At 39.0% G+C, this 138,413-nt stretch overlaps 6 protein-coding genes across 10 annotated transcripts; 3 read left to right on the top strand and 3 right to left on the bottom strand.

The window, feature by feature from the left end:
* Positions 1-2,235: 2,235 nt before the first annotated feature.
* Positions 2,236-32,771, bottom strand: LOC141752416 (F-BAR and double SH3 domains protein 2-like). The gene is made up of 20 exons (XM_074610380.1): positions 32,568-32,771; positions 29,755-29,852; positions 25,905-25,950; positions 19,871-19,947; positions 19,395-19,539; positions 18,822-18,955; positions 15,624-15,678; positions 15,404-15,532; positions 15,189-15,311; positions 13,941-14,036; positions 9,278-9,394; positions 7,194-7,292; positions 6,276-6,428; positions 6,001-6,135; positions 5,745-5,828; positions 5,207-5,390; positions 4,895-5,118; positions 4,482-4,692; positions 4,329-4,393; positions 2,236-3,372 (listed from the first exon to the last, which is right to left on the bottom strand). The coding sequence occupies exons 1-20, from the start codon at positions 32,586-32,588 to the stop codon at positions 3,289-3,291; spliced, it is 2,280 nt and encodes a 759-aa protein (XP_074466481.1). The 5' UTR covers positions 32,589-32,771; the 3' UTR covers positions 2,236-3,288.
* Positions 32,772-36,538: 3,767 nt separating this feature from the next.
* Positions 36,539-43,392, top strand: foxred1 (FAD-dependent oxidoreductase domain containing 1). Of its 2 annotated transcripts, none has more exons than XM_074610339.1 (11): positions 36,539-36,776; positions 37,682-37,902; positions 38,944-39,054; positions 39,370-39,488; positions 39,633-39,727; positions 39,845-39,946; positions 40,568-40,644; positions 41,042-41,202; positions 41,397-41,526; positions 41,610-41,714; positions 42,592-43,392. In XM_074610339.1, exons 2-11 carry the CDS (start codon positions 37,705-37,707, stop codon positions 42,844-42,846), a joined length of 1,353 nt encoding a protein of 450 aa, XP_074466440.1. In that variant the 5' UTR covers positions 36,539-36,776; positions 37,682-37,704; the 3' UTR covers positions 42,847-43,392. The 2 variants fall into 2 exon arrangements, with proteins under 2 accessions (XP_074466440.1, XP_074466438.1); XM_074610337.1 differs by having other exon boundaries at positions 36,541-36,912.
* Positions 43,393-43,684: 292 nt separating this feature from the next.
* On the top strand, positions 43,685-50,704 carry LOC141752395 (ATP-sensitive inward rectifier potassium channel 1-like). Of its 2 annotated transcripts, XM_074610341.1 has the most exons (3): positions 43,685-44,875; positions 48,013-48,020; positions 48,942-50,704. In XM_074610341.1, the coding sequence occupies exons 1-3, from the start codon at positions 44,813-44,815 to the stop codon at positions 50,041-50,043; spliced, it is 1,173 nt and encodes a 390-aa protein (XP_074466442.1). In that variant the 5' UTR covers positions 43,685-44,812; the 3' UTR covers positions 50,044-50,704. The 2 variants fall into 2 exon arrangements, with proteins under 2 accessions (XP_074466442.1, XP_074466441.1); XM_074610340.1 differs by lacking the exons at positions 43,685-44,875; positions 48,013-48,020 and adding an exon at positions 46,177-46,540 and having other exon boundaries at positions 48,888-50,704.
* A 4,816-nt stretch (positions 50,705-55,520) lies between these two features.
* Positions 55,521-93,559, bottom strand: vps37d (VPS37D subunit of ESCRT-I). 2 transcript variants are annotated; one of them, XR_012590376.1, is made up of 5 exons: positions 93,271-93,559; positions 85,555-85,726; positions 71,367-71,449; positions 58,109-64,674; positions 55,521-57,963 (listed from the first exon to the last, which is right to left on the bottom strand). XR_012590376.1 is itself a non-coding variant. In XM_074611337.1 (4 exons), exons 1-4 carry the CDS (start codon positions 93,391-93,393, stop codon positions 64,141-64,143), a joined length of 912 nt encoding a protein of 303 aa, XP_074467438.1. In that variant the 5' UTR covers positions 93,394-93,559; the 3' UTR covers positions 55,521-64,140. The 2 variants fall into 2 exon arrangements, 1 of the variants encoding a protein (XP_074467438.1); XM_074611337.1 differs by having other exon boundaries at positions 55,521-64,674.
* Positions 93,560-98,557: 4,998 nt separating this feature from the next.
* scimp (SLP adaptor and CSK interacting membrane protein) lies at positions 98,558-105,600 on the bottom strand. Its single transcript, XM_074611292.1, has 6 exons — positions 105,473-105,600; positions 105,332-105,361; positions 104,508-104,626; positions 101,948-101,999; positions 101,703-101,779; positions 98,558-100,936 (listed from the first exon to the last, which is right to left on the bottom strand). The coding sequence occupies exons 1-6, from the start codon at positions 105,583-105,585 to the stop codon at positions 100,281-100,283; spliced, it is 1,047 nt and encodes a 348-aa protein (XP_074467393.1). The 5' UTR covers positions 105,586-105,600; the 3' UTR covers positions 98,558-100,280.
* Positions 105,601-109,290: 3,690 nt separating this feature from the next.
* rabep1 (rabaptin, RAB GTPase binding effector protein 1) lies at positions 109,291-133,307 on the top strand. 2 transcript variants are annotated; one of them, XM_074610752.1, is made up of 18 exons: positions 109,293-109,454; positions 114,403-114,531; positions 114,633-114,836; positions 115,531-115,691; positions 115,834-115,953; positions 117,379-117,514; positions 118,411-118,589; positions 119,197-119,307; positions 120,148-120,603; positions 122,425-122,529; positions 122,703-122,819; positions 124,906-125,004; positions 126,471-126,611; positions 128,322-128,511; positions 129,712-129,767; positions 130,884-130,982; positions 131,315-131,431; positions 132,468-133,307. In XM_074610752.1, the coding sequence occupies exons 1-18, from the start codon at positions 109,409-109,411 to the stop codon at positions 132,567-132,569; spliced, it is 2,568 nt and encodes an 855-aa protein (XP_074466853.1). In that variant the 5' UTR covers positions 109,293-109,408; the 3' UTR covers positions 132,570-133,307. The 2 variants fall into 2 exon arrangements, with proteins under 2 accessions (XP_074466855.1, XP_074466853.1); XM_074610754.1 differs by lacking the exons at positions 129,712-129,767; positions 130,884-130,982; positions 131,315-131,431; positions 132,468-133,307 and adding an exon at positions 128,779-129,010 and having other exon boundaries at positions 109,291-109,454.
* Positions 133,308-138,413: the final 5,106 nt, after the last annotated feature.

The raw sequence follows: 138,413 nt of genomic DNA, 5'->3' as shown, positions 1-138,413 counted from the left end.
CGTGGGGAAAAAGTACCCTTTGTCCCGCTTGCACTGCCAGCAGAGGTCAGTGTTGAGAGTACCCATCTTATACATTTTAACAGGCGAGAAGTAGACTCTGTAAAAATAAAAAATAAAAATAAAAATAAAAATAAAAAAAATCAGTCTGTATGTTTTTCACAAAAAGAGAAATGCAAAAACAAAATTCAACCTAAACCATTTTAGATTTATAAAAAAAATACCTGACATCTAAAGCTGTTGATTTTGTTTTAGGTTTGAAGTAAATCAATTTATGAAAGATTTTAACTATATAGAAAAAAAAGACCTGCTGCAAACAGCTGTTAGACAAATGCTGCACATCTGTCAAATGGGAGAGTGAACATCTGCATGCAATATTAATACAGACAATGAGAGGGCACTCTGGTATTAAACACACACTAACACACCAACACATCAAACCCAAAGACAACCGGATGGAAAGGAAAGTTGGAGTCTTGTTTGTTTCGTTTCATTTAAGCTATCTTTATTTCACATTTATTTGTACACAATAAATACAGTAAAACATCCACTGGTGTGTAAATACGACGCTCAGAAATGTGGGCAGTTTGTCACTGAATTTCAGATTCAGACTTTAACATGGAGTCACGACCAGTAGCAAGTTAACAACAACTTCTCTGTTGGGAAAAGAGACTTCAGTCTATATATTTGTTTTCAATACAACAGGGTAAATGCAAACTTCAAAAATAAGTTTGATGTCATTCAGATCTCAAGGAGATCAACGAGAACACAGCAACACGGCTGACAGATATCTCTTTTTTCCTCTGATCGAATTCAACTAAAGGTTTAATAGGTTATTTTTAATCCTACTTCTAAAAACAAAACAAACATAAAAAGGAAAAAAAAAAAAAGCTGTGCTATTATTTGTACAGATATCCATCTCCAAGCTCTCTGTAAACTATTTCAAAAACAATACGATCAAAAGGTCATATCTCAATCTCAATCGAAGACACTACAATGGCTATTTAAGGCTAAATAACACAAGAGCCGATAAAAGAAAAGTATTCATACCAATATAGCTGGTAAACAAAACGTCAAACAAGAAATATTGAACAAACAACGTCGCATCCACAATACTGAAAAGGAATAAGAAGACATCAAAAAGTGCTTCACTATAACAGTATAGATTCTTTTTTTTCTTTTTTTTAATATAAATTGGATAGCTAGCAGCTCAGGATGGTTTCCTCCTTAAAAATAAATGCATGTTTAAACTGCACATTACCTCAGTGTAAACTGTCACCAACTGCAACCTTCTCCTCAACAAACCACCAGCAACCTTTACTGGCTAATATGGAAGCCCATTAACGCCAGTAAAATAAAACACATAAGATGAAAACTTAACCTTGTGATGAAAAAAAAAAAAAAAAAAAAGATCCTGTAAGTCGTTATAATGACAAACTTTCTCTTTGTATCGCAAAATAATGAAAAAACTTTCTAAAAATAATGACTTAGTATCGCAAAAATAATGAGTTACTAACTTATTTTGAGATACTAAGTCATTATTTCAAGTTAAGTAAGTCATTATTTTGGGATAAGTTATTAAATTTGAGAAAGTTTCACATTATTTTAATACTAACTTATTATTTTTAGATACTAAGTCATGTTTTTGACAAAGTTTCTCATTATTTTGAGATACTAAGTCATGTTTTTGACAAAGTTTCTCATTATTTTGAGATACTAAGTCAATATTTTGACAAAGTTTCTCATTATTTTTAGATACTAAGTCAATATTTTGAGATACTAAGTCATGTTTAGATGACTAATTTTGACAAAGTTTCTCATTATTTCAAGAAACTTTCTCATTATAATGACTTAAAGGATATTTTTTGTTCATCATATTGGCAGAAATGGGCTTCCGTAGGCTAACATTAGTGTCATAATAACATTTCTAGATCTTTATTTTACAACACAAGAGAGAGAGAGAGAGAGAGAAAAAGTTAGACTATGTATGTACGCACTACGTTTCTCCCTTTAGGAATTTCTTAGCATTCGGTTCAAAGAAAACTAACATAAGAAGCAGGGTTTTACAAACAAATCAATAAAGAGATAAAGGATCCATTATTTTGATCAGAACTTTTCTAGGAGATTCTCCCTACTGACATAACAATCACTCAACTAAAATTGCCACTTTTCCCTTGTTTGTGTAACCGTGTTGGGTTACGTGTGTTCGAGGAGAGGACCAGCCTCGTCCATGCTGGCGTTTTTTTTTTTTTTTTTTGATCGAGCCGTGTGGAGACAACCAGACTTTTGGTTTTGTGTTGAAGCTTCACAACATGCTGTGATGTCCTGATGAAGTTGTTGCATAGAAGTAAATCCAATTGTGAAAACTCTGGACAGCTTGTGAAAATAAGAGAGAAAGAGCCACACAGTAAGTGATATAGTGAGACATAACTGGGCAGGGCGATATAGTTTAAATCATTATTAATGAATATGCTTATTCATTTTCTTGCCAAGGGTTTTGATGAGAAGATTGATATCACTCTCCAGTAAGTGCCACTTTTCAATCATCGCCTTGTAATTATCTTACAGAAAAAGACAGGTGTGATCAAAGATCTGTGCGTCCTCGTGCTACAAGCTTGACAACGTAGTGATTATTCGCCGAGCTAGTTGATCAACTACTGTAGTGGACACTCCTGCACAACAGGAAAATGCTCTCAATATTCTCACTTTAACATGTTTTCTCTTGGAAACTGGTGCATTTTTGTAGATCCATAAATAAATCATCGGTAAAACGGCGTCCCCAAAGATGAACTAAAGATTTGTGTAGATTTACTTCGCCCACACGAGCGAATAATGTGGTGTCATGTTTTCTATGAAGTTCTTACAAAACATCTGCCAGTTATCACTATATCAATTACTATGAGCAAAGAACAGAAACAGGATTTGAACACCAATACCAGGGTGATATTTGAAGATATTAACAGCAGATATTCTGTCAGTTATCAATATATTTTGTCAGGACTGTAAAACGATTCGCGTCCAGGTAGAAGAGGTGGACGATATGGACAAACGCTGGGTAAGGGAGTGTGGGTAAAGGAGTATAGTTAAGAGAAAGGCACAATATTCCTCCACAGCACACTGACCCTCATGAGGTGTTGAGAGTTAAAGGCCTCTCCGGGCCTCCAGGCGTCTTCAGGGGGTTTAAGTTTCCTCGGGTTTTCCTTTGGGAGTGCGTTTAGAGGCAACAGAGCCGTGAAGTCCCGGCTGGTTTGAACAGAGCCGCCGTCGTCGCCGCCAGGGTGCCGACCGCCGTCACACCAGCGTGATCTCCACCTCCTCCCTCCGCTTCACCTGCCCGCGAGGATGCTGCTTAGGGGGCGGAGGAGCAGCACGGACCTGGAGACATCAATCAATCAATGGCATGATTAAAATAGAACTAATTATTAGTAATATGTTATACATGTTATCATCATGATTTTACTTGTTAGATATCTAAGTTGATGTATCATTATTGTTTATAATTAATTTTTTTCTATAAAAAAAAAGTACAAAATTTATTAGTAAAATATGTGAAAAGATTTGTGGAAAAATGTCCAAAAATATCCTAAATTATTAATAAAATATGTGAAGAATCTAAGAAAAAATGTCCCAAAAATATCCCCAAATAATTAGTAAAATACATGAAAAATGTTAGTGGAAAATTTCCGAAAAATATCCAAAGATTATTAGTAAAATATGTGAAAAATATTTATGAAAAATGTCCGAAAAATATCTGAAAATGATTAGTAAAATATATGAAAAATGTCTGAAAATGATTAGTAAAATATAAATAGAAAATGTCCAAAAAATATCTGAAAGTTATTAGTAAAATATGTGAGAAAATTTGTGAAAACTGTCAGAAAATATATCAGAAAATCACATATTGTAATAGCACTGTAAATTGAGCATCTTTCAATAAAACAAACTACACAAAAAAAATTAAACATTGAAACAGTTTATGGCCATGAAGTGTAGTATATAACTTTATAATTAGCCAATACACAACCATACAAGTATGTATATCATTAAATCACCTGAGGCTATAAATAATAGTCAAGAAGCTTAAAGAAATGTAGATGTGTAAGACCAAATTCAATGTTTATGTTGGCTAAAATGTTTAGATCTGCAACGATTAGTTAAATTACTATTTTGAAAATTGATTAATCATATAATTTTTTTTAAGCAAAATTACCAAATCATTGATGGTTCTAACTTCTCAAATGTGATAATTTGCAGCTTCTCTGTTTTATACGGTTGTAGAGTTTAGGTTTTGGACTGTTGGTCGGACCAAATGATCGTATTTATTAACTCACAGGTCGAATGGTGCCGGAGCTGCTCTCTGGGTATTTGGGAGGTTGAGGAGATCCTTGGACTGGACCTGAAGAGAGCAGTGGACACAGATTACCATCACTACCACTCAAACATCACACTCACTACTTTAGTACAGACAAACCAGTACATCTTACTCTGAAAGGGGCTTTTGTGTGGCGCTGGTGGCGGCCTGTGATGTCCGTTGTGATAGGAGGGTGGTCGGCCAATGGGAGAAGCTGTGGCGCTGCAGGGACTCGACAGCGGAGAGGACACGGTGGGCGTCTGGAGGGGGCTGCTGTGGAGAGGCCCCGGCTGGAAGGGGCTACGAGGGGATCGGTCGCACTGGGCCAACGGGGAGGGGGACGCCTTGAAAATAGCAGGCGAAAAATATGAGTTCAGAGACAATGTGAAAATGTTAGCGTACACTGGCCATGTTTGGCTGACCGGATCCATATTTATTAAGCCTGCCAGAGTAGAAAATCAGTCTCAACTACTCTAAGGTTAGAATATTTTTAGTTTAACATTTCGGTCTAACTGTCCAACATTTAGCAATATTCTTAGGACATACCTGTGCACTGCCATCTCTTTGTCCGTCTCCGTTCTCACTGGCGCCGGCGAGATCCTCCACCAGAACTGCGGGGAAGACGCCGACGACGCCGTTAAACTCCCCCTCCCAGAAACCGTCGTCCTCGTGGGTCTCTCTGCTCAGGATGCGGATGATGGCGCCTTCTGGGAATGACAGCTCGTCCTCAGTTTGTCCCGCGTAGTCGTACAGGGCCTTCGCAAATGACACTGCAACAGAGGAGGGCAGGTTGAGAAATCCCCGAATAACATATAGCAGTACGCAGATAAAAATGACTATATAAGAGGTATCCCTCACCACTGGAGTCTCCGTTGACGGAGCCGGTCGGTAGTTCGATTTCAGGTTCGGTGGAGTTGCTGGAGGAATGGGATCGAGCGTCCAGCGCGGCCAGAGCTTGCAGCATACTCAGCAGGCTGTTGGAGGAAGGAAGCTGCAGGTATTTCTCTGGGACATAGCCGACTTGCCCGCTGCGGTTTCTGGCCTGGAATAGCAGGAAATAGAAAACTCATGATGACGAGCGAAACGTGAAAAGTTCTCGGTGGGAAATCCACAACGAACATAATCAAAAAATCCCAAATGAGTTGAAGGATGGTTCCATTATCATTTTTCATCTTCAGCTCATCTGATCATTCAAACACACGGATATTTTCACAGCGAAATGGCCATCTGGAATGAAGCTAAGTGGAGAGCTAGAGTGGTGTGAAAATGGTCGGCAAACGCTGCTTTGTTTCATGAACGTTTCATAACAACGGCTTGTATATCCGAGGTCCTGATGCTGAAATCTGTGGCTACGAATTCAACATACATTAGCTTGAATATGTGAATATATATGTACCTTGACCCAGTCCTCCATGTCTCCATCGTCAATGACCTCCAAGATTTCCTGATCCTCAATGGTCAGTTCATCTGGCTGAGACGCCTGGAAACAAGGAAACAGATCAGTTTGAATGAAGGTGAAAAAAGGTGACACTCGTCTCTTGAATTGTGTGCAACCGAAGACGTAAAATTAAGGAACAATTGTGTAAATTGACAGTTTATTATCTGTGCTGTAAGACGCACACAGAAAGCAGTAGTTTGTATTCTGCTGGTACCTTGTAGGAGTAGAGTACTTTGCAGGTGAGGGGATAGTTTTTCAAGGTGCTGGAGGGGCTGGAGCTGCTGTCGTCTAACACTTCACCGCTGTCCTCCATCTCCTCTTCATCCTCTCGCTCCAGATCTGTTGTTCCCTGCAGAAATACGACATAAGCCTTATTTTTAATTACACAAGAGCACTCTTATGGCTACAACAAATCAGTCAGCAAATGAAGACAAAAAAAACATAACACACGGTTAATGTTAAAATGATTTGTGGGTTTGTGGGTCTTACGGAGAGCGAAGGATCATTGGTACTGAGGTTGTTCCAGCGATCGTTCTCCAGCTCCTCCATCACCTGGTTCATGGCGCTCTTCAGCCACGTTTCAACAGCAACACCCGCCTGCCTCAGCAAGTCCAGACGGGCCTCTGCTTTCACCTTCACCGTCTGCAAATGAACAAAATAAAACCGATATATCAGAAGATCAGTGGACTAAAATACTTGAAAATATTCATTCTTCATCTATGTGTGCAACCAAGGCACGGCCTTATTCAATTTAGTCAAGTCAATATTTAATCGATTAGTTGTTTAGAAAAGTGGTGAATAAAGTCGATCAGTGTTTCCCAAAGCCCAAGATGACGTCCTCAAATGTCTTGATTTGTCCACAACTCAAAGATATTCAGTTTACTGTCATAGAGGTGTAAAGAAATCAGAAAATATTCACATTTAAGAAGCTGCAATCAGAGAAAGTTGCCGATTAATTTAACAGTTGACAACTAATCGATTAATCAATGCAGCTCTCCTATATTCATTATTGATTAATCTCATGATTATTGTCTCAATTAATCAGTTGGTCTATAAAACACCAGAGAACATTAGTCCCAATTTCCCAGATTGACCTCATCAAGTGTTTTAACCAAACTACAGTCCAAAATCTATTAAATTTACTATAAAGTAAGACAGCAAATTCTCACACTTCTGCTTGAAAACTGACTCAAATGATTAATTGATTACCAAAATAGTTGCCAATTAATAATCTGTCAATAAACTAATCAATTAATTGACTAAACTTTGCAGCTATTAGATCCTAATTGGTGTAATTTCATCTTTTTAACCAGTAGGGGGCGTACTGGGGCCACTTTAAGTAACGGGACACTGATTAAGAAAACAGAGAAACTGTATCACACACAAACACACACACACTCTCGTTACCTCTGCCCTCCGTAGACTCTGCCTGGCGACCTCCATCTTGGTCTCCAGCTCACTGTTGTTCTGCTCTGATGACTCCTGCGTCCCATATCCCTCCAGAGCCTGAAAACAAATCACAACAATCATCTAAAAAATGTATAAAAACAACACAGGACGGAAACAATAAAACCATTAATTGAAGACATTTGATTGAGCGTCACTGCAGAGAGAGCGACTCATATCCTGTTTAATGGAAACAGTCTGATCAAACGTCACTGATGTTGGCTTATCTTATCTTAACCGATGGACTTTCACAATAAAAATCAGGAAAAGGGGTTAACGTGAGGTGATGAGGAGGAACTCTTATCCTGCGTTGTATTGCTTCATCATATTTTCCTTCACACATGGTGGATGATTTTATGATCTCCCGGTTTATTGTTATCAAACTTTCCTGCTTTACGGTAAATTCCAGTTTGCAGGAAAAAGGTATCCGTTGGTCATTAATCCTGTGACGTATCACATTAACAGTAAGGGGTTTAGACTACAGATTACAATCTGCTTTCTCCAGTAAACTGGCTTCATGTAAGTGAGAAACCTGCCTTCTGTAATCCGGGTTAGAGGATTAGAGAAATCTTTGCCCAAGTAGATTTCTCCCGGATAACGCCGGTTTCTGATGCAGGGTTGTCTGCAGATTACTTTAAGGAAACGAGGTTTGTTTTTGATGCCTGGTAGTCACCTCAGTTTTCACACATCTATGAAATAGTTTCACAAATCAGTAAAGAACGCAGTAAAGAACACAAAGTAACCGGTCAAGCTGTCCTTTGATTCTACCAGGAAGTCGTCAGGCCATAAATCAGTTTATCAATCATTTAACACATCGTCATTTTCTGTAATAATTTCCTTGTGTGGTGGCAAAACAAACAACACACGCAATTTTAGATGTATAAATGCAGAAAGCTTCTGTCAGAGGGAGCAGAGCAGAATACATAACAGCTGTTTTTACCCGGTTCAGTGCTGACTTTAGTAACTGTTCACACCTCCAGGCGCAGTTTTATATTTATGTATTCTTTGTCTATCTACAATATTCCTAGCCTCCATAATTCACACTAGGAATATTGTGGATATGTTTAAAGGTTTTCAACACAGGCCATGTCAGTATATGAATTAAAAGAGGAGACGTCAGTACTCCAGGAATATAAGAACGGTGTTGATGGGACATTCTAGTCACCAAAAGTTCCTGGGACATTTTGGTGCCGGAAATGCTTTTCAAGGAACTAAAAGGTTGCTTCAGCCCACTGTTGTCTGCGTTTCCACCGCGGTCTAAAGACCTGTGATGATTAGGCAAATTAGTCCGCTGACATGAAAAAGCAACATGACATGTGATGAGGGCTGTTGGTGGTCACAGCGGTAAACACACTCTGCAGCCTGCAGTTCAGTGTGTCCGTCTGTTTCATCTAAACTAAATGTAGAAAAAAATAAAGTTTTGTCTCACTACGACGTTTACTGCTGCATATATTTACTGATGCACGTTGGATGTAACGAATGAAATGAAACTAAGAGCGTCTGTCCCCACAGTAAATCATCTGTTGAGTGTTTGAGGGTTATTTATTTGTGCTTTATAACGTAATTGCCGTGAAACAATCAGTTTCAATGTTACCAAACAAAGAGAATTGTTCTCCCCTCGTCCTAAAATGGTTCTAAATCGATACTAGAGTACTTCCTTGTTTTATGAATGAAGCGGTACACGCGTTGAAGCCGTTGAAGCAGCGGTGCTGTGTGTGTTTGACCAATCAACGACAAACATCCCTGCAAACTCCACCCCGAAAGTTCCTGTACTTTCAGAAAGTTTCAGAAAAACCTTTTTGGAGGGTTAAATGTCACTGAAACTTAATTTGGACACTGGTTCCTGCGGTCGAAAGTTCCTGCAATCGAAACAGGGCTAATGTCTCTCTTTTCATTCAATGTTTGGAGAATAGTGTAGAAGGAGACGACTCTGAATAAAGGTGCACATTTGATTTAGTGACCACTGTGTGTCGTAAAGGATAATGTGACAGTATCTCCCTCCTGCCTACATCATCATCTCTCCATCAGTGTGATCTGGTTCTCACCCGTTGAGTGTGGATGATGCTCTTGTATTCTCGGGCCACGCGGCTCGCCCATTTCCTCGCCTCTTTATCCAGACTGTGCTCCTCCGACGTTCCACTCTCCTTCTGCAGCTGCAACACCTACAAATACAGAGACAGAGAGAATAACAATATTTAAAAAAGATAACAGAGATACTGTACAGTTACAGTATACCAGACTGTTGATATTGATTTATTATTGTACATCAGTTACTGAAGTTGAACAAACCTTCACAACAACTTTAATAACTTTCATGGGAGACATTTGGGGTCAATCCAAATTACAATCTCTTCACAAAGATGTTGTTTGTCCAAATAATAGTACATTTCCTGCAAATGACCTCACATAGGAACACAATTCATTCTTTGTGAAATGAATGTTTCCAAAATAAAATCATGCTTAATGCAATGACCCACCAGAACACCCTTAAGAGGACCTTGTGGTTTCCCAAATGCCAGGAAGAGTAGGAGTGTAAGTTATGACCACTACTGTTATGTGGCAACCTCCTCTTTACATATTACATGTGCCCAGTTTTAATAAAGTGCTCTGTAGGAAAGACATTTGTCTCAGTGTCACCACTGTTCATTCAAGTTAATTCTGCAGGCTGCATTTAGGTAGTACTACATCACCATCATCACCATCATCAAGGAAACATATTCATCGTACATTTATTTATGAAGTCCGAACCCAGCTGGCTCTCACTTATGTAAGAGGGAGGGAGAAAAGTCTGTTGACACTGAGAAACATTGAAGAGCCAACAGCTTCACTCAGTCCATGAAGGCATGTTGGTAGGTCAAATAAAAACCTCACATCTCCCCCCCAAAACACACAAACCCCCCTCTGAGGTTTACTGTTTCTGATAGCGGTAAATGTGCACGGCTACATGCAAAGGCTCAGAAGCAACGCCGTACAGAGGCTGCAACCTCCGGGTCTGAGAAGTGAAGCCAACGCTGAAGTGCCTTAAACCTGCATTCTTTCTAACAGCCAGCAGGGGGCGACTCCTCTGGCTGCTAAAAGAAGTCTGATTGTATAGAAGTCTATGAGAAAATAAGTCTACTTCTCACTTGATTTATTACCTCAGTAAACATTGTAAACATGAGTTTATGGTACAGAGATACGTGGGGACGGACTGCGACGGCCAAAAACCAAGGTACCGACCGCCAAAAGCCAAGATGACGACGGCCAAAATGCCAAACTCGACGCTTCAAAAAAGTAGTCCACAAACCAATGGGTGACATCACGGTGACTACGTCCACTTCTTATATACAGTCCATGGGTGCACACATCGGAGCAACGGCGGCTACTAAGATACCACATAGGGACAAGATCTAATTGGTCAACATGGGACTGGTTGTGTAAATGAACAAATGTAAGTAACGTTACTGTGGGGATTATAATTAAAGCATGATACGTCTCGTTAACGTATGATACACCCGTGGCGTTGTGGTGGCGTTATCAACAGGGTAATGTGGACAAAGATAGCGTTTCGATTTCAGATTGGACTTTTCTTCTTTAAAGATTGAAACCAATCCCTAAAATGTGAGTTAAGAGGTTTCTACATGACAACAGCGGTGTGTGTATGGAGGGAAAAGGCCTGGGTGGGGAGGGTCAGTGCACTCTGATGAGGCCCACTCACAATGCCTCCTTTTCACAGATGGGCCGTTCACAGGGCCCGGCCTACCTCCTGCCCCTCCCTCCCAGTTCAGCTCCATTCCTTACCGGATCCCTCTGTCTGGTGCGAGTGGTATGGGAGGGAGTGAGGGAGGGAAGGCTCTCCACCACTAATGTTTTCTTTAGGAACAGGCTGCTGCTTGTTTGACTTCCAATGAAAACAACGCCAGCATTTGCAGTTTGAACAAATTGTCCAGTGTTGTCCAGCGGTGCAGAGGACCAGTGCAAAGGAGGACCGGACTAGTACGGCGAGGAAAGACGTGTGTGCGACATACATTCATGTGCAGCCGCCACCAATAAACCTCTGGCAGATTTGCACACCGGGGCTGTCTTAAAGTCTGATGGTAAAATATTTTTGGACTGAAGTTGACATTTATGTTGATATTTAATGTTTTATAGAGGGTAAAAAATGCTATAAAGTACCAGTATGGGTGGAAAACTGAGACGTTATGGACTTCATGAACAGGTGTGGAAAGGTGCAGTGCAGAACAGATCGCACCATGACCATCAGGTGGGATTAGATGTTGTAGGATGCAACAGTTTTATAGCCCCACGTGTTTGGGAAAATCTGCCAGGAGAGCAGATTTTGATAAGATAACAGCAGGAGATTCAGACCTGAAGCACTTAAGTCAATGAAATACAATCCAGGAAGTCCAGTGTAAGTAATAGAGCCATGAATTTGAAGGATTATCAGCTGATTCAACAGCTGTTTACAGTATCATACCATGAGGAAGGATTTTACAATCTGGAAAGTTATCACAGTAATGACGAGTATCACAATAATTTCATATGACTGTAATAAAGTCTTGATAAAGATTCAAACACAAGCATAAACTGTTTGTTTGCAGGTGGTCAAAGTTCAGAACGAATCGGCCGATAATAGTCGGTAGACGATCGATCGGAGCACCCTTACATCTAGTATTGGACAACTTAAAAATTCAACCTGATGATGGCGCTAGATGACACGTCAAGGATCACCAAAGTTATTAGAATTCATCCTGAGGTGGGACATGGATGTCTGCACCAAATTTCATGGCAATCCATCCGATAGTCACCACAAATGGGAACCTCATGGTGGCGCTAGATGAAAAGTCAGGCGATAAAATGAGTCAGCAGCATCCTCTACGGATTATGAATGTTTGTACCAAATGTTGTGCCAATCCACCCAGTAGATGTCAAGATATTTCACTTTGACCTGCTGGCGGCACTTGAGGAAAAGTCAGGTGATCACCAAAGTCAGTAGGATTCATCCCCATGAATGTCCGTATTAAATTTCATGGCAATTCATTTGATAAGTAAGGGATAATGACAGGGCGATGCTGCTCTCATCGCCCTGAAGGGGATTCTTTCACAACAATGACCTGCTCGCTGTACATTATCCCCATTATTACACAACTACTTACTGAAGAAATCAATATTTTGACACAAAAACGATCCGCCAGAGTCAGACATCTGAACTGCGCCCTTAGCAACGGCCTGTTATACATAGCAACGATCTGCTATAGAGAAATTACAGACCGCAGAACGCAGCGATTGACCAATCAGAATCGAGTATTCAACACAGCCATGTAATAATTGTTGAGATATTTCAGTCTGGACCAGAGTGGTGGAACAACCGACATGTGACAATGGTCTTGAATCCACATCAGGTATTGAAGCCATCTGCTGCACGACTTGACCCACTCAGCCATCAGGATGTTCCATGAACTACTTGTTCCACTTGAACTGGTTTTGTAATGTAGTTTAAATACATTAAACTGTCATCCGTTGTGCTTCTGACAGATTGCACCACTGACCCAATTGCTCCAGTTTGTTTTAACTGTGGTGACGGTTGGGTATCTCCAAAAGGGCTGCAAGATACACCGTCCGTGAGGTGATTTGTTTCTTACTTTCCTCTATTAATTCACATTTTCTTATAAAATACTCTCTAAAATGGTTTTAAACCAAACAAATTGAGGTAAAATCACATTGCCTGAGCTGCTCATAACTTATAGAAATGTAAGTATATACTGTATTAATACATATTAAACTGATGAAGAGGAGTCACATATAGACAGCTGCTTCTTTTTAAGGGGACAAAAGCCAGACGGTTGGGAACCCCTGTTCGACATTACAATGGACTAGAGGCTCAGCAGTAAAGGTGGTGTTGTAGGCCAAATGTAGAACTGACTTTAGATGAATAGCTGAAATCATCATATTAACATGTACTATAGTCTTGCCGGTTGTATTCATTATTTACTCCAAGCTGCCATCTGTTTCCCACATCATTGTTTACAGAGGGCCGAGATATCAAGAGGTTATTTTTAGCAACCAAAGAGCCGGACTTTCAAAAGATTAATTTAGTGCTAGATAATGATGGTAGCTGGCTTATAACATGTCAGAATATTTTGTTGAAATGGATGTTTTTGTCAGTGTGACCCAGTATCACAGTGAAACACAGCTGCTGGCCTCCACGGCAGAGTAAACAACAGAGTGCATTTGTGCCATATTTTACAACAAATGCTGACCCACATTTGTGTTTTTTTTGGGTTTTTTTAGAGCATTTGTGCAGTCAGAGGTGGCAGAGGTTACTGTATCTCAGACAGTTTTAACAAGTGTGTTGTAGGGCATTCATAACCACTATATGTAGGCCTTGTCTACACGTATACAGATATTTTAGAAAACGGATATTTTCCCCTCCGCTTAACAACCGGTCCACATGACCTTCGTTTTACAAAATATCTCCGCCCACATTTGAACGCAAAAACAACTCCAAACGCTCGCCAAAAGTGTGAAACCCCCTAGTGTGTTGTCTTTGTTGCCATTAGTGTCTCATACAACATAGACAGCACAGAATATTTATGCAAAACACTGCTGCACACTGAGCAACCAAAAGGTATTGACAAATAAATCTACTTCCGTGTTAAAATGAAGTCTGGGGACTAAAAGACAGGAGCACATCCACCGCTACTGTAGTAATAAAACATCAGGATTTACCGTATCTGAGTCGATGGGCTGGTACAGGAAGTCCGGGGCTTGCTGAAACATGAGGTTCTTCTGCACAAACAGCTGCTGGTGAAACTCCTGCAGAACCTACATGTATGTGTGTTTGAAGGGAAAAGATGAAATACATGTTTAAGTTTTGCCAGAAATGAAGTAGACAGCTCTGCAGCAACTCTATATGCACGCATAATTCAAGATATAAACCTGTTAGTGGATTCTTTTCTCTGCAACTTTATGCTTTTATTGCAACATGTAGGAGACTGAAAAGGTGGGGCTAATTAAAAATAATGACCTGTATGGGATGTCCGGCCGTTTAATGTAACTTCATCTGTCAAATTTAAGATCCTGACTCCATATTTAGACCACCAAAACACAACATAACAAAGATCAAACAGCACTTCATCTAGTCAAATCTAAATGTCCCATTACACAGAGCACACAAGATCTGCTTCAGGAGAGTTGTGTTGACACAGGAAGCACATGGGCTGAAATGTGAGCTCTGTTGAAAACCGCTACTTCCCTCTCTAATGATTCGTTCATATTCTGGCCCGAGCAGAAACAAAACGCCACTCCTGCTCCAGAGAGGCAAGGTGAACCTGAAAAAAACAGACTGAAGGAGGCCAACGACGGCTCAAGAGCGTGTAACCGAGGAGCGCCGAGGTAACTCAAACCGTCCAATTAATTAGCAGGCGGTGAGGCGGTAGAGGTCAGCTCTTCCAAAGACTTTGAGGGATCTTGATGTCCTGACAACATCCTAAAGGTCGGTATCAGCGACGATCAGGGGATAATCTTATAGATCGCCATCGGCTAAACAACCCATATCAATCGTGAGTGTTATGGTTTTATAGCGTTGCATCAATTTCAGGAGTCTCCTAGTTAAACTTTCATTTATATCAATAGTTTAAGATGATCAACTTAAAGGGCGGGTCCATTTTTCATAACGTTATTGATTAGCTTACTTTGTTGTGAAAAATAAGGTGAGCCAAATTTAGTAGACTAGATACATGTTTAATAAACTCTTCTCCTGCTATCTATATATTTATTTTTACTAAATATACTGAGCATCTTTGGAACAAACATTTCTTTCTCTTCTCTCATTTTCAGGTTGAGTCTTGAGCGAAAACTTGGCAGCTGTGCATTCAGGAGAATAAAAGTATTGGATCGGACTTGGTTATAGCAGATACTTAAATGACTTGGATACAGAAGTGAAGTGCTGGTTGTCCAGTAGGTTTGAAGACTTACCCCATTTGAGCTGTTTAAGAGCTGGTTGAAGGTGTTGTGGACCGCCTGGTAACTTTCCAGCTCAGTCTGACACAGCGAGACGAGGTAATCTTTCACCTGCTCGTAGATTCTGCCATCTAAAACCTGCAGACAAATATACACTTTCAACTTTACAATACATCTCTACTTCCCACCGTCCACCTACACACCCATCCACACAGAGTGTGCGTCCTCACCTTGATGCAGTCCACGAGGTCTGTGTCATAGTAGCGCTGCTGGTGAGCGTTCGCGGCTGCTAGCATGAGAAGGTAGTCGTTTCTTGCATGCGTGGCTTTGGAGTTGCACTCGCTCTTCTTGTTTTTCAGCTGGAAGGGAAAAGTCCAATAATGCTGAATGCCGACACCAAAATGTCATAAAATGTAGAGCAGTTTTTTGGGGGAAGTAAAGATCTCATACCTTTACGCTCGCCCTCTGAAGACTGGATCTGGACTGGAAGAGACTCAGCTTGGACCTGAACAGAAGAGAAGACATTGTTTGACTTCAAGACTATAACACATCAACAGTGTTGTAGTATTTGTTTTGAGTTGTGGTTTTGCATATGAGCAGCATATGGCTCATTTTCAGGTCAGCAAAGTACGGACAAATTGTTGAACAAGAGGCCTCTTAAGTTTATAAATTATGTATAACTCTTGGCTTTAAAAGGTGTTGGTGATGTTGTTGGTTTGGCTTGAAATTTGGATTTGCCACAACTCAAATGTAGAACTGACCTTGAGATGAATAGCAGATATTGTCAAGTTAACATGTACTGTAATGCTACTGGTTGTATTTATTATTTACTCCCTCCAACTGAGGGGGCCAGCTGGCTAGCAGCTCACATAAGACCTAAAACAACATAAACAGTTATGTTGAAAAGACGCTAAAGTAAAGCCAGCTTTCTTAAAGGAACGGTAGGAAGCATTTCAGGGGATCTATTGGTAGAAATGGAATATAATATTGTTAAGTATGATTTCATTAGTCTATAATCACCTGAAACTTAGAATCACTGTGTTTCCGTTAGCTTAGAATGAGCACTTTATATCTACATAGGGAGCGGGTCCTCTTCAAGGAGTCCACCATGTTGCTCCTCCATGTTTGTACAGTAAACCAAACACTGGCTCTAGAGAGAGACTTTCACGTTTTTACATTACCTAAACGCCACCGTAGTTCTCCGACACGCTTGTGAAACTGCGATAACATGAGCTGCAGAGTGTTAAGCCATGGTACTGCCAGCCGCCGTCCATTGCTCCTAAAGTAGATTTATTATGGTAAGGATGGCGTCTGAACGAGGTGAACGGCGTCACCACGGCTTTGCACTCGGCAGCTCGCATTAACGCAGTCTTGGAAAGGAAGTAGCGAGTGGAGAGGTGCTTAGTTGGTTGCAATCTGAAACCACACCACTAGATGTTAGGGTTGGGCAATATATTGATTTCATATCGATAGTGATATCAGACTAGATCTCTTCTTAGATTTTGGATATCTTAAAATGGAATAAGTCTTTTCCTAGTTTTAAATGCTGCATTATAGTAAAGTGATGTAACGTTCTGAACTTACCTGACTTGTTCTAGCTGTTCTATTATTTGCCTTTTCCCAGTTAGTCATTATATCCACATTACTAATGACTATTTATCTTAAGTATCATTGTGTAAATATTTTGTGAAAGCACAACCATACAATATCGTTGCAATATAAATATCGAGGTATTTGGTAAAAAAATATCATGATATTTGATTTTCTCCATATCACCCCCCGCCCTACTAGTTGTCACAAAACACTACACACTGTACCTTTAAATGTCATATAAACAAGAAACCAAGATTACAGAAATAAAACTTCCCCTGCTAGATTTCTCTAAGAGAACACAGATTTCTTGGCTGTGTATTTGGGTGACCGAGTTTCTAATCTGTTTTTCTACATGTACACATGTGCATGAATAAGACTTTAAACAGAGAGAGACATAGATAAATGGAGCGACGTGTTCGCATATTTCAAATAACTTCATCTAAAGTCTGACTGAAACTGAACCAATAAAGGAATGTAGCCTCATGAATTATAAGTGAGTCTGTTTCCACCACTAAACATTTGACTATTTATAAAATTCACAAACGTTCACGCTGTGAGGAAAATCTCCATCTGTCTGCTCTGACACATAAAAGCATCACTACAGTTAAAATAAGCACGCCATGCTTCCAAAGTAAGGTCGGTTGTATGTAGATTGCATGCAGATGTACAATAACCAGGTTACTACAGTGCACATAAACAAGTTCTCCGATTACCTGCGTAACCTGAGTGACCTGGTTTCTTAAATTCATGTAAAAGCACTGATTGAAATGAAACCATCTACAGCTGTAACACATACCAAGGAAGTGAACACTGTGCGGTTATTTAGCAAAATAAACAGTTGCAACATGTAAATGTGAGTACATCACCACAGAGATTAAACTATCCTACTTTTCTTTGCACCTCAATGGCCTCCAGTCACTACAGACATTTAGAAGAATGTGTGTGTACACATCAGCCCAGAAGAAAGTAGTGTTTGTAGTATTAGAACGAGTGCCAACCCAGAACTTCACCGGGCTGTGCCTCGGCTCTATAATAAACTTTTTGGATGGGCAGAAAAATGTCTGCAATGTGGCGAGTCAAAGTGCCAGCTGTCCATGAAGTGCCAGTACAAAATATTCTTATGTTATGAGAAGAGATGTTTCCCTCAAGCACGTAGTTTGTTGGGCTGAAACTAACGACTATACTAATTATCAATCAGTCTGTTGAAGTGCAGAGTTTCACACTAGAAGACTGTTTTCAAATTCCTCTGCTGAAGGAGGAAAGTTTCTCTGTGCTCTCCTTAAATCTCAGTTTAACACGAGTACGTACGAGCATGATTTGTGACATCACAATTACTTTTAGAAACAAATCATGGCCCAGTATACAATGTATGCCTATGTTCATATTACACAACTTAAGCCCTGATTTTCTACTCATCGACAGTTTTTGGAGCTCCCAGACAAAAAGCCCTAGATCAGAGGCAAATCGGTCGTTGGCTCGCCGCTTGCACTTCAGCACTCAAGCACTATGTGTGAACTGTTAAAAGACACAAGTCAAGAGGCTCACCGATGCCTCGTAGACACATCCCAGATATCTAGCAGGCTAAATATCTGGACCTGTCGGGGAGCTACAGCCAATGAGAGCACAAGACACAGGTTGAGGGGAAACCTGGAGGAAAGGGGTCACCTGTAACAATAGGAACTCACTGTGTGTTGCATTTACAACACGGAACAAAGTTATTGTTGCACCTAGAGGAAACATTTACTATAAATAGTAAAGGCGTGTGGAAACAGACTATATACACACGTCACTTCTAAGCAGAGTATTTTTTCTGTCTCAAAACATCTTTTACCGATTCGTTCGATGAAAAGGTCAGACAATTGATTAATTTGACTGATTGGTACCATTTCCGGTATTATTTCTACATACACTATATTTGTAAAAGAACTGTTAATTAAAAATGTGTTGTTTAATTAACAGGCAGCAGTGACATTTTTCCACTTAAAAATTGCTTGTAACCCCCGTGAATAACATCACTATAATCTACCAAAGATAGTAGAGTAGTTTGGTTCATACTTGGCGTCCAGCTCTGCCTTATCTCGGACAGCCTGCGCCATCGTCTCAGCCTCCTGGTACTTCTTCCTGCTCTTGGTGAGCTCCTTCACCGACTCCTGCAGCTCAGCTTGAACCACCGTCAGCTGCTCAATACACTGAAAGAAATAAACACACGAGAGAACTTTACATTTATGAAAATTATTATTCCTGCAATGCATCACCTGAAAAATATGCAAAATTCTGTGTGGCGAGTAACGTCATGATGGCGTGTGGAATACAGGAGCTATGATGGCATCATTTGAACAAGAGCGGCATTGTAGGCTGCAGGTATAGGAACAAGTCCAGCAGAAACCAGAGTTACATTTCAGCACCGAATCGAGGCGGACTCAGAGCTGATGATCAGGAAACAGGCTTCAACTCCGGGATCGATACCGGGCTGATAGCAGCTATTAATGATAAGAACTGCTGCGACTTCTGCCCTCATTTGGCAGATTATTTATTGCACTGTTTATCAGTATCACGCTGGTTGTTTACATAAATTGGAAATCATCCTGAAGTGACACTGAGCAGAGGACAAAGATCGAGCTGTATTACCTTCCTCAGCTGCTGCTCCTTCTGCAGCCGGCCCGTCTTGGCTGGATCGGCGACCTGGACTTTGTAGTTATCACAGGCGCTGATTCTAGACTGGGTGACCTGGACTGTGCCCTCCAGATAGGCCCTCCATACACAATACATGTTCCTAAAACCAAACACATAACGGGTTATTTAACACCATTAACAATCACTTTTTTGCAGTTTTTCTTGTAACCAAATGATGACTTTAGAGCAAGGTCTTTCAACCTTTATTTAAATCTCGAGGAATCATTGAGGGCATGCCCTCATTTTCAATTATGTCTAGAGTACAATTAAGCAGAATAAATACACACAAGAACATAATTAACGAGTTAACAAGAAGCAAATAGCCAACAGCAATAGAACAATGTTGAAAACAGTTACATTCAAGAGTGCAGTAGTTTGTAATCGTGAAATTAAAATCACCATCACGTACTAATAGAGGAAAAAGTTGTTACCTGTGGTCTGCTTGTTCTTCTGTCAGACTGTCCGGCCATTCCCTCTTTAGATACTGATTCGCCAACTTCTGGAGGGCCTGGAAGAGAAGAGACAAAAGCAGGGGTTGACCTTTCACCTTTGACACCAACACATATTTCCTGAGTCTCATCTTTACATAGGACGTGCTCTGAAGACTGCGTGTCCCCCCTGACCTTGTCCTATAAACCACCAGGCAGACAGACAGAAGTAAGAAGTCAGCAAAAAATAACTTTTCTTAGATACACCACACTAATTTAAAATCCACGCTCTTTAAAAAGCACTTTCAGTTTCAATGTGACTTTGTGACACTGCATGGACTCGTTCACCTGTTAGCCAGAGTCTAGAGGTTGGCCTCACTTTCTGGTTTTCATGCTGACTTAGACACAATTTTTGGGAGAAAAATGTAATTTATTCAGACCACATTCACCCCTGGAGATATATTAGGTTTCTCCACCTTGGCCAACAGTGAGGTTAAACTTTGAAGAACAGAAATAGCAAGACGAGCAGGACAGAGTAGACAAACAAACAAAAAGAGTAAGGAGGATATCTCTGGTGTGTCTGAGTGTATATTTGGTATGTCGGAGAAATGTTACCAGAATAAACTGATGGAAAGAGCATGAATATTTTTGACTGAAAGACTCATAAAAGCTGCAGCTGATTGGCTTAATTGGTCTTTTTTGTTTTGTTCTGGATATAAAAAGCAAAACCGTCAGATTCAAAATTGGTGGGAACAAAAGAAATCATCAACATAATTATTTGGTTTAAACCAGAATGAAGAAAACAATAAACCTGGGTGACAAACTGGTAGCGTGGAGTAGACATGTGTAGACATTCACCCAGCTATTGCGTTGCATTATGGGAGTTGATATTGATTTTTTTAGGTGTCTAAAATCCGTTTTGCTGCTGCCCCCGTCCACAGCAGTACATTGTTTTGCTCCTGCGCTGGTACTCATGTCTGTTTCTCCAGACTCCATCTACTGTAGATAATACACTGACTATGGAGAAGTACATACATACACACTTCAAAACACCCGAACTATCCCTTTAAGTGTCAGGACAAATTAAATATGTGGGGTAAAATGTTTTATATTACTTGTTGGTCTAGATACAAGCTGGTTTTCCACTTCATGTTGAAAAGAGACACCAGTTTTTACATGTTTTTTGTGGCTTTGCTTTTAGCTCACTCAATTGATTTGCTCTTTAGCGCCCATCAAGGAAATGAGCCCATCTTTCTATCCTTCCTCTGTCCCCTGTGAAAAGACCGGCCCTGTCATGCAGTCCTGAGGCGGGCTAGCCCTCGGCTCTGAACCCGTTGGTCCTGCTGATCTCGCTGCCAAAGCTTCAAAAGCCGCTACAGACCCAGCCATTGTGGGATTCAGATAGAGACTGGGCTAGCCTAGCGGACACGCCTGAATAGTGTGATGGGAACAAGTAGAGGAGGAGGAGGAGGAGGCAGAGGAAGAGCCACACAGAGGAGGACATTTTATCACTACTGTGTGATGTGAATAGCAATCGGCTAAAGGCTAAAGCAGCTTGCAGGTGTAAGAGACCCGGAAAAAAGGCGCGTAAAGAGAAGAGATTTTAAAAAAAAATGAATAAAAAGAGGGGGGTGTAACGAAAGGGGACGAAGTGTTCCAGAGACACTCTGACCCACTTTGATTCAACCATTGGCAGCGGGTGTCTAATTGATCACATAACTAACAGGCAGCACAACCCAGACACACACAACACCTTTCAAACTGAGGCACACAATCAACACATTTCATGGCTGGAAATAACGATTATTTTCCAATTAACCAATTAATCGTTTTGTCTATAAAATGAAAGAAAATTGGAAAAAAGTGCCCATAAAGATGTCCCAGAGCTCAATGTGGCATCTTCAGATTGCTTGTTTTGCTGATAGCAGCAAATGTTTTGGCATTTTTGTTCAATTAATCAATTAGTCAAGTATCTGGTGCATAATTTTCTGTCAATCAACTAGGTCACTTCAGCATACGTCATCATATTGCCCACTCCTAATGACTATTGTCCATATCCCCTTCCCCTAAACATTTTCATTGATGTACTGCATTTTAGGTCTCCAGTTAATGATTATTTTCATCATCGATTGATCTGTCTAATGTCTTTCTCGACTAATCAATGAATTGTTTGGTCCATAAATGTCAGAAAATTAGGGCTGTCCCCAACCAAAGATATTCTTATGCTGTGTTCACACTACGAGCGATACAGCAACAGGCTACAAATCATTTTCAAACGAAGCTCGTGCCATTACGCTACAAAATGATGCCCGACACTTGTCGCTGCATGACGGGCTAAAAATAAAGTTGAGCTGCTATTTAACGACGTAACTACGTCAATGAGGGTTTGAGCAACACTTTAATGGTGACTCTGACAATGTAACTGGCCACACTGGCCATTTGGTTGCTCATAGTGTGACCACAGCTTTGGTTGGTGAAGGTATAGCTCAGTGGGTACAAGGGGTCTCCTTGGACCACAAGGTTGGCGGGTCATACCCGGCTCCTTCTGTCTGCATGTCAAAGTGTCCTTGAGCGAGACACTGAACCCCAAGTTGCTCCCTGGGCGCTTTACAGCAGCTCACTGCTCCTACAATGTTTGATGATTCTAATAAAGCTTTTTTAGAAAATAGTAAAGAAGTTTCCCAAAGTCCAAGGTGACATTAAATATTCAGTTTAATATCAGAAAACAGCAAATATTCACACCTGAGAAGCTGAAAACAGTGAATTTTTGGCATTTTAGTAAAAAAAAAAAAAAAAAAAAAAAACCTCAAATGATTAAACGATTATCAAAATAGTTGCTTCAGTTGATCGATTTCAGACCTGCATTTACCACGGTCTAATGAAACTATAGTGAACTACATCCAGCTTTCATAAGGACTAAGCATGGAAAGTCACAACTGTGTTGCATTGCTCCGTTCTGACTTTCAAAACAATGGTAAAACTTGGGCATGCATATCCAATAAAACACACATGCACAGGGTTACATGAGCTCGCCTGCAGGCTGATCTTGACCCTCCACTGGATACAAACAAGCCTCAGTTTGAATGTTCGCTTTTACAGTCTCACTGCATTCATATAACATTTAAAGCCGCCCTCCAGTCTATTTCGCCATTTCTATGTTTCATGTGTATTTGAGTTATTTCCAGACTAAGTTGATTAGCCACACTGTTTGCCAAATAACTTAATATTGTGCTAAAAGTTACAAAAGAAGGTTGTTGGTAAAATGGGAATATGACATATGACTGTAGTAGAAGCTGCAGGTCATACGTCATCCTCCAAATCTGTTTATCCGTCTGTCAGATTGTCTTTCTAGCTCGTTAGCTCACTCTCTTCTTTACCGTCTCCTCCTCCAGGAGATAAATTAACGGAAAGCAGCCGATGCCGTTTTGGAGGTTTGCGGGCCTGTAACAGTTCCGGACGACGAGGAGTAAACAACTTTCAGCTCCCGTTAGAGAAATAAACGAATCTCAGTGCAGCCCGGTGCAGTGTCGGTGGTGGAGCTGAGGCGAGAGCAGCCGGTGCTGGTGGACGGTGCACCTCCAAAAAGTCCCAAAACTACATTTCAAATAACGGACCTCTGCAACATGTCTATCCGACTTTGCCAGGACGAGACGGTGAAGAAAAGAGCAAGAGAGAGAGTCGGTGTGTTGCGCTAATTCTTGTCTCATTTGTGGTCTGATAAACAGTAAATACATCTAAACTGGGTTGAATAATGATTCAATCTGGTTGCCGTGGTAAAGAATTACGTCTGACTATTAACCACAGCCCCCATTCTCTGTTTGAGAAAGAACGTTAACCAAAAAACAGGAAGTAAAACTGGCTGGAGGGGGGCTTTAAATACCTTTAAATATAATAATCTCATCATAGTTTAATACACTGTTGTGTAATAAAGGTTTTCCTGCCAACACAGCATTGACCTTGCAGCTGATAAGTACATTGATGTTTCGGCTGCCAGACACATGCTCACAATTTTAAATGGACCGTGTAGCCAATCAGGAATTACAGGAGGAAGTGCACCACAAAAAAACACTGGATCAACTGATGGTAATAGTTACAGAAACATTATTCTGCTGGATCACTGATGCAATAGTTTTACAGTAGTATTCTCTGAGGTTCTCTGCTAGTAACTTCTCTCTCTTTGTTCGGAGACAGCGTAAATCTTTTATGCAAGGTGACATGATAACATGGACCCAGCCAAGCAATATAAATAATGTACAAACAGCCATCAGAGATTTTCAACCGCAGACCGTTTCCCCTTTTAGCTTCTCTTGAATGGAGGACAAGTGCTTTGCAATATACAAACATTTACACACGACCAGTTTGACTGGCTGTAATCAATTTAAGGTGTATGTTTAACTCCACGTTGTGTTAACACGTTCTAAATGTGCCTTTCTGCACTTACAGAACCTGCGTCTTTTATGCTCAAACTGTACGGATCAATTGAGCGTCCATGACATGGAGCTTATACTGAACATATACTGCTCCAGGGATGACGTATTTTTGTAGGCCAACCAAGAAGTTAGCATCGCCCTGGTTCCCTCGACAGAAAGCCAATGGGATTTTTCCATTGGGATTTGGATTTTTGCAGAAAATGAGCGCTGTGGCAAATTAATGTTTATGATACACTTACACGTTTTGTTCAGCAAGATAATCTCCACAAATGAACACCGCGATTTTTGAAGTGTGAATGCAATCGGCAGAAGTAAAAAGTTAACGTAACGCTATAAACGAACTACACAACGGTCGCATGAGCGTGAGTATACACAACGAAGCTGTAAAGGCGGACGAGTCGGCGTGATGACGTTTAGTAGTCTCATTTAGCCACTTGATAGCAACCGCTCTTTTAAAGACACGTACAGGCTTCAAAATGGGCTATTTACTGACGTATTTTATAGGGCTGGGACGATACACCCATATCCCGATTCAATACTATCACGATACTTGGGTGCCGATTCGATATGTATTGGGATTTTTAAGTTTTACTGCGATTCGATATTGCCATTTTTGTTAATTTTTTTTGAGACTGGACCATGGGAAACAGTTGAATCATACACTTCTAAGGACTTTTACTTTGGAAAATATCTAAATGAATACAGTAAAAATGCATTAAATGATTTTGTCGACTAATTGATTAATTGATTTAATGGACAGATCTGTAAAACTGAGTTCCTTCGCAGAGAATCATACAAAAGTACCACTTTAAATCTTGTGTTTACCAGCGATGTGCTCATGAGTTTCTTGGAAATAAGTCATTCAGCATGAAAAATAATTGGTCGACTAAGACAAATTAGTCAATTAATCGACTAAGAGCGGGCAGCCCTACAGTATTTCCCTCTGAGATGAAGTGGAATGAAAAGAAAAGACTCAAGTAAAGTACCTCAGAATTTGTACTTTGTTATGTTCCACCACTGGCTCTAGGAAACCTGGTTCAGTCTGTCTGGCTCATTTACAACAGGACTTTCACAACAAGCACTGCTCCTCTGAGCCACCTCTCTGAACCCCCCCTCAGGTCCAGATGCACATGGGCAAACAGACATGTAAGGTGGCTGGTTGGATAATACAGACGTGCCCCCTCTCTTCACAGCGGTGGTATACATTCCTCACAGCGCTGCAAAACTTGAACACAGCCAAAGAGGCTAAAAGGGACTTTTTTCAGACGGTCGATTGACGTCTCCAGGAAGCTGTGGGAAACAACAACACAGCGAGGAGGAAACGAGCCAGAAGATCACTACTGGATGTTGTTTCTCTCTTTCTGTTGTGGTGTTTTTTTTCTGTGGCTGCTTACCATTCATGAGCTATCTGACCACAAGAGAACAAAGAGTTTTCTTAAGGACCACATCCTCAAACCCTGACTTGTCACGTGGTGTCTTTAGAGGACAGTATCGTAAAAGCTAGGTGTATTTTTAGCAACACAAATGACAAGGCAGCGCAGTGATGATGCTAACCAGCATCAGTAGCAGACGACGGGAGAGACGACAAAGAGTTCAGATTTACTCACCTGGGCGTAATCCCTCTCTACTGCGGCCCTCTTCTGGCTAAAAGTCCTGAGGGGAAGAAAAAGAGTGGATGAGAAAAGGATGAGACAATAACCAATATATGTAACAAAGAATATACAAATTGTTAAAATGTAGTCACATATACAGTACTATAAGTGCACTCAGAGAGCGCAGACCTCCACTAAGGCAGGTTTCATGTACGTTGCTGCGCTCAGGAAATGAAAACTAACGGTTAAACATTGTCCGAAAAAATATTGTGTATATTATAAGAGCCATTTGAAATTGTTAAATCACATTTTTCAATAACGAAATTGCATTTTAAACGCCACTCCGGTCGTCCAGTTAGTAACATGCCTCTTTTTTGATGAAAAGCTAGCCCGGCACAACAGCAGCGGAGCTCCAGGTTCGGGTTCCTATCTATCCTACCTGTGACAAAAGAGCAACTTCTACTACAAATAGTTTCATCATCTCTTTAGTGATCTCTTGCCGAAGTGATAAAAAATTACAGAACAAGCCCAGAAAATATGAAAATGATAAGCCATTTAAAAAAAAATAGATCTGCCTCCAGCGTTGGCTGAATGATTCAAACAAATGAATAAAACCTTCACAGATTTTAAACACTCCTCCTTTGCCATCATGCCAGTAACAGAGAGCCAACATAGTGGTGTATTTCTGCTCCCTAAAATACAGTTCCCTTTGCCAAACACAACATGGCTGCGGTCCTGATGGTTGTTGTAGTCTATCAGGTGGTCCGTGCCACCCAACATCCACTTCCAACAGAAAATATGTCCAGTTGTGCAAATGAAGCATTTTTAAAATGTAATTTCATTTTTCACACTAGAACGCTCGTTTGCATCGCATGAGCAAAAGTTTCACGCACCTGCTCCACTTCCAACCTATTTTCACTGGTCAAAATCGACGCTGATAGTAACTGACATAAATCAATATATCTCTCTCTATGTAATAGACAATGGACAATTTTTCACGCTTCATTCGCCAGAGTTAGCTCGCTCGCTGTATGTAAGGGAGAGGTGTTAATGTGTTACGGGTACTGAGTTCAGTTTATCTGGCTCTACATGATAACAATGGCACACTCATATTATGCATTTACAGTTTGTTCTCCTTCACGTCAAGTCAGTCCCTTAAACCAAACCTCCACATTTGGATCTATCAGCAAAGAAAGTCCAGCTGTCTACGCTGATTGTTTTTATTTTTCCTCGGCTGCCTCCCTCTTCCTGTGGTGCTTAACATGGGATATTTCTAATGATACAGTCGGACAGAAGTCGTCACTGAAGTGAAAGTCTTAAGTCAGTGCTCGCACGCTGTTGTTTAATGCATTCAGGGAGGTATTTTGTGGAACAAAAGATTTACTGAGGAGGCTACTGTAGCTTTTATTGCTTGTCTATTATCGGTTTCATTCGGCATGTTCAGAAGATGTTGATGCAATCTGCACTTTTTGTTTCTTACAGACCAGCATAAAGTGTACTGATAATGTTTTGAAATAGCTGATAATGTTTGCACGAATCATAAAAAATGTGCTGAGAAATGCGAGGTATGTCAATAAATATTGTTTTTATTCTGGTGTATGACGCTTTCAGGCTTTGACTTACAATAACAGGAACAAAGCAGACGATAACTCAAGTTAAATTTATACAAAAAGTCTAAGAAAAGAGGAGAGGTCAGTGCCCTGGGAAAAAAACATGACTGCTGCAAAATCATCATTAAGTCATTAAACATGTCGAGGCTTGACTGCGATGCTCCACCCCGACTCTAAACAATCTGGCTCACTTCCTGGGAGCTTCCCTCTCTTCCACTAACCCCCGCACACTCACTTCCTGTCGTTTTCCCAAAACAAAGCGTTTGCTGACAACCAGATGCAATTTCCAGTTTGCTGAATCATTTCTCGTCGGCAAGTGACCCCTGTGAATTCTGTACCAGTCGAGTTTCTCATTGTTTCTGTGCAGACTGATGTTACCGAGCCTCCCACAGCGAGCGGTTCAGGGCAGTCAGAACATCTGGCAGCTCTCTGTGACCTTAACTTCCAGCTGTTTGGAGGTTCAGAGCTCTGCCACCGACCACAGACAGGAAGTGGGGAGCCAGTAGGCTGTCAACTCAACCCAACACTAAGGCTGAAAACACAACCACAACCTTTGGCTTTTCAACCTTTTCAAATGCCTACGCATCTGAGCGCAGTGCTGAAGCCGTCTGTGTGTCTCTAACACCAGTGTTTACTTGGCCTGATCCAACAATCTTAAACACGATCACACTTTAATCTTTGGATTTAAGTTACAGATAGCTGTTCTTCAAAACCCTGTCAAACAATCACAGGACACGAGAACCAAACCAAGATTAAATATTTACTGATACTTGTATAAAATGTATAAAAAAGACAGATAGTGTAGAATTAATCATTTCTGCAACTATGTAGGAAAACAAACTGTGTAGGAGGATAATACTAACTGTCTGGCTTTTAATTAGACGTATGGATAAACAGTTCTAACTCTTTCATTAACTGTTGGAGGACGTTTCACCATAGAAGCCAAAGTCACCGTATTGGATAGAATATAAGAAGATACTTTTTCTGGAAATTACGTTTGAAAAAATTGCATTGTACTCCTCCTCGAGCGACATCACAGCCATAAAACATGACGGTAATTCAAAATGAACAGAACTATTGATTGATTTTTCGTCAAGAAAAATGCTGAGGTGCCTGTTACACCTGTTTCCAGCCCAGACCGACATCTTTGGCGGAGGTAACCTAACATAATATGTAAACATGTGGATACCTGACGCTACTGTAGGTAGACTGCTTGGGACGCAGTAAACTCACTATCGTTCATGCTACTTTGCGAACAACAAATGCGTGTTGAAATCGGCAGGACGAGAGCAAGTTACCAGGAGGTGCTATTGATTTACATTATGATGCGTTCAGGCTCTATTCAGTGAAGATGAGTATTGGACGAAGGTAAATTATTATGTTATCATGATGTGTTCGAATGTAATCTTGTAAAATGTAGTTTTTGGCGGGAAACTTGAATAAATCCAGTTGTTTGAAGGAAATATTTTCACAGCAATATAAAATAAATAATAGAGAGAGAATTATGACCTGAACAGAAACCAGTAAAAAAGCCCTAAACAGCATGGTGCTACTAAACCTGAGGGGACGCATCCTGTTTTTTCCCTGATAATGTGACACTGTGAACTACAAACCCGTGTTGAAATCAGCAGGAGGAGAGTTAGTAATGTTGCCTGTTAGAAGTCGGTTGGCAGCACAGTCCTGCTTGGTTAAATAACGGAGCTACTAACGTTAACGGAGGTCCCATTACATTACATTATGAGGCATTCAAGCGCTACTCAGTAAAAATGACTATTGGGCAAAGGTAAACTACAACGTTGTCATGATGTGTTCAAATGTAATCTCGTAAAATTAAGTTTTTGGCTCTAAGCAGCTTGCCAAGATTTTTTTAATCAAAGCAAATATTTAAATAATAACAATCATTTGAATTGTTTGTTTTTATGACAATAACCACTATAGATGATAATAACAAAGTACAGTACAGTGTACAGTACCCTCCTTCCCCCAAAAATAGGGCTCCCCGGAAGCCACGGTGTAATTTGAACACTGTAATTTACAATGCATATTTATTTTTTTTGTGTAAAATATATTGAACGTTGAACGACATCAGATCTAAAATGATATTCCTTCGTTTAGTTATTTCCTTCATGTGCTGGTGCACCTAAATGAATAGGTTAGGTGCAGTGCAACCAATGTAAAAAGTTAGTCTGGAGCCCTGCTTATAGTCAGGGTCATCTTATGATCATGTGACAATAAAAGGTAGTGTGCAGACTCACCTGAGGTCTTCCAGGAGGTCACACTCTGTCTGGTGTTTGATGTTTAATCTGCTCAGCTGCTCTGCATGAGTGTGTTTCAGCTCCTGGGTGACCCGGACCTGCAGGGAGGAGAAAAGATAGGTTATCAGAGAGAATCTCCTTCAGCTAATACAGAAAGACAAAGAGGATGTCTCCATTTAGTGTTGATGCAACACAACAGATAAACATCAGCCACGGCAATCGGAAATGTCATCTTATTTACCGATAAGCCGATGGCAGTCAACAAGGCGAATATCGGCCGACACGCATCCCTATATTTTGCTGATCAATGAACTATTAAAGTAATTTTTCAAGAAAAAATGGCACATATTCATAGTTTAGTCTTCTTAATAGAGAGGATTTTGGTGCATTTTTCTGTGAATATCTTTACGTTTTCAACTAAACAAGCAATTTAAAAATGTCATCTTTTATATTTAATCATCGAAAAAATGCAGACTAATAGATAATGAAAATAATAGTTAGTCGCAGCCTTAAAATATAGTACAAGTACTAAACTTTAACATGAGGATCAAGCAGGATGTAAAACAAGCTCCTACCTGAATGCTTTTCTTCTAATCACAAAATTAAACAACTTCACACATCCTTAAAAGTACAGCTCATTCTGCATATTTTTCTGGAATAATGTACTTCTAGCGTGGCTGAAGTACAGCATGAAGTTTGACCAACTTTCTCTTAATTCTAATCTAGGTAGTGAAAGTGAGCTCCACTCATTATCAAGGTGTCTCTGGGCTTCTGATTGGCCATGAGATAAATTAGGAAGTGCAGTGACCAGATTGCATTTCTGATAACTGGGAGGGTTGACAAGCGGAAAGCAGTAGTTTTTCTTTCTTATTTCAATTATGAGACTAATTAAAGTTCACTAATTGCAACTAAATGAAAATGTTCACATTGAAGATTGTGGATGTTATCATCAATCATCATCTATCAATATGTCAGAGAGCTTTAACTTCATGATATTGTCAAGAAACAAAAAACTAATCCAGAGTAAACAGATTTCAAGTATTACATCATCCTTCCTGGTGGGCCATCCAAATGTCCAAAGACAAAAAAAATTAAACATATAAAACATATTTTTTTTTACATTACAAATAAGGAAACCCTGCATTTATTTGACTCCAGTTGACATTATTATAGTTGCAAAACGTATTGGAGTAGAAATGGTCAATTTTCTATGCTGCTGAGCCATGTTATTGAAATATGATCCCACATGAACATTTTTTCGCACATAACCAAACTTTTGCTGAAAATTTGTGTTTTTTTACATTTATTTATCCAACTAAAGCGCTTAAAACACGACTTCACTCAGGGTATTTTAAGTTAAGCTATAAATACATGATGACAAAGACTCTTCTTTTCCAACAAACTTCCCTTAGACGGGAAAAAAAATGCACCAAACTCCCTACAAAAATCTGTCAATTTACTGCTCCATAGCTCCAAACTCTATTAAATAACACAGCATTACTTTATTTGACTTTTATTTTAATAAATGGGGATCCACTCTCAAAATCGGCACAGATAAAAAAAACTTAAACTGTATTTAATTTGGGTAAAATCCTAACTAATTGCCATAATCTTGCTCCACAGTGTGAACCAAACTTTTGCTGATGTTTGTGTTTTTACATTTATTCATCCAACTAAAGCACTTATAACACGACTTTACTCTTACTTTAGGTAGGCTAGTTTAAGTTAAGCTATAAATAAATGATGACAAAGACTGTTTTTCTTCTTTTTCAACAAACTTCTCTTGGATGAGAAAAAAATGCACCAAACTACCCACAAAAATCTGTCAATTTAGTTTTCCATAGCTCCAAACGCTATTAAATAACACAGCATGACTTTACTTGACTTTTATTTTTAATAAATGGGGATCCACTCTCAAAATCGGGATAGATAAGAAACGAAAAACTGCATTTAATTTGGGTAAAATCCTAACTAATTGCTATAATCTTGCTCCACAGTGTGAACCGAACTTTTGCTGAGGTTTGTGTTTTTACATTTATTTATCCAACTAAAGCAATTAAAACACGACTTCACTCAGGCTATTTTAAGTTAAGCTATAAATACATGATGACAAAGACTGTTTTTCTTCTTTTTCCAACAAACTTCCCTTGCATGAGAAAAAAAAATGCACCAAAAAAATGCACCAAACTACATACAAAAAACTGTCAATTAACTGCTCCATAGCTCCAAACGCTATTAAATAACACAGCATGACTTTACTTGACTTTTCTTTTTAATAAATGGGGATCCACTCTCAAAATCGGCATAGATAAAAAAACGAAAAACTGTATTTAATTTGGGTAAAATCCTAACTAATTGCTATAATCTTGCTCCACAGTGTGAACCAAACTTGATATTTACTTGAACTTTAAGAGTTGATTTGTACGCCGATTTAACATAACACCTCAATAACGTTATGTCTTAAAATATAGAGGTTATTTTTTAAGCCGATATTGCAAAAAAGGTTAAATTTGTGATATTTTGCATGTAGTTTGGCAGGATCTCTCCATTCGAGAGGGAACGTTAACGGGGCTATTCTCCCTGCACAAATTGTGGCACATGGGACCTTTTTTAACAACTTTTTCTTCCTTTGTTGCTATTTAAAGAAACATAAGAAGCTAATTAAACTTTTAAGACATTAACCTAGTGAACATCTGCATTATAAAAAGGCGAATTTATGCGTTTTAAGACAACAAACAGCAACAAAAGGGAACATTTTCAACCGTTAAATATGCACCAACTTCGTCGAAGTAACGACGGTTAAAAAAACTCACCTTTCTCGGTGGGGGTTGCATCCTTATTTCTTGACATAAAAACTACACAAAAGATGAAAGTTTGTTTAGGAAAAGTTAGTGTAAATGTTTAGGAGATATTATAACGGAATAGAGGGTGTATTTGAGCCCTGGTCAGGCGGCCATGGAGAGTCCAGTATGAGTAGTAAGTTGAGTTGAGTCTGGTTGAAAACACTGAGTGGCCTCAGGGAACAGAAAACACATCCAGCATCAAGCTGGAGGGAAGAGCAGCAACACACTTCCTGTCATAGTTTCAAAATAAGACATGAATATAGAATACTACTTCCGTATATAATCTTCAAAATAAAAGCGAGGCATCTACAATATTTTTCAATATTTTTTATTTAAAAAGTGTTTTAAAGGAATAAACCTCAGCCTACAAGTTTGATGCATATAATATAAAACAAAATCCTTAATAACAATAATAAATTGTAATAAATGTAATGTAATTAATACAAAAAATAATAAGAAGAACATAATAATAATAATAATAATGATATATTTTAATAAATGTAATGTTATTAATACAAATAACATAAGATAAGATAAGAAAAGATAAGATATTCCTTTATTAGTCCCACAGTGGGGAAATTTGAAAAATGGTAATTCACTACTTACTACGAGACAAATTCATACTACTGCTATGGATAATAATAATAATAATAATAATAAGAAGAAGAAGAAGAAGAAGAAGAAGAAGAAGAAGAAGAAGAAGAAGAAGAAGAAGAAGAAGAAGAAGATGATAATAATAATAATAATAATAATAATAATAATAATATATTGATATTATTAATTATATTCTTATTATTAATGGTAAAACCAATACTAATGATAACATTTATTATTATTATTATTATTATTATTATTATTAATTGTATTTTTTATTATTACTATTATTACTATTATTACTATTATTATTATTATTATTATTATTAATAATAATAATTGTATTCTTGTTATTATTATTATTATCAATAATAATAACAACAGCAACAACAATAATAATACATATTATTATGATTATTATTTTGTTATTATTATTAATTTCATTATTATTACTAGCATTACTATTAATAATAACAATACATTTATTGCTTATTGTTTATAAATCAGTAATGTAAGTCATTCTAATGCTTTTCTTTGCCTATGTAACGCACTTTGAATTACTTGTATATTTGTAATGTGCAGTATAAATAAAGCCTCGCCGCAATGAATTCTTACAAACACAATGATAGACATTTATACATCTTAATGTATTACATCGTATTTATTACTCTCATTTTAAAGTACACAAAATGTATCCTTCAGTGTTTTTATATGTCCAAGATACAGTAAAGAAGATTGTTTTATTTATTATGTATGTTATGAGAGATGTTTTACACTTATTACAGCTCAATAATTTATTACATAGAGACATTAAACTGTTACCCAAATGTGTCTGTTTTGAGTGATTGTGATTTATTATCTCAGTTTACATTGGTTTTACTTGATATGACAGCAGCTAAGAAATGTATTCTACTACAATGAAAGTCTGACAGGAAGTCTGAAATGAGCTCATAGAAAATCCTGCATAGTGTAAAAGGGAAGTTGGAAATGTTCCCACAGTTCATGTAAATTAGCAATGAAAATAGAAATATGAGATACAAAACAAGATATGTGTTTGTTGTGCTTATTTAACAGACTAGAATGTGGAACTTTTTTTGTATTGACTGACAATTTTCTCATCATAAATCCTCTTTGACCGTGAGCCCTCTAGTGGCCATGTCATAGAAATAAGGAGAATGTGTTATGCTGTGTTTTTATTCATATTTATGTGATATAAACTCATAAACTAACTGGATTCACTATGTTTCCCTTTTAAAAACAATATGCAAAACCTGTATCGAGTTCTGGCTTATAAGTCTACCCACATTTCATTGTATGTGTTCCTCTAATTATGCCCAACTTCCTGCCACCCTGCCTGTTATTGTGTTGGCATCCTGGTTTATTCTCAAAGACAGATCAGAAATGGGTCTAGTACAGGTAGCTGCATGCAAAACATCTAACTTGTAGAACGTGTTTGAAAGCAAGCCACACATATGCATATATAATTGCAGCTACAGTATGTTTTAAGTGTTTTACAATCTCACTGTCATTTAAGAGTTAGGTTAGATTAGGTTATCTTTATTGTCCTACTAGGGGAAATTTGTTTTGAAGCCAGGGTTAATATAAAAAACGGAATAAACACAATAAAACACAGAGCTAGAGCAGGAAAATGGAAATTCATACCAAGTACACATACAAACAATAGTGCAAAAGTGCAAGGGAAGTGCAAAAAGTGCAGTCAGAGCGCTATTTAATATTGAGCATATGCAAAAAAAAAAGTAGATGCAATTCTGCCAGATGACATGTGCAACTGTAGTGGAGGATAACACATTTGAATCCAATCCCGTAAATCAGATAGGAAAATCATGAGGGGAATTGTGCAGGGATACTGGGGTGACAGACTATTGGGGTTGTCCCCTCTGATTGGCCCGATGCGGTCACATGATGAGCCTTTGCTCACGTCATCAGCCAGCATCAAGTGAGCAGGAATATAATTAAGGTTCCATGAGTGGTTTTCAAAATAAAATGATTTTTTGCACCATATTGCTTAATTTGACTCAACTCATGTCAGGTTCAACTTACTCACCTCACTCTTATGTCCTAGCCAGATATAACACTGTTCACTTCACTTTTTTACCTTACTTTAAACCATGTTTACTGTCTTGTATATGTTTATGTTTACTATTACTACTATTTTGAATATTTTTCTCATTCTGAAATATTTTCAATAATATTTTATTTTATATTTTTAACTGGTATTTTGTAGAGCTGCACCGATCCGATTTTTTTTTCTTTTTTTATACTTTCTTTTTTCCCTTTTTCAAGGTTGTTTTCTTATATGCAATTTACAGTTCGTAATTACAATAGTTTATAAAACAATTTTTAAAGTAAATTTAGTTGCGCTTATAGACAAACTCATTAAGTACACTAGAGAAAACAACCTTAACATTCAAAATTGAAATAAAATTAAGAAAATAAATAATAATAATAATAATAATAAAAAGATATAATAAAAAAAAACACACACGAAAAAACAATAACAATAATACAAAAATAAGAAAGTAATAATAATAAATTAAATAAACTAATTTAAACAAAGTTATTATTAAATAAAAAGGGGGGACGATTGGTGGGATTATTCTTTATTTCATGGGATATTTTGGGTTTTATACTTTATTATTACATTCTTATAAATAAATAAATATATATATATATATATAAATAATTAAATAAAAGTATTTGAATACTGATTTGATGGTCGATTACCATGGCATTGGTCGAAGCTTCGAAGCTTTCGGGTCAGCACTACTGTTCAATCAATAAAAATCAGCACATAAACCTGTATAACTGAACTGAAATAATCGTTAGTTGCAGCTCTAAAAATACTATATAACAGACAGAGTCTTCTATGATTAAAAAACAAATTTATGCCTGTTCGTATCCCCAGTTTGTGACAGTCTATCGTTAATACATGAGAGACTGTAATGGAAAATTACTATGTATGTGGTGATGTCTCTTTTGCAATAGCGGAAAGTTATTTTCTGCATGTCTCATGTAGTGGGAAAGTGGGAGTGTTGACTTTCTACTGAGAAACAACTCCTTATCTGTAGAAAAACATCTCCTTTTCCCACACTCCCCATTGTAGATTTCTATATAATCACATTGTAATATTCTTCTGCAGACTCTGTGTGACTCTGTATAACCAGTGCCTCTTCTTATAAGAATAAAATACAACAAAGACATTTCATCTGTTTGAGATCTTTATTTCAGGGTTCATTAGGACTCATCTAGGGAAATTGACAGAATTTCCATTACAAGACACAGACTGGCACAAACTGGGAGGTGCTGCAAAGTGATGGCATGGGGGTATGTGCTTTTATTTTGAAGGGAAACACAGTTCTTCCGGTTACACTTCCTTGTTTTGTTGATTTTGACTTATACTCGACCTCGCTGTCATATATACAGATTTCACTGCACACATCTCAAGAGAGAAGACATGCAAGTTTGTTCACATTGCAGCTGCTCTGGTTTCACACAGTGTAGACCTGCAGTTCAGTAACTAGTTAGCTCTCAGCCATGTCCACGTGGCGCAGGCTGCATGTGAAGGTGAGGACAGCTCATGGATTACTACTTAATGGTACCTGCAGACTGGGGACACAACAACACACATGGCCGAATGGACACTTAACCTTATGTCAAAGCCTAAGTACAGGCAGACCTTTAAGGAATGACTTCTTCAAAGGTGAGGGGACATCAGAGGAAGTAAACGTGCAACTTCTCATTCACAAATACACAAATTATACTATTATTTGTTTATAAACACATGTATGCAACATGCATGTCACATCTGAAACTATCTGTTGCATTTCTATAAGTCTCTTTACAATTCGGCATGCATATAATTTTTTTTTTCAAAATGTAAACTTTCACATTTTGTTCCAATTGCTCTTTACACTACAGAAGATTTACAACAATTACACTGTTATATAAAAGAATTTTTCTGATATATGGATTGATATAAATGCCGAATTATAGAGTGGTAGCTAAAGTTTCATAAAATCATTAAAGTTTGTAATGTGCATGTTAACATCTGCCACATTATGCTGAATTAAAATAAAATGTTTACTTCTGTGGTCCAGACCTGGAGACCCAGCTGGAAGTATTTTTCTAATATATGAATAATATATGAATTGCTATATATGCCGAAATATAGAGTGGTAGTTAAAGTTTCAGAAAATAATTACATTTTGTAATGTGCATGTTAACATCTGCCACATTATGATGATTCAGAATAAAAATTCTACTTTTGTGGCCCAGACCTGGAGACCCAGCTGGAAGTATTTTTCTAATATAAAATTATTATCATTATTATTATTAATATATGAATTGCTATATGCCGAATTATAGAGTGGTAGCTAAAGTTTCACAAAATAATTAAAGTTGTAATGTGCAAAGTTAACATCTGCCAAATTATGATGAATTACATTAAAATGTATACTTTTGTAACCCAGACCTGGAGACCCAGCTGGCAGCTATGAGGAAGAAGGCGTCGGACGCTCTGCCAGGGAGCAGCTGGAGCCCCCTGCAGATAAACAAGAACCTTCCTCCGGAGAGGGCCGACATTGTGATCGTAGGAGGCGGTGTGATGGGCTGGTCCGTCGCCTACTGGCTCAAGCAGAAGGAGAGGGTGCGAGGAGGGGTGAAAGTTGTTGTGGTGGAGAAGGATACAACGGTGAGGCCCCAGGATTAAAAACTGTTTGTCAAAGTTTCTGCTTACACACATCATCTAATGGGTTAAAAACTGTGAGAATAAAGTCATAACTTTATGAGAAAAAAAGTCATATTACGAGAATAAAGTCATAATATTATGAAAATAAAGTCAGAAGTTTACAAGAAAAAAAGTCGTAATATTTTGGGAATAAAGTCATAATATTATAAAGTAGTCATTTTACGTGTTGTTTTCTTTTTTCTCGTAAAGTTATGACTTTATTCTCGTAATATTACAACTTTTTTTCTCGTAAAATTATGATTTTATTCTCGTAATATTACAACTTTTTTCTCGTTAAGTTATGACTTTATTCTCGTAATATTACGACTTTTTTTCTCGTAAAATTATGATTTTATTCTCGTAATATTACAACTTTTTTCTCGTTAAGTTATGATTTTATTCTCGTAATATTACAACTTTTTTCTCGTTAAGTTATGATTTTATTCTCGTAATATTACAACTTTTTTCTCGTTAAGTTATGATTTTATTCTCGTAATATTACAACTTTTTTCTCGTTAAGTTATTACTTTATTCTCGTAATATTACGACTTTTTTTCTCGTAAAGTTCTGATTTTATTCTCGTAATATTACGCCTTTTTTTCTCGTAAAGTTATGACTCGATTCTCGTAATATTACAACGTTTTTCTAGTAATATGATGACTTTATTCTGGAAATCTCTGATTTTTTTGCCTCAATGTGGCCCTAATACTCTGTAGTACACTTGCACTTACACTTGCCCTCACTGCATTAGATTTATATACTATATACTTACACTATAAACTCTGTTACCTTCATCACATACTCAAATGTTTTGAGGCTCCAAACGGATTATTTGGTTGTTTTTTTTGCCTAAAATGGCTCTTTTGATAGTAAAGGTTGCTGACCCCTGCTCTAGACAAAACTGCTTATCGTCTGAAATCCTAAACAACTTTCTTAACAGAATAATCAGCCTGCTTCTACACAGTTCCTTATTAACTGCTTCCTGCTGCATGTGTTTCTCCCCAGTACTCCCAGGCCTCCACCGTGCTGTCTGCGGGGGGGATCCGACAGCAGTTCTCCCTGCCCGAGAACATCCACCTCTCCCTGGCCTCCGCAGACTTCATGAGGAACATCAATGTAGGTCACGTTTGAAGGTGTTTGTGTGCAGCCTCTCTCAGCTTTACAGCACGCTGGCAATGAATGACGGGCCTTTAAATTATTGAATAGGACAGTGATGTATGTTACGTTAATATGTGAGCAAGAGCTGATTGTTTGACCAACTTGTAGGTCTTGTAGTCTCTGTTGGTTACCTTACAGCAAGATATAGGTTGTATTCGAAACCGCCTACTACATACTACTGACGAACGCAGTATAAAGTACAAACTGCGTTCCTCAGTAGTATGCAGTATGAAACAGTTAATCTGTGTATGTCGCACCTCCGTTTCGTCTCAGGAACACCTCGGCGTGTTGAACGAAGACCCAGTGGACCTTCAGTTCAACCAATCAGGATACCTCTTCCTGGCCAATGAGAAGGTGGCTCACATCATGGAGGAGAACTACAGCACCCAGAGGTGTCAGTCCTCTTTCATTCAGTACAACTATCTGAAAGCTAGAAGTCACTATGTCATCCATTCAGAGATTCTAGGAGGACATTACGAGGCTTCAGGGATAATTACAAGTATTTGTCAATAAATTACTTCACTTTATGATTGTAGGGACGCTGGAGCCAAAGTTTCACTTCTCTCTCCGACACAAGTGAAAGAGAAGTTTCCATGGATAAACACAGACGACATCGCGCTCGCTTCATATGGTGAGTACAGGTTAACATTCAATCACTCCATATGGTTGTAAGAGTACACGGTGTTATTGATTTACCTGTTGTTCAACAGAGTTAACTTTTCTTACCGCTTGTCGTCCTGACCTCCAGGGTTGGAGAACGAGGGCTGGTTCGACCCCTGGACGCTGCTGAACGCCTTCAGGAGGAAGGCCATCTCTATGGGAGTCATTCAGTGCTGCGGAGAAGTCACAGGTTCGTTATTATGACACAAAGACATGAGGCTGTGATTATCCTAGAGGTCACCACAGGTCATTTTATACAGTGAGGTCACGATGAAATGTCTACTATGGGGACCAACATCATCACACATGAATACAGTTGGGCTCATTGGATCCACAAGAGTCTCAGCTTTACAGTGATACCGAATTTATTTAATTCCAAGACTGTTTAGGGACCCCAGTATGCAGAAATATTCAAACACACCATTTAAGAATAGGCGAAAATAACACATTTATACTGCATTCAAAAAACTGCATGTGATTATCATAAAGTGGGCATGTCTGTAAAGGGGAGACTCGTGGGTACCCATAGAACCCATTTTCATTCACACATCTGGAGGTCAGAGGTTAACCAAAACATGCCCTAAGACCCAGTATTTTATGTGGATTTTCCCCCCAACTATTAAAAGGTATGATTTTTATATTGAAATAGTGCTAAAATTCCCAAGCTTAACTACCCTTGGCCATTTTCGGACCCTTTGTTACTCTAGTCTTATTACCATGCAGTGTTTTCCTTTATGCCTGTGTGAATGCATACTGTGTTTACTGACCGACCGTCTGCTGGCTGGTATTAATGCTTCTGTTTCTTCCACAGATTTTAAATACACCGTAAACGTGATGACAAACGCTGATGGTGATCAAGTGGATTTCAGGAGGATCAAATCTGTCAAAGTAAGATTTTTTTTATAGGTAACATCTTCACCAACATGTCAGATTAATTGTGCAGTCCTAGTGCCAAGGTTAAAAAGTTTAGGAGCCCTTACATTAAATGAACTTGTAATTTATACACAGCCTTTAAGAACTAATTTCCCTTTTCCCCCTTTAATATTCTAGTATTTTTTGGGGGGGAAAGGCACATTGGGTCAGCCAAATTTCTGTGTTTTTGGTTAAAAAAAAAACATTCAGGAAAAAAAGTGCCGCCTCTTTCTTCTGGAAAATGTAACATCTCCTTAAAATCAGCACAAATTGTAGGTAGTATTGGTTAATGTGATTGATATACTATAAAATATTGGAAATTCCTTTCCTTAGTTGTGTTGTACATGATGGGATAATGTCTGGTGTCGAGCAGGTGCAGATGCCTAACAGTCTGGAGTACCAGCCGGTTGAATGTGCCATTGTGGTGAATGCAGCAGGAGCCTTTTCTGCTAAACTGGCAGAGATGCTGGGAATCGGCTTCGGTCCCAAAGACTCCATCGCTGGAATCCCGGTCCCTGTTGAGCCTCGCAAAAGGTCGGTCATTGACTCAAGTGGCATATTTCCCTTTTGTCAAAATGTCTAGTTTTCTTTGAAAGGGACCGGCGGTGGCCTCGTACAGGGCAGTTTCCCCCGATGAACTATATCACTGCTCTAATGACATAAAAGTAACAGTTTACACAGGACTGTAAGAATATACTGTATGTAAGATATGACTTGCTTTTTTTCAGATATATATATGTGGTCCACTGTCCTGATGGTCCAGGTCTAGACACTCCCTTCCTGATTGATTACTCTGGAGTTTACTTCAGAAGAGAGGGGTTAGGAGGGAACTACATCGCCGGGACGTCGCCAGAGGAGGTTTGTTTTAGTTCAAAGCTGTTTTTCTTTACTGTTTTATGAATAAAAAAGTTAAATAGAAGGTGTTTTTTTTCCCTCCTCAGTTGGAGGAGCCAGACACCAGTAACCTGGAGGTGGACCACCAGTTTTTTGAGGACAAGGTTTGGCCCAGCTTGGCCTCTCGTGTTCCTGCCTTCGAGAATCTGAAGGTAAGGGTAGGGACATGTTGATATTAGGGCTCTCAATCGATTAAAATGTTTAATTCCAGTCACGTGACAAAAAAATCAGTGAAACTTTGACTGAACTGCCGGCTGTTTACACAGAGAGAAAACAGTTCAATATGCAGTCAATTTGTTTCCAATATTGGTAACACTTGTTGGAAGTTAGAAAAATGTTGTATATATAGATTCAATTTTATTCCAATTTTTGTAAAATACATTATCAAAGTAAATCAACTTTAATTTTTTTGTGGTTTATGACATTATAACTATGTTATACTGCTCATAAAAACAATTTTTTTTATCAGTTTCAGCCCTCCGTCACTAAGCTCGTTAAGTTTAAATCTGAAAACGCCGGCTTTGTGTCTCAGTGTGTGCAGGAAACAGTGTGCACATCAGACAGCAGTATTTATGTTGCTTTTTGTCAGACGTCACGATAATAAAATAATGATTTTATCAAAACCACATGAACGCTGATTGTATCACTATTTCATACTTGTTCAGTTGTCTGACAACAGAGAGAGAAAAATATGTAAATGAGAACAACTATATTGCAGATTTTTCTGTATTAAAACAGTATAGGTGAGAACACTAGATTTAAAGACAGAGTAATGTTTCCATTCGTCTGTTTGGCAGCAAAGTTAAGAAAACAACTGTAACTTTCCCTCTAATCACTAATTTAAACTGTTGATATAACCGATCACACAGCTGTTAACCTGTATTTATGTTTATTTTTATTCATGCAATCACAAAATAAGGATTTGGTCATCTGTGCAGTATCTGTACCTTAGTTTTGTTAAATGAAAAGAGGACATGTGGCTGTTTTTATGTTGTTTTAAAACACCGTTTTTCTTGTTCCCTCCCTCAGGTGAAGAGTGCCTGGGCCGGTTTCTACGACTACAACACCTTCGACCAGAACGGCATCATCGGCCTGCACCCTCTCATCAACAACATGTTCTTTGCCACCGGTTTCAGCGGCCACGGCCTGCAGCACTCCCCCGCGGTGGGTCGATCTGTGGCAGAGCTGATCCTGGATGGAAACTTCACGACGTTGAACTTGAGCGGCCTCGGCTTCAGACGCATTCTGGAGCAGGAACCCATGCTGGAGAGGAACATCGTTTAGACGATCTGGGACCTTTTGGTGTTTTTAAAGGGTTGTTATGGATTCACCAAAGTCACACAATAACACAAACTAGCTGATCGAGGCAGCGCTTGACCAGCAACTCCTGTGTTGTGTGAGGCAAAATGACTGTTTTTGCTTCTTTACCCGGCTACTGCAAATGGAGCAATATACAACATTACCAGTATTTCAGGTGTTGTATAGACATTGTGCACCAGATGGAGCCATTTCTGTTTGATTTTAATATCAAGTAACCAGCGATCATCACCCCTCTTATAAGTCAAATTTAAGGAAAACTGTTTTGGCAAAATTTTAATTTGGAAGTCAAAAGCAGAATGATTTATTATTTTAAGTCAGTAACAAGAAGAGAGAGGACAGATCAGGGACAATTAGTTTATTCTAAAACTATTTAAAAACTGAAAATGTCTCACAGTGATGAAAACAGCTAAGATGAGCATGTTATAGCTGGAAGATCATTACTAAAACTCTAAGCCAAGTGGAAAATATGCCGTTCTTGTAGAACATGAGCAATAAAAGCACCTAATTCAAGACCCTGATACCCTTACATTATTAATGATATTTAAAGTGCGGGATGTACGCTAGATTAATGAGGTCCATGCATATTAAATTGTTGTGTCTGTTGGTCTTAGGGATGAGGTTATTTACCCAATATTAGCTCTGACAAGCTTAGTTAATAAAGCTGTCTTGTTTAATACTTTAACTCCTCACATATTAATTTGTCTCATATGCAGCACATTAAGCCTTTTACTGCTCTCAAGATCAACTTAAATAGATGATTTATTAGTAATTAGTTCATTACAGCAGGTTTTGTAGAGAATCCTTTCTATTAGGGGTCATAACTGATGACCTGATAGAAGTAGAAATGTCTAAGATTGGTCAGTCAAAGAGGAGAATATTGGAGTATATTTACTTTGAGCATGAGAAAACCTCGGATAGGTGCGTTTCCTCACTTCTGTTTCTCTTCTCATGCACCGATTCGCTTAAGCTGAACAGCCAATCAGAGTGATTTCTCTCACTGACGAGCTCCGCCGACGATTCAACACGCTCAACCGGCCAAAAAGCCTCCGACACGGGCAGACTAGAGCCGACGGTGCAGGGCACACTGCAAAAAATAAACGGTGACAGACGTTTTTGCACCGGCCCAACAATACATCATATTTTAGAAGATTATCATACATTTTACTGTAAAATCTTAATCTGAAAGTAACTACAGCTGTTAAATAAATGTCGTAGAAAGTACAATATTTCCCTCTGAAATGTAATGGAGTAGAAATATAAAGTAGTATGGAAACACTCAAGTTAAGTACTTAAATGTACTTAGTTACGTTCCTCCACTGAATAACTGATTATTTGGGACCATTTCGTCTGATTTGCTGAGCTTGATGACGCAAACTGTGTTGTGGTTGTCTCAACTAAAGAGTGGTTTGTGAATCCCCCTCCTCCTCCTCCTCTCCTCCCCACATAGTGACACCAGCCACCTCCACATCCTCCACATGTTGACTTCCTGGAGCAAAACACCACAGACCTGCAGAAAGATTGAAACTGCAGAGCAGTTATTAGCAACCCCCAAAGCAATGTGAGAGTAGAACTGCAACAAAAAAAGCCCCCTGTATCAAACTTACTGTGCAAACTACACCGTATTGGTACTAAAGTGGATTCTGTTTCCATTACAGAGATAAATAAAGATTGTAATGCAGCAGTGGGTAGAAATGGAGCAAATACAAGTTATTTTTATGAAACAGTCGCTTATTTTTGCCCAATGACACCATAAATACACTGCCTACTGAAGCTTTAAAATCCACTTATACACTGCAATCCCCTAGTTTACAGTAGATTAAAGGTTCTTTAGATATCTATGATCATTGCTATTAAAGCTACTACAATTACACATCGATTCCTTTTTGATTGATCGAACTGTCACTTTGATTTTAAAGTTTTGCAATGTGAAATGAGAACCATAGAGGTACTGAGGCAGTACTTGCACAAGAGGGTTGAAAGTCACTTATTACAAGCAAGCGACACCATTGTGCACGTGGAGGGTTAGAAAACAAACCGTAATCGCTGGGAGCTTATGGGGACTGCTGATTAGCTCTATATACTCTACTCTACTTACTATTTTACAAACAGTTTACACCTCTGTGTATATGTATTTATGTATTCTTTTCTATACATATATATATTCCTGTTTACACCTCTGTATATATTTATTACTTCTCATCATGCATATACATACTACATCCTTTTTACAGCTCCCTTATCCATTTGAAATACTGCTATTTTAACTTCACTACTTTATGCTTTTGATTCTCATTTTGCCTTTACTTGTGTGATTTTCCTTTTTTATATATATATACATTTTTAATGAGCATTGTTGGAGAGTACCTGAGACCCAGGACTTTCATTGCCAACGACTGCTTGCTGTACTTGTTGTGCATACGACAAATAAACAAACTGGAAACTTGGAAATTAAGATATAAGTTGTTTTCGACCACTGACTTCCTGGAGTCTGGTGTTTGCTAGGCAACGGGTCCCAACCAAGAAATAGTCCAGTACAACAAAAACAACTTTTTACACTTCAGTTTTGTACGTATTAAACAAACAACATATAACAAGTTACTCAGTGAGCTTTAGAGGACCTGTTAGGTGGATTTAGTGACCTTTGGACAGAGCTAAGCTAGCTGTTTTCTCATGTTTCCAGTCTTTGTGCTAAGTTAAATTAACTCCATATTGAGTGTACACACACATCATCTAACTCTATGCAAGAAAGCGAATGGGCTTATCTCCCAAAGTGTTTAATTTTTCCTTTAATAATGTTTACGTACAGCTCTGCATTGGCTGTTATTTTGAAAATTTACAACTAGTGCTTAAAACACTTGTGTATTTACAGATGCACCTGATTAAACTGACTGTGTTGTGGCAGGAAGTTAGTACAGTGGTCTGTTAAAGTCTTGCAGAGTCTCTGCAGTTGAATAAATACAGCAGCAACACTGTCTGCATCTTCATCCATCTCCCGCTCCCCCTCATTTACATGCAGTTAAAGGCATCTGTAGCCATCGCTGAGGGGCCCTCTCTTGTAATCGTAACAGATCATGGAAATATGCTCCACCAAATATGAAACTGGTCCCTCTGCAGCCAAGAGAATATGGCAAAGACATTTTGTCCCCGCAGCTCTTCATTTTGATGCAAATGTGAGGCAGCCTCACAGGTTCGAATGCGGGAGGGGGGAGGGGGACCAGGGGAAACGCAATTGAGGGATTTCTTTGTGAGGCCCGACGCAAATCCCAAATGTTTTCAGGGCTGAAAACAAAAACAGCATGGGTGCAGCACCGGCCAGATAGGCCCCTTCAATAGATGCACCTTCTGCCACACAAAAGCACTGAATATATCTCTCCTCATGCCGGTGAGGATTTACACTGACAACAGCATCCAGTCACTTTTTCGGTGACTATTTGAGTGATGCAGGGAGTCGCCCTGAAGCGGCGCCCGGTGGGAGCTCTCTGGCTGGCTCCGCTGTCTGTATGAAGCCAGCGTACACGGTGGCATGTGGCTGGGATTAGGAAATTTCACTGTGGATTAAAATCTTTCCGACGCCTCCATGGCCACTCGCTAAAAGAAAGAGTCTAAAGTTCCAGTGGAGATCCAGTGAGCGCTCTGGGCCCATGGTCTCACTTAGCAGGTACGTGCAACTTTTCTCTATTTCTTTTTACAGAATACAAGAGTGGATGAATTATTTACTTTTTAGACTTTGTGTCTAGGCATTTGAGACATATTTCAAGTGCTGTTCCTTTCTCTAACAACCCGAATGAGTCTAATATCTAACATGTACAGTATTGTTGAAACAGAGGAAAGTTACTTGAACATATTTATTACTTAGAGATTATATATGATTGTAAACTTTCTTTAGTTTTCCCACTGTGGTCTCTAGCAGAATATACAATAGTGCCATTGTCAATTATGTAAAACAAAGAACTAAAGGGGATCCAGTGCTGACGGTACTTCTTTAAACCCTTATTAACTGGAAGAAAAATCAACAATAATAAGTAGTTTTCCTAGTTTGCCCAACACCAAAATGATGTAAATATATGTACGTAATGAGGAGTTAATAATAATAATACTTTTGTGTGATCATAAACGGTTAAAGACAGTTGACAACAAATATATAAAATTGGTTTTAATTAGATTATTCTTAAAGTCTGAAAAGTTTTATTCCAAAAATATGTGTTTCTCAAGTTTTAGTACCATTCTTCCCCACAACTTTCTTGAACGTAAATCTTGAGTCTGTTATGTAAGGCTCAAAGAGGACCACGTGGTTCATACTGCACAGAACAGACTGGTAATGTAACTACGGCACACAATAACTATTGTCCTGTTGTAGGTCTGTACTAAACAGACTTGTCATTAATTCCCTGCATATTTATTTGTATGTTCTGACTTACACATACTCCTATTAGTGAAATGGCTGCTATTGAAGTCATGACACCCATTAATCACTTCAATTTGCCTGAAAGAAAGTCTATCAGAGACGTTGATTGACATTGAGAGAACTTCTTAGGTTCAGGTTAAATGATAAAGGCCGGTGATATTCTATATTTTTGTCAACAAATCCCTTGAAAAGGCCAAAACCAACACTGTGTTATTAGTTCTGCCACATGACGATGCATATCTTAAACAACAGGTCTAAAATATATAGTTTAATTTTTTTTAAAGGCTCAGTAATCTACTGTAAAGGGTAGCCACTGAAGTTTTTAATCAAACAAATAGGAGTAAATTATGCATTTGTTGGGGACTATTTTCCGCGGCGGATTAATACACATTTGTGTTTGGAGCTCTATGGCACAGATGAATAAGATATATCAGGCTTCTGTTACACAGACAATACTAGTAAGTAAGATCAAAAAATTGTTGGTTTTGTTGTTTTGACAGAAAGAAAAATATAGAATATCACACACTTTTCCTTTAGAGTAAGTGCAAACACAAATCGGTAGGGAAACAGCAAACAAATTTGTCCCACTTAAAGGGGTAGTTGGGGTGTTTTGAAGTGTGATTGTATGAGGTCCTTCTCCACAGTCAATGTATTACCTGCAGTAGATGGAGTTTGGAGAAACAGGCAGGAGCAAAGCAATGTACTGCTGTGGACGGGGGCAGCAGAAAAAAATGTTTAGACACCAAATAAAATCAATATCAGTTTTAAGTGTATGCGATATTTAGAGCATGTTCACCGCATTATCTTGCCGTGAGACAGTTATACGATCTACGTTTCCAACGAGGAACCGAAGCTGTTATCTATGCTCTCGCCAAAGCAACCATACTCCATTGAAAAAATTTGTAATTTTAACTTGCAGAACACGGGAGTTGCTGGTCTACCGCTGCCTCCATCTATTAGTTTGTTTGTGTTATTGTGTGACTTTGGTGTTTTAAACGGTTTGTTCAGATTCACCAAAGTCACACAATAACACAAACAAACTAAGCGATCGAGGCAGCGGTAGACCAGCAACTCCTGTGTTTTGTGAGTTAAAATTACAGCTTTTTTTCAATGGAGTCTGGTGGCTTTGGCAAGAACATAGATGGATACAACGGCTTCAGTCGGAAAGGGCTGTCTGACGGCGAGATAAAGCGGTGAAATGTTCTAAATATAGCGTACACTTAAACTGATTTTTTTAGGTGTCTTAAATGCGTTTTGCTGCTTGCCCCATCCACAGCAGTACATTTCTTTACTCCCGTGCTGGTGGGTAGGTAATACACTGGCTATGGATAACAACCTCATACAACCCCACTTCAAAACACCCAAACGATCCCTTTAACTTTGTGTTCGTTAAAGTGAATTGAATAATTAAAATATGTGAAAATATTCAACATGTTTTTTACTAGCTGCTAGCTGCTCTGTTGGTTTCCACCTAAGTCTAACTTTAATTTAAGGATAGATGGGTTCACATGCTGTACAGATTGTGAAGCCCTTTGAGGCAAATTTGTGATCTTGGGAACTTGACTTTGACTGGTATGAGGTGACTTCTTGCTCTCTCCAGCTCCAGGATGTTCCCGGTGCTTCAGGGTCACATCCCGCCAGCTGCACACCGAAGCCACAAAACTCGCCTGGTCACCAAAGACGGGCACTGCAACATCGAGTTCGGCAACATCGAATACAGCAACCACTTTGCATACGTGATGGACTTCTGGACCACGTTTGTGGAGATCCGCTGGCGTTTCGTTCTCCTCCTGTTTGTGGCTTCGTTCACGGGCAGCTGGTTCGTTTTCAGCCTGCTGTGGTACTGGATCGCCAAGAGCAACGGTGATCTCACGGGGCAGAACCGCACAGACGGACACGTGCAGTGTATAGACAATGTTAACGGCCTCACAACGGCGTTCCTCTACTCCCTGGAGACCCAGACCACCATTGGGTACGGTGGCAGGGCGCTGACTGGGCACTGTGGCGGCACCGTGGCTCTACTTATCGTCCAATCTCTAATCGGCGTCTTCATCAATTGTTTCATGTGTGGCGTCATCTTGGCCAAGATTTCCTTACCCAAAAGAAGGGCAAAGACTGTGACCTTCAGCGACACAGCCGTCGTCTGCTTGAAGAAAGGAAGTCTGTGTCTCCTGATCAGAGTGGCGAACCTTCGAAAGACGTTATTAATCGGCAGCCAGATCTACGGCAAGCTGCTCAGGACAACATCCACATCAGATGGAGACACCATCATCCTGGACCAGGTGGACATTGACTTTACGGTTGACGCCGGCAAGGATAACTTGTTTTTTGTTTGCCCTTTGACCCTCTACCATGTGATCAACAGATCGAGCCCTTTCTATGAGCTGTCGGCGGACTCTCTTCCCCACCAGGACTTTGAGCTGGTGGTCTTTTTGGATGGGACGGCCGAGTCCACCAGCTCCTCCTGTCAGGTCCGAACCTCCTACATCCCTCAGGAGATCCAGTGGGGGTTCAGCTTCCTGCCCATCATCTCCCGCACCAAGACGGGAAAGTACCGCGTGGACTTCTCAAACTTTTCCAGAAGCGTCCGGGTGACCACGCCGCACTGCGTCCACTGCTTCGAGACAGACGCAGACCAGATAAACCACAACAACCACAACCGAGAAAATCACAACAACCAGCAGAAGTTGGGGATCGACAACTTGGGGTTTCAGGTGATCGACATTCACGACTCTGTCGACATCACCAAAATGTGAACCTAGTGAGTCAGGATGTGGGAAATAAAGTGTGAAAAGTCACTTCCTTTGATGCAAAGTTTCACTGTTAGTCAGACGTTCTAGACGAGGAGTGAATCGGTGCAGAAGTATTTGCTTCCTCCAGTGAACATTTTGAGTTAATCGTTTTTTGCCTCAAACAGCAGAAACATTCAGAGTGTGGATAAAAACTCAGACATGAGCGGGAGTTAAGCTCTTTGCTCAGCAGCTCATTACAATCAAAGCACCTTTGGGACTTGTGACTTTGTCTAGGTAATGTGTGGAAGAGAGGGAAAAAAGAGGGATTGAAGTTTTGACGCATGTAAAATGAAAGGGGTGAAATACTGGATGGCACAGTGGGTACTTCTCGAGGAGATTAGGGCCTGAGCCTGTTATAATGAAAACACTGTGTGCTATAAAGTCTGTGGAAGGAAATCAAAAATAGGACAGGCCTTTTGAGTTCTCTAATTATTCCTACTAAAATACTAACTGTTTTTTGTGTCACATCTTGTATGCGTTGATAATTAGGAAACTGTGTGGACATAGCTGCTAAATGAGATTATTCTAACTGTGACCAGTCTACATTTTGTACTTCTGTAACACTGAAACTTCTTTCTCAGGGAAAATAACATCCTTGGCAGGAATAAACCCTTTTTTCACAATTCATTGACTTTTTGTTCATTCTTTATGTCTTTTTGGTATTATACACATTGCATATGCAAGTACGTCAGAATTATGATTAATAGTGGTGGAATTTGAAAGTGCATTTACTCAAGTGCCGTTCTTAAGTACACATTTGAGGTAATCCTACTTTACTTTAGGACAGTATTTCCATTTTATGCTACGTTATATTGCTGCATTTCAGAGGCAAATATTTTACTTTTAATTTCAGTACAAATGATAAATAAAGATTTTATACTAATTCTACTACTACTAGATCATATTTTCTGTGAATATTTTCTGGTTTCCTTTAGTCTTTTATGATTGTAAACTGAATATTTAGGGTTTTGGACATAAGGATTTTTCACCATTTTAGAAACCAAACAATCAAATCAAGTAATAGACATTAATAGCATTAATGCAATTTGTGATTTTTAGGTTGTAGTGGGTTTTAAAGCTAGAGTGAAGGTACTGGCATCATATGAAACTAGAAAACCTAAGGAATCCTTTTGTACCAACCATGTCATACTAGCTTGTTGAGCAGGAGTTTACTTGAGTAGGAGTTTGAATGCAGGACTTTCACATGTAATGGAGTCAGGAAGTCAAGTACTGAAGTACAATTATCAGGTACTTGTACTTTAATTGGGTATTTCCGTTTTATGCTACTCCTACTCCACTACATTTATTTGACTTTGCAGATTCAGATTATTAATATAAAATACAAATTAACTAGTAAATTATGATGTATTATTATAAATTAAGATACCCAGCAGTATAGAAAGTAGCTGAAATTAACCCCATCTGTGCTGGTTGCAACATTAGTGATGCTAATTATAACCCACTAATTTATATTTATATATATTATACGATTTAAAAAAGACTTTTACTTGTAACGGAGTATTTCCACATTGTTGTATTTATATTTTTACTTAAGCTGCTGGTTTATTTTCAGTATTATTCAGGGGATTAAAGTACACAAGGCAGTGAGGACTCATCCTATAAGACTTGTATCGTGTAAACACAACATTCCTGCTTTTGTCACATCTTTGTATAAATAATCCCCGTCTCTCTCCACTATTATATAACATATGGTATACAAATATACCATATGAACTGTAGTGGAAACTGTGACAGCCGGCCTGCCCACTAGAGAGCATCAGAGAGCTGCTATGATGTACCGTAATTAGCATAAAAACATTATTATAAACAATTAATGTTGCAATAAAAATTTGTTTTTTTATTATTTTCATGCTGTCCCAGTTCTGCCAGCCGACTGCTTTCATATGCTCAGTGATGTTTGATAAAAACTTTTGATGCTCACACTTTTCCCCAGCGCCCTGCAGTTTACAAAACACCTGATATCCAGTCACCATACCTCACCGCTTCATGTTGGAGTGATGGACCTTGTGATGGCAACAGTGGAGTTTCATTTAAGACATGGCGAAGACACTTTCTGTCAGTGAGGCAGATTCCTCTGGAATAGCTTTCATCCCGTTCGGATTTACAGAGGCGAGTTAACTGGGCTTCATCTGCATAACAATGAAAAGAAAACTGTTGAGAGGGATTGGCACAGTGAGTCTGAAGCAGCTGAGAGGAAGAAGAAATAAAAAAGCTATACTGAGATGAGAAGGCTGAGAGAGAACATACAGCAGAGTATTTTAATCTGATAGAGAAACTAACAGTCACACTTTATCCTCCATATCATGGAAATAGAGATAGGGTAAATATACTTTTATTTTAGTAAAAATAGCAATACCACAGTGTAGAAATATTCTGTTACAAGTAAAAGTCATGCATTTGAAATTTTATTTCAATAAAAATACATTTTAACATCAAAATATACTTAAAGTACCAAAAGTAACTGTAAGTAGGATTGCTATAAGTACACGTCTTACTGATACCTCAACCATTTGAAATGTTAAATGATGGAGTAATAGATTTATTCAAGTACTGCAATTTTGAGGTTCTCAGTATTTCCATTTTCTGCTACTTTATACTTCTACTCCACTACATCTCAAGAGGGAAATATCATAGTTAAACATATGTTATTTTTTTATATGAACAAAGTACAAACATCATTTAAAATAGAGCTGCAACCATTAGTCCAAAAAGTAGAAAAGTAAAAGCACTCATTAGGCAAAATGGACAATTTCAGAATAATATATACCGGTATTATATTATTGAATTATAATTATTATTAATGCATTAATGTGTACATAACTTTAATGCTGCAGCTGGTAATGGTGGGGCTAATTTTAACTACTTTAATTTCTGAGTAGCTTGTGATCAACAATGTATTATGTCAACCTATAATAATAAATCATTTGTTGATTATATTTTGTATTATTAATCTGAATCTGAAGAGTAACTAAACTGCCTGTCAGTTAAATGTAGTGGAGTAAAAAGTGCAATATTTGCCTTTAAATTGTAGAGGAGTAGAAGTATAAAGTGGCAGAACATTTAAATAATTAAGTATATGTATGTGTATATGTATGTGTATGTAATGCATGTTGTATTGCATGTGCATATTGTATATTATAAATTGTATATTATAAATAATAATTTGCGCATATAAGAAAAGATGACAAATAAATGTACTTTAGTGCAGTATTAGAGTAAATGTACTTCAGTGCTAGATAACAGGGCAGATTTACCATCTAAATGGGGAAATACTACACAGTATTTGTATTTTATGCTAATTTATACTTCAATTTCACAGGAAAATATATTGTACTTTTCACTCCACTACATTTATTTGACAGCTATAGTTACATGTTACTTTACAATGTAGGATTTTTCATACAAAATAGCCAGCTAGAAAGCAAAATAGACAGTTTAACACACAGGTGATGATGTTAATGAGGAGGTAAATTACCTGTTCTGCTGCTTTCATGTTTGGTAATCTTCTCAGAAAGATGCTCGACATCCTGAAAGTTCTGGACCAGGTACCATCCCCTCCTCCGAGTAATAACACACAGGAAGAAAAACAAAAGAAGAGTCTTCTCTAACAAGCAATTCTGTTCCCAGCGGTTTGGTTGCCAGGGCGATGCTAGCTTCCGGTTTGGGCCTACAAAAAGATACCATATTAAGAGTATTATGTGTTATAGTGTTATTTTCTTTTTTTCTCGTAAAGCTATGACTTTATTCTCGTAATATTATTACTTTTTTTCTCATAAAGTTATGACTTTATGCTCGTAATATTACGACTTTTTTTTCTCGTAAAGTTATGACTTTATTCTCGTAATATGACGACTTTTTTTCTCGTAAAGTTATGACTTTATTCTTGTAATATTATTACTTTTTTCTCTCGTAAAGTTAAGATTTACTTCTCGTAATATTATTACTTTTTTTCTCGTAAAGTTAAGACTTTATTCTCGTAATATTAAGACTTTTTTTCTCGTAAAGTTATGACTTTCATCTCGTAATATGACGACTTTTTTCTCGTAAAGTTAGGACTTTATTCTCGTAATATTAAGACTTTTTTTTCTCGTAAAGTTATGACTTTATTCTCTTAATATTTTTACTTTTTTCTCGTTAAGTTATGACTTAATTCTCGTAATATTACGACTTTATTTTTCTCGTAAAGTTATGACTTTACTCTCGGAATATTACGACTTTTTTCTCGTAAAGTTATGACTTTATTCTCGTAATATTACGACTTTATTTTTCTCGTAAAGTTATGACTTTACTCTCGGAATATTACGCCTTTTTTCTCGTTAAGTATGACTTTATTCTCGTAATATTACAACCTTTTTTCTCATAACGTTATGACTTTACTCTCGGAATACTATGACTTTTTTCTCGTTAAGTTATGACTTTTTTTCTCGTATTGTTACTACTTTTTTCTGGAAATCTCCGAATACACTGTTTACCATTGGCAGAGCATTTTGGCAAATTTCGCTTGGGCGCTACCCGCATAATCAGCTGTGCTGCTCATCCCACAAATGCATGATCCTTACAAGTTGGACATCATTGTGAAGGTAAATAAACAGGCTTTCCAACGATGTAAAATACAATGCCAATTAGCATTGTAACAACAGAGAAATAATCCACCAAACACAAAGTTCCAAACTTTTTTTTCCGAGTTTATATACTGTTAGTTATATACTTGTAGCCCGCTTTTTAGTTTATGAAACTCTACTTTAAAGTATACTCTCAGTAAACTATTAGTTTAATAGTTTTTACTGCTTTGTTGTGGTTTATTAGCTGTATATCTATTTCTTGTGTATGTACATTGAGAACAACGAGTCAAATACTTTGTATGTGTACACATACTGATTCTAGTAACAGAAGAAATTACAATTATGGAGCAAACTCCTTGACTTTTAAGTTCATGACAAACAGGAGGACAAATTCAGATCAGAATGGCAAATGCGTTTTATTGACAACTCCTGGATCCACATGGGAAGCAAAATGGAAATCATTTCACATGTAAACATGTTTGTTTAAGGTCACTTGAATGTTTTGAGTGTTGGCAGGACACACAGACACACACACACACTGTAGCATGAAGAGATGTTATCCCACTGAAAGTCTTCAATAATATGTCAACATGATCGTATTACTAGGTTGCTTATGTAAAGCTCAGCATGCAGAAGAACTTTCCCAGCAGCCTTCATTTAAACACCAAAAATGATTTATCAGGGTCAGAATATATATATATTTCTTTTACTGTATAACGTTTAGGAGATTTCCATCACATCCTTCAGATGAGTCATGTTTAACACATCAGAGGCCTCGTAGATGAACAGCTTTTATGCCCTGAAGTAGGGATATCACACTTTAGAGAGCCAGTTGATGACCAAAACCGTTATAAAATATTGTTTTTTTAAATGCTTTAACGAAACAGAAAATTAATTGCCAACGATTTTAGTCATTTCAATCACTTATCAAGCAAAAATGGCAAAGATAGTCTGGTTCCAGCTTCTCAAATGTGATGATTTACTGCTTTTCTTTGTTTAATTTGTTGTCTGACTGAATAAATCCTTCAAACCCCAGCCCCTTCTCTCCCGTTCCCTTTTAAAAAAAAAAAAAAAGGGATTTATTTATTTCTATTATTTTTATTATTTATTTCTTTATTATTTAATTTTTTATATATATATTGAATTACTTATTTTTTCTTTTTTTTCCTGTGTTGTTGTTGCTGCTGTTATTATTCATTTTAATATTAGTATTATTGATTTATACTTCTTACTTTGCAGTTGTTTATATCTCTTTGTATCTCTGCATACTCCTGTGTCTTGGTCTATCTGCTAACTCACTGTCCATGCAAACACAAATAAAAAAACAGTCGAAATAGAAAACTGCGATGGACATTTTCACAATTTTCTGGCATTTTTTCAGAATAAACATCAGAAAATAATCATTAGTTGCAGCCCTAGTTTTAATTTACATTATTTGAATCTGTGGATTCATGTTAAGTTTAAATAATTACTGTTACTTCACTGGTGTTGTTAATTAATTTAAGAGCATGTCGTGTTGACAATCAACTGCAGATGTGTTGTAAAAGTTATTTTGGGCCGACATGTTCATTAGAGTCATATTAATAACTAAGGTTTCTGAATTGAAAGGTGCAATTTTATCTTTTTTAAAATTTAAAATCTCCAAATCACCTGATATTTTTGGACTGAGGCAGGAAACGTGAAGTCAATTTCACCCAGAAAGGACTGTTATAGAGCCTACTGGATGAGCGGTAACAGTGCTAACCACTGAGGGGCTGTTCTGTCTTTTAATTAAATGATTCATTAATTAGTGGAGCTAATGGAACTACCTTTCATTTAGGACCTATTTCTGGTGTGTAATTACTGCTGTGGGCTTTCATTTTCCCCAACACTCACCACTCATTTCCCAGTAAGTCTGAAGTGGCGTCTGCCTGTTCAAAGCAGCGTTTTTTTTTATTCCGCTTATGTAAATTTGCTTAAATCTCCTTCTCAAAACTGCCAGATTTAACTGCATATTCTTAATATAATATGGAGCACCAGAGTCAGAATTTCTTTTGGCAGATTAAGGCCAGAAATCCCCCCAAAACAAGCTGACAGACACACAGCGCTGACATTATCATTGCCCTTTAAAATGATCCAATGATGACATTGACAGTAGGCACTCTGCATTATGAGTACTTTTTCTTATGAGTACATTTTGTTGGTTCTGAATGCAGGACTTTTACTGGTATTGGAGTATTTATAGCGAGGATTGAAGTGAGTGAAGCAGCCGTTTCTGCTTTGTTTGCTGTGACTGAAGAAAATGTCGCACGGTCTTTTTAAACTATTGTTCTAGAAATAATGTTTCTACCGAACAGATTTGACACAAACACACAAATCGGATGTTCAGACGGTCGACCAGCTGGTCTGCTGCCAGCGAAAATATTCATCACATATACAGTTAAGTGGCTTCTCGTTCATACAGAGAGACGCTGGACTAATGTACTTGATATAAATATTTTAGCATGATTGTGGCTCAGCTGCATCATAAAGACTGGTGTCAAAATGTCCCTTAGGAATAAACCCAGCGCTGTATGTAATTCATTTCTTCTTAAATCATCAATCAATCATAATTTTAGCACCAAAATGATATGACTTATTGAGCCCAGTTAAAAATTAATGTGTATGAAGCAGTTTTTTTCACCCACTTTAGAAGACAGATGATTATCTCTCCCATCTGGACCAGTTAAACCAGTGACCTTACAGTCACACACCTGCTGGCATTAAGTGCTTTCATTACTTATCAAACATTTATTGCCTCTTTGAATCTGAACTGATGCGATGTCGCATCTCAAGCTTGTCTTTGTTAAAAAGGAATTCATGGTTTAAATTGATTTTTTTTCCTTATTTTTTGTTACTCAGCCGATTAGACTGTTGTCAGGCTATTAAATACGTGTTATCAGTCGCTATAAGCCCCATAGATGTGGGTCAATAGGGGCCTACTACACCCACTAGTAGGTTTTATCATCTATTCACATGGTAGATCACCGAAAAAGGTATAAAAGAACATGACAGCGACTTCTAGCGACCATAGTAATTATGACAGGAGCAAAAGTGGAAATCAGGCGCTGTAGTAGAGACAGTGTGGAGGCCGGGGACGATGGATGGGACACAAAACATAGGGTTTCACCCAGGAGACCGGAGTTTGCATCCCGTGTGAAACCAAAAATGTGTAGTTGTCTTTGTGTTTGTAGTTATTTTAACCCAAAACACTGTTTTTCCCTAAACCTAACCGTTTTTTTCCTGCCTAAACCTAAAGAAGTTGTAGTTTTATTGCCTAAACCTAAAGAAGTTGTAGTTTTATTGCCTAAACCTAACCGTTTTTTTCCTGCCTAAACCTAAAGAAGTTGTAGTTTTGTTGCCTAAACCTGAAGAAGTTGTAATTTTATTGCCTAAACCTAAAGAAGTTGTAATTTTATTGCCTAAACATAGAGAAGCCTTTTTGTTTGTGTTCAAAACGTAACATTTCATTCAGTTTTACATGTTAGAACGTGTTACTTTTAAGTTTCACTTTCACTTTTACAACGTAGTAGGTGTAGTAGGCCCCTAATGACCCACATCTATGGAGCTTATAGCGACCGATAGCGCCTATTTAATGGCCTGATAAGTCAATAACTGAGCCCGCTACAACCTAAAAATCACAAGTTGCGTTAATGCCTTAAAGAAATTAGTGCCGTTTAAACAAATTTGCATTAACACGTCATCGTGTTAACTTAATTCGTTTTTTTCCATCTTGTGTTAAGGATCTCTGGACCCCTCAAATTTATCTTTGTGGGGACTCAACCCATACATTGGGAACCACTGTTTCTAAACCACTTCGCAGTTACTTATTTATTTAATTCATCTGTTTTGGATGTTCTTGCTGGTTCCTCTGTTCAGCTCTGAGGTATATTTGACTTCTCCTGTGTATTTGTAACCTACTTAACTTATTGTGAAGCTTTTTCTGACTCACAGTCTGAATAGATAAAAAAATAAGGCTTTACTTCCATCAAATAGTTTGAATTTCAGTGTTAGTTGCTGTGTCCACACAGAAGCTGCTGTGTTATATAATGTTGATGAGTTGGTAAGTACAGCCTACGCTTCATGCGTATCAGCAGATTGAGACATTTCCATCTTTAACGACTCCAAAGCTTCATTATGGCCTTTTGGTTTAAAGGAGGCTGGAAAACATTAGAAAAAATGTCTCAAATCATTTAGCAGAAATTATTTTGGCCTCTGAAAGCAGCCGTCACAGCTCGTTCAGCACAAACGCCTACTCAGGAGATTTTATGATACTGGAACTAGACTCAAGTGACTGAATGTGTTCAAGATCACAGCTCTCTCGGGTTTTGAGTAAATACAAACAGGAAGACAAATTAACATGTTCTATTTCTAGATATCCTGATAACACTCAGACTCATAAGTCTTCAGTGAAATAAGCCATGCAGTGACTGAATCTGTCTTTAATTTTGGATCGACAACGGTTAGTTTTTAAAGTTTCTTGGGAGTTTCCAGAGGCGGCGAGTTGCGCTGGACGCCCCTGATTTGCATAAAGTAGCCTAGATCTCAACTTTATGCAAATGAGGAGCGGTCAAAGTGGCGGTCCGTCTTTTGAAACCAAGCCCCCAAGAAGAGCGCCGGTCGTTGATCCCAATTTTCGGAGTGGTCAAACGATGGTACTATAACTTCTGTGTCCGTCACGTGATGCCATTGGGCCCTAAAAGACTTTTTCCCGTAGACTTTCATCAGGAAAGAGACGTCTATAACTGGGATATTTTTTTTTATGTGAATCAACTTCCCAGTACGAACACTCTAATAGCCCTTATTTAAATCATTAGGTCACAAACTCACTAATAGCTGAATCCAGAGTTATTTCCCTTCCTCCGTTTATGTGAATGAGACCCAGACCGTGACGAAAGCGCAAGCCGCGACGGCGGCGTGACGGCTGTGACCGAGTCATGTGACCGAGCGGACTGCGCATGTCCGATGGGCCCAATGGATGCGGAAGATTGCCGGAAGATCCGGGTACTTTTCCAGACTGAGGTCGAGTCATTTTGGCATCATGCGCCACTGAGCAACTTTCATACGAATGAACGGGGCCCCGCCTCCAACGCTGTATCCAGTTCTCTTACTACAACCATGCTCGAAACGCAACGCTATGCTACCAGAATGCATTGCACGGCTGTCACTAGGGATGCACCGATTGCAAAATTATGGATCGATACTGATACCAATGTTTAAAATAATAAATTTGTCCGGTACCGATGTTTTGTTGTTATTTATTCCCCCTTTGGTGCCAGGGAAACCAAGACATCTTCATTATAAAAAACTGTCTTCACTCTTAGTCATTCAGCCTTTCATTCATATATTGAGCACAAATTAAATCGTACAAATTTATGAAACAAGCTTTAAAATAACCTTCTTTCACATGAAAAATAACTGCTTCAAAAGCCCCTTTAGCCTGAATACAACTACCTACTCAATGAGAGGGATTTATTACCTACTAGCCCAACAAAAACATGTTGTGAAACATAAATTAAATGTAATTAAATCAGCAGCTAACAACACAACATTTAGCCGGCACAAAATGATGCAACACAGGTAAACATCGGCCACAGTCAACGAGGCGAAAATCGTTCAATACCGATGTTAAGCCAATAAATCGGTGCATGCCTACTTCTTACATAGACAAAGAATGAGAAGCGTGGAACATGACGTGCCATTAGTCGATAAAGAATCGACAGCGCGAATCAAAATGATGAATAGTAAAATAAATGATGCATTCAGGGTATTTTAACGCATGCTGTTATTTCGCTGCTGGCTGTTATTTTTTCCTCCTCTCTGTGTAATGAGGTCAAAGATCAGAATCTCCCACAAGCTGACATTTCCTTCCTCGAGCCACGTGCGTCCAGTCACTCATACTGTACTGTATAGCAGCTGAACACACGAGCCGATGATGGAGATGACTCGACTTGGATATTATTAGCTCGTCTCCGCTCACTGCGGCGCTGATCAGCTTTGACATCGCTTGTAATCATCTGGTGCGAGCGCCTGCAGCAGCCGCGGCTCCTTCATCTCAGACGCTGCAGATGCAAATCATCTGAGATGTTTGAGGCTGTTTGGCTCAGTGAGTGGCAGCACTTTATTTTAAATTTAAATTCTAAAGCAACATTCATTTATCCATTTCATTACTGGGGAAAGAGGGCTGCTGGGATAAATCCTTAGATTAGAAAAAGAGACACACAATATAATAAGACCGGACAAACAGAACCACAGTCGCAGAAACAAGCACTTTACATATTCAGGATTAAAAAACACAGAAGCGTCCACTCGGACATGAATCATCTGGCCTGAATTAAATCCAAGAGAGTTGTTTTTTGAGGGGTGGATTTTTCAGACAGCATTACAACCTTCATTCGGTCAAATCTCACTGCAACAGAGGGGATGAGGTGTCGCTGTGGTTTATGGTTAGAGGGGAGGGGGGCGAGTCCATCTGTGCTACAGGTGAAGAAGCAGCACTGCTTTTGTTTTTCCTGAGTGGACACAGAACTGCATGTTTGGTTGGAGCCAGTGCCCAGTTACATCATAAAAATGGGTCTTTTAGCCATCAATAATAACTGATCGATTAATCTGGAAAATAATGAAAATAATTGTTAGTTGCAGGGCAGAAATGTAGAGCTAAAAAAAAAAAACAATATCTGATAAGAATTATTTTTTACCCAGAAATTGTGCATCTCTTGGCACTTCTTTCCTTTTATCGATGTAGCTTCATTCACAGATCTCAGCAGTTCGTTTATTAGATATAAACGACGGCCAAAACTCCATAAAAATGACCCACGTTATAAAATAAAACACCCTTTAAAGAAACCCTCAGAGCCTTGAAATGCATTTACAACTCTCCCTAATTTTAGAATATTTCCTCATTAAAATAAAAACAGATGTTTTCTGTAACTGGGCACCGGCCTGAAAAAGGCATTTTCATGTATTTTATCAAGCCGTAGTAAGCATGCACTTATATATGAGTTATTAATGAGCAAAACGTTTGTTCAAGAGCAGAACCATCGACAACTACAATCCAGAGCTTTTCCCTTTAAATGGTGGAGGATGAAGAATGAGAAAAAAAGGAGGGTGAGATGAGCAGGAAGCCTCCTAAACCTCCTTATATTCGACTGTGGGCTGCAGAGCGCCGGCGTTCTCATAGAGATTAAATTCCCCTCACTCTGCATCAGTTCGGAGGAGGAGGAGGAGGAGGAAGAAGAGGAGGTTGGGGGGGGGGGGATAAAAACCCTGGCTGCCTTGAAAGAGAGAAGCAGCTCTTCATTTAGCACGGTAAACAAGAAGCTTTGAAGTCAGCCATTTAAAATAGGATTTACATGAATAAATAAATGGTGTGAGCTCCAACACTGTTCATGAAATCACACAAGAAGGCAGACGGCTCATCTGTGACGCCGACACACGACAATGCAAATAATACCGACAGGTTATTATGGTCTGGGGATTATTAATAAATACCACCTGCTCCGTTTGTTGTTGTTTAATGTCATCATTCATGTTCTTGGGAATGTTTCCAAGTATGAATGTTAATATTTGATGAGATGAAGAACAATGAGTTTCTATTAAACATCACTTTATTGATGCCGTTATTCACTCTTCTCGTCTCACATAACCTCTCTGTTGTGAAGTTGTATGAATGAACGATGAGATCCTTTTTTTTTGTTTTCAAATCGGCGTTGAAGATGTGCTTCACAACCTTGTGCTTCACATCCCTCCATGTAAGGTATAAAAAAAATAATAATAAAATTAAAAACAATAAAAACGTCCTCCCTAGGGATGGGGTTCGATAGCGTTTTATCCTCTTATCGAATCTCTGGTTTACCTTTAAACATTTAAAATAACCTTTTGTTGGTTGAAGAGGCAGAAACGCTTCAGTCTTTAAATGGCAGCCTAATTCATGTTCACAACCTGCACCTGAAAATGAGGCGAGCAGCGTCATATATGAAATGTATAAAACTCATTTTAGCCATCGCAGTCTGAACATTTATTAGCTGCAGCTGATTTAACCGCTCATTTCACAATCAGAAGCTGCTACCTACAGATGACTTAGAGTTGTAGGTGGAAGGAGACAAGCCGCCGTTAATGCGGTGTCACCTCACTAAACGTAAACCCACGTATAATATAACTGTAATGTATGTAAAAGGATTTCATTTTTTAAGCACCTTTGCTTAAGAAATCTGTCCAGTAGATCCTGCAGAACCGTTTACATATCGAAAATATGGTCATTAAATGTCAATTAAATAAAGATTATCTACAATTATTACACGGCTTTGTTGAATACTTGATTCTGATCAGCGTTCTACGGTCTGTTATATCTTTATAGCAGACCGTTGCTATGTATAACAGACCGTTGCTATGTATAACTGACCGTTGCTATGTATAACAGACCGTTGCTATGTATAACTGACCGTTGCTATGGGCGCAGTTCTGATCTTGGATTCCGGAGGACCATTTTGTGTTAAATTATTGATTTCTTCAGTGAGTAGCTGTGTAATAAGCGGGATAATGTACAGCTAGCAGGTCATTGTCGTGAAATAAACCCTGACAGGGCGATGCGGCAACCCAACGCGATGCTGAGGGGTCTTGCATCGCCCTGAAGGCCGGCTCGCTGTACATTATCCCTCACATGATAAACTTTTAACTGTATTTAGTTCTGTAGTTAGAGCCAAAAGACACTACTCCTTAATCTCCATTATTATTAAATCTTCATGTATCTATTGTATTCTGAACGCCGTCAATTAAGGTGGAGGCCGACGGTGCGCCGCTAACCACCCCTCATATCTCTCGTTAGCTCGGAACTCTCATGTTTCCGATTTTTATTAAATGATGCAATTCTTTTGTTTACAACGGAAGAAATCATGAAGTTTGATGATTTTAAATCATGAAATTTAGTCATTTGTGCTGGGTTCAATTAGTTACTCAGACAGAAGCGGCATGTTAATGTTATTTTTCCCTCAAATCTGTGTCATAATTAATTTCAGAATAACTTGACTGAGGGTGATTAACTCAAATATCTCTGCCGCCACTCTCGGTGTAATTATGCTTCACTCTGCTATCGCAGTAATGGCGACGTCGCTCAAATAGCAAACACATAAATCAGCCACCGGATTCTCCTAAATGTTTTCCGTTTTAAATAAAAGATAATAATGAGAGATAAGAGGTTTGATAAGAGATTCGTTAGAGTCGGAGCTTAGCGAGTCCGGCTATCGGAGCCCATCCCTAGTCGTCCCTCTGAGTCCTGTCACCTGCCGCCTCGCTGTCTCTGCTCTGGTTACATGTGTGTGTCATGGATGGAGAACAGAAACGGACGTCTGCAGTGCTGCCGGTCTCTGGGTCAGTCTTTGCTTACATGATTGTGACAGCCACTGTTTGGTTCCATGTCTCGGAAGACCTCTCAAACCGGCTTTTCATCCTACTCACATCGAGCTTATCGGTACGGCGGTTCAGGCTGTTGAGGGTTCGGCCTGTAAAGCTGCTGCATTCTCACCGGCCGCCCGTTAGCCGGCCAGCCGCCCGGTAGCTGTCCGATGACCCTGAGGCCGACAGGCTGGCCGTGTCCTGGGTGATGGTTGCTGGGGCTGAGGATGTGGGTCTGACCCAGCTGGGGTTCAGGTGAGGGGGTGCAACTCGGATGGCCTGGAGCCGAGGCAGGGGGAGACACGGGGTAATGAGGGACGAGGATGGCCGGCGTGAGGCCGTAGCGTACCTGGAACACTCTAAGAGGTCCCTGCGCTACGAAGCCGTTGGGCCGCTGAGGCTCCTGAGGCAGCTCCGAGTCCTTCTTCACCTCCTTGCTCTCCTCCGCCCTCTTGCTTTTGCTCGGCTGCCGCTTGGCCTGCGCGACCTCCTGCATCTTCTCCGCCTGAGCCCGGCGGATATGATACGTCTTCCTTGAGCTTTGGAACTCATCCAGGAACTCATCCAGGCTCACGTTTCCCTCCATGAACTTCTCCAGCAGCTCCTGTGAAGCGGGGCAGACAAATAAACCGACATGAGCGGTCAGGACAACACACAAAGGGAGGTCCGACCGCGGGGAAGCGTTCAAACAAACTCCTCCAAGAATAAAGAGGATTTAATTAGCTCTGGGATGTTTACCCATGAACTCTGGCACAGTTTGTCGGCTACAGTATTTCACTGTAAGTATGTTTTATGCTGCTTAACAAAAGGTCCATGTGCTGCAACTGTTACTTTTGGCAACGCATGAAAGCCGTGTGATCCGTCTCTGTATGTGTTCCCAGGATGGAAGAAGCTGAACATTGAGGACAGAAGTTATATATGTGACGTAATCACTGCATGAACCACAGCGATTGTTTAAAAGACAAGTCTGATTTAGTTTTACAGGCCTCAGACTTAAAAGAAGTCATTTAATTACATTCTGGGAAAGAGGGGAATAAATAAAGTGCTTTATGTGTGTTCTGTTTCCTTTTTTTTTTTTAAATGGAAACGCCCACTCAGCTGTTAGCAAAGAGCAGTGATGTAGGTTACCACAGTAAGCGAATCAATTAGGTTATAAATGATGTAAATGCTCTAGCTGAGTCAAGTGGAAATAACTGAAAGGGTTAGTACAGATTTAAAGTGGGGTTGTATGTATACTCCCGTGTTCTGCAAGGTAAAATTACTGTTTTTGAGAATGTAGTCTGGTGGCTTTGAAGAGAGCGATATAACGGCTTCAGTTCCCACATCAGAAAGGGCTGTCTGACGGCGAGGTAAAGCTGCTGTGGAGTTTAAGTGTACACTATATTTAGAATATTATCACCGCTTTACCTCACCGTCAGACAGCCCTTTCTGACGGGGAATTGAAACCGTTATAACGCTCTCTTCAAAGCCACCAGACTCCATTCACAAAAACAGTATATTATACCTCTCAGAACATGGGAGTTGCTGCTCTACGGCAACATCGATCGGTTAGTTTGTGTTATTTAGTGACCTTGGTGTTTTAAACGGTTAGTTTGGATTCATATCTAATCACCTGCCAAGCATTTTTAGAACAGTTTCCAATGACGGCTTCTCAGTTGGCATCGATCGGTTAATTTGTTTGTGTTATTGTGTGACTTTCTGATCTGAACTAACGTGGCGTCCACAGTAGTACATTGCTTAGCTTCCTGTCGGTACTCCTGTACTGTATGTGATGTTAATACACTGACTATAAGGATGTATATATACCGTACATGTAGCAGCGTCATCATGCAGAAACCTACGTCGGGGGCGTGGGAAAACGTTTTTAGAAGGGCTTAAAGGGAAAATAGCATTTTAATGCTAAAACATACGTACTTTGACCAAAATGTGAATGTTTAGATTTGAATACATAAAGAACACCACAGGGAAGCTACAGAATGATATAAACACCTACAAAATAATGGACCTGTCCTTTAAATAGTAAAAGATGCCGTTGGCTTTCTGCAGTAACCTGCTTTCTTTAGACATCATATAAATGAGGTTTCCATATTCGGGGTGAGGGATTAGAGGAACACATTTCAGCTGGTGGAACCTGATTTCATGGTCACGTACAAACATAAACAGGGTTTTTACAAAAACAAACGTGCATGACAAAGACTTGGTTCAGGTAAAGTATCGCTGTGAGATCAGTGTGGTGGGATGAAAGAAAACAGCTCAGCTGTGTGTTACTGTATTTCTGATAATTTCATGCTCTAGAAGTCTAAATGTGTCGGTTTCCAGCTTACTATTTGTAAAACTCTGACACATTTATACTGTGACTGTACTGCCAGAGTGAATGATTGAAAAAACAAAACTGTATTTATGGCCTAATAATGAAGGGTTCTCCAGCAGATATATGGGTATCTTTTGTTAGTTACTGTGAATAAAGAGATGTGTGTGGAGAAGATGAATTATAAACGATTAATTGGTTGTTAATAAGGATATTATTTTGTTGACAAAAAATCTGCACTGACTAAATTAAAATGCTACTTCAGGACAAAACTATGACCGAGTTTATGAATAACTGTATTTAAATTATTTATAATAATTCCCCTCCATAAAAATTATAATTAAAAAACTGACTGACACGATATGTTCATCTGCAACTAACGATTACTCTGGTGAATATTTTCTCAATTAAGCGATTATTTGGTCCACAAAATGTCCATCAACTGTCCAAAACACAAACATTTCCAGTTTAATACACAAAAAAGCAAAACAAATCTTCACATTTCTGAAGCTGGAATCATCAAAAGATTAATTTTTGCTAGAACAAATGTCTTAAATGATTCATTGATTATTATAATTGCTGCCACATACTTTTCAGTCGATGGACGGATCGATTGTTTCTGATCTAAATGTGTAGTCTGTAACCTGATTTCTCCCCCTGACCTGGTTTCTCCTCACTGACTGACTGCTGCAGACTGACCTGCTGTCTAACGGGGTCTATTAATGAGGGCAAAAATCTGGTGAAAAACAAAATAGTAGATACGGATGTGTAGAAAAGTACTGAAACAGGAGAATTAAAGGAAAAGTTTGGCTTTATTTTATTTGTCGTGTTTTCTCTTATCAAACCTGGCCATGTTCTTCTGGAATGAAGCTAAGTGGTGAGTGAGAGTGATGTGAAAATGGTCGTCAAACGGCGCTTTGTTTCATGTACGTATCATAACAACGGCTTGTATATCCGCCGTCCTCGGTCTTCCGGTTTCCCTTTTTAAATGATGAATACAGACTATCACGACCTGCTGGTGTGGAGAGTTATTTCCTCTCACGCAGGCGCAGAACGTACGTGCTAACTGGCTGTCGGCTGGAGTCTTTGCGGTGTGTTCAATTGCAACTTGTCGGCCAAGACAAAGGCGACGTGAGGCGACGCAACAGTCGACCTTCATTGTTTCTAGTTCATGATGTGGGCTTGGTGCGTCTGGGGCTTAATAGAAACAAAAAAAACTGGTTTCCTTTATCAGATTAAGGAAATAAGAGAAACCTGGTGAATGCAGCAAGATTTCTTCCAGAGAATCCTTCATTATTAAACCGTACACAAAGTTAACCAATTTTCTAAAGGGTGTTTTTTGTGCGTGACAACCACGACAAGAGAAGACATCACTTTGGCAGCAACCTGACAGCTTCAGCAGAGAAAATTAAGCTGTGAATTTGAGGCAAAACCCAAAACCGGTCTGCTCTGTGCGCCCTCAGCTCTGCACAAATCTGCACAAATACAGTCAAAACAAGCTTTAAAAGGCTGGGGGGTCATTTAAACCACGGCAGCCCTCTGGTGAGTGATTTATAGCAGCAACAACAAGATTAACTTTTGTTTCCTTCATCAGATTTCTGTTTTCATGTCGGTACCTGACGAGGAATCTTCCTAAAGAGGGAACTTGTTTGACTTTAGGCGACAGAAGAACAGAAGAAGAAGAAGAAGAAGAAAAAGAAGAAGAAGCTGTTTGGCCGGAGTCTTCAAAGGGCTGGGATGTTTGTCTCTGACACCGAGGCCGAGGGAAGACAAGCTTTCCTTCCCACATTTTCACGGTCACAGTGGCACTGCTGTGATTATACTTCTGAATTCTGAAAGATGTTTTGGAAACTGCTGCATTTCTCGTCACGGCATTCAAGATGTTTTTTTCACTGGAGCAGCGACCCTCTGAGGGCTGAATCTCAAACAAGAGAGATCAGAAGAGATAGTCACAGAAGAAAGAGACATTACAGAGATATCTTTGTCTTGAATCAGGTCTGCTTTAAACACAAAGCTTCAGTTAGACATACATATATTTTAAACTGAGTGTATTCATCTAGAAAATCGAAGGTTTAAAAAAGCAGAACCGTACCAAACATTAACATAAACAAATGTGCCGAGGCTGAGCGAGGCTGTTTGTCATGTGCTGGGTGTTGCTTAATCAATCAGTGGGGACAGCCGCTCTAATGACTGAGTCATGGCGGTATTGATCGGTGGGGGAGGTATGCCGAGCGGATCAATCTGAGCCCGGAGCAGCCGTGTGGGTTTCATCTGCCTCGCTGTCCGGATCAAGGCCAGAACATGCAGGATTTAAACAGAACCACATAATAATGAATCATGTTAACAGAATTGTTATTGTTGTCATTAATTATTGTAATCCTGCAGCTGAAGCTTTGTGTACATAATGCAGGACAAAGATAAAGGATGCAGACTGTTTTAAGCCAACAAGGACCTTTCTCAAGTCTAGTTTTATGTGCTTTATGTTTACACAGTGTTGGCAGCACCGGAGCAGCTAAAGTACGGAGGATCCATTGAGTTACATTGTGTTGCTCAGTCTCTAACGTTATCACGATGTGTTCAAATGTAATCGTGTAAAATGTAGTTTTCGGGGAGAAACTTGAATAAATCCAGTTTTTTGAAGGAGATGTTTTCACAGCATATAAAATAGATATTATAATAGATAATTATGACCTGCTTAACTTCCTAAAACTGGCTCTAAGCAGATTATAATATATAATTAAAACTGCTAATGTCAGGATTTTTTGTAATCAATAAAAATACAATCTTTTGGAGGGTTAGGGTTATGGATTTCCTAATCATTTGAATTGTGGTATTATGTAAATACCACTATAGATGACAATAACAAAATAAAAGGACATTTAGATTTAAAAACAACAACAAAAACGATCTGTATCGGCCGATATGGCTACTCAACAATTAGCAATCTGTATCTGCGGCAAAAAAATGTGATCGGGGATCTCTAAAAGTTATATTTGATCCCTTTTGTTTTGTGATCCGTTGCACCCCATTTTGAACAGTAACGCATGATTTGATCTTGAAAGTGGATCCACAAGAATCATTTATTCTAAACTGAGTGGATTGTTTGTATTTTTATGTGACTGAATGAAAGAAAACATCAGAAATGCTCCTTTAGCCTCGGAGTCTCTGAGTGGGCAGCGGGATGTTGTGTGTGTGTTTGATTGACAGCTGAGCCAGCAGGAGACACACAGCAGTAAACCGCCGCTGACAGACAATCGTTTAGCATCAAAACTGAACAATGTTGACACTTGATGGAGATGTTGTAAAGCTGTTTAAAAATATAATCCTTCAGATTTTTATCATATCGTAAATCACATATTTGACATTTATTCCACAAGTAAAAGTATGGCTACAGCGATTTATATAAATATACTCACATAACTAAATCGCTGACATTTATTACTAATCTTCTATCTCATTTGTGCCTTATTTATTCCTTGTAAATATGTGTGAAGTGTTTTTACACGATGCACCATTTGAGGTTGACGCAACTGCAATTTCGTTACGCCTGTATAATGACAATAAAGTTCTTGACTGAATCTTGAATAACAGTAAACATCAAATTTTCATCATGCAATATAAACTGACACAGGAGTTGCTTGTTTTCTGCTGTATTTCTAAAAAGTAGCTGCTTAAAGCGACTTTCCTATCCCCCCACTGATCTGTAATAGCTGTCATTTTGAACTGAACTCTGATACTTGTATTGTTAATAAGACTTTTTTAACATTTTCATATTATTTTGTAGCACTCACTGGGTGTACATGACTTTAGTTGTCGTCAACTACTCCCTACTTCTTGCAGGGGTAGCGGGAGACATTGCCACTGGTACAATACTGCACTGTGCTAAAACCAGTCGGTCACACCGGCTTGGTCTGCGGTCACAGAGACGCCCCGCGGCGACACATTTCCTCTGTCCCACACTCAAAGATTTCCCCCCAAATGTTTGTTTGATTTCTAACAAAATGTGTCATGATGAGTCCACGATTGTTTTTTTACATCTCCGTCTGCGCTCAGCGTCTCCTCTCCTCATCCTTCTGAGTGTGCGAGTGTAGGCGGTACGTTTTGCTGGCCCTCTCTCCCTAAACGGCAGCGTTTTGAGGCTGATGTGTCCGTGTATTACGCACCGCCTCTCTGACAGTAACCAGGTGCAAGCCTGTTCGTAATGCAGCCTCCAGAGGATTCCTCGCAGCTCCTTTTGGTGCGAGCAATACAGTTTTCACTATTTATCAACACACGTTTATCATATTTAATGTTTATTATAATATGATGAATGTTTATCATTTGAGGGGGAGCACAAAAGCTCAATTGGTGCAAAAAAACGGAGCGATTTGTCTACAACGATGCATAGTGTTGACTCGTGGTTTTCATGGTTGACTATTCTGTCAAACCCCTACTGGGTGAACAGTTTTCACTGTTTATTGTCCTACTTAGATGGAGCGGTGACCTGCTTGGATGGGATATGGTTTGTTCATTTGTCCAGTCTTTTAAATGTTAACATCCATCTCAAACACGGCCACATTTTCTTCCCTCGGCTTTCAGAAAAATGGATTCACAAGAATACTTTCATTGAGACAAATGTTAAGCCCTTCTTCAATATTTTGTGAACTAATGCTGCCTCATGCCCGAGAGAAATGAACATTTAGTATGCAGAGAATGGCAGTTAGGTAGCGGTTCCTCCTGAATGCAGAATTGGAGAACACATGTACAGTATGTGGAGGGATTGCTGCAGATGGTGGGAGTGGGTTTAGTCGCTCACTGTATGTATGTGTCTCATGTCTTTAGAGATCAGATTGCACAGAAGTGGGTGGGCTGCTAGACTGCAGGCTTTTCAGGAACCATCCACAACTGTGCTGCCAAAGTGATGCAACAACGTGTTTGATTCTCAGCAAGAACCAGAGGAGAGAAAAAAGAGCTCCATTGTAGAAGCAATTTGGCTGTGTTTTTGTTACCTCTGAATGCTCCTCAGCACGCGCCACCTCTTCCTGCAGGAGGTTCTGCGCCGTCTGCAGGCTGTGCTTCTCGGCGTGAGGCTCTGCAACGACAAAGAAACATCAGTGATGCATGCGGAGGGAGGAAGATGAGGTCTGAGCTGGAAGAAAAATCCAGTAACCAAGAAACCGCAGCAGAGAAAATTATTTTCCAAATCACAAAAGAGCCTTGAGGGTATGTGCTGACGAGGAGATGGCGGTGATGGGGTGGACAGTTGTTGGCCAGAAAAAAGGGAAAACAGGGGTTGCAGATATTAAACTTTTAGCTATTTTGGGAAGCTGGTCTTAGTTTGGTTTGACCACAAAACCCATTTCAGAGTCTCATTTTTGCCATCTACTCACATTACTTTCTAAGATGCACCAGTTTGCAGTCAATAAATCTATAAAACTTCAACAAACAATCAGTCCTCCATGCTCTCTACTTCAACAAGAACGCCTGTGAGCTTCATGTTCACACACAAATACCATGTTTGAATTATTTATGTTCATGTCAATATAATAAAAAATGCAAGGCGCCTTAAGACAAAGATCGAGGCAAGCAGCTCAGAAAACCACATCAAGTATAATATGCCACAGAACATTCAAAGCAGCTTATGTCAACATTAAATCAGGATAAAGCAAGCAGTGACACGATGTCATTGTGATGCATTAGGTCAGAAAACTATCAGGAGACACTGATGAATACTGAATGCTCAGTGATGGGTGCTCGCGACGACATTTCCACCTTTGTTTTCTCTTCCATATGAATTTACCTAACCTGGAGGTTTATTTAAAACCAGTACCATGTTGTTATTACTGATAGGAACGGTCGTCAAAACTACAAAATGTGACCGAAGTTGTAAAAGAAAATGAAGGAAATCCCCAGAGCCTTGAAATATATTAATAAATGTTACTTATCTAATATTTCCTAGGGACATGACTTATGTTAAATTAAAACAAACCTTTGCTGTTGATGGAAATCTTAAGAGATTTAAGATTGGGTGGCTTAGTGGCCTCGGGGTTAAGGTGCCGACCATGAACCACAACATTTTCATTTCCTGTCATCTCTCTACTCCTAATAAAGCTAATAAAGCTAATAAGTAGAGGATTTCATACTGTGATGGAGAGTTGAAGCTCAAGGAGGCAATTAAAGCCGAGTTTCCACCAAAAGTTCCTGGGACTTTTGGATCACTAAAGAAGGAACTAAAAGGTTCCTTCAGCCTGCTGTTGTCCGCATTTCCACCGCGGTCTAAAGGCCGGCGTAGATTAGACAAATTAGTCCGCTGACGTATGAAAAATCAACACGACATGAGACGAGGGCTGCTGGTGGTCACAGCGGTAAACACTCTCTGCAGCCTGCAGTTGGTGGAAGAAAAAACAGTTTTGTCTCAGTACGACGACGTTTACTGCTGCATATACTCACTGATGCACGTTGAATGTAATGAATGAAATGAAACTAAGAGCGTCTGTCTCCACAGTAAATCATCTGTTGAGCGTTTAATTGTTATTTATGCTTTAGAACGTCACCACCGTGAAACAATCAGAAAAAAAGTTTTCTTTCTCTCATTCACCGCATTGCCGCACTACATCTCCCTTTTCTAACGTTACCGCTCACCCTCGCGATCTCTCTCTCTCTCTACTCCTCTGTCGGTTTTAAAATGAGTTGGGAAGCCGACAGCAGAGCCTAACTTTACTTTCAAGGTTATGAAACTAAGAGAAATGCTCTCCCCTCGTCCTAAATCGATACTAGTAGAGTACTTCCTTGTTTTATGAATGAAGCGGTACCTGAGCTGAAGCAGTGGCGCAGTGTGTGTTCGAAAGTTCCTCTACTTTCAGAAAGTACTACCCCCCTGACCAATGTCTCTGTGGTGGAAACACAATGAGTTCTTCAAAAGGTTCCTAGTCAAAGAGGAAAGTTCCTGTGGTCGAAACTGAGCTTAATGTACTTCGTCAAACTACGCCAAAAAATGCACTCCTTCTCTGAGTCATAGCTCAGTAAAGATGAACAAAGATTCACACAAGTTTCTTCGAAATAAGCATGAAAAAAGCATAAAAAAATAACAACCAAGACCAAAACAACCAAAAGGGGGCAGCCCTATCTATTATTTATTTTTGACTTTCTTTATTCAGCTACTTATCTCTGTCCTTGTGCTGCTGCAACAACCAAATTCCACCTCAGGGGATCGATAAAGACTCTTATCTCATCTTAAAAAAACGGGGCTCAAATCGAGGACCAGCTTGGGATTTACTTATTTAATCATAACAAAACAAAATGTACACTTGCATACACACAGGGAGCCCCGCTAACACCATGCCTAAGTGACGACCAGCAGAAACAGGGAGAAACGGCCTCAGCCTGCTTGATAAATATGTATGTGAGTGCAGCTCGTACGCAGCATGTGTTCACCTCCTGGGGATCGCGGTCGGTCGTCATTATGAACAGGCTTGACCCAGCTGACTGCAAAGTGTGTCTTGTCCCTCCAAGAGATGCTGCGACAGTCTTGCTAACCCCCCACGTATCTGACTGGGTTCACTGGAGACTGAGGGGCAAAGAAAGGTCACAGTAATGACTCTAATGACTCCGAGCCTCTGGGGGAAATCTCTACAGATAGAGAATGGACATTGTGTGCAGGCGGTTGTAATTCAGGTTTCTCTTTAAATGCTCGTCACTGAAGTAATGCACCTTGGCAGCCGAATCGGTCACATAGATCTTTAAAAGGTGATAAAAAGAAGAAGACAAAAAACAGAAGACATTGAATTTCCTGGCTACAGTTTTTCCTCGGTTTGATTTATTAGTATGATTTTGTGTGCCAAGCGTCCTTGGGTTTCTTGAAAGGCGCTATATAAGTCCAATTTATTATTATTATTATAACATTTCGGCTTCAACAAACCTCACAGTACGTTCTGCTCTCTAACGCCGTCGCCTCAGCATTAATAATCCATCGCTCCACGTTACATTCCAGCGTTCTGGCCATCATTGTGTGAACACGGAGGAAGCATGCATTAAGCAGAGGCTTCGCTCATGACCCCACACAGCAGATGTGGGGAGATGGGGGTGTAATGAGAGGTGACAGCCAGGCAAACAAATACTCCTACAGCAGCTGTATGTGACCTACATTTGAGGAGGTGGGGTGGAGGGGGGGGGGACCTGGAGGCCAGCTAAGCCTACAGTATAGAGCTGCACTCACAAGTGAATGGTGTCGATGATGGAGCACCATGTTTCGTCTGGGAGCAAACATGAGACGATGAGTAGGAGTCACACACACTGCTGGCTGGAGCCTTTCACACATGCAGTCTGTCCTTGAAATGTTCAGGAACATTTCCTGCATGGGCTCGTGTGTGAACGGGAGCGGAGGGATCGATATTCAGGGAAATCTCTACCTCAAGACCTCGAAACATTTCTGGGAAAATGCCGGGACGACTGTGTTGTGAATGAAAGCGGCAGCATTACACGTTAAAGGGTTACATCCATCGCTTTCACATGGAGCGGACACTCAGTCTGTAAACTGTGATGGATGTTTAAAAAAGACAATTTTGGTATTGATTTTATCGTTCCCGTTTGTTTCTCTCCGAAATAAGTTTTTCTAACCTGCCGGTTTATTAACAAACTGTCGGATCGTCTCACTGCTCGTGTTTGCATTCAGATTTCAACAATAAACTTTAGCAAGTTATTATTACAGACATCAACTATTGTCGATTATCAACTATTTCGTTTTAAGTACTTCTCCAATGTGATCATTTTCTGTTTTCTGTTACTGTAAGAGGAATATCTTCGATATTGGTTGGACAAAACACGCAATTTGATGACCTGACGTGTCCTTAGGAGTCTCTTTGAGATGTTGTGACTGGCATTTTTCACTTTAGTTTGACATGTCAGGTTCCAAATTATTAATAGATTAATCAAGGAAATAGTTGTTGAGGGATCACATGGTATCTTATTTTAACAAGACTAAAAGTGTGAAGTCTCTGGTGGCTCCTTGAAGCCCTAAATGTTTATTACAAGCCACAAAAGAAAGCTTTTCGGATGGAACAAACAACATGCTGACAGATTATTTTTCCACCGGGGACAATGATATCTGCAGCTAATTTCATGCATAAATTGAGATACTTTATTGAGGACCAGAGTGTTCATCAGGGGAAACTTCTGACTTCATGGAGGCGCTAAATAAACCACAACTATTCTGGGAACAGATGGGGGAACAGAGGGATGAACAGACAGATGGATATATGGACCAACTGACATGGCCTCCCTTTAATCCCAATGTTAAAAGGGTCAGTTCACACAGTAGAAACTATGGAAAACATATTTTGAAAACACATTTTCCCACTTAACCTCGTTTAGCATCTATCCAGGCAGATAGTTTTGGTATATTTGTTCAGGTTTTGACATTTTCTGCTTGTAACGTTTGAGTTGGAAGAACTTTCTACTAAAGAAATCGTCCTTAATCAGCAACACTGTCCCTGAAAAGACGTGTTGCTGTTGAATTTGTAAATCAAACTTTAATGTGCTGAACTGAAACTACATTCATCTCCATCTCCAACTATAATTCTGTGGATAAAATAAGTGTATATTGGAGTGACATCATGAAAAAGACAATCTATCTCACATTATAATTGCATACTTACTAGTGCTGAAATGTTTTGCTTGATCAACAGACAATTAATTAGCAGCTATTCTGATATTCAAATGTCATTTATTTAAGCAAAAACTTCTCAAATGTGAATATTTATCTGGTTTTCTTCTGTGATTGTATATGAATATCTTCAGGTGATGGACTGTTGGTCGTACAAAACAAGACATTTCAAGACGCCATGGGAACGTTGACTGTTTTTGGACATTTTATATCAAAATGATTTATCAATTAATCTAGAAAATAATTAATCAATAATGAAAATAATCACTGATTGCAGCCCTAGATAGTTGGATCATTTATCAAGAGTATCAAACTGGTTCCACAGGAAATGAGAAGTTTCTCAGTTTTATATCATTGTAAATGAATTATCTTTAGATTTTGGATGGTTGGTCTGGTAATAAGTTATTTAAAGAAATCAGCTCTGGCTCTGGGAAATGGTGATTTTTCTCTATTTTCCAGCATTTTTACAAAACATAGCAGACCGATTAATAGATAATAATCATTAGTTGCAGTGCCAATATTTACATTAGAGGGGCTAGATATATCCTCTAATGTAAAATATATATATTTTAAATATTTCTGGATCATTTTTCTTTCTTTTTCCCTTTGAGCTAAACCTCCGTTGATCTCATATTTCAGTCCCAGCCCCGTACTCCAGACCGGACCAAACAAATCAAACACATTTCAAAAATCATGTTGTTGGGCTTCGACAGGACGGGAGTCATTAAAAGTTGAAGAGCCTGTTCCCACAACAAAATAATCTGATTGGCTGTCAGGCACCAGTACGCCTCGAGCCCCGACTGTCAAGATGTCCAGAGAGGTCAGGTTTAAGAGTCAGCATTAATACATGGTGTTCTTGGAGGACTTGTTATGTAGGAAACACTGATCGATGTGACAGTTACTGTCGCTGTGTGGGCCGAGCAGCAACCTTTCGGCAAACAGCTGATGTCAACATGTTAATGTAACATGCTAAAGTTAGCGGAGACCTCCAGGCGACTCTCAGATAGAGTACAGGAATAGTTCACCTGGCTCAGATGGCAGATAGAGGATAAAGAGGCTCTGTTACTTCTTATAATTAATGTGTTTCTGCTGTGATTAGGTCCCTAAAAGCATTCTCTAATTCGCCTAATACTGCTTCTGATAAATACCATCAAAGGTGAGGGTTTGTTTAATATCATGATAGGATGCTGAGGTTGACGTAAGGCCTCAGTGAACTTTCTGAAACAGGCAATCCAGCAATCAAACTTAGCGGCTGGCCAGAAGGTCTGCAGACGTGTGAAAGTAAGCAGGGCTTCAACTTCTGTCACTTTTCATGCGTACAACAGAGTGCAACACTATGAAGGCCTCCGGGGAGAGACTGTGAAAGTGTGAACTGCTATCTACATTTGTACAATTCGTTGCGTCGAGACAACAAAAGGCACACAGAAGACACAGAGCTCTATTTTAATCACGCAAGCGTGAAGTACAGCTACTTTAGTTCATGTAGCACTAAGTGTAAAAGGGCCGGCTGAAGTGGAGTCTAGATCGGAGGGTGTGGTGATAAATAAATACAGTCTCTGCCAGTTACATCACTGGTGAGGTATCTAGGGTTGTAATGGAAGGAGATTTTCATGGTACGATAACCATCTCAGAAAATATCACTGTTTCCCGGTATCCAGTATTACACTATTATTTATTATTAGTAGTATTATTATTATGTTTCAGTTACAATGAGCCTTAAAGTGGCAGTAGGCAGTATATTGTTGGCATCATTGGGCAAAAATTCCATTATAACCTTTCAGCATATTGTAATTCAAGTATTCTGAGAGATAACTAGACTTCTGCTCCTCCTCATGGCTCTGTTTTCAGACTTTAGAAAATCTGGTCTGTGACGGGAGACTTTGACCAATCACATGTCATTTCATTGAGAGAGCGTTCCTATTGGCTGTGCTCCGGTCATGTGACCAGAACTTGGCGTTCCTTCACCAGATTTCACAACGGCGGCGGCATCACAAACTTTCTCATTTTACAGCTAAACCGTGCACTACAAGATGATTCTGAAAATATTTGAGGCGAGAAATAGGCATTAACGTAACAGAATATTGATTCATATTTGTTCAGCGCGGCCTAGTTTGACCGTTTGGTCGGAGTTCGCAAGTGATTGACAGCCGACTCTCATAGATCAGCTCTTACTGCTTGTTTTCCTCCGGTCTGTGAAATCTTGCAGATGCCGTTAGGAGCACCGGAGGACACAGAGGAACATGATTTTTTTCAGGTTACCTGTTTCATGTAATACTGTCACCATATAGTGACCGTTTTATAAAAATAACTTTTTTTAAATCATATTTGCTCCAATCTCGCCGACTTCAGCTTTAAAGGAATGAGAACACTTAGAACCCTGATTAAAAAATAGCATTTAACTATAATATGTTATATAACTGAAGCATGTTAGTGTACATGTAAGCAGCACAATAGCATGTTAAATTAATTAATAAAAATTACGAAAAATTCTAACCCTAACCCTATGGTACAGAGCGGCACGATGTGAACACACAGCACCACAAATCTGCAGCCAGAGGCAGATGTTTAATTAGTAGAATGATGACGATGGGAAAAACTGTTTGTTGAAGCAGTTTATATGATCGCATCAAACAATGCTATTTCAGTCATAACTCTACGGTCTTTCTCGTCGTAACTGATGTGGTACAACAGCATCTGCACCGTGATGCATTTCAAGAATAAAACACTGAGCTTCACTAATCCGATGTCTTCCACATAAACAGACAGGATGCCGAGTTGTAATAATAGACCAGTCTGGTGTGTGCAGAGGTGTGTGTAGTTGTTATTCTGTGGCAGTTTGGTGTCATTTGCAAGTCATTTAATGAAGGTAAACACAGCTGGATGGTTGTGTGTAATGGCACCACAGTGTGACGCTGCACTTCTAAAATCAGAGGCTGCAGACTTGTCAACATTATCTGTTGTGTCAGATGGCTGCAGGGGTTTAATGAACTAATGAAAGAGAAACTATAGTCAGCTGTGGACAACAGATACGCTAAGAATCACTAATTTATAAATCAATGCAGACGTTTCTGCTTTAATCACATTACTTATGTTTTGATGCCTAATTTAACACATCTACTGGTTGGAGAGTGTTTCACTTAAAGGGCCAGTCCACTATTTTGTTTAGTTTTAGATTTTTATATCATTCTGTAGTTTCCCAGTGGTGTTCCTTATGTATTCAAATCCAAACATTAAAACTTTGGTCAAAGTTAGGGCTGTCAAAGTTCGCAAATTCGTTTTAACGCCACTGATTTTTTTTACCGCATTAACGCAATTAATCTTCCGGAGGTTGCAGCGAGCTCAGTTTTAAAGCTAGAGTGAAGATACTGGTATCATATGAAACTAGAAAAACATAATGAATCCATTGGTACCAACCATATCATACCAGCTTTTCGTGAAGGAGGTTAAATAACGCTCCTAAGTTACGCAAAAGTTTGGTGAAGAAAACTGGCATGGCCATTTTCAAAGGGGTCCCTTGAGCTCTGACCTCAAGATATGTGAATGTAAATGGGTTCTATGGGTGACAACGAGTCTCCCCTTTACAGACATGCCCACTTTATGATAATCACATGCAGTTTAGGGCAAGTCATAGTCAAGTCAGCACCTTGTTAATTGATTTCCAATAATAAATACATATACATTTGCATAAAGCAGCATAATTGCCCACTCCCATGTTGATAAGAGTATTAAATACAGGACTAATCTCCTTTAAAGGTACATTTTGAACAGATAAAAATGTGCGATTAAATCTATTATTGCAGCTCAAAGTTCAATGACGTTTTTCGTGCAAATCAATCACAAGAAAGTGGAGCTGCTCATTTATCATGGAGACAATTCTGACATCAGAGAGACTTTTGCAAGCTTGTGTAAAAATGAATGAAGGTCTGGTAAAATGCAAATCAGGAAGTGGACTGATACGTGACAAATGAACAGAAATGTCAGTAAAATATCAGTGCATAATGGCTTTTCTTACAGCGTCCATTCATGCCTTTAAGCACAACACATTTCCACGTTTCATGCCTGACCTGCCACTCGCATCATCTCCGGTCAAAGGCTGCTATATATCAATGCGACTGACTGATGGAGCCATCGGTCGATAATAATGAACACAAAAAGCTGCTAAGTCCACCGTACTGAATGGTTATGAGAAACCAAGTGAATAAATGCAGTTTAACATGCCGGGCAGGCCTTCTGCTGCTGATTATACACAAATAGGTCATGGTATTACAGATGGGGCCTTGCAGGGCATGGATGTATCAGAGGCTTGAAAATTAGCCAGCGAGTCAGCAGTGAATTACACCCCTGCAGCACTACAGCCTCATGTTTGTCCTCTGCTGACACGGCGTCGGAGCACGACAACCTGAGAGGCGTTGTGTTACATCCAACGCGAGTGTGATAACAGCTTCACAGCTCCCTGTGAAACAAACTGCTATTTTCAAGTTCATTCATGAAACTGAGCTGAATGCCGCTACGCTCTACTGGGAGAAATAACACGTGTAATCACGTTATCTTAACAATATCTATTTTTTCCACCATCTGCTCCTGTATCCTGTCAATCAAACGGTGTAATCAGCATCATGACATCTTTTTTCCGTACACTCCGTTGTTTGAGTTGTGGCTTGATGATCTTTCCTGGCCTGTTCAGTCATGGTCAATGCAGCTCATGGGATTAATGCTGGCTTAAAGACAGACAGTCTTATGCCAGAATCCATGTTTCTACAAGTGGAAGAGCTCTTCTGACAGCTTTATATTTATATCTATTTCAAGGATTTCTCGCTGTCTCTAATCCCAAATGGAAAACCAAAGTCTCTGTACACTTTCTTCCACGTCACTGCTAACTTTATTGTTGTTTAAGGGAGGACTATCCCCCCCAAATTACATCCCCACTGTGTAGGTACAGTATAGGAAAGCATTAGTGCAGCAACTATGACTGGATGATTAATTGCTTTTATATTAAAATTGTGATTTGAAAGAGTGAAGGCGTTAAAATGGCAAGACCCTGGACTTTAATTGCAACTTACATGATTAATAGTGTCTTAACAAGCTGTCGAGTGACAGTTTGAGTCGGCAACTGTGGATTTCACCGGTGATAATTGACGCATTTGGTAACCAAACCTGTAGACATAACTTAGGTTTATTCTATCGAGCCATATTTCACAAAGTGGCTCCAATCAAACTCTGAAAACACACCGTCAACTTTTAACTAGGGCCGTCATTGCCACTACTTTCTTTAATGCAATCGATCTTTCGGAGGTTGTTGCGGGCTCATTTTTGAAGTTGAAATTTGAAAAGTGAAGATAGTGGTACCATATGAAACTAGAAAACCTAAGGAATCCATCGGTACCAATCATGTCACACTAGCTTGTCGCGAAGGACGTTAAATAACGCTCCAAACTTACGCTAAATTTTGGCGAGGAAAAACTGGCATGGCCAGGCTAAATGCAGTACCTGTAGTACCTGTGAGTGTTTCCCTTTAAGGTACATTCTGAACAAATAAAAAATGTGCAATTAATTTTAATCAATAGACAGCCCTGTTTTTAATATTTTCTTGTAGCCTCTAACATCCCACAATAATGACGACAACAACCGTGCCTGGCAAATTAACTCAGCTGTAGCTAATTGACATTGACCCCGTGGGGTGTTTGGTTAATATGTTCTCTGCACGCTGGTGTCTGAACTATTTACACTCGGCCAAAGATGGTTTTGTCGAAGAGGGATACTGTGAAATCTGGACCTCCAGGATTTGTGGCTCGTGAAACAGCTCGTCCTCTCCAGCTAATGTTAGATTAAAGGGATAGTTCAGGTGTTTTGACGTGTGGTTGTATGAGGTTCTTACCCATAGTCAGTGTATTACCTACAGTAGATGGAGTCTGGAGAAACAGACAGGAGTACCAGCACAGGAGCAAAGCAATGTACTGCTGTGGACGGGGGCGGCAGCAAAATGGATTTTAAACACCTAAAAAATCAGTTTAAGTATACGCTATATTTAGAATATTTTCACTGCTTTACCTTGCAGTCAGACAGCCCTCTCCGACAGAGAACTGAAGCTGTTGTATGCATCTATGCTCTCTTTAAAGCCACCAGACTCCTTTGAAAAAACTGTAATTTTACCTCGCAGAACACAACTGAATCCAAACTAAACAAAGTCACACAATAACACAAACAAACTAACCGACCAAGGCAGCGGTAGACCAGCAACCCCCGTGTTCTGCAAGGAAAATTGCTGTTTCTTTTCCAATGGTCTGGTTGCTTTGGCGAGAGCACAGACAGCGGCTTCAGTTCCCCATCGGAGTAAATAGACTGTCTAGCTGTTGTAAGTGACTAAAAGAGTAATGTTTTTGCTAATGAAATAACGTGAGCTCAAATGATCAATTTTACTATTCAGAGGTTGACTTTTATCTGAGGAACACAGGGAGGATCAACAACAACAAGCAACTGCATTGTTACCTGATTCAAATAATGTCAAAACAAGATAAAAGATCATATAAATCACTCATCCCTCGCGGCAACAACAGTGTGAATCCTCGCCAGCTTCCCACCTACAAACAGCCAATTATGTTGGAACGAACAACCAAGCCGAGAGCGTCTCTACCGGGTATCAACCCCACGGGTATTTGAGCTGGTTGACAGGAAGTTTGCCTCTGGGCTTTGTCTGACAGCTTTTACGTAACTGCTACAGACTGAGAGTAACACCCTCAGCAAAAGTGAATCTGACCTGACAGCCCATAAATCTCTAAAATATGTACAGCAAAGTTACGAGACACAAAGAAACATTCAGATCTTTTACATCCTTCGAACCCACAAGCGACTCGAGCATAATGCTTTTATTCAAATCTGAATATGGAAAGTCCCAAACAAAAAGGTTATTAGACACCATCTGCATCTCCATCTTTGTTCTCCAGTCAGCTGGGCTCCCAGAGGAAGGGAGTATAAAGCCTCGTCTGCCGGTTCACATTCACTTAGTTCTGGTACGATGGCAACAAACAATCCCATTCTGATGACCGCACCCAACATCACAAATACAAGTATGAAAATAAGACTCAGCACTCATGTAGTGGGAGGTTCAGATGTTGACCTCTAAACGAGTGGGTTGGTGGAGGATTTACTGTGTGGTCGCCTGGGTAAAAGCTCAATTTGATGTTATATTTCATGTATTTTTTTGTCACAAAAAGCCATGTCTGCACATTTTAAATGTAAAACATGGGTTGACACATGGATTAGAGGAAATAAAAGAAGGAATGTAACATGTAATCAGTAGACTAGAGAAGTCAAAAAGCTGAAAACATTCCATGGCCACAAATGATCCGCCACAGACTGCCTAAAACGGTTTGACTAAACTGATGAAAACATAGCTGATAAATGGTGTTAATGGTGCTATTTCAAGTGTCCTGATCTTATCTTATCTTAAATAAAGAAACCATGATCCACACTCCTTATATATGGAGTATCGTCCTTACAACAGCCCCATACACACCACTTCAACATGCAGGGAAAGTGGCCACATGGGAATGTGAATACAGCAAACACCACTGACACATGGTGCACATATCTCTAGCTAAAAACAAACAACGGTTACTCTATGTTGTGCGTTCTGGTCGCCTGCAGCTGCAGCTGACACCTGAAATATTAGTACTGTTAACTGTTTTTAATATGGACTTCTAACTGTATAACTGTTAAATCTAGAAAGAATCTCTCACTCTTTGATTCACAGTTAGTGACACCATAATCTGACAGTGTGCTGATGTTTTAAATAGCTCTGTGGCTGTGCTAAAAATATCTCCCAGTGATCCGAGACTGTCAACATTTGACCCCATTAATATTTAAAAAAATAGGCCTCAGGAAAAATAAATACATCCCTAATGTTGCTTTTTATCTCAGAGTGATTTTTTGAAAGCTACTTTTTAAAGAAGTGACAAAATGTTCACACAACACATTTGCCAAACGTTCACTGACAACCTTACACACAGTTAATCGCGATTAAATATTTTAAACAACTGACAGCCCTAAAACCCCAAATAATAGACCCGCCATTTAAAGAACAGGGTCAACTCTGTGTGGGTGAAGGGGATCCTTTATCTCAAAAGTTTAGAAGTCAGAGCCGATGATTAGGAACTAGGCTAGCAGCAGAGAGAAGCAGATGCCAATAATAGTTGTGAGAAACTGTCTGAAACACTCAAGGTCTCAACTCCACCTTGGGACCACAACCACACCACACACTGCCAGCTTTCTCTGGTCACAGATCCCCATCCACCAACCAGCAGGATGTATTAAACAATACAGCTGTCTGCCTTGATCCACTCCACAGTTTGTCTCTGCTGTGATCACTCGCCTCAGAACAAGGCCCTCATCATTCATCCTTTCTTTTTCCCCCTCCTCCTTTGTTGCAGCAAATGAGAATCAGATGTTTTGCGGAGGAAGGACGGACCCCCACCCATCCTGCTCTGCTGGGGAGGTGGGAGAGCATCTGCTCGCACACATCGACAGGAAGTTTAACATTCCACCCAACTTCCATCACAGGCCGGCAGCTGAGGCCGTAGCGCAAAACCTGGCAACGTCTCTTCATTACAGCAAACCAAGAACTGCTCCATAAAAGCTAACAGTCATAAACAAGTAGCAGTTGACATTACCTCTGGAAATTAATGCAGCAGGATTTATTTTATCACCTGCTCTCGGCTTGGCTCTGTACACTGGGAAGAATTTCTAAAGCTCGCCCATGAGGCTTAAAATTTAGGGCTGAGGCTTAAGAAGACATCCTCTGGTGCTGCCCCATAGCCAGACCCGTCAAAAGCATGACTTGCCTAAACAAAGACAAGGCCCCTTTCACCCCGCAAATTCCTTGACAACTGCTGCAAGCTTCCTGCTGGCATTTGATATGCTCCATTTCGTTCCCATGACCAAGAACTGCAGTCACGCTGAGGCTTTTCGCTGAGCGGTTGAAGGCTCGTCTCACTGACGCTCTGAAGCTTTTCTGTACTCTGATGTGTAACGTCCCGTATTCTCTGCAACCAGCCGGAGCGTCACAGCGAGTCAAATGTGATTGCATTTTGCTTTCTATGTCTCAAAGCGCGCAGTAAACGCGGTACGTCTGCAATTACAAGGTAAGACAATGAGGAGCCACTGTGGGATATCATGTATAATTAGTTTTGACCTTCAGTGGTTAGGACGCAATCTTCAGCTTTTCTCTCTTTCGGTTTATTTTCACTGACGTCTACATAAAACCTTATGAGAGGTCTGTGGCTGTTTAACTAAATAAGGACTACAACAAGGTCATATAGAAAAAGGTCCTTTTAGGAAGCAGCTCCACTCTCACTTAGCGAGGCCATATTTACCCATCCAGTCCTGGAATCTGAACCAGTGACCTTGTCATCACAACCACACTCCTCTTGACTTATGTCTCGTTCACTGGCGTCCTATATGAAACCAGAAATACACCCCCCACCCCAGCACCCCTCCTCCTCCTCCTCCTCTTTGTCTCATCAGCAGCGGGTCAAACTCACCAAGCCGACTCTGTTTTTCCCAGCATGTGGTTGCCAGGTTGGACAGCTCCCGGTATTTCTCCGCCAGTTGGAGTTTGCCGTTACAGAGGCGGGGTCGTCGGGCGAGGCTCTCCTCGGCCAAGCTCCGATTGGTCGCCTGCAGCGTCTCCCTGTCCACTTGGAGCTCCTGAAACTGAACAGAAGTACAAAGTTAACAAAATGTCAGATTAGTCTATCACACATGAGGTACAGCTGTGTAGTAGTGAGTATGTTGTTGCATACACATCCACATACATGTGGATTAGGCTTTTCTTTTGAAGTGCATCATTTCAATCTGCAGTTTCCCCTGGAAGGCGTGCATTTTCATCGCTCTGTTTACTTACAGTATGTTATTTTTGCGATACATCAGATCAGCACATACGGGAGCTTCGTAAACAGTCAAAACCACGCCCCCTTTTGGGGGATAGAAAACCGAAGATCCCATAGACTTAAATGCAATTTGACGTATGTTTGGATTGTAATTTTGGCAGGTTTGCATGCATTCATCTCTTGTTAAACAATCAATTGTTTTATACACACAACTAATAACTATTTTGCGATCTTGCCTGAACCTGAGCGTTCGCGATACCTTAATAAATGAAGGTCGATCACCGCCATGTTCCTTCAGTCTTCCCCCGTCAGACACAGTGGACGGATATTGCTTATCCAGACATCTCTACATATTTGATTGAATCACATTAGGCTAAGTGTTATCTGTAAATAACCAACATATTACTAACCAACTGTTTGATTTACAGACTGAGCTTTAGCTTGAGACGACAGTCTGATGCTGCTATAACGTTGATGTATGACTGTATTACTGCAGCAGCCTCCCACTAAAGCTAACGTTAGTTAGTCATGTTCGTCACTGTCACCAGCATCATTTAGCCATTTAGCACACTGACATGTGTCATATGTCGTATGAACTCAGATCTCAGTGTGAAAGCTTCGGTTAACCCACTACACAACAGCTTTTCAGCATTTTCTCTCCTGTGACAGCGAGTTTCTTTCCCCCAAAAGGGAGCGCAGCCTCGGAGATGACGCCATGCTGGTCTGGTCTATAGCTTGGAGCCATAAAGCCATGCTGGTCTGGTCTATAGCTTGGAGCCATAAAGCCCCTCTATTAGATCTTTTTTATGACACAGCAGGGGAACAAATCGGAGATCAACGTTTTGGGATTTATTGTTGGTGCAACCAACTACAAAGCAACTCTTGGGCGTAGCATTACTATTAGCGGTTTGTTTAAAGTAGAAGTTTGGAGACATGTTTCAACTTCTTCTGTTTACTCTGTTACTGTCTACGAGGGACACAGGATTATTTTCACCCAAAGGGGACGTGGTCATGAGAGCATACTCTGGATGATGTATTGCCGGTCTGATGCATACATTAAAGCTGCAATGATTACGCAAATAATCCATCAGTCAATCCACAGAAAATTATTCTGCAAGTATTTAGATATTAGATCAATCGTTCAAGTCATTTTTGAAGCAAATAAATGTGAGGACTTGTTGCCTTTCTCTCTTTTATATCCTTGTTAAAGAAATATCTCTGTTGATTGGACATAACAAGACATCATGTTGAGCTCTGGGAAATTGTAATGGACATTTTATGGATTGATTGACCTTGTTCGTAGTGTTATAGAGGCATTGGAGATGTCCTTGTTCCCCAGCTGTTATTTCTATTTCTATGTGAGTACATTGAGAGAGATGCAAAAAACAGAGTCAAATTCCCTGTATGTTCACAGGGCAAATAAATCTGATTCTGATGTTTTGTGTCTCTACAATTGCAGGAAAGTTATGTTGGTGCCTTGCAATAAATTGCTGAAAGAGAGTCCCGGTGGTTCTTGTTTCCTATACAACATAACACAGAGATAGACCCACTATAGCTGCATGAGTTCATCCAACCTGAATGAGCCCAGAGTTGGGAGGAAATCACAGCTGGACTGAGACAGTTTTCGGTGTATTTGAAGCCACTGGGAGCTGCCTGATAATAACAGTCTGAATCACTGTCACGGCAGACTACTTTATCTTCTACTGCTGGCAAATAGAGGCTGCACAGGACACTGAATCACCTGAAGGGGAATGCACCTGCTTAAGGAGGGAAGAGGGTCAATCAGTCACATAATTCTCCACGTACATCACACCACAACCAGGATTACACTGGTGTCCTCCCAGTCACAGGCCTGCTTCTCAAACCACCAAGATCATCAATGGTCTAACTAGACATTGACTTCAACAGAGTCCAGGAACGTGGTTGATTTTTCTGAGCTTTCGCACTGTGAATAAAGGCATCAGCCAATCACGTTGTGCGGAACGGGTTGAGTTGCATCTATATTTAAGAAACTACAAAGTCTACTTCTGGACTTTAAGAAGGAAAAGAAAGAAGACGTAATTTATTGATCCCCGAGGGGGAAATTCAACTTTTTGACCCTGTTGTTATTTTTGCACATTACACACACAGGCTCGAAATACACACACACATGCACAAACATGCTTTAATGGAGAAACCCTCCGGTTCCCTCTGAAATACTGGCCTTGTCATTTAATAAGCATAATATTATATTTCATGTAACAAGTGGAAACCCTGAGCCTGAAAGAGTTTATTGCTTAAACATGCTGTTTAGATTGAGGGATGGTGGTCTGGGTATGTCATGTGTATATGGGGGGGGTGGCTGGGTAATCGCTGTCACTAGACCATAAGAATGCTATAAATTATTAAAATGAATGCCACTCCCTTTAAGTCGTGCCAAACAATACTGTCACGGCATCGCTGTAGAGGAACAGTGGGTATCTCAAAGCCACTTTGTGAAGCTTCACCCTGTAAAAATCTGAATCCTCTTCGACTATTCCATCAAGTCGCAGCATTCCTGTGATTCTGGCCGGCCGGATACTTTTCTTGCTCAATTGCCTTCTTTCAGCAGTCAGTCACTTCGAGCCTGAGGGCCATTTCATCGAGTCCAGTGTTGTACGGTGCATCTGTCTCACATTTTACGGGTCATCAAAAGGATGTACGAGGCCCAAGCGCGGAGGAATTTGCAGAATGTGCCCTGTAGTCAAAAGAAGGTCTGTCTGGGTGCAGAAAGAGACGCTACAAAATTGTTCATTCTGAAAAATGTTCCAGTGAGAATAAAGATAACACAGACTTAAAGCTCAATCATCCGTCTCTTTTTTTTCTTAAAGTCAAAACGGACGCTTCATTTCCCGCTTTGGCACGTACGCCCCTTTTATCAAACAACAACAACTGCTGCAGTCTTCGGGGAGAGAGTGGTTTTTGTGTTTTGATGCACTGGCTGTAAAGCCGGGCTGACAGTGTTTACCATCCCTGACAAATGACACTTGGGGAGCACTTAAGTGTTTGGAGTTCTGCACCGGCGACGACGGCGAGGAGAAGCAGCAGCGCTGTTGTTTTCTGCGGTTCAACGTGTCTGACCACATGAAATGCAGTAAATAGGTGTTTGTCTTTTATCTTAAATGAGGCTCAAGTTTAATTAGGCTTCTGCAGTCCGAAGGCATCAATTTAACTTTCAGTCTGAGTTGAAAATGACGGGTGGCAAAAGTCTTTTCCATGAAAGAGAATTCTTCATGTGATGCCAGGCCTGTACTCAACTGAGAGGACTGAAGGACAGGCTTGATAATGCTCTCTTTGTACTATTTGGGATGAGTTTAAAGCAGCTATGATCAATATTTTTACGACAACACAACTGATCAAACGACTATGTGTAATGTGAAAGGTGTCTGAAAGTTCTTACGCTACCTGCTCAGCATTAAACAACATTTAGCAGCTAAAGTCATATATTTCTACACCAAAACAAGTGCTAAAAGAAGAGACATACATTCATCAGGTGGACAGAAACAGAACTCCAGATAAATACTTATGTTGCCAACATTATAGGGAGATATTATGTCAGTGTTTACAGCTTGTTATTGCAGGTTTAAAGGGAAATTACACCATCAGGTACTTCTGTACATTAATTTGTAATGCTAATGGATATTAATTTGGTTTTTCAAATGACTGCGTGCCTTTAAACAAGATATGTTTGTACCGTGCATAATCACAAATTGAACTCGGAAAAAGTCATGTGTGATCTTTAGGAGGCGGCACCAGTGGTGCAGTGGTCTGGGCCAGGCCTTTCTGTGTGGAGTTTGATTGTTCTCCACATGTTTGCGTGGGTTTCCTCTGGGGTCTGTCGATTCATCCCACCACTAAAACATGTATCCCCCGGGCGCTGTGAATAAGGGGGTTGTGTCAGGAAGGGCATCCAGTGTTAAACCTATGCTAAATCAAATATGCAGATCAATAAATCTAATCTCAGATGATCCGGTGTGGTGACCCCTAACAGGAGTAGCAGGAAGACGAAGAAGACGAAGAAGACGAAGAAGAAGATTTTTAGAGGTGCTAGATGTCTTACAAATATGCAATTTTTAGTGAAAATCAAAGTATAGTGGAGTAAAACTCTTTGAGCATTTGTGTTGTTTAGCTTGAGAATTATGCTTTTTTTGGGAAGTGAGTTTTGAAAGCTACGATAATACGCAAGGCAATTAGCGTGCAATAAGAACGCCGGTCTTGCTTTTGGAGTGTCATTTGTACGCCACGAAGTCTGGCATCCGCGTAAATATGCCACGTTCATAGCTAGTGACTTATCTTGGAAAACGGTGAATTGACGTTTTTATACTTTGGCTTTTGTACGTGTGATTGGCAGATGAACAAGAAGAAGATTTTTAGAGGTGCTGGGTGATTTTGTTATCTTTGGACAGACCCAGGATAGCTGTTTCCCCCTGTATCCAGTTAAGTTAAGCTAACTGACTGCTGGTTATATTTTATTGATAGATATGAGAGTGGTGTCGATCTTCTCATCCAACTTTCTTTAACTATTCCTTTAAATGTTGTCTAAACACAAGCAGCCATACAAGAACTAAATATAGTCTCAAAATGCTAAATTTTGGTTTAAATCTGGAACCATCTGATCAAAGAATACGCAAACAAAACTATGAATCTGACCAGAAGTCAATACCAGCTTTTGGTGCTTTTTGAAACTCAGTATTGCAGATGTGTTTTATGTACCCTTTTGATGACTTTTTTTACTAGAGCTGCCCTCTCTGAAGGCTGGCCCACCCTAAAAGATTTTTCAAATCTTAACAGATGTTGAAAATGTGAGAGAGCCCACACATAAAGACTTGTTCTGTTAAATTTAACAGTTTTGTTCCTATAGTGTGTGAAGAGCAACGATTTGGCCAAAATAGCACACCACACAAGAACAGATTCGGTGTGGTCAGGATGGACTTCAGAGCTGATCGGGGGATGTAAAAAACACTCTTAACATACCTTACACCACAGGAATATCTGGAAACATCAAAATGACTAAAACGTTGTTTTGGTCTTAGTCAACTAAGATTTCTTCAGAAGATTGGACATTTTCTTATGCTTTTTTCATGCTGAATGACTAATTTCCAAGAAACTAATGAGCCAATCTCTGGTAAACACAAGATTTAAAGTGGTGATTTTGTGTGATTGTTTGTGGAGGAACTCAGTTTTACAGATCTGTTGATTAAATCAAAATCATACGAATGTTGTTGTTGTAATTCTTAAGAAAGACCTCCTTTGCTTCAACAAAGCCTGATGCTACCTGATGTTTCAGATCATTGCACTGGAAATAACATAACGTGACATGTATGTTGTTGTGTGTTTAAGTTATTAATGAGAATATGACGAACGCTATAAGATGATGAATCGCCATGAATGATTAAACCCAGTGGTTTACATAACATTCATCATTAACATGAGATTAATGAAGCGTCCTGCTCATATGGAGATGAAACACGTGAATCCAGCCAACCATGATAACATAGAGTACATATTTTGATATATTCTATGTATAGTAAACTAGACTACATCTCTAGGAGACAGGCTACTTATAGGATTAATGCCCTCTGCACAAACACAAGCTCTGTATTATTAGTTAATGACAGATTGGATGAATAGTTGTTAAAACACCCCGGAGCTCTCTGGGTCGTCTCTCTGAGTCACACGGCTCTGCTCCCAGAGGGGGGGTGAGTATTGTATGACCTCTTGGTGAGATCCAACCAGTGTGGCTCCATCATCCCAGTTTATTCACAGAGCCAGGTTTCAAATGTCACATCCTGCAGGCGCCAAGAACCGGGCGAATGAGTAATGAGTCTTTCTTTGTTTTCTAGGCAAAAAAAAATCACATTCAGCTTTTTAGCATCTTCATAAATCAGTTGAAGACAGCAAATGTGGCTCTCAAACTGGGTGGTCCAACAATTAATTTCTTGATTATTAAACTCTCCAGATGCACAATTGCAGTGAGAAGAACATGCATGACAATGCCACCCAGGTTATGTTTCAATGCACACACTGTTGTTGTCACTCCACCCATAGCTGAGAAAGCAATGCAATTCTATAGTCTACTGAATCCTGACTGAGACCCCTTTCTGTTTGAGCACCCCCTCCAAGGAAAACCTAATCAAAATGGGGCCCCATGCAAAAGTTTGGGTAACCACTGGTACACCTTGTATGTGTGTGTGAGTGTGATTGAGTGACAGAGAGAGGGATTCAGTATCAGGAAGGTCATCATGTAGCCCCCGAAACGTGCCTCTCTGACATGGAGAGTAAGAACACACGTGGAATTCCTTTAAAAAATCTGTCATTTTTAATTTGAAATGTTAATAATCAAAGCTACACTCATGAAAGCATAACTCTTAAGATGTTTGCTGATTGTCAAGACACCACTGCTCAATTCGGCATTACTCCAATGCATCAAGAGCAATGTGCTGCAGTAAAAGTGCACTTTTATTCAGAATTAACTCTGCTCACCAGGGAGAGTAAAGCACGTGGAACTCCTTTAAAAAAATCTAATTTTTTATTTGACATGTTAATACTCAAAGCTACACTCATGAAAGCATAACTATAAAGATGTTTTCTGATTGTCAGGAGTCCACTGCTCAATTCGGCATTAATATACTACATAAAGAAGCAACCTTACTACAGTAAAAGTGCACTTTTATTCAGAATTAACTCTACTCACAGACGTATCTTTTTGAGGGATGACTGGGGACGACCAGTTGTAAAAGTTGATATTGTATTAAAATAAGTCTTGCTATGTATACTAAAGTAATGCCGAATTTACTAGTATGCCATAAGGAATCTAATGTTATCTTAAGTAATTTTCTACCTCATGTGCAAGTCCTCTAACAGATGAAGAAACACTTAAATGACAGATTTTTAAATGGAGTTTGGCGTAAGCACTCAAGGCACATAACGGCGCGTTGGGGGTCTTCAACACCTCGATGTGATGCTTCCTGCACAATAAAAACGCGTGTAGAATAAAACAATCACTTGCACAGACCACACAAATAACCCCATTTGTGTTTTATCTTCCTCCAGTAACTAATAATGCACCGCATATATTAGGAGACCAGGGTTCATGATGGAAAAACCTAATTGGAAAATCACAACCACTCGCCACGCAGACAATCGATGAGCCATGTCAAAGCGGATTTTGCGTCAATTAAAATGACCTAAATTGCTCATTTTTCAGCGCCGAATTAAAGATAGAAACGTAAAATGTGTGAAGAAGCATCGTTATGTGTGATTAAAGGTGAAAGAAGAGGTTTAATAAAGCGTTAAAAACAGTGTAAATTGGCTCCTTTAGGGGTGAACAGAGAGGAGATTCTACCTCACCTTCTCATTGAGTCCGAGGATTTGGTCCATTTTGTCGTCGTTTTGTAGAAGATCTCTCAGCTCACTTGTATTTAAAGCCCTGTAGCCGTCAGGACAAGAGTTGGACTCCTTCAAGTTGGACATTTTAATCCTTTAAAATCCTTTAAATTCCTTTAAATAACGACGTGAAGACGTGTTTTTAGGAAACATAAAGTACCGCACAGCGCAGCGGAGAGGAGGTCACATCTTACAGCTCTCTCTGGAATGTGATGCGATCAGATTCAGCCCGCATGCAGGAGAGCAGAGTCAAGACGTCACCAACCGTCAACCGGGACACTTCCTGTCCAGCCCTTCACAATAAAACACGTTTGAGCCCATGTCAGTACATTTTATAATAATAATAGTAATAATAATAATAATAATAATAATAATAATAATAATAATAATAATAATAATAATAATAATAATAGTAATAGTAATAGTAATAATAATAATAATAATAATAAAAATAATAATAATAATAATAATAATAATAATAATAATAATAATAATAATAATAATAATAATTACACTACAATTACTTTTCATTAAAAAACAGATATATTTAACATATTTTTGGAGCGGCGGCAACTGGTCCACGATGAGGTGAGAGCTGCCGTTGAGGAGGAGAGGTCCAGTAGAGCAGTGGGAATGAGGCAGCAAGGCGCCTGGACTAGATTGGAACACGCTGTGGAGAGGAAGATGTCATGGACTGACCTCTGGAGGTCAGAGCCACACCGCATTAGGTTCTTGGTCCAGGCGGTCTATGATGTCCTCCCCAGTCCATCAAACCTGCACTGCTGGGGCTTGGTTGATACACCTGCATGCTCCCTCTGCCAAAGGAAGGGGACCCTAGAGCACATTTTGAGCTGCTGCCATATGGCACTGGGGGAGGGCAGATATCGCTGGCGACACGACCAGGTGCTTGGGACCATCCCGGAGACCATCTGCAGTGCCATCGCCAGCAGCCGGAGGTCAAGACCCACAAAGCACACCATCAGCTTCATCAGAGCCAGAGAGAAGCCAAGAGCAACACCTAAGGCAACATCAGGGCTTCTCTACACTGCACCAGATTTGCAGCTGACAGTGGACTTGGGGCGGCAACTCAAGTTCCCTCAGCATGTCGCCAAGACCACCCTCAGACCTGACATGGTTCTAATATCAGAGACAACAAAGAACATTGTCATGCTGGAACTGACCCTGCCATGGGAGGACCGAATGGAGGAGGCTTTTGAGCGCAAGAGAGAGAAGTATGAGGGCCTCGTCAGCGACTGCTGCAGACAAGTCTGGAAGGCAAGGTGCTTACCAGTGGAGGTAGGGTGCAGAGGCTTTGCAGAACAGTCCCTCTGTAAAGCTTACTCTGCACTCGGCATCACAGGAGAGAGGAGAAGGAGGGCCATCCGTAACAGCATGAAGGCTGCTGAGAAAGCCTCTAGGTGGCTCTGGATCAAGAGAGCGGATCCGTGGAAAAGTGCAGCTAGGGCACAAGCTGAGGCTTGATCAACCTCAGCTGCGTCGCCTGAGTGAAGGTGTCTGATGCTCGAAAGACCCGAAACACCAGATGACCTCAGGTTCATCACTGACGAAGTTTCATCACAACTATATATTGTTCATATTTTTTATTGTAAATATTTTATTTTCTATTTATGATTTTTGCTGGACTTGTTTTTTTCACTTTTTTTCCCGTCTTATGTTTATATTTTTCTATGTTTATTGTTATGCATCAAAATACCAAGACAAATCCCTTGGATGTGGAAACCTACTAAGCCTTAAACCTAAATATAAATAATTAATTAAATAAATAAATGCAACACGAACAGTTTTATGAATTAAAAAAAAGATAGTAGGGATGCACCGATACCGGATCGGATATCGGTGACAATGGAGCCGATCTATTCAATCCAATTCTATGTTTATATACTATATACATTAAATACTGAAATTTCATTCCTGTTTAAGTTTTGACTAATTTGTAGCTGTATTAAAAAGGTTTACACTGTAATTGTAATTAATGTAAATAATTCCTGTTAATTTTGAAGATTGTTTACCATGTTTCTGATGTTTCTGGCAATTTATTATTTTAATATTAATTAAAAATTCTGTAAATTAATATCCAATGTATTTATTTTGTTACATTTAGTTTTACAAGTTTTTTAAGTAAAAGTTTTTTTGTCATTTGTATCTATTTTTGATGTTGTATTGAATTGAAGATTTATCCATTTTTAATTTGCTGCTGTAATAACGTTAGTAAAGGCTCTGTGAGGCATTCAAATAATTACATTTGTACCCATCTGTGGTACAAATTGCCCTCAAAGGCTCATTACTCCATTTTAACCCTATAAAGCAATCAACACAATGCAGATTTTAATCATAAAATAACATGTTTTATGCATCAATATTCCTTTTAAGCTTCTATTTTCTGACAATATTGTCTTTTATATGTATTATTACTATCTAATACTGATGTTCAAGCTAATATGAGTTTCTTTTTTCCAATAAAGTGACAATAAACTGTCTTTTTCTCTGTTTCAAGTTAACACCTTTAGCTCAAACCTAACTTCCGTTTTACATTTTTCAAAATTAAAGTCCTCATGACAAATTACAGATTTTATTCACTATAATTTTAGACATTTTTAACAACAACACGGATGCTTTTTATAAGAACCTCTTTATAAGACGATATATGAGTTTATTGATGTAATTGTCAACAACTATAACTCCTCCTGTATTATATAAACAGATAATGAAGGACAATGAAACAGTTGTAATAATGTAAAATTCAAGATTCAAGATTCAAGTCATTGTGTAGTACAACGAAATTAGATTGTGACAAACCCATAGGTGTTAATAAAAAGATAATACAATAATAATAAAAGAGATAAAAAAAGAGATAGTGCAATATAAATATTAAAAATATAAAAGATAATACATTATAAAATATAAAAATACAATATGTATATTGATGAGATGACAGTTTTGCCAGATTACAGTTTTGCCAGATTATTGCACAAAGTGTCCGTCAGATAATTATATAATTATTGCACAGCATCAGATAATTATTGCACAGAACAGTAGATTTACAGCATTTACATTGCACAAAAGATAGAATATGTATAAAATATATTTATTTATTTATTATATATATCTATATATAAAATATGTCTTTATAGAAGAATTGTTGTCAAATGCAGTACATTAATAATAAACCTTTAACATTTCCTTCTGCTTATAACCACATTATGTTATGAATAATTTATTGAATGTTCATATACTGCTTTTAAATGCTATTAAATAATAACTTCAATGACCTTCATGTGTTTTGTGCTCAAATTTCTCAAAGACTTTCTTGTGCATTTTTTTTTGTCCAGCATTGACTCTTTGGAGTGTCATCACCATCAGTTCACTAAACCCTAAACTGAGGCATCCAAACCCACATATATCCATTAAACTTCTGAGGGCCAAGTGAAGCTGATTGATGACAGGCAGGATATTATTATGTGGTCAGTGTGTGAGGGATTATGAGATATATGTGCGTCGCCAAACTATTGGTTTGGGGAACTTTTTCATAAATGGAGTCCAAGTGATTTTTTTTGTAGATTTTTGCACTGTTTTCAATCTAATGTTTGGACTCAGCATGGTCGGCCTGAGGCATCAGCATCAGCATAGAGCAGGGGCCAGCAACCTGCGGCTCTGGAGCCACATGCGGCTCTTTAGCTCCTCTCCAGTGGCTCCCTGTGAATTTCTAAAAATGGAAATGAATAACTGTTTTTTTCAGATTTTTATTTATCATTGTTGTAGGTCTATGGTACGACGGTACGACGGAGTATTAGGGCCACATTGAGGGAAAAAAAATAAATCTGAGATTTCAAGAATAAAGTCGTAACTTTACAAGAAAAAAAAAGTCATAAAATTAAGAGAATAAAGTCATAATATTATAAAGTAGTAATTTTACTTGTTATTTTCTTTTTTTCTGGTAAAGTTATGATTTTATTCTCGTAATATTACGATTTTTTTCTCATAAAGTTATGACTTTATTTTTGTAATGTTACTACTTTTTTCTTGTAATATTTGACTTTATTCTGGAAATCTCAGATGTTTTTCATCTCAATGTGTCCCTAATACTCCGTAGTACATTTGCACTTTGGCCCTCACTGCATTAGACTTATATACTATATACTTAGACGATAAACTGTGTTACCGTCATCACAATGCTCAAATGTTTTGCAGCTCCAGACAGATTTGTTTTGTTTTTTTTGCCTAAAATAGCTCTTTTGATAATAAAGGTTGCTGACCCCTGGCATAGAGTATCAACTAACTGAGAGGCTGCGAAGGGCCCTGCAGCCACCAGGGGGCCCCAAGTGTGAAAAAGAAAATGATGGATGGATGATTGAAGTTACTCCAACCATTTTTGCTCAAGGCCCCAAAAACTTTGGAAAACACCAATTAATTTCATGCAGAGGTTGAAAGTAGCTCAAGAACTGTACTCAAGTATAATTTTGAGTTACTTGTACTTGAGTGTTTCCATGTTATACTACTTTCTACTTCTATTCCACTACATTTTAAATGGAAATATTGTACTCTTTAATCCACCACATTTATAGTTACTAGTTAACTACCGGTAAGGTTAATTAAGTTATCTTTTTTTTCATTTCTGACTCCTGTACCGTTACTGAAGTGGGAGTTTGAATGCATGACTTTTACTTATATAATGGAAAATGATTACATTTGTTTGTACTTCATACTAAAGAAAATGATCTGAATAATTCCTCCACGACTGATCCTATGTTATTAGAAGTCTCCAAACTTTGACTGTAACTGTCGTTGACGGCACATTTGCACTTCAGAGCAGTCAGGAAATGAACTCATGTTTGGTTTCCTTGCTGTACGGTTGGCAGCAGGAGTCACACATCACCACTTCTGCTGACTCTTGCTCCAGTTGTTACCAAATAGTGGTCAGATGCATAAACTCTGGTTTCAGTGGCGCTTGTTATTTATTGTGGAAAATAAGAAATGTGTCGCAGACTAGACAACCGTCTTCTAAACTCTCTTTAGGTATGGAGGAAGTGGTGATTTCAACCTGTGGGTATTTTTATCTCATTTTTGTGCCGCTACTACCAATTCGTCATAACTACTGAACAGTGCAGGCCCAAGTCTGATGGGGCATGCTTTTTTCCCTTATGATCTGAGCAATAACCCGACATAACAATAACCTTTTGCATAATTCAATAGCTTTAATATATTGAATACACAAACAATTCTGATAAACTCACAAGGCTTAAGTGAACTGCTAAGAAGAAAATGAAAACAATCTTCTGGGAAAGAAGCTGAAAGAATAAGCCAGAAAGACAAATATGGGGCAAATTACACCCAAGAGGCGAGCACATATTAGTAATTGTAAAATAAAGGATAATAAAAATGTTGTTTTTAAGCTCTGACATGTTTTAAATAGTGTTCTGCAAACTCTCTTTATCACAGCAGTTAAAACAGGTGAAATAAATCTCACTAACGCTGGTTCAGTCTCTTCAAGTCATGACAGTGAGCCAGTATGCACCAAACGCTGTGAATGCAAACTGTTTGGATTGGTTCGTGTCCAGGAGAGAGTTTTAAATGTGAAAGTTTTATTGTTAATTCACAAGAAATAGAACAACTTTAGGGAGGACAGTGGGCAGTTTTTATGATGTGTATTTATGTGAATAAATGGTGCAAAGTCGTCATGGCATGTTAAATTACAACCTTCCCTTTCAAAGCAGAGCCACTCTGTGGTATAAAACTGGAAAGAAATCTGAAGAGGAAACTGAACATGCAAAAGCGTATTTTATGCAAATGCAACCTGCAGAATACGCTCATTCACATAACAACGTTTGAAACAACAAATGTAGCATTTAACTCTAAAAGCTGACATTTCAGTGATACTCTATATTGTTGTTATTGTCAACAAATCCATTGAAAACATCTAAAACCAAGAATGCATTAGTATTTCATTCAGTAATTTCTGGCTTTCCCACCCTGTCTCTAACTCTCAGTCTCCATTTGTTCCAAATGTAGATGTAAATCATTTTTTTAAAAATCTGTGTCACCAAAATATAGTTTAATTTCTTAAAAAAAAAGACTCAATACTCTCCTAAAACAGCTGCGCACTGTAGACTCCAACAAACATTACTCAAACAGAAGTGAACTGTACATTTTTTGGGGACTATTTCCAACTGCGGATTAATACACACAACTAAAAATAAACAGCACTAGTGTTAATTGTAAAGAAGGAACATATCAGCCAGTGCAGAAGTGAGAGTCATTGATGTGGTTTTAATAGTTTTTAGACAACAATGGAGCTCCATGTTTTATATATATATATATATAAATGTCAAGGTTGAAAATCTACGTTTACATTTCAGTTTGTGTACGGATTAAACAAACAAGATATAACATGTTGGACAAAGCCAGGCTAGCTGTTTCCCCCCACTTTCAGTCTTTATGCTAAGCTAAGCTAATTGCCTAAACTATTCCTTTAAAATAATATTTAACAAAAAATCTAAATAGTTTATAAAAAACAAAATATACAGATTAAAATATTAGGTTTTTAAATCAGAAACATAAAAATTGATTAGTTTGTCAAATAATAAAAATATGTCAAATCAGTGCTAGTTGATTGTTCAGTACGACTACTTAAACAACTTTAAATATACAGTTTGTGGCCTATAAACAATGTTGGTTAAAGTTACATGAGTAGAATCAAACCTTTCTGACCCTGTTGTCTGAACATAACTTATACTTTTACAGATTTCTGCCTCTTCAGTACTGTTATTTGTGCTTTAAAATACACATACAATACAAATAACTTCATCTGATATTTTCTTTTTCATGAATAATATAAAAAAAAGTCAAAAAGAAAATGTGTGGTAAGGTAAAGTTGTTCTGATCTCTCTGCTCAGCAGGATCCAGATGAGAAGGTGTCTTTTTTTTTTTTAGAATAAACTCTCTCCTGTTCTCTTGTCTTAACCCACATCGTCGTAGTCTTCTTCATCGTCTTCACCTCCGATGTCATCGTAGTCGTCTGTGGAGATGTTGTCTGCTGCTGGATCTGTACCATTGTATAGAGGAGGAGGAGGAGGAGGGAGAAGCTCCTCCTCATCCTCCACCTTCACATAATCAGACTGCTCGTCCATGTTCTGATTGTCCTCGGGCATGTTCTGCACGTAGTCGGGGATGCTCTGCACGTAGTCAGGGATGCTCTGTACATAGTCAGGTATGTCCTGCACATAATCGGGGTCGGCCTGCACATAGTCTGGGTCGGCCTGCTCGTAGGCGGCCTTGTCCTGCTCGTAGTCTGGGTCGGCCTGCTCGTAGGCGGCCTTGTCCTGCTCGTAGTCGGGGTCGGCCTGCTCGTAGGCGGCCTTGTCCTGCTCGTAGTCTGGGTCGGCCTGCTCGTAGGCGGCCTTGTCCTGCTCGTAGTCGGGGTCGGCCTGCTCGTAGGCGGGGTCGGCCTGCTCGTAGGCGGAGTCGGCCTGCTCGTAGGCGGGGTCGGCCTGCTCGTAGGCGGCCTTGTCCTGCTCGTAGTCGGGGTCGGCCTGCTCGTAGGCGGCCTTGTCCTGCTCGGAGTCAGTGTCGACCTGCTCGTAGTCCTCAGCCAGGTTCTCATAGCTTTGGGCCTCTGAAACAACAAATTTCATATCAAAGAAGAGTTCATTATTACTATATTCTAAATGTGTCCCAGTTTATTTCCTGTTGCAGTGTATGTGAATGTCATCAGCTGACAGGAAGTACACATGGACCCAAGCTGTTGCCTAGCAACGCAATTCTGTTGCAATTCCGTCAAAATGCGCTAAAACGGAGCGTTTCAGACAGAGGGTAAATACAGACATATTCAGACAGACAGTATGAGGAAAATAAAGGTTTTTTTTAACATTACAGCATGTAAACATGTTCTAATAGAAACACAAAATACAAGTATGAACCTGAAAACGAGCACGATATGGGACCTTTAAGTTGGACCTTTCTTTATGTTTTTCACACCTCGCTAATGCTATAATCCTAATGTTAGTGTCAATCATCTACACTTCTCTCTCAGTCTGATTTGGTAATGAATGGATGAGTTTTGGTTCAGAAACTCCAGTTTAGATTAAAATATGTGGTTCTTTGTTGGATCTGAGTTCAGTTTCTGGGGTTATTCACTGCCCTTTATGATGTCTAATGTTACTGTCATCAGTGGTCACATGTTTGTTTGGTTTGTCAAGACAAATTCATGTGATACCACGAATAAAATCCTCTTTTTCTGCTGCCCTTTAGATGCTGGGTTATTGTCAAATGGCAGATGGGATGAGGTTTTGTATTCAGTTCTTGTGATAATGTGGTGGAAATGAGTAGAAGAGGATGTGTGGTTTAGAGGAGGAAGAGGTGATTTTGAAATTGTGTCTTGCCTGCTGTGAGAAACTGTGTCCGAGGAGGTAAAGGTGGGGTTTCGACGCTAGGGCTTCTCTCCTCGTATTTGTTGCTCCTGAGAAGTCAAGAAGAAGATATGCTTTGTAGTTCAGTTCGGTATAAATCTTCGCATAACTCTCGACAAGAAAGTGTTTCTTCTTCAATGTGAGACTTTTGCTTTTTACAGTTCACTAAGATCGAATGTATTTAATATTAAACGTGACAGTGTATATTCATATATTACTTGACAGTGAAGTTGGAAGATCTGCTGTGAAGCTGATAGATTCTTTGTTTTCCTTTGGAGAAACAAAAAGAATGTGCAGTTAAATTCAAGCAACAGGAAAAAGAAAAGTCTTGCATGAAATGTTAAAAAGGTTGATGTCAAATCTTTGTGCATTATGAAAACCAGAGGGTTTTATTTTGGTGTTGCAAAATGAGGACAAAAATAAATACAACAGCTTTAAGTATACATAATCATGAGAAAAACCTAACAATACACATTTGTACATTAAATCTGTTTATGTTTAAATTTATATCCATACAGTATTCATGTTTTCATAATCCTCTTTTATCTGCACATGTGCTTTTACTCGTGATTATCAGTTATATTTTGTTCCCTTTATTTGCTCTGTGTTTATCTACATCCTAAACCATCACGAGCCCCTCTCTCTCTCTCTCTCTCTCTCTCTCTCTCTCTGCTGCTGCAGCCCACTTCTCCCCTCAGGGATCATTAAAGTTTCATCTAAGCTAATCAAATCCAGAGGGCACCACTAATAATAGCAATTCATACAATTATAATAGTTTTTCTTCTGCTTTGCAGTGAACCCCTCAGAGTAATGCCTTCACAGCTATAATGGCAGTCTGTTTGGGGTTTGGTTTCTCTTCCTGCTCTGGCTTTGCATACGTGGTAGTATATTAGTTTTCCAGTTAAAAAAAAGAGGTAGTTAATGATACTGAAAATGAAACGAATGTCTTCTGCTGACTTCTTTTTACTGTAAATTTAACTTTTACTAGAAATTGCTTATGAACTTGAAGACCTAATAAGCAAATCAGGTTGAAAATTGGCTGATGATAAGTACCATTCATCTAGCGGCAAATACATTTACTCAAGTATTTCTATTTTATGCTACTTTACTACAATTAAAAATAATAATATTAATTGCAAATTTCCCCACTGTGGGAGTTATAAAGGAATATCTTATCGTATCTTGTCTTATAATAATAATAATAATAATAATAATAATAATAATAATAATAATAATAATAAACTGTATTTGTATAGCATCTTTCATACAAGAAATGCATTTCAAAGTGCTTAACAATAAAGACATTGAATGCACTCACTCGTGCTTCACATGAAAATGACCATAAAATCATATTAAAACATTAAGATGGAAAATAAAACCAGAAAAAAACCACATTATAATGATAAAAGATAAAATCCATGACCTAAACAATCCGCTAAACAGCAAATGTTGGGTTCCAATTCAGAGTCGAGGGAAATATTTTTTACTTCACTACATGTTTGACTGCTGTAGTTACTTTACATATTAAGATTTTACAAACAAACATTGATGAACAGCATGCATAGATAAAACTAACAAAAAAATAGTTAAAATTAGCTCCACTTCGACCGTACACATGGACAATGTTTCTACATTATTTATGGATTTATTTATTTATTTTATTAATCATTACATATAACATATCAAATAGAGAAATGTAACAGTAGATCAACTATGTAATAATAATAATAATAATAATAATAATAATAATTATTACTCTTATTATAATAATTCTAATACTTATAATAATTATAATAATATTCATTCACATGTCTTGAGGTCAAAGGTCAAGGGACCCATTTAAAAATAGCAACGACAGCTTTTCCTTGCCCAAATTTAGTGTATGTTTGGAGAGTTATATAACCTCCTTGACAAGCTAGTATGACATGGTTGGTACCGATGTAAATATAAATATCTTCACTCTAGCTTTAAAACTGATCCTAACTATAAATTGCGTTAATGCGTTAAAGAAATTAGTGGCGTTAAAACAGGCTGTTTTTCTGACTTTTTAGAGATACGTGGTTCTCACAAGACAGTGACGCTACAAACATATGATGATCTTATAGACAATGATGCATTGCTGTAGATTAAACTAGCCAACAGCTTATAAAGGACTTAAAATGCAATAAACACATTAATGCAGCAGTAAAACACTGACAGGGACACAATACTTTTCATACTTAAAGTACATTTTGATGATAATACTTATATACTTTTACTTAGGTAAGGTTTTGAATTCAGGACTTTTACTTTAGTGGAATATTTCCACAGTGTGGTATTAGTACTTTAAAGGATCTGAGTCATTCTTCACCACTGTTAAACACATGTTGGAGCACTTTTTGTCTGTATACAGTTATATAAGATAAAATACCACAGCAGGGTCTGGATTTTATTAATATTGATGTCATGATTCATAATTCCACAGGAAACCACACTCTGATGACAAATTATTTCACAGCATATTAAGATTTTCTATACATTTTATTTCCCTATATTACGGTCTAAATGGTGTTTCAAAGAAATACTGAGACTGCTGATGTGCTAATCTCAGGTGGTAAATATTAAAACATGTAACATTCATTAAGATCATCAAGTTGTATTAGGAGCATTCATTTTATAATAAGAGTAAAAAAGAAGTGTGTGTCAAGGCAGGAAAAAGGAGTAAACATTCCTGTTTTGACATGCACGTCCAGTAGCTGTCTGATATACAGTATGTGTGTGAGACGAGGTTCAACCTACCTGTTCTTAATATGCACTTGTTGATGCAGATGAAGATAACGATGATCACCCCACTCGCAAAAATAACTGCAACTATCACCCATAACCAGAGGTAACTGCGCGCAAGCTCCATGGGCACTCTGCTCGACACAACAAAAAGAAGATTATAGAGAAAAAGAAAATCTCATTAAAAGCTGTGAAAGACTGATTCTTCACTCTGAGTTGTTGCTTTTCAGTATACAGAACTGAGGATCGGAAAGAAGACCATTCACCACTTCCCCTTTTCTGTTGACTAAGCTTTAAGGTTATTTTGGTGTTTATGTTAGCGCTCTGAGAATCCAACTGACAAGCTCTAGGGACTTTTTACTTGTGAAGAAGTCTACCAAAAATGTGATAACTTTTGTTTCGCTGTGTCTGCACTTGACATGAACTCAGTTTTCAACTTAACTGTTTATGTCAGCTAGAAAGATGTATTTATATTCCCTTATCTATATGAACAGAATGAAATAAATGTTCTTTTTCTGTTTATCTGCCAACCCCCATATCCTCTCTTTGCACCAGCTTCCTGTCAACTTCCAATAAAAAGACAAGTCTGACAAATACAGCTGATTCTGAGTATACGTCTCGCTGGATATTCTGGTATTTTCCCACACATAAATGCACATAAATAACACATTTTATAGTTGTATGTAGGCCTAATCTTTACATTTTATACTTCTCTTAAATAATACAATTATGTTAATCATGAATAATTTTATAATAGATAGATTTTAGGATTCATTCAAGTCCAAAATGTTATTTTTTTTCACGTCAAATTCCTTCCAAATACTCAGAATGTGCCTTACTTTTTCAGGGAACAGCTTATGTCTTCAGGGCTGCGTTAAAGTGGGTGGAAAAGTCTCAGTTAATGGATGACAAAAGCAGATGGTGAGATATGTCAATGTCTGTGTTGTATTTATTTGCATGATAGTTTCTAATTTACTTACTTTAACCAAAGAGACTTGAAGGCTGAGACTGCATTAACACCTCCCCGCCCTCTGCCATGCTCCAGTGACCACAGCATGTGTGTGTCACAAGCATACCAGATATAGCTGTACATCTGTGTGAAGACTTGAAGTTTGATGTTTTTTGTGGGAGATGATACTCCTCACTCAGTCTCTGTGATGTTAAAGATATCAAAAGCAATACTTTATGCATACATTTCCCATTGAGAATAGCCAGTGATGTCAATGTCTTGTGAGAGCTTTTATGTCAAAGAGCAGAGCAGAGCATTACATCCATTTCCGAGTCTCTTTATATTTTCAGTTCCTCTTAAAATAGCATTTACATAAGTGTTAATCACCATGTATCACCACCTTTAGGAACTAGATTTTAAAGATAAGATAAGATATTCCTTTATTAGTCCCGCAGTGGGGAAATTTGCAGTGTACAGCAGCAAAGGGGATAGTGCAAAAAACAAGATGCATCAGCTAACACAGTAAAAAAAGAGCTAAACAAAGTCTAACAACATATGAACCATTTAAATAGAAGGAAGTAAAAAAAATAGGAGCAGTTTATACAGTATTGACAATAAACATACTATTAACAAAATTGCACAAGTGGAAAATGATATTGCACAGTGAGAATTAATGAAATTCCACCTGAAAATATCAGGTTATTATCAGTTTTTGGTGTGTAAGTGTAAGTGGTCTACTGGGAGCAATGCTGGTTGTGGAGTCTTTATCTTTATTGTAAATATTTTATATTCTTTTTATGATTTTTGCTGGACTTGTTTTTTCTCTTTTTTTTTCTCGTCTTACTGTGTTTATTGTTATGCATCAAAATACCAAGACAAATCCCTTGTATGTGAAAACCTACTAAGCCTTAAACCTAAATAAAAATAAATAAATAAATAAATAAATAAATAAATAAATAAATAAATAAATAAATAAATAAATAAATAAATAAATATTTTAAATAGAAGGAAGTATAAAATAGGAGCAGTATATACAGTATTGACAATAAAAATAAATAAAATAGTGTTGTGCGGCTGTCTTTTTAAGTTATTTTTAAGAACTGTGTCAAAATGAGAGAAAATTTGAATGAGGAACTTGATAGTTTCTATTTCTCAGAAAGAAAATTATATCTAAATTGCTTTTATTTTGAAAGGTAACACCGGAATCACAAAAAAACTAGCTAAATTTAGCAAACAGGAAATGGGTGGTTTGCCTTCAAAATAATAGCGTAAATAATTGTTAATTTCCTGCTACAATGTAGCACATATGAAGAAATTAGGAAAGAATTCTTTACAAATATTAAATGTAAACTCCAAGATTTTGATTCCCTCTCTGACCAAAATAAAATACAACATCTACTTGGAGAAAATAGTGTCATCAGCATAGAAGCTGCAGGATATGTCAGTGCATGTCACAGCCTGAGAGACAACCACAACAACCACAGATAACAGATGTAACTCACACTCTGCCTTTTATTTACACCTCTACTTCATGTTTTTTTTTTTACATTTATCCTTTGATATTGCAATATATTGTTATTAATTGTTTTTTATTTGTTTGTCTGTTTTATTGACACAACAAACATTAATTACTTCTTTATTGTTTTCTTCCATTTACATGCATATTCTTTTTAAATATCTATATATTGTAATTTGCTTAAAGGGACTGTTTGTAACTTTCAGAAATGCTTGTTAACAGCGACACCTGTGACCGTTAAGTCAACGAAAGTCAGCGTTGGGTTCACGCTTGTGCTCGCTCTACATAGACATGAACGAGCATCGCTCAAAACAGTGAGGCAACACACGTCTCCGACCGGGTGCCGGACACCGGCACCCGGTCGGAGACGATAACGTTTCTCGCTGCGGAGCCCCGTCACTTCACAAGACACGGAAAACCTCTGTTGGTCTGGAGGAGCTGCAGCATTTATTTCTGCACAAACGTCAACTGTACATTCACTAGATATTCTCAGAGCTCCGAGTCTTCTGCAGTGTGTAGTGTGCGCGCATGCACGTGAGAGTGGAGCGAAAGAGCGAGAACGAGCGCGGCGTATGAGTGAAGGCAGGCAGGCAGAGGAGCAGAGTACAGCAGAGACTCCGGCCCTGGAGACCAAAGCTACGGTCTCCCCCGCGTCCTCCGACCGCGGCCAACACTGTTTTGCAAAACGGGCTTCACTAGATGCAACCAAGAGGTTTTAGGGCATCCGTGTAGTTTGTGTTGGAGTCTGAGCCTGAACAGCGTAGCCACACGCGAGCGCGCATGGGACACCGACCTAGATTGATTTATACATGTAAGAAGTTACAAACAGTCCCTTTAACGACTAACCGATGATCAAAATAGTTGGTGATTATTTTTCTGTCGATCGACAGATCAATTAGTCAACTAACCGTTGCAGCTTTAATTTAGTAGGTTTCTGCATGATGACGCTGCTCCATATTGATCGATTCAGCAGTAGACCAACAACTCCTGTGTTATGTGAGGTAAAATTACTGTTTTTGTGAATGAAGTCTGGTGGCTCTGAAGAGAGCATAGATAACAGCAAGGTAAAGTGGTGAAAATATTCTAAATATAGCGTACACTAAAACAGATATTTATTTTTTAGGTGGCTAAAATACGTTTTTCTGCCGCCCCCGTCCACAGCCGCTTCACCTTTCTGTCAGACGGCCCTTTCCGACGGGGAACTGGAGACGTTATATCGCTGTCTTCAAAGCCACCAGACTGTATACACAAAAACTGTAATTTTACCTCGCAGAACGCAGGAGCATACATACATAGTATGTTGTATGTATACTTAGTGGGCGTTTCCATTTGAAAACAATTTAAAAGAACGCAGATGGACCCGCCCTTTGAAATGCAAGTGCGCATAGGACACCAACCCCGTGGATTTATAAGTGTAAGAAGTTACAAACAGTCCCTTTAATGAATTGTATATATCTATATTTATGCTGCCTGTCTATACGTGCTGTCTGTCTGCATCCCTGAATGGGATTGTACTGATGTTTTATTGTATGTTTTGATTATATGTGCTGTCTCTGCATGATTGTACTGATGTTTTACTGTTCTCTTTTATCTTTATTGATCTATCTTGTTTCTTCTCTGTCTTAACTCTTTCCTTTTAATCAATGTGCTGTAATGTATTGTTCTTTTTAGGGTGCCTATTGTCATCGGGCCGGGGACTACAGCTGGATATTAGCCATGTTGGCTAAAGCTGCCCTTTTTACTGTTATTGCTACAGTCAAATAATTGGGATTGTCCACGATATAATAAACTAATAAACTAAACTAAACTAAACTATATCTATATATCTACATATATATATATATATAAACTGGAAAAACAAAGTTCGGAAACTTGTGTTTGGTCAATTATTTCTCTGTTGTTACAATGCTAATTGGCATTGTATTTTACATCGTTGGAAAGCCTGTTTATTTTCCTTCGCAATCATGCCCAACAGAGCATTTTGGCAAATTTTTCTTGGGCGCTACCCACATAATCAGCTGTGCTGCTCATCCCACAAATGCATGATCCTTACAAGTTGGACATCATTGCGAAGGTAAATAAACAGGCTTTCCAACGATGTAAAATACAATGCCAATTAGCATTGATACAACAGAGAAATAATCCACCAAACACAAGTTTCCAAACTTTGTTTTTCCAGTATATATATATATATATTATTATTTTTATTTTTTTTATTTATTATTGATTTGACGCTTTGGCAATATTGTTCACCTGACAGTCATGCCAATAAAGCAAATTTAAATTAATTTATTATAGATTTTATTTTGAAAGTCTAACCGGAACCAGCCTGGTTTCCACCCTCTGCTAGTTTACCGGTTGTGATGTTAGCCTGTTTTCTGTGTCACTCCTAGCCGCTTATCTCACCCCACAGCCCGGGTTTAACAGCCTCACGTCCTCCCTCAGGACACCATGGCCGAGCAGGCCTCGGGACCCCCTCTGTCTACCCAACATGACGGTAAATATGTTGTTGTTGTTGTTGTTTTATGTGAATGTTGAGGAGCAACGACAACATTAGCTTAGCATAGTTAGCATCATTAGCTCAGTTAGCATCATCAGGGCGACGTGTCACTGGCTGTCAACTGGCTCATATTCAACAATAACACTACGCAGCTGTTATATTATCTCCTTAAAGTTATTACAGCTTTATATAGCTGTGATATTGCCTCCTAATATATAATAATATACTCTCTAATGTTGATCTAAAGGTCGACACTAGCTTCTGTTAGCCTGTCAGTCTGTTAATCATATGGATTATATGGGTCCATTATAATGGGCTGTGTGTGTATGTATGGCCTGCTGAGCACTCACAGGGGTTGGACCATAATACAGGAGGATGAACATCCTGCTGGATAGTTTCGATACCTCTGGTTCTCAATCAGGGGCCCGGGGACCATCCTGGGGTCCTGCAGGGAATCTGTGCTGTAGCTTTAAGTGAGTGCAGATTATAAATCTTGCAGGATTTTATTTTCTAGAATAGTCACACCTGTTTGAGAACCCCTCCAGCAGGATGATCATCCTCCTGGTCCAACCCCTGTGAGTGTGCAGGCCATACACAGCCCATTATAATGGACCCATATGATCCATGTTAGTCACTGCTACAGTTTGCACACATAAATATAGTTGTTATAAGCAGGTGTGGGTGTTTTGGTGACAAATTATGCAGAAAGCATAATTGTGGGATGTCTTAAGATGTATAAGGATTATTATTTTGTTCATAGGTTGTGCATAGGCAAGGCAAGGCAGCTTTATTTGTAGAGCACATTTCAGCAACAGGGCAATTCAAAGTGCTTTACATAAACATTCAAGATAATTGCGACAAATTGCAAGCCCTGATTGTGGGAGGTTTTACGATGTACAAGGATTATTATTTTGTTCATAGGTTGTGCATATGCATGATCATCCTGCTGGATAGTTTCTACCTCTGGTTCTCAAACAGGGGTCCCAGGACCATCCTGGGGTCCTGCAGGGAATCTGTGCTGTAGCTTTAAGTGAGTGCAGATTATAAATCGTGCAGGATTTTTATTTTGTTGAACAATTTCTGGTTAGTCACTGCTACAGTTTGCACCCATGAATATATGTGATATAAGCAGGTGTGGATGTTTTGGTGACAAATTATGCAGCAAGCATAATTGTGGGATGTTTTAAAATGTATAAGGATTATTATTTTGTTCATAGGTTGTGCATTTGGGACTAAAAGAAAGTCCAATTTTCATTCTGCAGTTTCACATGAGAGAACCACAAAATAATGTGATTCACAGGTGTCTTTTTTTACGAGTTTGCACCCATGAATATAGTTGATATAAGCAGGTGTGGATGTTTTGGTGACAAATTATGCAGCAAGCATACTTGTGGGATGTTTTAAGATGTATAAGGATTATTAATTTGTTTATATGGGTCCATTATAATGGGCTGTGTATAGCCTGGCCTGCACACTCATGGGTTGGACCAGGAGGTTGTTCATCCTGCTGGAGGTTTCTATACCTCTGGTTCTCAAACAGGAGTCCGAGGACCATCCTGGGGTCCTGCAGGAAATGAATGCAGATTATAATCTTGCAGGATTTTTATTTTGTAGAACTGTCACACCTATCAGATAACAATTTCTGGTTAGTCATTGCTACAGTTTGCACCCATGAATATAGTTGATATAATCAGGTATGGATGTTGGTGACAAATTATGCAGCAAGCATAATTGTGGGATGTCTTAAGATGTATAAGGATTATTAATTTGTTCATAGGTTGTGCATATGCATCCTTTGGGATTAAAAGAAAGTCCAATTTTCATCCTGCAGTTTCACATGAGAGAACCACAAAATAATGTGATTCACAGGGGGCTTTTTTATGAAGCATCCTCAGTATTTGTTTGGTAGTGTCAGGGGTTGCAAAACGTTTCCATTTCATGCCATGTACAATTCCTCCATTTGATCATTTGAAAGAGCCTCATATCCAAGAGAGTGGGAGTGTGTGATTTAGTCATAATCAGATAAACCCTGAGAAACATAAAGCAGTTCAGGTTCAGCAGGTTCAGCAATCCTATATCTTGACACCTGAAATGAAAAATGTATTGATTTTTGGCCATTTCAATCAATATTAGGAAATGGAGCATGTTGTAATGGTTTTAGCATAGTGTAATACAGGTTATGAGGATGCTTTTGGTTATTGATCTTCAAAGGTTGATTGACTGTTAACGCTCTGAAGTAGGGCCGGGCAATATGACAATATATATTGTCAAAACAATATAAAAATGTCTATCTTGTATGTCTTTCTATATAACTTTTATAACGATAAAGACTAGGTCTATATTTGTTTGTTTTTTCTCTATAATTTCACTTAGAGGTCAAAGGTCAAGGGACCCCTTTGAAAATGGCCATGCCAGTTTTTCCTCGCCAAAATTTAGCGCAAGTTTGGAGCGTTATTTAACCTCCTTCAGGACAAGCTAGTGTGACATGTTTGGTACCAATTGATTGTTTAGGTTTTTTACTTTCATATGATACCAGTATCGTCACTCTAGCTTTAAAATTGAGCCCGCTACAACGTAACAATCACAAGTTGTGATAATGCGTTAAAGAAATTATTAGCATTAAAACGAATTTGCGTGAGCGCGTTATTATCGTGTTAACTTTGACAGCCCCAAAAATGATCTGAAAAGACGACTGTTACTGTTTTTTTTTTCTGTCTTTTTCATTTATTTCCCTATTTTTTTCCCTTACAGTTATCTGTCAACTGTGTGCTTGTGCTGTTCTGTGTGAAAGGTGTAAAACTAATCGTAAAATAATAAAAAGCTGGTCTTTTCAGGTGGTTTATGGCATGCAGTTTTGCATAGTTCTTTCTTTATTGCATATAATACTGCAAATGCTCATAGGTAAAGTCAGGTCTTTATCCACTTAAGTGTCCACATTGACCCTGTTTATGTTCTCTAATCATCTCTAAAGCCTCTTTACTTATACTTTTGTTTCCCGGGCTACTTTTATTCGATATGTTCATGTTAATTCAGCATACTGATTCTAGATGTTTCCACATTCATGTGACTGCTGAAAAGTGGAGTGAGATTGAGCTTCATCCATATTTGCGTCTTCGGTGAATTGATTGTTTGTTGGTTAATAATTGCTGACTTTGTTTACATGCATGTGATCTTTGTGCATTCTTAAACTGAATGAATGAGTTTTTCATACCGAGACAGACCCTGTGACATAAGCTTGTTTCGGTAGCCATTATTTATAACTGTAGGAACGCTAAGTAAGTTTCCCTGTGTGTTTTGAGTTAAAGTGCAAAAAGAGCTTAACATGCTGTCTGTGTAAATTCTTCAAGAAACCATGTGAATGTGTGTTGAGCTTAAATGTGGTGATGGAATTTCTGCTTTAGAGTCGGTTCAGCTGTCACATGATCGTGGTGGAGAGTTGTGCTGAAGCGCTCTGCTGCTACTGCTGCTGCTGCTGCTGCTGCTAGTAAATGTTTCCATTCGTCTGTCTGTGATGGTATCATCGCTTCTCTGTCCTCGCTCTGCTGGTTTTGAATAAGAAAGGAGATAAATAAGATAAAGCAGCAATAGATGCCTTGTGACTTGAAGCCAGTTTGGAGGACTCTTGTTCATCAGTTTAGACTTTGAAGTATTTGTTTGGAAAGACCAATAAGTAACCGGATACTGCATTGATAATTACAAATGATATTGTGTGACTAGCTGGTCTTCCATATGCTTGAATGGTCCTGAAATCAAGGCTGTAGTCCAAAATCACAAAAGCATGGACCTCACAGAGAGGTATTCATTTTATATTAGTTTTTTTTTTTAGAAACAGTTCAACACTAAGAACAACAACCAATCACGTTAAGTTTGTTAAAATAATTATGGTTACCTTTAGGTATTGTTAGTAGGGCTGTGTATTGGCAAGAATCTGGCAGTATGATACGTATCATGGTACAGGGGTAATGATTCAATATATTGAGATATATTGAGATACCGTAAGCAAGGTGATATATTGCAATTTTTTTTTTTAATTATTATTATTTTTATTTTAGGAAAATTAAAATCAAAAATAGCCGTGCCAGTTTTTCCTCGCCAATATTTACTTTGGATCATTGGAGCGTTATAAAGAAATTAGTGGCATTAAAACTATTTTGCGTTAACGCGTTGTTATCTTCGACAGCCCTAATTACTATATAATATAATAATAATAAACTTTATTTGTATAGCACTTTTCTTAACAACTTTACAAAGTGCTTCGCAACAAGAACAAAATTAAATAATAATAAAATACAAATAAAGTACAATATAGATAAAAATAGATACAAAAAACTGCTATGAAATAAAATTCACAGAGATAAAAGTTTAAAAAAAGAAAAAGAAAAAAAAGAAAGAGGAGAGGAGAAAATAACCTGGAAATGGAAGCATTACCATATATCATCTAGTTACTGTCTAGTTTAGACTACTCACTAAACTACTACTAAACTAGAATCATCATTTAGTCTCTAAGCAGTTACTATTTGTGTCAAATAAATACAAATACAGCTGCAAATAACAATTATTTCCATCATCAATTAATTATTTTCTTGATAAATCTTTTGGTAGTGAAGTAGTTAAAAGTGACCGTCACAATTTCTAAGCTGACATCCTTAAATCTTCTTGTTTTGTCCAATATAATACCCAAAAATAGTCATAGAAGACAAAAAAAAAAAAACTAACAGCAATTAGTTATCTCTCAAACTTTTTGTCGATTATTTTCTTGCTACTGAATTTAAATTTTTATGGTTATTTGATTGCTTATTGTCTTTACTTATAAATACATTGCAGCCGAAGTGAATGAAAGTTGAATTTGTACATTATTGTCTTTAATTTGTAGGTTCAGTTTTATATTTATGTAATCGGCAGATGATTAATTACAGCCTTTTGTGTTTTCCTCTCTGTCATCCAGAGGTGCTCCAGCAACGGGTGGCCGCTCTGGAGCAGGAGAGGGCCGAGTTCATCAAACTCAAGCAGCAACTGGAGGCCGAGTTCAACCAGAAGAGAGCCAAGTTCAAAGAGCTCTACATGTCCAAGGAAGGTAATGATCCCATAACCGTCATGTGTGTCATTTCCTGTTCTTCTTTCTGTTCTTGCACATTTGCCTCCATCATTCATGTCACCTCCCCTCCCTCCCCCCAGAGGAGATAAAGAGGCAGAACAAGGTGCTAGAGGGCGCCCAGGTCGAGCTGAGGTCCGTCCAGTTCCAGCTGTCTGAGTCCCGCAGCGAGATGGAGAACATCAGAGCGATCGCCACCGTGTCGGAAAACACCAAGCAGGAAGCCATTGACCAGGTCCGCGGCCAGTGGCAGGAGGAGGTGGCCTCGCTGCAGGCCATCATGAAAGGTATAACTGAGCAGTGGAAAAGTTTAATCCTACTCCTAATCATCCTAATCATATGGCATCATTTCACAAAGAACATGTTGCTCTTTAATACAGCAAATAGTGTAATTATGCTGTGGAAATTTGACTTAATGCCCAGACTTTCATCAAAAGAGAGAGCGATTTGTGATAGCTCACATGGCATGAAGAGAGCGGAGAAATGGCTGAAGTTTGGGAAGAAAAGGGCAGTGACACAGCTGTAAAATATTGGAAGAACCATCAAAATTAAAAAGTAATTTTGCAAAGAGTGTCAGAAGGATGCCAGCATTTTTATATTCTTGTCCTGAACCTGAACTTTCTTCCTGTGAGTTTTTGCTCAAAGTCGGATTCACCAAATTCTTGTAACTGCACAAACTTGTCGTAAAGTGCTTGTTTCAACTTGATAACTTTATTAATTCAATTTAGCAGTGTCAGAAGTGTTAATAGGAGACTCCAAAAAATGAAAAAACACCTGTCAGCGGCGAGCTGTACCACAACCGAAGTAAAGAAGGAATGCTTTGACATTCATGTAAATGCAAAAGAAACGGGGCGAGTCCATCTGCGTTCTAGTGTACCATAAAAGATTTCTGGGGTTTCCCCCTTGGCTAAATGATTTGTGTATATGTATATTATATGTCCTCTGTTTCATTGTATGCTTTTCTCTCTGTCGTCCAATCAGAAACTGTGTGCGAGTACGAGGTCCAGTTCCACCAGCGTCTGGAGCAGGAGCGAGCCCAGTGGAACCAGTACCGGGAGGCAGTGGAGAGGGAACTGGGTGAGCTGAGACGGCGCCTCACCGAGGGCCAGGAGGAGGAGAACCTGGAGGAGGAAATGAAAAAAGTAGGCGTCACCACTGTAACTTTTGGATGGAGAATTTTACAGACTAAAATTCAGTTTCTGTAAGAATCATAAATTGTAACTTGGTGTGGTAGCTGTACACATATTTACACGTTTAATGAGGGAGTGTAAAAACCCTTTAAAGGCCCAGGAGGATGCAGAGAAGCTGCGTTCAGTGGTGATGCCCCTGGAGCACGAGATCGCATCCCTGAAAGCCAAGCTGACGACAGCCGAGGACCGGGTGAAGGAGCTCGAGGCCTCCAAGGTTAGTCAGCAGTACATCGATGAAGATGAGAGGGGAAGATGATATTAACCCGGCATGGCAGCTGGTGTTTTCTAAGTAAATTAAATTGGAAGTGGTATTCCAAGTAAAATGCCTATATAGTTACAGTGTTTTGGTTGAGTTGTACATTCATAAAAGTTGCCATTTATTTAGCACGAAAAAGAAAGACAGTAAAGTTATTCTGCACCTAACATGTATTTTAGTGTCATGTAGGTGTGAAAAGTATCTGTTGAATGTTTGCAGTGACAGTTCTCAGAGATAAAAGTGGTTGTGGTTGCGGCTTCTTTGTTACGATGCAGTGAGTGCAGTGTTAACCATATTTTGACGAGTGTACTATAAGCGTACAGATGGACTGAATAGACGTTTTTATTGTCTCTTTGAAAACTTGTCACCACTGGAATCCATTTCAAAGGGCGGGTCCATCTGCGTTCTTTTCCATTTTTTTCAAATGTAAAACGCCCACTAAGTATACATACAACATACTATGTATGTATGCTCCTGTGTTCTGTGAGGTAAATTTACGTTTTTTGTGAATGTAGTCTGGTGGTTTTGAAGAGAGCAATATAACGTCTCCAGTTCCCTGTGAGAAAGGGTTGTTTGACGGCGAGGTAAAGCGGCTGTGGACGGGAGCAGCAGAAAAGGGTATTTTAACCGCGTAAAAAATCAATATCGGTGTAAGTGTACGCTATATTTAGAATATTTTCACCACTTTACCTTGCTGTTATCTATGCTGTCTTCAGAGCCACCAGACTTCATTCACAAAAACAGTAATTTTACCTCACAGAACACAGGAGTTGCTGGTCTACTGCTGCATCGATCAATATGGAGCAGCGTCATCATGCAGAAAACCTACTAAATTAAAGCTGCAATGATTAGTTGACTAAGTATTTTTTATGCAAAAATGACGTAAAATGCTGTTTTCAGCCTATTTTTCTCTGTTATATATCATATTTAAAGGAATATCTTTGGGTTTTGGACAAAACAAGACATTTAAAGACATCACCTTGGACTTTGAGAAACTGGGATGGACATTTTTCATTATTTTCTGACATTTTATCGACCAAACGATTAATCAGTTACTCGAGAAGATAATCGGCAATGAAAATAATCATTAGTTGCAGCCATAGATCAAATGGCTGTGTAACGTGACAGGGGTCACTTGTAGTGATAAAACCACAGACTCAGACAGACACAGTTAGCAACGAGCTGGTGAAGAAAGGGGAGCATTTAGCAGCTAAAGTGCCGAATACTTCCCTCAGGAGTCGATGGAGATGAACGCAGAGCTAAAAGGAGAGTGAATATTGGACTTACTCTCGTCTCCAAACTCTGCTCTTACAGTAACTCTTGATAGAGAAGTTTCTACAAGACGTTTTAAGCTTGAAAGCAAATATGTCTTTTCTTTTCCAGGTCAAGGAGCTCAATCATGTCCTCGAGGCTGAGAAGTCGTGCCGTACGGACCTGGAGATGTACGTCGCCGTGTTGAACACTCAGAAATCGGTCCTGCAGGAAGATGCAGAGAAACTACGGAAAGAGCTCCACGAAGGTACGTAGTTAAGTTTATTTTTTAATGAACGTCCTTTTGATGAAGAGAAGAAATGTTACGGCTGCACAGGTTGATGAGAGGGGGAAGACTTCAGAGAGACAGAACTGATTAGAAAGAAACAGATCAGAGATCCCTCATTAGTGATGAAGATCAGTGAGGTATTTACATTATTGATATATTTTTATCTTTATAAAAGTCACTGAAATATAACTTACTGTATGTGTCCGAATCTGACACACAACCTTTCTATAAGCAGTGGTGGTACTGTACTTAAGTACAATTTTTGTGGTACTTTACTTGAGTATTTCTCATTTATTGCTACTTCTACTTCACTACGTTATTCTGAGAGTTGAAGTTACTTTTCAGATTAAGATTTCACATGAAACAATACAAGTTTATAAAATAAAATACAATGCATTGTGTAAGATTAAACTAGTGGTTCCCAGTGTTTAAGTCTTTTTGTCAGTCGTCGTGTTTCCATTTAATTATCAAGTGAATTTCAGCAGAAAAACATATTTTAGCCCCCTAAAAAATTAATATCAGTTTAAGTGGACACTATATTTAGAATATTTTCACCGCTTTGCCTCGCCATCAGACAGCCCTTTCTGACGGGGAACGAACCTGTTATATTGCGGTCTTCAAAGCCACCAGACTCCATTCACAAAAACAGTAATTTTACCTCTCAGAACACAGGAGTTGCTGGTCTACCGCTGCATCGATGTGTTAGTTTGTTTGTATTATTGTGTGACTTTATGATCTGAACTAACGTGGCGTCCACGGCAGTACATTGCTAAGCTTCCGTGTCCGTAATCCTGTCTGCTTCTCCAGACTGGGAGCACGCCGACCGCCATCTAAGTTAAGTTTTTCCTCTCTCTTGCTGCTGTTTGGTTTTTCAGTCTGTCACAAGCTGGAGTTGGAGCGTCAGCAGCACAACCAGTTGAAACACACATGGCAGAGAGCCAACGACCAGTTCCTCGAGTCCCAGCGTCTCCTCATGAGGGACATGCAGAGGATAGAGAACGTGCTGTCCTCAGAGCAGCTCCGCCAGGTGGAGGAGATGAAGAAGAAAGATCAGGTATACACACAGACCTGTTATTGTCTCTGTAGACTCAAGTGGTGGCTGCTCTCAAATTGAGAAAGAAATAATCAACGATCCTGCTGTTGATTGCGATGGTTGTGATCGGAGGCTAATTTTTTTTTTTATTATTTATTGTTTTTTAATGTTATTATTTGTTTTTGCATTTATTATTTATAAACATAAATAAATAAAAGGGAAAATTAAACAGAAGAGTAAATAAATTATAATTATATTAATACAACGATTAATAAATAAAGAATCAAATTAAAACAAATATTAATTTGTCACATATCAATTAATTAATGGCGACATTTATTTTTAATATTATTTTTGCTATATTTAATGACATTTATTTATTCATTTATTTTTTATTTTGGCAGGTTCCTTCCTCCAAACACTGCAAACTACAACCTCATTAATAAACATATAGTTAAATTGAACAGCTCAACAAGCTCAACATTATTATCTTTGTAAAGTAAAGGCAGAATTTATGGCTGAGCTGTTGTATTGGATATTATAATTTTTTTTACCTGATAAAGTGGAGTAATGGATGGAACTAATCCGTGATAAATCTATGCTTAAAACCTTTTCCTGTCCGTCGAAGGAGGAGGACGAGCAGGAGAGGCTGAACCAAGTGAAGGAGCAGCAGGAGGAGGATGTGGGAGACAACACCGAGCCTCTGGAGGATTATTATCTCGGGCTGAGCGTCGAGGAGGTACGAGCATCACGTAACGCGATACGTCCCTCAGAGAGAACAGTGCAGACCCATTATCGTCTTACGTCATACATTACATTCCCTTCAGAGTAACGTGAGCTGCAAACAGGCAACACGGCACCTTCACTTTTGTCCTCGTGTGTTTCTAGCAGCCATGAAGTGATGCTGCAAACCTGTGATTATTTGAAATGTATATTTTATTTTGTGATTTAACTCTACCTTGAAGTGGTAATCTTTTTGTTGATACATGAGCTTCAAGTTTTCAGAATTGTGTGCATAGTTGCCTTTTTTTCTGTGTATATAATATAGAAAAACTGTAAACAGACACCTAGTTTGTAATGCAATACTTCCATCAGTGGGCCATAGGCTCAGTCACCATTGTGTCACCTCCTGCGGCGATAGATAGTGATTTAACAGACATTTAATTAAATTAAAATCTTCGAAACTGCCACTTTAAAGATTTAATTCTTTTCATTTTATCTTCATATTAAGTGGTGTAAAGTAACTAAGTACATATACTCAAGTACTGTACCTAAGTACAGATTTGAGGTACTTTACTTGAGTATTACTTGAGTTCTTTTCATGCCACTTTATACTTCTATTCCACTTCATCTCAGAGGATAATATTATACTTTTTATGTCACTACAATTATCTTTAGGTATATGTATAATATTAGGGTCAATGTAGGTAAAAAATAAAATAATTACAGACCCAGGATAATATTCAGAGAAAAAAAATTTAATTTCCAAGATTATAAAGTCATACATTTACGAGAATTTTTTTTTTTTTATAGAAACTCCTCATTTACAGATTTCTCTTATTGTCTCCTTCTCTTTCAGCCTCGTGCCAACCACAGCGCCCACGGCTCGATGCACTCCTTAGACACGGATGTGGTGGCCGGCGTGGACCCCTACAAGGAAAACCTGCGGAGAGTCCAGTCGACAGACAGCCTCGGCTCCTCGCTGTCCGTCCAGCAGGGACTCGGCGGCCACAACAACAAGGCCAAGTCGGCCAGCCACTTGGACGAGTCGGACTTTGGGCCCTTGGTGGGGGCCGACTGCGGCGTGATGGACAGTAGCTTTGGCGAAACTTTGTCCATCAGCTCCATCAAGCTGACGTCGAGCCACTTCCTGCTGACTAAAGACCAGGAGAAGGCCATCAAGGCCATGACGCCCGAGCAGGAGGAGACGGCGTCGCTGCTGTCCAGCATCTCCCACGCAGCCGACACCGCCTTCTTACCGCCGGTGGGCTACAGACTCGTCAGCGACAGCGAGTGGAACCTGCTGCAGCAAGAGGTGCATCACCGCAGCTTTTTTCAGAGACATTTGTGGTTAAATATACTCCAAACTATTTAATGATTATGACAGGACATTAAACCTATACAGCACTAAGTAGCAATGAAGGTTTTCAAGTGATTTTATGATGATTACCTCCAGGGAATATATCACTTTTCCCAGCGTTTCTCGCCGTCAGAGCTGCCGATGATCTTTATTCTTTCATATTTACAGTATTTGTTAGATTATAGTTATATTTTTAAGAGAATAATAATTTGGAAAAAACTAAATGCCAACATTACAGAATCATTTGATTCTCTGTTTTTCAGCAGATCCTCTGTAGATCTATGGGAGTGTAAGGCCATTTTTAAAAGGCTGATCTGAGGTTATTACTGTGTGCAGTGGCAGGGAACGAAAATCCATCACATGCAGCCGTTCCTGCTTGTTATTGTAGTAGTTAAAGGGATAGTTTGGGTGATATGAAGTGGGGGTTGTATGATCTACTTCTCCATAGTCAGTGTGTTAACTACATTAGATCAAGTTTGTAGAAACAGACAGGAGTTCCAGCATGGGAGCAAAGTAATGTACTGCTGTGGACGGGGGCAGCAGCAAAACATAGTTTAGACACCTTAAATATTAGTTTAAGTGTACGCTATATTTAGAATATTTTCACCACTTTATCTTGCCATGAGACAGCCCGACTTCAAACTGAAGCCGTCGTATCCATCTATGCTCTCGAAAGCCACCAGACTCCATTGAAAAAAAAAAAAAAGTAATTTGACCTTGCAGAACACAGGAGTTTCTGTTCTTCTGCTTTTTGTTTTTGCTATTGTGTAACTTTGGTGAACCTGAACTAACCAAAGTCACACAATAACACAAACAAACTAACCGATCAAGGCAGCGTTAGACCAGCAACTCTTTTGTTCTGAGAGGTAAAACTGCTGTTTTTTTTCAAATTAGTCTGGTTGTTTTGGCGAGAGCATAGATAACGGCTTCAGTTCCCTGTTGGAAATGTCTGTCTCACTGCAAAGTAAAGGGGTGAAAATACTCTAAATATAGCGTACACTTAACTGATTGTTTTAGGTGTGTAAAATCCGTTTTGCTGCTGCCCCCATCCACAGCAGTACGTTGCTTTGCTCCCGTGCTGTCTGTGTCTCCAAACTCCATCTACTGTAGGTAATACACTGACTATGGAGAAGTACCTCATACAACCCCACTTCAAAACACCTGAACTATCCCTTTTAAAAGAACCACATTATAAAGTTAGATTGATCTTCCGCGCTCAATGCTCCACCTGCTGAATAGCTCTCTGAAACCGGCCCTACTGCTCTGATTTGGGGATGGAGATCTTAGCCTTTCATGTCTAATTAAGACACTTATTGAACAATCTGCATCGTTTACATTTACAGGTTCGCTTCGTTCACGTAATCTAAACACTATTTTGCCACCGAGCTGAACTGTAAAGTGACTTCATAGCATGACGATTATTCGGAAAAAAACAGCTCAAAAGTTGATCAAGATTACTGCAATAACAGCAATTTAAGGTCCGACTACGACCGTTGCGTGGGAGATATGCACACAAATGCACACAAGCACAAACATGCTAATAATCCCGGGATCCTGCAGTTATTTATTCCCAAGAAATAGGACAATATTTTGGCAAGAATTCCCGTTCACATACTGCGACGTCAACTCCCTGAATTCAGTCCTGAGAGAAGAAAGACTTTGCATTTCATTAATTGATAATCTTTTTTAATTCATCATCAATATAGCACACCCACATTACATTATCAAGTAGTTATTATTAAGTACTTTGTGGTTTTCTTATTGGTCTGTCACCAGGTGAAAAATGCCGGCAGGAAGCTTGGCCGGCGTTGTGACATGTGCTCCAACTATGAGAAGCAGCTGCAGGCCATCCAAGGACAAGAGGCCGAGACACGAGATCAGGTTTGTGTCTTTGTTGTCACTTTTATTTTTACTACAAGAACGTTTGTTGACATCAAACCACGGATGTTTTTAGAAGCATGGTGATGTGTGGTCTGCAGCAAGAGAGTGTGTAGAGCTGTACTGTCTGCATGTTGTATGATAGTGTTGTGTTTCTCTGTCACGCTGTCATCCAGGTGAAGAAACTGCAGGTGATGCTGCGTCAGGCCAACGATCAGCTGGAGAGGACGATGACTGAGAAACAGAATTTGGAAGATTCGGTCAAAGTGGGCAACGAGGAAACCGCTGCTAAGGTTTGGACACAGTGAATGTATTAATAACTTTATGTTTTATTCCCTTCAGATATCTGGTTCAGTGCTTGATGTGTGACTGACAGTGAGGACTTTGATACCCAATTTCTGTCTCAGCATGTTGTTCTCAAATTACATTTAATAGCATTGAATAATGGCTGCAGAGAAATGGTTTATTATTTGAGTAGATTTTTACAGAAAGTATTCCGAGATCGCGATCTTTAAACGATTAATCATGCAGCCCTAGAAGTAGTGTAGTGAAACTTTGTTCTGCTTGGCTGTCGTATATTAGGCCTACATCTATTATATCTGACTGTTTTTAGATCTAGTGCAGTGACTCTGTGGAAGAGAGAGGACATCTATTGAGTAATAATGTGTTGAAAGTAGTGAATTCCTGATAACAGGCACTAGTATCTAATATGTGTAGGTGTATTACCTCAAGTGCACAGTGAGGATTTCTTCTCATCTGCACCTGTTTGGTGTTTCGATGACTTACCACAGTGGGAGGAGAGGTGCCGTACAGTAGGAGGGAGTGTAACAGGTTGTTGAGCAGTGAAATGCTATTTTGGTGACGAGGTTCACTGTTTTTTGGGCTTTCCATCATGTTCCTGTTTGGACCAGCTCAAATCTATCTTCATAGGCCTCTCCTAATTCACACAAACTCCTTTTATGTAAGATTTGCTCATCCGTTCACTCTCTATTCTACTTTATTACATCCGACGGTCATCCAGAACTTGTAGAACCTTAGGTATACATGTAAGTCTTGTTTTGACGTCACTAATTGTCTAATAAGGTGACTGTACATGTAATTTACTAACTCAAAAAGTGGATTTAGTGTTAAGTTAAAAGAGATATTACTTGCCCTGGCAGATGTGTGCTCCTAGTTCTCCTTGTCCTGTAAGAGTATAAGAGAATATTACTGCTGTTTCCTCCGAGGAAACGCTTTTCCAGAAGTGACCAAACTCATCATAGTGGGAAGAGAAAGCTGCTTTTAAACGGGAGGAGAGGAGCTGATGTGATTGGCCTTCATTTGTTAATAGTCCACTAACAAACCGCTGATGCAACACGCCCACTGATAATGTGTGATAATGGATTCTTCCTCATCCCACGCTGTTCCCACGATGCACCACAGGTCTGCTGCACTCTCTGCACACCATACTTGCCAACCTTGAGACCTCAAAAATCCAAAGTGGGGGGGATTTGGGATCGTCTCCCAGAAATATTTGAGTTTCAGAGACTTTGTTTCCTGCATTCTGGTGACTTTTAAAGAATGAAAATTGCAAAATAATTAGAATTATAAAGTACACTGCAACAGCAGTTTTATGTTAAATGCTTTTAATTTTACGTTTAATTTCCAGGAATGAATACAGAGTAACTGGTCCCTCTGGTGTGAACTTGTGGGCCTGCACTCTGAAACCCATTATTTCCAGTGGCTTGCGCCATGCCACAACAGCTTTTTGCTGCATCAAGCAAAGCCCAACTTCATGTGCAGCGCGCACTGACAATGTGCGCCAAACCCGGCTGAACCCGGCGGCAAGCTCAGCTCAAACCGCAAGCAGATCTCTTCCCCGAGGAAACGACATTTGTTCTGGCTGTATTGTCGTCCGGGTGGAAACAGTAGAGCTTATACACGCTGTACAGCATCGGAAACAGGTTGAGATAACGAAAAAGGGAAAGAAAGATGTGAACATTTTCATAAATCGGGAGAAATACAAGATCATTTTGACCCCGGGAGGAAACCGGGAGAGGGTAATGAAAGACGGGAGTCTCCCAGGAAATGGGGAGGGTTGGCAAGCATGCTGCAAACTTTAATGTTTGTATACTGCTCATAAATGCTTAAAACTTTGCGAGGATCTTGCAGTGCAGCCGAGTGCTTTAGAACCCCCCCCCCGTCACATTAACCGCAGACTTTCTGAAACGCCTTTTGTCAGTTCACAGGTTCATTTTAGACAGATGTCACAGCTGTGGGTCACAACTGGTCCAGACACTGAGGTCCAGTGTTGCAACCAGGACGGTCAGCTGTCTCTGCAACTTCTGTTGCTTTCTCTTGTCTCTTAACAATGTTTTATTTTTTCTGTCTGTGTTGTAGGTGTCCGCCCTCATGCAGAGAGTGCAGGAGTCAGAAATGCTGCTCAGCACATTACAACAGGCCTTCAGTGAAGCAAAGAGGAACACACAGGAACAGATGGTGAGCCGCCGATTCTTCCTCTGTTGCTTGTTCTTGCCAGCTGTGTTTGGATCTCTTCTTCCTTCCCTAATGTCATAGTCTGCTAATGTTGGCGTCGGCTTCAGCCCTTCAAATAAGCATATCAGTTTTTGGTTCTGACAACAGGTTCCAGCGCCGTTATCGCACATGCAGCCAAACTGAATCTCAGCCTGTTAGTGTTTTGGATTTACGTCTCTCCGCCTCTGTGGCAATAATAACGTCACTGTGCCTCCCTACCGCAAATATTTGTTGGAGGTGGAGATGGAAGATTTTTCACTTGTAAAAATGATGTTAAATATGTCCAAAAGTTGCTCATCCACCACAACAGAAATGTACAGATGTGTGCACCGTACATCACTGCAAAATTGCCATATGCATTGCTAAGTAAAGTAAGTGTAAAGTGTAAAATGTGATGTTTGGAGAGCCCAAGGTGACATCTTTGATTGTCTTGTTTTGTCCAACCAACAGTCCCGAACCCAAAGATATTTAATTTAAAATAAAATAAAACACAGAAGATCAGATAAATGTTTAGAAGCATAACGTAACATATATCAATTATCCAGGTTGTTACTGATTTAAATTACTGTCTCAGTCTATTAATTGATTAATGTCTAAATGTTTCAGGTCGACTTTAAACCTAAAACAATAAAGAAAATCATAACTTTTTTTGGAGGTAAAATGGAACTGTTTTTGTCACTTTTCCTCCCGATCACAAATATTTGAGATTTAAGATAAAAAATGGAATATTGTGTTAAATATGTCCAGAAATGTACAGATTTGTACACTGTGCATCACTGCTAATAGTTGAGATTTAATTGGATTGTAATAGGAAGCCATAATGTTGATGATGTTTTGAGAGTTCAAGGTGACGTCTTTGATTGTCTTGTTTTGTCCAACCAACAGTCCCAAACCCAAAGATATATTTGATTAAAAATAATGTAAAACACAGAAGATCTGATTCTTTACTTGTAAAACTGTCATTAAATATGTCCAGTTGTTGCTCATCCACCACAACAGAAACGTTCAGATTCATACATCACTGAAAAAAAATGCCTTATGCATTGCTGAGTAAAGTAAGTCCAGCGGATCGCTGTGAGGGGAAAACAGGAGGAAGTGAGTGAGACTGAAACACTCTCAATAATGAATGTGCAGCTGTGAGCTGTGTCACAGCACATGCATCAATGTGCCTTCAAAGCCCAGAAAAATTAGATGTTCCTGTAGCTGCATGTGGCTTTAATCTAAAGAAATATGGGTCTTAATACTGTCATGAATTCAGTCATAATGTCATACCGAGGGGGAATGATGGCTCTGCAGGGAGAATCTGGTGAGTCACTCTTCACCATGTGTGGAAGAGCTGCTGGTTCCACATGACAGGAGTTTTTAAAAAAAAGGGGAAACAAGCTGACACAGGATGAGACGGAGTGATTTATTTTGGTTGTTTGTTTCAGGCGGTGCTGGTGAAGTCGAGGGAGCAGGTGGCAGACGAACTAAGCCGACTGCAGAGAGACAACGAGAGCCTGCAGGGAAAACACAGGCTGCACGTAGAGCTGCAGCAACAGGAGGACTTCCAGATGCCCAACACTGTGCAAGTACGTGAAGTTCAAACTCAACATTGGCATCAGTAGTAGAGCTCAAAACCTTCTTTGAACCGACCAACACGTGTTTATAGCACAGAGTATCTAAAACTGTCAAGTACTGCTAGTTTTTTTAATCTTTGATACAATAGTTCCAGATTTCAATCCATATTTGTTGGCGTTTAGCCTTTCAAAAACAACATTTTCACTGCGGTTTGTTGTCCTGCTTGCCGCACATAAAGGGAGGCAGCACTTGTATTAATGGGGCGGTTTAGCAGCAATCTAACGGCACCATAAATTACATTTATACAACCACAATAACAACAAATCTATTTCGGCTGCTATCTGCGTTTGTCTGGCGCTCCACCAAGATGTCATCACTTTTCATGCCTACCAACTGTTGAAAGATGTTTCATTGTTTATTTTGTTTATCTCTTTTTCAAGAGGGTCCTGGCCGAGATAGGCAGCAGCACAGTTATACGGTTGCAGACATAAAACTACTATTTAAAACGAAGACAAAGAGCAAATTACAGAATCATAAGGTATCGAGAAAACATTTAACAGCATTCAAAACATCTACAGCCAGATGTGCGTGCTTCCAAGTCTCATAGAAGACATTTAGTGAGACCAGCTCTTAAAGATTCAGGTAACTGATTCCAGGAAGAGGGAGCATCATACTTTAATGCCCTTTTTCCCAGTTCATTACGCACTTTGGCAACAGTTAATGGGATTAAGTCCTGGAAGCGAAGACAGTAACTTCCTGTTCTTTTTTGAAGGATGTAGATCTGTAGGTAGAATGGAAGCAGATCAAGAATAGCCTTATAAATAAGAATACGCCAGTGGTTCAGTCTACGGGTGGACAAGTCAGACCATCCTACCCGAGCATACAAAGAGCGATGGTGCGTACAGGCTTTAAAATTCATAATAAATCTCAGTGCTCCATGGTAGACAGTATCCAGCGTGCGGAGGCTTTGAGAAGATGCATGCATCTATATAACTTCGCCATAGTCCAGCACAGACATAAAGGTGGCAGCGGCGAGCCTCTTTTTGGCCTCGAAGGAAAAGCAAGACTTTTTTCTAAAATAAAAACCCAATTTTCCTTCAAATGGAGGATTTTTTTTTTTTCTTTTAGGGTGATGACATCATAAAATATGACGACAGACATTCAAAGCTTCATACGAAAATCTCAATAGATGCTTTGAATGTAAAAAAATGACATTCGGTACAGCCCTAACATTGTCACACATACTGATGCTAAGGTGACGAACGGATGCTCTAATTTCATCAGTATAATTTGGGTTCATATGAGGAGATGCTTCATGGGCACGTTCCATTTTACACTAAACAGCCGGTTGGTCTTGTTTGGCCGAGTCTTCGCTCCATTTAAAAAAACACCCCTTTTAAAATGGCCATGCCAGTGTCACCATATAAGTATAGAGGTGTACGTCATCAGCATACAACATCACATTTACCAGCTACGTCTTCACCAGACATTTAGATGAGAGATAAGGGAAGATTAACTTTATTTATCCCGATGTGAAATTGTTGTGCAGCACAACAGTTGCAGTACAAAGTAGGAAAGAGTGCAAATAAAAACAAAATAGATTATAAATGAGGTCTGCAAACTCCTTCCAAATTAACTTCCTTTTATCTTCATGAATTACATGAGCTGCCCGATGATGATGACGATCCCCCTTTTGATGCGTTGATTTAATTCTTCCTCAGGAGCTACATGGCCTGGTGGTGCGGTTACGTGAGGACCTGGTGGCGTTGCGGACGGCCTACGATCACATGGAGGAGAAGCTGAAAGCTGAGATTCTGTTTCTGAAGGAGCAGAACCAGGCGGAGCAGTGTCTGAAGGAGAACCTGGAGGAGACGCTGCAGCTGGAGATCGAGGGCTGTAAGGAGGAGATAGGTGAGGCTCAGTTAGATCATTGATTAACCTTTAATCAGCTATACAGTAGATAACTAACCAATCGTTTTCTAGTAAAGGAATAGTTCACACACAACAATTTGTTTGGGGGATTTTTTTTTAAAGAAAACATGTAACCTCCGGTGGGTTTTGGGGTTCAGAGGGTGTTAACTTCTTTCCAGCATACATGTTTTTTTTATTTTCTAGACATTTTTCACATCCTCTTCTGTTTCTGCTTTTGTTTCTTCTCCATTGATCACTGTCATTCAGACATCTTGGAAGGTATGACAAACACTTTGAGTGAGCTCACTTTAACGGCTCGTATGTGTGTGTTTGTGTGTGTTAATGGTATAGCTGTTAGACTAAGGAATGACTGTAGTGAGTCTACAAGATAAAACATGTTTTGAACTGTCTTGGAACGACTAAAACGTGCATTAATAGATAACTTACCTCACTGAATGTTGTCCTGCCCCACAGATTGTTTATAACGTGTTTCAATGTAGTTATTTAAAGGATGTTTGTGTTTCCTGTTGATTAGTAACCCTGTTGTTCTCAGTATAATGTGTGCACTCACAGCCTAAACCTCTACACATGTGTTGTTGTTGCTCACTGAAAGGACTTGTACCCGATGTGTCATGAGAGTTCTGTCTGGTGTTGCATTAACATGACGTTTAAACTACAGTAGGGCTGCCGGCTTACAATTATTCTAATTATCGATACAGCAATCGATCATTTTATTTCCAATTTATTTTAAGCTTTTAGCTTATGAAATGTACACAGCGTTTGTCACTCTTTATACTTAATTGATTTAGTAGGATATATACAAATTACAGTGCATTATTTTTCGTAGGTATATCTAAGAACAGTGTATGAGAACAGCCTGATTTATTTGCATATAGAGCAGGGAAGTGAGATACAATCACAAGTGGTCACTCAAGACTCATGTGGAGACGCATTCTAGCACCAGCTGTGAACTGACGTACTTAGAGCTGTCCATTTGTGATCGGATCACCCAAGACGCATGTTAATGACAGGTGTGAACAGGGCCTTTTCAGCAAAGCTCTTTGCCTTCACTAAAGGTGCAGCTTTCTTGCATTATTCATGAATTGTCAGATAACGTAAGGATCCCGGAGAGATTCAGGTCTTTTGAGATTCAGATCTGTGCAGCAGTGTGATCCTCTAATGATGTCTCCCTTCCCACAGCGTCTTTCTCCAGTCTGAAGACGGAGCTGGAGCGAATAAAGGCGGAGAAGGATCAGGTACTTTACTCCCCGATATCATGCAGTATTACAAAAACAGAGTCACTTTACAGAGATTTCTCTAATGCACATGCTGCTCTTTTTATTTTATAAAAAGTCTGTCAAAAGACCTCATGTGGTCGGCGAGGGTTTTTTATTTTTATCCTGATTTTTAAAGCTGCACTAATCACTATTTTTATGAGTCAAATCATTACATGTTTTAGCTTCTTTTAGTTTGTTGTTTTGTTTTTTTTTGGCTCCAAAACTCACTGTTTTGGTTCAGTCTCGGCGCTCTCATCATCAGCATTGTTTCCAGATGCAGGAGGCAGCTGTTTTTAGTGAAAAAGCTCTATGATATATGATATAATAGACACTCAGTAGTTTACTTTATGGTAAGTACTAATTCAGATTTCAGATCCTCATTATTCTACGTCAACTGTAATATTCACATCTATAAAACGTGACTTTTTTTAAAGCACTAATAAAGACGAAACAAAAGAAAATCTCAACACAACTAACATTGATTAACAGAATTTCTTTACGTTACATTCCGCATGTAACGTAACAACGTCATCACGAGCGTACAACGTGATGACAACGTTCGAGCTATCATGGTTTTCATTTTAGACCGATTTTAAACAAGATCATGCAAACAGCGATTTCACGCGGACATTACAGGGCAATACTCTGGCGCCACAACACGTTGTCACAACATTTTGCGCAGCACGTAACTTAACGACGTCATCTTGAGCGTACAACATGATGACGCGAAAGACAAAAGCCTAAGCTGCATAAAGAATGAATGCTCTAGGTATTATGGTTTTTGTTTTAGATCGATTTATCATGCAAATGATATGGTCCGTTATGGAATTAGTCAAATGTGTTTTCAGTGTCTTCTGCCTCAAAGTGGCCAAAAAAATCCACTAACGGAGCTTTAATATTGAGAATCAGTCACAGCATCTTTTTAATACGACCACTGAGGGGCGGTAAAGTCTGAAGTTTAAAAATTTTGCACATAAAGTCCTTAGTTCATCCCTAATTGCCCTCTCTCCCTCCCTTCAGTTGTAGACTCTGGATTCAATGTATTATCTGCAGTACTTTCGTGTATTATTGATTGATTATCTGTTGTTTATGTAGTTTCAGAAGAGTCTAAGAGAGAAGACTGAGACACTGGAGAACATCCAGAGCCTGAGGATCAGCCTGGAGCGCCAGGTCAGAGAGCTCACCACCAGAAAGGTCAGTTAAACACATTAAACCTGGAGACCTCGCACACCAGACTCCACTCAAAATATGACCAATGATTGTCCTTATTTAAACTAAAATACGTAGTATGTTAGATCAAGTTGAGCACGATTGTATATAAATATTTTACAGCGTTTTTAGACAAGCCAAAGCCTCTTGTAAACTGCTGTGTGATGACACTAAAGCTACATCGTTTTAAATTATTCAGTAAATGTGTTTCGGTTAAATATTTATCTCACTTCTTCTGTGATGTTGACGATGTTTTATTGCAGTTTATTGGCTCCATTTAGCCTCTCTAATTGAATGTGTGTGTGTTTTGACTGCAGAGTGCACTAGAGAGTCAGGCGTTTGATGAGAAGGACAAAGCTCAGCGGCTGCAGACTGAGCTGGATGTCAGCGAGCAGGTTCAGAAGGACTTTGTCAAACTTTCTCAGACCCTTCAGGTAAGAAAGAATCGTCTTTTTATGGGAGAGTATCGTGAAAAAATAAAATAAAAAGGCTATCGTCAACAAATCCCGTGGAAACTTGTCTGACACATCCTCTTCTTCCATAGAGCCATACAGCTCCCTTGTTGTCCCAAAACTATTAAAAGCACATCAATGAGCCTCACTGTGTCACTGGGTGACATGTTCCTTCATCACCATGAACACACACACTGTCGATTAATCCGCCGCTGAAAATAGTCCCCAATAAATGCACACTAAAAACTACAGTTACGTCTTCAATAGGAACAAGTGTTATTAATTAAGTAACAAGTATTCATTGTTGTTTTTTTGGTCTTTTTATTGGATTTGTTGACAGTAAGAAAAATGTCACCAACTTTAATATGGATCAGTCAAGGTTATGTTGGTTATAATTTTAATTTTGTTGGGACTTTAATTCAATCAATACTTTTTAAAGCCAATATTGAATAATATTTAATTTTTTTATTTTTTCTACTAAAACAAAAATAACAGTTGAGCTACATTTAAATATGAATTGTAGTTTAATAGCGCAACAAAAAGACTAACAATGTCTACAACTAATGATTGTTTTCAATCTGTGGTTGATCTAGACTTAATGATCATTGAGATTGTTTAATCTATAAAAATGTTGTATTTTTGTGTTTCCCAAAGCCCAAGATGACGTCCTCAAATGTCTTGTTTTGTCCACAACTCAAAGATATTCAGTTTACTGTCATAGAGGAGTAAAGAAACCAGAAAATATTTACATTTAAAAAGCGGGAAATTAGAGAAATACTCACTCTAACTGATTAATCGATTAATTTAATAGATGACAACAAATCAATTAATTGTTGCAGCTATATTGGAGACTATTAACTGTACATACAAATACAGATTAAAAGTTGTTTTTTTGTATTTTTTCATACAGAAATTTTAATGAGTAAATCTAACAGAAACTGTAAAAGAAAAAACAGGATTTAAAAAAAATAATTTTTCTGTATAAATTAATCAATCAATTGATTGTGGGTGTCTGCAGGTACAGATGGAGCGAATACGACAGGCGGAGTCTTTGGATCGAATCAAAGTCATCCTCAATGACACCAACTTGACTGACATCAACCAGCTTCCAGAGACATGATGCCACTGAATGAAAACTGCCTTCAGTTTCATTCCCCCTCTTCTTTCTCTTATCACTGGCAACAATAACATTATTGATCTGACCCTTCCTCCTCCTCCTCCTCCTCCTCCTCCCCCATAACCACCACAGAAGAAGAGTTTGGAGGGACAGACATGGCATGAGGAGCCTCTTTGTGTACATTAAGAGTCTTGGAAACACACCCTGGATAGAATAATGAAGAAGAACACTACTAAAAGAAATGTAAATAACTAAATGTGTGACTGTGGACGGAGGGAGTCCATCTTCCTGTGGGTCTGTGTCTTGTTTCTACTGTAGATATATATGACTGTCTGTATTAGCTCAACCAAAAAAGGTCTGTCGTCTTCTAAAAAGCACTTTTCATCTGCAACTTCTCTTTCCAGGTAAATATAGAAAACAAATTTGGATGCATAACTTTTCCTCCTCCGTGTTTCTGAAAAGCGGTTGATAATCGCTTCCTTGTTCCTTCTGGCTCTTTTTCTGTGACATTTTCCACCTCGTTCTGGTCATTTCACCCCCGTGACAAAGACGTGATGAAGGAGAGTCATGGGAAATACTTGCACATAACTTAACTGAGATATAAAAAACAAAAAAAAAGGAACACAATTTGAGCAATACCCTCCATCTCTTAAACATCCTCTACTACTGTATCTTGCTTTGTTCTTAACGTCTGACACTTTTTTTGTTTTAAAGCTGCAGAAATACAGTGAAGAAAATGTTCATGTTTCAAAGTTTTATTTTTCACACTTGTTTCTTGATTGTTAAAGGGATAGTTTGGGTGTTTTGAAGTGGGGTTGTATGAGGTACTTATCCAAAGTCAGTGTATTACCTACAGTAGGATAGTAATGTACTGCTGTGGACGGGTGGTAGCAGCAAAACTTATAATAGACACCTAAAAAAATCAGTTCAACTCTACGCTTTATTGAGAATATTTTCAGCGCTTTACCTCGCCGTCAGAAAAGGCTGTCTGACAGCGAGGTAAAATATATATATATATAGGTGAAAATATTCAAACTATTGCTATATAGTCTTTACCGCGGGATCACATCTCACACGGAAATCCATCTAGTCAGACTTTAAGTAATTGCGTTTGTGTCCGGCAAGCCAGATCACGGACCAATTGCCGTTCTGTGAGGTTAGTGTAGATGCTGCCATAGCCTTAGTTATATCAGAACGGGAGAGTATTTCTTCATTGAAAGAAGAGCAAAGAACAACAGCACTCTTCTCCTGACTATCTTTGGCTAGACTTGGATTGGCAGATGGTTCATTTAATCACCTGCCAAGTATTTTTAGAACAGTTTCCAATGACGGCTTCTCAGTTGGTTCTGTCTGGTGCTCCTGTCTGTCTCTCCAAACTCCATCTACTGTAGGTAATACACTGTCTATAGAGAAGTACTTCATACAACCCCACTTCAAAACACCTGAACTATCCCTTTAAGGCCACAGTTCATGTCAGAGTAAAGAAATTGTTAGCTGAAAAAGAAGTTTAAATGAAAAGTAATGGATTTTAATACACACTTTGCTCCTTTTTTTTTTTATTGATTTCTTTTTAGTTTCTTCTAAAGCTCTTCAATTACAGTGAGCCGCGTTTAGATTATAACGGAAGAACTCACCATCACAACACTGGCACAAGGTGTTTGTCTTCTGTCACAGCAGTAAAAGGCAGTTAGCTGATACAGTAGGAGAAAAGCTAACCTCTAACTAACTAACTAACTAACCAGCCAACCTGTCTAAGAGGTTCATTCATCACTATTAGAAATTCTGTTATCTTTGAGGCGATTTAATTTAAATAACTTGCGTTAGAAAGCAAACCACTAATGATCTGTGTTTGATATATCGAAACAGGAACGACTAAATTTAACATCCTGAAGACTTTGCATCAGAAAGTCACTAAAAAAAGACGCCTCGTCTCTCGAATCGCACCGCCACGCTACCAGAATGCATTGCACAGCTGCTTACGTAGACAATGAATGGGAAGCGTGGACAGGACGAAGGCTGTGGACACGTACAATGAGAGGATCTGACGCTTCGTTTAGAGCGTACCGAGGCCTTCACACATACGGAAAACAATAATCCATATTTAACTGACTATAGGAGAAGGGTTTTAACCACAGGTGGCGTTCATTAACACGTAAAGGTTTCGAGGTGTAAGACGGGGCTGCTCATTCCTCCCAAAACCTTTATTTTCGAATGGAATAAATAAATGATTAATAGGACGTTGTTTGGGTTTGTATGGTTTTTAATCAGTCTAAGTACGTGGCTTCATGTGCTGTGTCAGGTTTTATTACGTATGTGACCAATTTAGGCAATAAGTGTACGCTATATTTAGAATATTTTAAGCGCTTTAACTCGCCATCACGCAGCCTTTTCTGATGTTATATCCCTGTCTTCAAAGCCACCAGACTCCATCAACAAAAACAGTGATTTCACCTCTCAGAACACTGAAGTTACTGTTTCTACCGCTGCATCAATTGGTTGGGGTTTAGCTCGGAAGTCACACAATAACACAAACAAACTAACCAGCGGTAGACCAGCAACTCCTCTGTTCTGTGAGGTAAAATTACTGTTTTTGTGAATGGAGTCTGGTGGCTTTGCAGAGAGCTTAGATCGATATAACGGCTTAGGTTCCCCGTCGGAAAGGGCTGTCTGACGGCAAGATAAAGCGGTGAAAATAATCTAAATATACAGTAAAATTACTGTTATCAATGGAGTCTAGTGGCTGCTTTTAAGTATTAATAGACAAATGGGAAAAATACAGTCTACTGGCGCTGATTAAAGTGGAACATTTTGGAGAACACCAGAGAAAATATATCATTTTAAGAACCCCAAATAACATTCTCTGTCATACACGTTTTCAAATAATTTTCCAGGAATTGGCGTCCTTGAATGAATGAATGAATTTTATGGAGAATATGAGGCTGAATTGTTGTAAAAAAATGTTCCTGAAATGGGGGGAGGGATTCTCTTGGCATTGCGATTAAAACAGTATATCTATATAAACATGCATACAGCAGCTTTGTATGGTTTAAAGACGTGTCGATCACTGTTTGTTTTGACTTGCATGTGTTACGTTTCCTTCCTGTTGCATTATGTCTATACTGTAGATATCTTGAGTTGATATTTATGATAGATTCCTGCAGCGTGTAGTGAGATGATGATGATGATGATGATGATGATGATGATGGTGTGGATGCGTGGGCAAAGCCAGCCTCAAGTTGCACTGACAGAAAACCTGTATGTCTTGTATGATTGTGGGCTGAAAACTGAGAATTTAAAAGTAGAAATTATACAGCGTGAGATCTGGGTATTATTTTACTCTGAACGGCCTTATTGCATTTGTGTGTTTTTTAATTTTATTTGTGACATTTATGTCATGTCCCTCTAATTTAATGTCCGTCTATTACAGTAACACATTTTACTCGTGGCCCATATGGCATTAATTAATATGGAGATTCTCGCGTCATCATCGCAGACAGTCGTTATGTTAAAGAGTTGATTTTTATTGAGTAATTTCTGGTCTAACATTGGAAAAAAATGTATGTTTAATCCCGAAAAATGATTGGAGAAGATGTTAAAAATGAGATCAGGGTGGAAGTCTGAAGCTCTGAAAGCTCACACTGTGCACCACCTACCACTTTAGTTGTTAGAATAAATAGAAAGTCACACACACTGAGCTATAATGATTTGTTTTTGAAGACTATGACTTGTGGGAAAATAAACATATTGCATTATAAACATTGACAATAAATTTGTTTGCAATATAAATCAAAAATATTAAACATTCAACTAACAAAGATCAACATGCTGATTGGATTTTAAAGATTATTTTTGCACTTTACTAATAATTAACATTTATTTCACTGACTCAGCGATGCACAGTTTGAGCTTTCTGCTGCAGCTTTTATCATTCCATTTAATTGTTACCATGTGTTGTTTTACATTATTAAGATCTGTACGAGGGTTAGACCGATATTCTCGTTTGCTGACAAATTAAATGGCATCCGGTTTAAAATAAAACACTCCAGATACAAATTTCCTTTTTCTTTTCTTTTTTTATTCATTCATAATTAATAAATCAGTTACAGGAGTTGCAATCTGAATTAACTGTATTTAAGCATGGGGGTTCAGCAGAGATGTAAATGCTGTTTCACAACAACAACAATAAAATCTTCTAAGTCTTGAATATTTGTAGTTTTCACCATAAAAATTGGTCAAACTTCACCGCTGAATATTCAGAAATGTCAGTACTGACTTTTAAAAACTCATATCGGTCAGATCCTGCTGTGTGTAGCAGCAAAATGTCCAAAAAACAAAACAAAAAGGTGAAATTTTAATTGTAATTTTTGCTCATTAGTGGAAAGAGAATCGCTCCCTGAATGATGATTACATTAAACATTATTTACTATAAAGTTCTGCCTCTGAATTTGTGTTATCTTGTGATCATTTTGAATCACACTACTGATGTTGCACCTGCAGGCGCTCTGTATCCCCTCCAAACATTTAAAAGATTTGCTAAGATGATTAAAGTAAATTTGACATTGGTCGATGAGGGGTGGAAAAATGAATTGATAAAAATTGGAGGTGATGAAAATGCACGTGAAACTGAAAAATTGAGCCGTAAAAAATGGACGTGAAATGAGAAAATTGAGTGATAAATTACCAAGTGATTTGATTAATTTAAAGCTGATTTCGTGATATGATGAAATCAGAGCCATATTTTGTCATTTTTACCATCTTATATTCATTATTCATAATTTACAACACAAAAAAATGCCATTTATAATTCATGAAAATGGTCCTCGAGGGGTGAAAGTAACAAAAAATATTTGAAGAAACTGACATTTATCGTTAACAGCACGCAATTTTTTACCTTAATCTATTTGCTAACAAGGTAGGATGCAGCCATTGCAGTTAACTTGTGATCATCTCATTTATATTCATTAAAAACTTTTTAATGTACGTTAGTTTCCTTTGAAATACTATCAATTTTGAGTATTTCTGTGATTATTTTTATTATTATTATGGTGTGTGAAATCACCATTTAACGGCATCTTCTAACATTTTTATCAAGATCTCCATAATTGTTTTATTTTATTTATATCATAATACTTATTGCTGCTCTACATGTGTCAAAAAATGTCAGTATTGCTTGGCTGTGTGTTGCTGCTTCCTGTTGCTTGCTTGCTTGCATGGTTACATGTCCTGAATTGTGGACATAAGTGTTTCAGTCGTGTTTCTATAGTGATTGACAGGTTGACTTTGCAACAAGACCAACCGGTTGGGTTTCATTGCTTCACCTCCAAACAAAGACAACATGGAGCATACCACCAATCATAAGTTAATAGTTGATATATTTAATTATGATTTAAATTCTGTTTATTTATTTTTATTTATTTGCAGCACTATTTGTAGAAAATATCTGGTTAATGCACTTTTTTTCTCCTACAGTTATGACTTTATTCTCGTAATATTACGACTTTTTTCTTGAAATCTCAGATTTTTTCCCCTCAATGTGGCCCTAATACTCCGTAGTACATTTGCACTTTGGCCCTCACTGCATTAGACTTATATGTTATATACTTAGACTATAAACTGTGTTAACTTCATCACAATGCTCAAATGTTTTGCAGCTCCAGACAGATATATAGGCCTATATATATATTTTTCTTTTGCCTAAAATGTCTCTTTTGATAGTAAAGGTTGCTGACCCCTGGTCTAAAGCAAACATATCCCCTTTTATTTATCATTGTTTTAGGTCTATGGTACGACGGTACAATGGAATATTAGGGCCACATTGAGGAAAAAAAGAAATTCTGAGATTTCGAG

This window comes from Sebastes fasciatus, chromosome 16, assembly GCF_043250625.1.
Source record: "Sebastes fasciatus isolate fSebFas1 chromosome 16, fSebFas1.pri, whole genome shotgun sequence".
NCBI classification, from domain to species: Eukaryota; Metazoa; Chordata; class Actinopteri; order Perciformes; family Sebastidae; genus Sebastes; species Sebastes fasciatus.
The sequence above is the reverse complement of the archived record's forward strand: the minus strand, read 5'-3'. Positions and strand labels throughout refer to the sequence as shown.

Excerpts from the sequence above, each read along its gene's own strand:
- LOC141752416 (XM_074610380.1), bottom strand. The coding sequence starts at position 32,588 with ATGCAACCCCCACCGAGAAAG. Across the intron at positions 18,956-19,394 it reads AGGAGCAGCAGCTGAGGAAG|TGTATTGAGCAGCTGACGGT; the intron begins GTAATACAGCTC and ends TATTTCTTTCAG. Across the intron at positions 3,373-4,328 it reads GCTCCGGCACCATTCGACCT|GTCCGTGCTGCTCCTCCGCC; the intron begins GTGAGTTAATAA and ends TGATGTCTCCAG.
- foxred1 (XM_074610337.1), top strand. The coding sequence starts at position 36,747 with ATGTCCACGTGGCGCAGGCTGCATGTGAAGGTGAGGACAGCTCATGGA. Across the intron at positions 39,489-39,632 it reads GAGAACTACAGCACCCAGAG|GGACGCTGGAGCCAAAGTTT; the intron begins GTGTCAGTCCTC and ends TTATGATTGTAG. Across the intron at positions 39,947-40,567 it reads GTGCTGCGGAGAAGTCACAG|ATTTTAAATACACCGTAAAC; the intron begins GTTCGTTATTAT and ends TTTCTTCCACAG.
- LOC141752395 (XM_074610341.1), top strand. The coding sequence starts at position 44,813 with ATGAGAACCATAGAGGTACTGAGGCAGTACTTGCACAAGAGGGTTGAA.
- vps37d (XM_074611337.1), bottom strand. The coding sequence starts at position 93,393 with ATGTCCAACTTGAAGGAGTCCAACTCTTGTCCTGACGGCTACAGGGCT. Across the intron at positions 85,727-93,270 it reads TCCTCGGACTCAATGAGAAG|TTTCAGGAGCTCCAAGTGGA; the intron begins GTGAGGTAGAAT and ends ACTTCTGTTCAG. Across the intron at positions 71,450-85,554 it reads GGAAAAACAGAGTCGGCTTG|AGCCTCACGCCGAGAAGCAC; the intron begins GTGAGTTTGACC and ends TTGTCGTTGCAG.
- scimp (XM_074611292.1), bottom strand. The coding sequence starts at position 105,585 with ATGTACAGCTATATCTGGTATGCTTGTGACACACACATGCTGTGGTCA. Across the intron at positions 105,362-105,472 it reads TTCAAGTCTCTTTGGTTAAA|CCCTGAAGACATAAGCTGTT; the intron begins GTAAGTAAATTA and ends ACTTTAACGCAG. Across the intron at positions 101,780-101,947 it reads TCTTCCAACTTCACTGTCAA|GAGCAACAAATACGAGGAGA; the intron begins GTAATATATGAA and ends TTGACTTCTCAG.
- rabep1 (XM_074610752.1), top strand. The coding sequence starts at position 109,409 with ATGGCCGAGCAGGCCTCGGGACCCCCTCTGTCTACCCAACATGACG. Across the intron at positions 130,983-131,314 it reads GAGAGCTCACCACCAGAAAG|AGTGCACTAGAGAGTCAGGC; the intron begins GTCAGTTAAACA and ends TTTTGACTGCAG. Across the intron at positions 131,432-132,467 it reads AACTTTCTCAGACCCTTCAG|GTACAGATGGAGCGAATACG; the intron begins GTAAGAAAGAAT and ends GGGTGTCTGCAG.